This window comes from Gracilinanus agilis, chromosome 1 (genome assembly GCF_016433145.1).
Source record: "Gracilinanus agilis isolate LMUSP501 chromosome 1, AgileGrace, whole genome shotgun sequence".
Taxonomy (NCBI): domain Eukaryota; kingdom Metazoa; phylum Chordata; class Mammalia; order Didelphimorphia; family Didelphidae; genus Gracilinanus; species Gracilinanus agilis.
The window spans coordinates 737130770-737274948 of NC_058130.1; the positions used below are offsets into that span (position 1 = coordinate 737130770).

Genomic DNA, 144179 nt, shown 5'->3' on the forward strand with positions numbered 1-144179 from the left:
TGGGAGGGGACACTTATGTTCTCAGGGGTCACACCAGAGATCTTGTGGCTCCCTGGCACCTCTCAAAGACACTTGCCTCTTGTCCCATATGACAAAAACTGTCCAGAAGATCTGCTTCTGATCCAGACTGAGGTTAGAATCCGTCAGATCAGAGGGACTCAGAAAAGTGACATCACAAGTAGCATAAATGGGACTGAGGAAAGTAAGTAGATCTCTTTTGCCTCAAAATCATGAGAGGAGGTGGCCGGATGAGTGCTGGTGAGTCCATAGTGTGGCTGTACATCTGGCTTAGGGAAGGCAGTAAGCAAAGTGACAGTGAGGGCCAGCCCTATCTAGAGAAGGAGGTTTAGCCAGAGAATAGCCAGCCATATGTAGCTGGTGCCTTTTCTTTCTCTGACCCACTTTTGAAAATTATTTAATAAATACATATAAATTAATAAAGTATCAAGAAAAATTTAATCTTAACCGTTCAGACTAATTCATTAACTTTTTGGTGACACTTTCATTGGGAGACAAGGAGGAAAACTATGAGATTTCTTCTTTCTTTCCTTCTTTCCTTCCTTCCTTCCTTCCTTTTTTCTTTCTTTCTTTCTCTCCCTCTTACTTTCCTTCTCTCTTTTCCTTCCTTCCTTCTTTTCTTTCTTCCTTCTTTCCTTCCTTTATTTCTTCCTTCTTTCCTTCCTTCTGTCTTTCCTTTCTTCCTTCTTTCCTTCCTTCTGTCTTTCCTTTCTTTCTTTCTCCCCCTCTTTCTTTCTTCTTCCTTCTTTTCTTTCTTCCTTCTTTCCTTCCTTCCTGCCTTTCTTTCTTTCTTTCTTTCTTTCTTTCTTTCTTTCTTTCTTTCTTCTTACTTCACAACCCTGGCAAGGCTGGAGATTGCAGAGATAAAGAAAAACAAGTAAAGGACATAAATCTTTTTCCTAATTTGAAGACATTTGTGGCATTATAAAATCTTTTTAGAGGATGCCTGTTATCAATGTCAAGTATAACAGATATCAAATGTAAACAATAGAAATAGATTTGCAACATGAAATTACTTGAGTATAACATACAAGACTGTCCTTGAAAGACCATTGGAAGGGTATGAGAAGAGAGAATGGGAATGTGAGGTTGAAACCATGTGTCTATGATAGTGAACTAACTGAAAGTCCATAGACTCTTGGGAAAATTCAAATTTTGGAGAAAGGTAGAGCCAAAATGGTGGGGCTAAGGCAGGAACTCATTTAAGCTCTCCCATATTCCATTCAAAACAACTTCAAAATAATGCCTCCAAACAAATTCTAGAGCTATAGGAGCAATAAAAGAATAGATGAAACAATCTTCCACTAAGACAAGTTAGGTTAATAGGGAAGGTCTATCTCACTGATTTGTTAGAGATGGTTAACCTAATTCAGACAGCTCCCAAGCAAGCCAGCAGAAAGACCCTGCTCCAATAAGTCAGCATAGGCCTTGAGGACAACCAAATCATCAGCAATGACTTCTCAAGCTCTTAGCCTAGATATGTTAAGAGGGTCAGAAAACTGGCCAGAAGGTGATTACAGGAGATATTTTATTGAAATTGAATGCAGGACTCTGTTGCATTCCATATTTAGGGATCCTGGACATGGCCTGGGTCATAATCTTAGAATAAGAAGGAGCACTGCCACATTAGATCATGTGGCTAAAGTGGAAGAGATACTAGTCACAATTCAAGGAGAGAAAAGAGTGCTTGTATTCACTCACAGACCAGAGCCAAACCAAAAAAGGAGTGATCACACTTCTCCTTAAATCATATCACATTGGTAGAACTAAAAACTTATAGGATCTCATAATTAGCTCTGAAAACAGCAGCAAGAAATAGCTGAAGCTTGCCACGGTGCCACCTCCAGCTAAGGAGTTAGGCAAACTTTCTTATAAAGTCAAAAGTCAAGAAATAGCCTGGAAAAAAATAAACAAAAAAGGAAAGAAAAAAAGAACCTACCCTTAGAAAGTTACTAGAATTAAAAGGAAGATCAAAGTACAAACAAAGAAGAGTACAACAGTATACAAATGATTAGAAACAAAGGCTTCAAGAAAAATGTGAATCGCTTTTAACTGAGGGGAATCAGTGAAGGCAGAAGAGATTATTATGTATGTCTAAACTAACTCTTGAAGGGAGAGAAAAATGCCAAAAAAAAAAAAAAAAAAAAAAAGGAAAATGCAACACCAAAAATTTGTCCAATCTGCAATAAAACAACTCAGACAGAGCTCTGAGGAGGAGGGGGGCGGGGCTAACTCCTTTCAACAAATAATATCCCAGACCTTCCTTATGGCCTGAGACACATCTTGCACTAGAGTACACATTTTATACCCTTCTAGGTCCACATCACAGACTTTAAATCCAGACAGTAATACAAAATGTTTATTTTCATTGGTGGATTGCAAGCCCACTTGGCTTTTTGCCGCAAAACAACTGGTTGGACACATTTTAATCAGCCTTTTGCCCCCTGTTCACACAGCAACATTTTAGCAACTGGGTATAGTTTAACCTGGTGTAAGTGGGGTTGCTAACTCCTGGGTCTAGTCCCTTATCTATCCCTACCTAGGACGAATTACAAGAAGGAAATTACAAAGAATTGGAAGGGCTCTTAATATATCCCAGAGTTTTTCCACTTAAGCTTGTGAAATCTCTATCATTCAGTACCTGGTCAATCCTAGGGTAGTAGAGGCTTCTTTCTATAAGTTTGACCTATAAGTTTAACCTAAGAGGAATATATTCAACTATAAAACCTAATCTAATTTCTCCTAATTATATTCTGTATTAAGATTAGTTAATTATTTTTTTTTAAAAAAAAACCTTACCTTTCATCTTAGAGTCAATATTGGTTCCAAGGCTGAAAAACAGTGAAAGCTAGGCAATGAAGGTTAAGTGACTTGCCCAGGGTCACCCAGCTAGAAAGTTAACTCTTACTAAATTTGAAACCAAGACCTCCTATCTCCAGGCTTGGCTCTCTGTCCACTGAACCACCTTGCTGCCTCCTAGTTAATTATTTTTGACTGACTAAATGTATGTTAAAGTTTGTCAATTCAAAAAAGTATCCAAGAAATAATCACTACCCCCATTGAATCACATTAAACTGCATAATACTGATTGAAAATTAACATAGGAGTAAAATCATTGGTCACTCAAATAATTTCTCATAATCACACCTTCAATTCAAGAAAGGTTTGTCTTTCTATGAATGGTCACAAACTAGATGCACAGAGGACACTCCCCTGTGAGCTGCACAAAAACAGAGGGGGCAGTCCTCTACCGAGGCCTGAGGATAACAATTTGAAAAGGGAAAGAGCACAACTTATAACATGCTGATTTCTTTTTTTTTTTTAAAACCCTGACCTTCCATCTTGGAGTCAATACTATGTATTGGCTCCAAGGCAGAAGAGTGGTAAGGGCAGGCAATGGGGGTCAAGTGACTTGCCCAGGGTCACACAGCTGGGAAGTGTCTGAGGCCAGATTTGAACCCAGGACCTCCCATCTCTAGGCCTGGCTCTCAATCCACTGAACTACCCAGCTGCCCCCAACATGCTGATTTCTTAAGGAAAAACTGTTAGGCGATGAATTACAAGGGCTAAATATAAGGCACCTAATGTAGACTTCAGTTCATATCTCATAACATGTTTAATGAAAGTGCAAATTGATGGTTGTCTTGTTTCTTCCACCAGATAAAGTTGGGAAGCTCTTAGAACAGGTGGAGAAGGTAGAGCATCCAGGGTAGCAGAAGAAATTCATGATGCTGGGGTTGTTCTATGGCCTATGCATTCAAAAAAAAAGTCACTAAGGAAAAAAAAAGTCACTGGCAAATGAGGCAATGAGTCAATGAGGCATGGAGAATATGACAATTCAAAATATTCAAGAGACTGGTTTGTGGGTAAGAAAAGACCCGTCTTAGAGGCTTTTCAAATAAACAATCTCACATTCTACCTCCTCCAAGCCTCTAGAGCCAGGAACTTCAAGCTAAAAAATTTGATCTGATGCTGGCAGGGTATAGCCCACCTGAACTCCTTGGAAGTGAAGCTTCACAGGAACAAAAAGAGATTTAATGTAATATTTTTCAATTAACACAATATAATAAACTACCAAAAATTCCTTGTGAATGACTTTATAGGACTTACTGACTACAAGATGCTTATCTGATTACCTGTTACAGATTTTAAGCAGTGTGGTTTAATGGTTAGGGAATCACTCTAAGTATAATCCAATTTGTATCATTACTTCCAAGCATCATGAATTATCACATTTATGTTAGGCTAACAAGTCATTATGCTGTAGATAATTTGACCTAATACCTGTCTGAAGTAAATTATTTAGGGGACATTGATCCTGAGCTGTGTCCTGGAGCAGGCAGCATCAGCATGGGGGTCTCCAGCATTGTTGTAGATAAATTAATAAAGTAGGGGGTATTCTTTTAAAAGCATCAAAGTGCCCAAACCAGCATAATGTCTCCATGGAAGGGCAGCTGATATGATGTTTGAAAGCCAATGGCCAGGGAAAGGGAGGTGGAGCCTTCAGGATTTTTTAACAAAGGCCTGGAAGTCCAGTATCTCTCTTGACTTCCTTATGTGTCACAGGGTTGGGACTTTCTCTCTGTGCTGTGGCTCTCAACTAGTCAAATGGAGAATCAGATCTAGAAAGGTTTTTGCATTCTAAATTTCTCTTTCCCCCTCTCTCCTCTCTCCCTCTCTCTTTACTAATAAATGCTTATAAATCTGTTGATGAGCCTCCAGATCAATTTTTATTTGTAACACACCTTTTTTTTAAAAAAATTCTACATAAAAGAAAATTTGACTTATTCTAATTATAACACTAAACTTACTCCAGTCCCTCCTGGATCAATTGATATCATACAGAATATTCAAATACTAATTTCTAAAATTTTAACCCTAATTTCTATAATGTATATTTACTTTAAAGCTCACAAATTTCAGCTAAGCCAAGGGCAGAAATTTAAAATGGTTATTCTTTGTTTTTCCAATATAATTTCCTAATCAAGTGCAGCTTTTAATTCAGGACATGTGTTAAACAAATCCAATGTAGGTTTTATAACTGCTAACATAATTTTCTCCTCTATTTACTTTGGAATCACTCATCCAAAACTCCACTAACAAATTAAATCTCTAATTTTTATGTTCATCTCTTATTTTCTGTTATCCTCAAATATTGGCCATTATTTGGAGATACAAGAGAAACAGAAAGAAGAAAAATAATTTGTCTTTTGTAGGTTCTTTGAAAGTTTACATTCTTTTCTCTTTGGCTGGGCAAACCACTTGAAAACACAAAGCTTGGAAAGTCCTGCCAGCCTTGATTAGCCTGAGGCAAGATAAAACAGACACAAAAGCCGGTCCTTTTAAAATCATTTACCATAGTTTCCCATTTCAACTATTTCAGATAAGGCTTCTTAAACTAACATTTCTCCCCTGCTGTTTTTTTTGCTGTTTGAAACCTGAATATTCTCTCTCCTTTCCTCTTTTCTGAGCTCACAGTTTTCTTCACTCTTCTAACTGAAAAAGAACAAGTTATTACCCAGACACTCGCATACATACATGAATATGGGGCAATTTATTTTTTATTAACCCTTATTTAAGACTGCACAAGGACAGTTCAGGAAAATAATAAATGTTTGAAGGCATGTGGAGAAACTGGGACACTAATGCATTGCTGCTGGAGTTGTGAATTGATCCAACCATTCTCAAAGGCAATTTGGAATTATGCCTAAAGGACTTTAAAACTATGCATGCCCTGTGATCCAGCAATACCACTACTAGGTTTATACTCCAAAGAGATCATTAAAAAAGGGTTGTGCAAAAATATTCATAGCCGTGCTCTTTGTGTTGGCAAAAAATTGGAAAATGGGGGTGTGTCCCTCGATTGGAGAATGGCTGAACAAATTGTGGTATATAATGGTGATGGAATTCTATTGTGTTATAAGTAATGATGAACTGGAGGAATTCTATATGAACTATTGCAGGGTGAAATGAGCAGAAGCAAAAGAACATTGTGCACTGAAAGTGAAACATTGTGGAATGATCGAATGCAATGGATTTTGCTACTAGTAGCAATGCAATGATCGAAGACAATACCGAGGTATTATTAGAAAGAATGTTACCAACATTGAGAGAAAGAACTGTGGGAGTAGAAATGCAGAAGAAAAACATATGACTTATTACTTGTTTATATGGGTGCATGATTTGGGGTTTTGGTTTCAAAAGATTGTTCTGTTGCAAAAAATGCATATTTTTGCAAATGAATAATATGGAAATAGGCATCAAGTTATAATGTTTGTATAACCCTGTGGAATTGCTTGTCTGCTCTGGGAGGGGAGAGGACAAAGAGGAGGGGAAGAAAATGCATCATGTAAATGTGGAAAGATATTTTAAAAAATAAAAAGATTGCACAGGGTTTCAGGGCTATTGCTTTAAAACTAAAGCTCATTCCTAAAGTGCATATTTAAGTTTCTAGAAAATTTTCCTTTCTCTTTTCAGGCTCCTTCTCTCAAGGAGTACACTTGAGAGACAACACAAAGGAACCCCAATTTATTATGGAAACTTGTTTCCCCAAAATGCCCTCCACCTCATGATTATATTCTATCTCCTCCTTTCACAATCTAAAAATAGATGACATCCGATTACAAGAAATAGACATAAAATAATACATTTAACATAAATCTCCCCCAAAACTCCTGCAATAAGACTCAGTTGTTAGAGGCAAGAAGTTTCCAGTATTTTACCCCACAAAGAAGTAATTCCTTTCTTTTTAAAAAAATTTTAATAACAAATTTCCACATGAGTTTTCCAAAGTTATATGATCTATATTGTGTCCCTCCTTTCTTCCCTCCCCACTCCCAGAGCTAAAAAACAATTCATTCTAGGTTATAGATGTATTATCAGACAAAATATATTCCTTATTATTCATTTTCATAAGTGAGTAACCTTATAAAACCAAAACCCCCAAACATATACCCAAATAAAAAGTTATAAATCATAAGCTTTCATCTGCATACCTATAGCAACAATTCTTTCTCTGGAGGTGGATAGCATTCTTTGTCATAATTCCTTCAGAATTGTTGTGGTTCATTGTATTGCTGAGAATAGCTGAATCTATCACATTTGATCATCCCACAGTATTTCAGTTACCATGTACAATGTTCTTCCAGTTCTTCTTATTTCACTCTGCATCAGTTCATGTAGATCTTTCCAGCTCTTTCTGAAATCATCCTGTTCATCATTCCTTACAGCACAGTAGTATTCTATCATCATCATATACCCCAATTTGTTCAGCCATTCCTCAATTGAAGGACAATCCTTTAGTTTACAATTTTTTGCCACCACAAAAAGAGCAGAAAGCATCCCTTAGCATTCCTAAGAACAAAGAGAATGTAAAAGTCAATGGACCGAATGAAGTCTCTCTAATGCAGAACTCTGTCATAGGAATTAATACAGTTCATAAATAATAAATTCTTGCAGGAAAAAGAGGAAGGGGATGGGCAACCAACCCCATCATGTTTAGTCCATTGGGTCATAAGATTCAGAGTCTCATGTAAATGGACTAAACATGATGGGTCCTCTTCCATTGCTATCATCTGATTCTTTTGGAATTCTTTCAGGCTTTCTGAAATATGCTGGCTTCCAAAAACTGTTTTTCCATCATATACAATTCCCCAATTAAAATGGACACCATCTGCTAAAATTTCTTACAAAATAAATTTTAAAATAATTTAATACAGACACTCTAATTTTGTTTTTCCAAATGCTATGTTGAATAACTTGGGTCTTGGTGGCTTAGATGTTTTTCAACCCTGGTCTATTGAATAAAAATATTACTACTTATCACTAGTTATGATCACAGAAAGTTGCCACAAAAGAAAAAACATGGGCATGGCTCATAGTAAAGGGAAGATAACCCCCAATCTGATACCAACTCCAAACAAGAATAGAGTGATAGCCAAGTGCATTGACAAAAATTACTTAGCCAGATTTAGAAACAAAGAGGCAGGAATCTTTTTCATTCAGGAGGAAATTTCATACTAGAGAAATCAAGCATGAGAAAGCCTTCTTCTGCTCATGCAAAAAGTAACTCCCTCAGCTTTTCTCTTGAGAAAGAACTCTACCTGCTCTTCATGGATATTGCCACCACAAGAGTGCTTGATCTATGAATCATTGCCTTAACAGTATATCCTGATCATCATTCTTGGAATCAAACTCAGAATAATATCAATTATTGTCTCTTAAGATTTAACCATGAATGGCAAATTACAATGATCACAGTTTTGAGTGTATTTGGGTATTAGGGCTGATAAGTATTGAATCTTGAACCCTTAAATCAGTCTCTAAAATGAAGAGGAATGTAAAATTCTTCTGTGAAGATAGGATTAACTCTCCCCTTATCTATTTTTAGCTCATCATGAACTTAAAGTACCCCTACTTGACAATAAGTAAAAGAGTTCGCGAGTCACTTACTAGAATAAGCTCACACCTCCAAAGGTCACTGCCCCATCCTTGGGCAGTGCTAGGCAAATTAAAAGACTGCAATTGGTTCCTATAAGTTGGGGGAGCAACAGGAAGTGACATTGAGAAAACTGCTTTAAAAGCTCTAAATCTGTGTTGGCTTCTTGGGTGAGTAGCTGGTCTTCCTTTCCTGATTTCTGGAGAGATTGGCTCCAGAGAGGCCTTCCTTTCCTGACTTTTGGAGAGACTGGTTCTGGAGATTCCTGCCTTGGCTTTGGAAGAGGCAGAATTGGTGGAATCCTGGCTGAAGACCCCACTGGGACTTCTGGCTGAGGATTACTGGGAAATCCACATGGAGACAGAATCTTGGGGTAGCCTTGCTGGGGTTGAGCCTGGCTTCTCAGGAGAAGGGCTGGTACGCTTATTAGAATCTGTCTCTTTATCTACATTTTTCCACTTTCACTCTTTCCACCTCTTTGTAAATAATGCTGCTAAAAGTAATTTTGACATAAGCTGTAATATTTTTAAATCAGAGACCACAATATTACTTTAGAATGTTCATATTAGCATAAAAACCTAAATTTAAATTTTTATACTTCAAACCACAAAGGAGAATTTAATCTATATCTAATCTAATTAAATCTAAAACTCATTTTAATTCCAATTCAAAATTCTAAAATTTTAATTTAAGTTTTAATTTTTTAATTTAAAATTTAAATTAAATTAAATTAAATTTTTTAATTTAAAACTTAAATTTAATTTAATTTAAGGTTTGAGAGCTTTGCCATGAAAAGATGAAATAAGGGCATAATTATAACAACATCAATACTGGGCCACTAAGCTAAGCCCAAGAGTACAGAATAACTCAATAAATGTATGAGAGGATAGAACACAATTAACTTTTCAGATCAATAGTCAATTGCAATATCTAAGTTTTATTGGGACAAGGGTGCTTCCCTCCTTCATCTGCTTCTATAACACAAAAAATAAAGTCAAATTAGGAACACATAGTTTAGAGAATTTTACTTGTTACATTATAAGGACCCATATTAGAAAACAAGCCTTTCTCTTTATCAAAACTGTCATAGCCTTCATATAGAAAAATATTTTCACTTTCTACACAATTATCAACATAATTTGCTATAGAATTCTTGATTCTATTTTGAATAATCAAGAGATGTTATAATGTTGATCTCCTGAAAACTAACTACCCTATCAATTAAAGTCAGAAAAATGTCTTTTCTGTTGTTATCAAGGTTAAGAATAGAACAGATTCTACCATGACAATTTAAAGTGGTTCCTAACTATAGCAGGAGTATACTACCATATAATCTTCAGCCAAAAGTCACCAGGGAGGCTTACCTTTCATGTTCATTTCAATGATGAAAAATTAAGACATAATTATATATTTGCATTGATCAATGAAATTTGCCATGTCAGAAAAAAGAGAAAGGACATAGCAGCATCAATAATATTCTTCAGTTCTGTTTGACTTCAGGCCTGGATCATAGTCAGTAGATATCCACAGGATTGCACAGCCAGTTTGAGATACATCTAGGAGAAAAAATATCATGATAGGTGAAGCTAAGTCAAGAAAATCCTACTTTTCTTTTCACTAAGTAATTCCTTCAAAAGTCTCAGAGATAAGCATAGCAGTCCTCCAATTGTAGAAACACATTTCCCTTAGATGTTGGTGAAGTGGTCTTAGGAAAGATCAGACACCTATACCTGAAATCAAATCTTCAAATAGCAGAAGATTAGAGTCCCCAAAGATTTTATCTCAAACAGCAAAACTCCACTAATTATAAAAGCATTTCAAAGGACAAAATATGAACATTTCAATTTTCACACGTTACAGAAGCAATTTTCATTACCAACAAACTTTACTAAATTTTACAAGAGTAAATTAGTAAATTACTAACTATAAAAGAATCACCATTCCCTCCTTCTTCTCTTTCTGAGATATCAGAGAGCCAAAAGGAGGATGGTAGGCACCTTTAAATGAATTTCAAAACACAATTTTCCTTCATGATTTTTGCTTTGGTTGGGATTGGTCCTAGTTCCTTAAAATGAAGTGATCAAGCTTAAGATTTCACAGAACCTATCCCAATCACGAAGTCCCAAGAAATATAAAGATCTTAAGGAAATTTTGCTACTCTTTTCTATAATAAGTTATAATTAAAAATTTAATTAATATAAATATAATTTGTATTATGATTTAAAGCAAAATATATCTCATCAAATATTTAACAAATTGTAAGCATTTTAATCATAAGAATTCAACCCACAGGGGGCAGCTGGGTAGCTCAGTGGATTGAGAGCCAGGCCTAGAGACGGGAGGTCCTAGGTTCAAATCCGGCCTCAGACACTTCCCAGCTGTGTGACCCTGGGCAAGTCACTTGACCCCCATTGCCTACCCTTACCACTCTTCCACCTATAAGTCAATGCACATAAGTTAAGGGTTTAAAAAAAAAAAAAAGAATTCAACCCACAATCTGATAGCAACAAGATTCAAAGAGGAAACTGCTGCATACTGGCATTTCTTGAATTTCAGATTTCAAAGAAAATTTAGAACACAATTCAGTGACCCAATTCAGAATGAATGTCTTATTCATCAGTCAGAAATATTATGAAGGTAGAAATGACAGGACAACTGATTGGACAGAGGAAGTGGTAAAAGTGAATATTGAAGATAATACTGAGGTTGTTAACCAAGGGGACTGGGAGGGCAGTAATGTTGGAAGTTAGAGTTTGGAGTTACTCTCTGAGGAGGAAAAGACCTCAGATAACAACCAGTTTTACCCACAGTTGAATAGTAATCTGCTTTACAATATTCCCAATACATGGACCTCCAGCCTTCATTTGAAGACCACCAGGGAAGGGGAACTCACTACTTCCAGAGGTAGCCCATCTAAATGACTTTGAGTCTATAACTATCTCCTAATAACTTCCGCCCTTGCTTCCTGTTCTTTCTTCTGGGACCAAACAGAAAAAGTTTAACCCCACTTTTGTATTAAAGCCTGTAAATGCATGAAAACTATGATCCTGTGAATAAATCATTCACATTTGTTAAGAATCCTATTATGAGCCCGAGCACAATGTTCCCATACATATTCACTTTGGAATATGGGTTGGACTGCAAGACTGCTGAAGTCCCTTCAAATTATGAGTGTTACAAATTCTTTTGTTTCCACTTCCCAGATTAAAGAGAATAAGTTTGTATAGAGAAACCTCTCTATACAATGAGGGTGAAGGTGAATACAAGGGTCTTAACAACCCTAATCACTACCCTACTTTACCATTTCTAAACTGAGTCTTTTCTTTAAATATATGCATGTATCTATTAAATATAAAATCATGTATACATATATATTGACATTATTTATTTTTGTATATATACATTATACATATATACATACATAAATATATCTATAATTCTGACCTCAGACACTAGAAGGAGCTTTTTCCATATATACTGTACATTACCCCAAAAAAATTTCTGTATGAAACTGTGAACCTCCACATTGCTTTTATATGTATTATGTGTGTGTGTGTGCATGTCTTTACATAACACTAGATAGATAGACAGATAGTTATAGAGATATAGCTGTTAAGTACACATTAGCAGTTAGGAGGCACAGTAGATAGAGTGCTGAGCATAGAATCAGGAAGATAACTTCCTGACTTCAAATCTGACCTCACTATTTGCCTCAGTTTATTCATCTGTAAAATGATCCAGAAGAGAAAATGGAAAACTACTCCAGTATCTTTGCCAAGAAAACCCCAAATAATATTACAAAGTCAGTCACAATAGAAAACAATTGAATAGAAACAAATGACATAGGTACAGATATAGATTCACACATAGGAGCTCAAAAAACTAAGTGTTTATGTCTTAAGCTATTAAAATTTAAAACAGAACTAAAACTTTGGCATAAAATTTTTATGTCATGAAATATAAAAATTTATATAGAGAATATAAAATTTATGACATATTGACATTCAACACAACTTTCTTTTTCAAAATTCAATTTTATTTTATTTTATTTTCAGATCCATATTTTCTCCCTCTCAATTCTCTTTTTTCCCCTCATACCCATTGAGAAAGAAAAAAAAATACGACCATATAATTTTTTAAAATCAGATTACTGAATTGGTAATGTCAAAACAAACAAACAAAAAAGAAAAAGAAAAGCATTCTGATTCTTTCACTTCTTAATCTCAAAGTGGGCAGAAAAATTTTATTATGTGTCCTCAGAAATTGATTTATCATTTTCCTTCTTGGGGTTCCTAAAATCTTTCAAAGTTGTTTGTCCTTACAATGTTGTTGTTGTATAAATTGTTCTCTTGGTTCTATGGACTTTATTTTACACCACTTCATAGGAATCTTCTCAGGTTTTTCTGAAACCATCCCTTTTTGTCATTTCTTACAACAAAAAAGCATTCTATCACATTCATATACCATACTTTGTTCAGTCATTCTCCAATTGGTTTTCCCTATTTCTAGTTCTTTGCAGCCACATAAAGAGCTGCTAATAACATTTTTATACATATGAATTCTTTTCCTTTTTCTGGGATATAGACATATCCCTGGTTCAAAATGTATGCACAATTTAATAGCTTTGGAGCATAATTCCAAATTTCTTTCCAGAATGGCTGAAGCAGTTCATATTTTTCCCCCACAGCCCCTCCAGCTTTTTCTTTTTTTCTTTTTTCTTTTTAACATCTTTGCCAATCTGATGAATGGTAAATGGTACCTCAGAGTTATTTTAATTTGAATTTCCCTAATTAGTAGTGATTTAAAACACTGTAGTAGCAGTATTGATAGCCTGAATTTCTCCAAAAAAAAACTGCTGAAATGTTTTGACCACTCATTAATTGGGGAATGATAGACAAAAACTTGAATCAATTCCCCTATATATCTTAAAAATGAGATCTTTAAAAGGAAAGTTTGCTGCAACCATTTCTTCCCTTCTACTCACAATTTCCTTCTCTTTTAATCTTAGCTGTATTGTTTTGCTTGTACACAAACTTTTTAATTTGATGTAATCAAAATTATTCATTTTACTTCCTGAAAACCTCTCAATCTCTTGTTCCATATTATTACTATTACTATCATTTAAAATTGTTCCATATTATTACTATCATTTAAAATTACTATCATTTAAAATCAACATTCCCAATCACATCCCCATTGAACCATATGATCAAGCAGTTGTTTTCTTCTGTGTTTCTACTCCCACAGTTCTTTCTCTGGATATGGATAGCTTTCTTTCTCATAAGTCCCTCAGAATTGTCCTGGATCATTGCATTGCTGCTATTATAGAAGTCCGTTATGTTCAATTGTGCCACAGTGTGGCACAAATCAGCCTCTGTGTATAACATTTTCCTGTTTCTTCTCCTTTTGCTCTGCATCAATTCCTGGAGCTCTTCCATTTCACATGGAATTCTTCCAGTTTGTTATTCTTTTCAGCACAATAGTATTCCATTACCATCAGATACGACAATTTGTACAGCCATTCACTATCCTCACATTTTCCAATTTTTTTGCTACCACAAAGAATGCAGCTATAAATATTTTAGTACGAGTCTTTTTCCTTATTATCTCTTTGGGGGTACAAACTCAGCACTAGTATGACTGGATGAAAGGGGAGGAAGTCTTTTAAAGCTCTTTGGGCATAGTTCCAAATTGCCTTCCAGAATGGTTGGATCAATTCACAACTCCACCAGCAGTGTATTAGTGCTCCAATTTTGCCCATCCTCTTCAACATGTATTACTTTCCTTTGCTGTCATGTTGGCCAGTCTGCTAAGTGTGAGGTGGTACCTCAGAGTTGTTTTGATTTGAATTTATCTAATTATGAGAGATTTAGAACACATTTTCATGTATTTATTGATAGTTTTGATATTTTTATCTGAAAACTGCCTATTGGTGTCCTTTATCCATTTAGCAATTGGGGAATGGTTTGATTTTTTTTTTTTTTGTAAAATGGACTTAGTTCCTTATAGATTTGAGAAATTAGACTTTTGTCAGAGGTTTTTGTTGTAAAGATTTTTTTGCCCATTTGTTGCTTCCCTTCTAATTTGGTTGCACTTTGTTTGTACAAAACCTTTTTAATTTTATGTAATCAAAATTATTCATCTTACATTTTGTAATGTTCTCTATCTCTTGCTTGGTCTTATATTCTTTCATTTCCCATAGATCTGACAGGTATACTATTCTATGTTCACCTAATTTATTTATGATTTCACTCTTTATATTTAAGTCACTGACACATTCTGAATTTATCTTGGTATAGGGTGTGAGATGTTAATCTAAACCTAAATTTTCCCATACCATTTTCTAGCAGTTTTTTGTCAAATAGTGGGTTTTTGTTCCAAAAGCTGGGATCTTTGAGTTTATCGTACACTATCCTGCTGAGGACAATTACCCTAAATCTATTCCATTGATCCTTCCTTCTGTCTCTTAGCCAGTACCATATTGTTTTGATGATGTAGTTTATAGTACAATTTAAGATCTGTTACTCCTAGGTCCCCATCCTTCACATTTTTTTTTATTAATTCCTTTAATGTTCTTGATTGTTTGTTCTTCCAAATGAACTTTGTTATGATTTTTTCTAATTCAGTAAAAAAGTTTCTGGATAATTTGATAGGTATGGCACTGAATAAGTAAATTAATTTCAGTAGGATTGTAATTTTTATTATATTAGCTCATTCTACCCAGGAACAATTAATGTTTTTCCAATTGTTTAGATCTAGTTTTAATTGTGTGGAAAGTGTTTTGTAATTGTATTCATATAATTCCTGTGTTTGTCTTGGCAAAAAAAATTGGCAAAAAATTTCCTAAATGGCAAAAGAAAATCCTAAATATTTTATATTGTCAAGGGTGATTTTAAATGGAATTTCTCTTTCTAACTCTTTCTGCTGACTTGTGTTGGAACTATATAGAAATGCTGATAATTTGTGTGGGTTTATTTTGTATCCTGCAACTTTGCTAAAGTTGTTGATTACTTCCACTACCTTTTTAGTTCATTTTCTGGGATTCTTTGAGTAGACCATCATATTATCTGCAAAGAGTGATAATTTAGTCTCTTCATTGCCTATTTTAATCCCTTCAATTTCTTTTTCTTCTCTAATTGCTATCACTAGCATTTCTAGTACACCTCTAGTAATAGAGGTGATAATGGGCATTATTGCTTCACTCCTGATCTTATTGTGAGGCTTCTAACTTCTCCCCATTGCAGATAATGCTTGCTGATGGTTTTAAATATATACTGTGTTATTTTTAGGAAAGGCCCTTCTATTCCTATACTTTCTAGTGTTTTCAATAGGAATGAGTGTTGTATTTTGTCAAAGACTTTTTTTTTTGCATCTATTGAGATAATCATGTGATTTCTTTTGGTTTGGTTGTTGACATGGTCAATTATGTGTATGATTTTCCTAATATTAAACCACCCTTGCATTTCTGATATAAATCCCACCTTTTCATAGTGAATAATCCTCGTGATCATTTGCTGGAGTCTTTTTGTTAGCATTCTATTTAAGATTTTTGCTTCTATATTCATTAAGGAGATTGTTCTGTAGTTTTCTTTCTCTGTTTTTGGTCTACCTGACTTTGGAATCAGTATCATATTTGTGTCATAAAAGGAATTTGGTAAAACTCCTTCTTTGCTTATTTTGTCAAATAGTTTGTAAAGTATTGGGATTAGTTACTCTTTAAGTGTTTGATAGAATTCACTTGTGAATCCATCTAGCCCTGGGGATTTTTTATTAGGGAGTACCTTGATGACTTGTTCAATTTCTTTTTCTGTGATGGGATTAAGCACTCTATTTTCTCTTTTGTTAATCGAGATAATTTATATTTTTGTGAATATTCATTTTAACTAGATTGTCATATTTATTGTCATGTAATTGAGCAAAGTAGTTCTTAATAATTACCTTGATTTCCTCTTCATTAGAGATGGGGTCACCCATTTCATCTTCAATAGTATTAATTTGGTTTTCTTTCTTTTTATTAGATTAATCAGTACTTTGTCTATTTATTTGTTTTTTCAAAATACCAGCTTCTGGTCTTATTTATTAATTCAATAGTTCTTTTACTTTGAATTTTATTAATTTCTCCTTTAATTTTTAGGATTTCCAATTTAGTTTTTATCTGAAGATTTTTAATTTGTTCATTCTCTAATTCTAAATATATGAGAAATGTAGTCACTGAAATTATTACTCAAGTCAGAATGACTTTTTAGTAGTTCATTTACAAAATAGAGGGAAAGAATCAGGTAGAGGAAAAAGAAAGAGGGTAGAATGATAAGTCAAGCTTAATAAGCGAGACCAGTGATGGGCAAACTTTTTAAAGAGGGGGCCAAAGAAAAGGAAATGCTCATCTGTCAGTCTATTTCTAAGGCAACTCTTTCAAAGTTTCATTGTATTGTATCCTACTCATTGTATTTGTCAGATTAAGAATAATGTCATGCTGCTAGATAGAACATTTCAGGGGGCCACATCAGGTTTGCAGGCTGAAGTTTGCCCATCACTGAGCTAGACTATTTGCTCAGGCCCTGGCTTTACTCCAGCAGGACTCCAAAAAACCCCAGCTGGAGGGCCTAAGGTTAAATTAAGCAAATGTTCCAGTCACTTGGCCTCCTCCTCCAAGATGAGGGAGAGGGCCTCTGTAGACATAGTGCTTCCAGGAGCCAGGAAAGGAGTCAGCCTTTTCACTCGCCCTCATGGTAATCCTAAGGGAAGATCTAAGAGCAGTCCAGGGTCCCAAGCTGGAGATCTTCCATGACCAAGTTCAAAGGCAAAAGAGCTCCTCACAGGGAGTTTTTCCCACTTTTAAAGACTATTCCTTTCATCACTTCCTGTGCCTTCCTTCCACTTTATGTGGACCAATTGTAGCTATAACTTTGCTTAAGACTGCCCAGGGAGCAGTCAGTCATTTTTTATTTGTCACCCACTATAGCACACATGGGTCACAGACCTCCCCATACTTAAGGATAAGTGGAGTATACACACTTCTGGTGATTAAATCTAAAGATAGGAAGGGGAGAATTAATCCCATCTTTACACACACACCCATATTTTCTCCAAATACTTCGTTTAGTTTTAGAATTAGCTTTTCCTTAAATGTCTTATAGATTCATTTGCATCCATTTGGTTTTGTTCCTTCCTTTTCCCCACCTTTTGGAGTTCAATTATAGTTGATTCTTTTTCTAAGATAAGTTTGTATAAGTATTTTAGTTCTAATTTTTTTAATTTAGGAAAATTATATTTTTCTAAATATTCATCCATTTCACATATACTAGCAATTTACTGGCATATAATTGATTGACATAACACCTAACAATTTCTTTTATTTCTTCTAATCTGTTCATGATTGCTACAGCTACTGGGAAGGAGAATTTGAGTATGATAGATCTCTGGGTCACTAGCACTATGACAGGAATATGGAAGTGTGGTGATATTTGCATGATGTTATGCATATTATGAATAGTAATTGCATGATAATTTTAAAATGTCCAATAGGTGGTGATGTGGGACTAGAACTCGAAAGGGCAGAATATAATCAATTTGAAGGAAGACGTTATATAATGTTATAATCTTTCTATTCCCAGTAGACACTTAATCATTGAACACTGGGTGGGAAACATGAAGAATGTAATGTGGATTGCTTTCATTTCCAATGTGTTATATACATTCTCCAAATAACAACTCTTTGAGGTACCAAGTACAAATATGAATTCACCTAATTTATAGATGAGGTAATAGAAGCCTAGAGAATGTGTCTTCTAGTGGCATTATCACTCACTAGACTGGTGAGAAACCACTCTAAGCATTTGCAATTGCAAAGAAGGGATCATATCACTGCCCCAACTACAATTTGTTCAGCCATTCCCCAATCAATGGTCACCCACTCATTTTCCAATATTTTGCCACCGCAAAGAGCACAGCTATAAATATTTTAGTACAAGTCTTTTTTCCTTTTTATCTCTTTAGGGTACAAACCCAGCAATAGTATGGCTGGGTCAAAGGGTAGGAATTCTTTTAAAGCCCTTTGGGCTTAATTCCAAATTACCCTCCAGAATGGTTGAACCAATTCACAACTCCACCAGCAATGTATTGGTGTCCCAATTTTGCCACATCCCCTCCAGCATTTATCAGTTTCCTTTGCTGCCATATTGGCCAGTCTGCTAGTGTAAGGTAGCACCACAGAATTGTTTTAATTTGCATTTGTCTAATCATGTCTCTTGAACATTTGTTGATTGGGAAATGGCTTGTTTTTTTTGTAAATTTGACTAAATTCCTTATATATCTTGGAAATAAAACGTTTGTCAGAGAGTTTTGTTATAAAATGTTTTCCCAGTTTGTTGCTTTCCTTCTAATTTTGGTTGCATTGCTTTTGTTTGTACAAAATTTTTCTAATTTGATATAATCAAAGTCATTCATTTTACATTTTGCAATGTTCTCTATCTCTTCCTTGGTCTTAAATCCTTCCTTTCCTACAGATTTCAGAAGTATACTGTTCTATGTTCACCTAATTTGTTTATGATTTCACTCTTTATAATTTGTCATTTGCCCATTTTGAATTTATCTTGCTATAGGGTACAAGATGTTGATCTAAGCCTAATTTTTCCCATATCCTTTTCCAATTTTCCCAGCAGCTTTTGTCAAATAGTGAGTTCTTGTCCAAAAAGCAGCAATCTTTGGGTTTATCAACACTAGCTTGCTGAGGTCATTTACCCCTAGTCTATTCCATTGATCCACATTCCTATCTCTTAGGCAGTAACATATTGTTTTGATGATCACTTTTTTATAGTATAGCTTAAGATCTTGTATTACTAAGTCCCCATCCTTCACTTTTTTTTTCATTAGTTCCCTTGATATTCTTGATTTTTTGTTCTTCCAAATGAACTTTGTTATGATTTTTTTTAATTCTATAAAAAAGTTTTTTGGTAGTTTTATAGGTATGGCACTGAATAAGTAGATTAATTTGGGTAGGATTGTCATTTTTATTATATTAGCTCATCCTGCCCAAGAACAATTAATGTTTTTCCAATTGTTTAGATCTAGTTTTAATTGTGTGGAAAGTGTTTTATAGTTGTATCCATATAATTCCTGTGTTTATCTGGGCAGATACATTCCTAAATATTTTATATTGCCTAGAGTGATTTTAAATGGAGTTTCTCTATCTAACTCCTGCTGCTGAGTTTTGTTGGAAATATATAGAGATGCTGATGATTTATGTGGGTTTATCTTATACCCTGCAACTTTGCTAAAGTTGTTCATTATTTCCACTAGCCTTTTAGTGGTTTTTCAGGAATTCTTTAAGTATACTATCATATCATCTGCAAAGAGTGATAGTTTAGTCTCCTTGTTGCCTACTTTAATCCCTTCAATTTCTTTTTCTTCTCTAATTGCTATCACTAGCATTTCTAGAACAATATTAAATAATAGAGGTGGTAATGGACATTTTTGCTTCACTCCTTGGGAAGACTTCTAACTTGTCCCCATTGCACATGATACTTGATGATGGTTTTATTTTTTTTATTTTAATTTTAATTTTGAATATTTTCCCATAGTTATATTTCATGTTCTTTCCCTCTACTCTAAACCCCACCCCACACTACCCCGTAGCCGATGCACAATTCCACTGGGGTTTACATGTATCATTGTTTAAGACCTAATTCCATATTATTGATAGTTGGACTAGAGTTATCGTTTAGTTTCTACATCCCCAATAATATCCCCATCTATTTTTTTTATTATTAGACATTTATTAATATTCGTTTTTAACCTGTTTACATACTTTATGCCCCTACTTTCCCCTTCACCCCCCGCTCTCCCCCCACCCATGGCCAACGCACATTTCCACTGGTTGTAACATGTGTCCTTGTTCAGGGTCTATTTCCCATTCATGTCCGCCTCAGCCCATGCATTCAAGCAATTATTTATCTTATATGTTTCCTCTCCTGCAGTCCTTCCTCTGAATGTGGGTAGCATCTTTACCATAAATCCCTCAGAGCTATCTTGTGTCATTGCAGTGCTGCTGGTACAGGAGCCCATTACATTCAATTTTACCATAGTATATCAGTCTCTGTGTACAATGTTCTTCTGGCTCTGCTCCTTTCGCTCTGCATCACTTCCTGGAGGTCTCTCCAATTTGCATGGAATTCCTCCAGTTTATTATTCCTTTTAGCACAATAGTATTCCATCACCAGCATATACCACAATTTGTTTAGCCATTCCCCAATTAAAGGACATCCCCTCATTTTCCAGTTTTTTGCCACTACAAAAAGCGCAGCTATAAATATTTTCGTACAAGTCTGTTTATCTATGATCTGTTTGGGGTACAAACCCAGCAATGGTATGGCTGGATCAAAGGGCAGGCAGTCTTTTATAGCCCTTTGGGCATAGTTCCAAATTGCCAGCCAGAATGGTTGGATCATTTCACAACTCCACCAGCAATGCATTAATGTCCTAATTTTGCCACATCCCCTCCAACATTCATTACTCTCCCCTTCTTTCATTTTAGCCAATCTGCTAGGTGTGAGGTGATACCTCAGAGTTGTTTTGATTTGCATTTCTCTAATTTTTAGAGATTTAGAACACTTTCTCATGTGTATCCCCATCTATTTTGAGGAAGGACCCTTCTATTCCTATACTTTCTAGTGTTTTCAATAGGAATGAGTGTTGTATTTTGTCAAAGGTTTATTTGCATCTATTGAGATAATCATATGATTTCTATTGGTTTGATTATTGATATGGTCAAATATATGGATGGTTTTCCTAATATTAAACCACCATTTCATTTCTGGTATAAATCCCACTTTTTCATAGTGAATAATCCTCGTGATCATTTGCTGGAGTCTTTTTGTTAGCATTCTCTTTAAGATTTTTGCTTCTATATTCATTAAAGGAGATTGTTCTGTAGTTTTCTTTCTCTTTTTTTGGTCTACCTGACTTTGGAATCAGTACCATATTTGTGTCATAAGAGGAATTTGGTAAAACTCCTTCTTTGCTTATTTTGTCAAATAGTTTGTAAAGTATTGGGATTAGTTGTTCTTTAAGTGTTTGATAGAATTCACTTGTGAATCCATCTGGCCCTGGGGATTTTTTATTAGGGAGTTCCTTGATGGCTTGTTTAATTTCTTTTTCTGAGATGGGATTATAAGTATTCTATTTCCTCTTTTGTTAATCTAGGCAATTTATATTTTTGTATTTTTGAGCGAAATAGTTCTTAATAATTACGTTAATTTCCTCTTCATTAGAGTTGAGACTACCTTTTTCATCTTTGTTACTGTTAATTTAATTCTCTTCTTGCTTTTTTATTAGATTGACTAGTACTTTATCTATTTTGTTTATTTTTTCAAAATACCATCTCTTAGACTTATTTATTAGTTCAATCGTTCTTTTATTTTAAATTTTATTAATTTCTCCTTTAATTTTTAGGATTTCCAATCTAGTTTTTATCTGGGAATTTTTAATTTGTTCTTTTTCTAATTTTTTAAGCTGCAAGCCTAATTCATTGATCTCTGCCCTCTCTGTTTTGTTGGTATAGGCTCTCAGTGATATAAATTTTCCCCTGAGTACTGCTTTGGCTATATCTCATAGGTTTTGATATGGTGTCTCCTCATTGTCATTTCTTTCATGAAATCTGTAATTGTTTCTCTGATTTCTTCTTTGACCCACCAGCTTTGAAGAATTAGATTATTTAGTTTCCAATTAATTTTAAATTTGCCTTTCCATTGATCCTTGTTAATTATAATTTTTACCACATTATGATCTGAAAAGGTTGCATTTCAATTTTATTTCCTTGTTCAAGGATATCTGCACAGTTATCTTTGTTCATTTCTTGTAATATGATATCAAAGGTTTTTTCTTCATCATGGCTTTCAGGTAGTCCAATAATTCTCAGATTGTCTCTCCTAGATCTATTTTCTAGGTCAGTTGTTTTTTCAATAAACATGTTTTCCTCTCTTTTTTCATGTTTTCCTCTCTTTTTTCATTCCTTTGATTCTGCTTTATTATTTCTCGATTCCTCATGAAATCATTAGTTTCTAGATGGTCAATAGTGATTGTTAAGGTCTGGTTTTCCTCTGTCAGTTTTTGGTTCTTTTTCAATAGGCCCATTTCTTCTTGTATCACTTTCATTTCTTCTTTTTTTTTTAACCTTTACCTTCCATCTTGGAATCAATACTGTGTATCGCTTCTAAGGCAGAAGAGTGGTAAGGGCTAGACAATGGGGGTTAAGTGACTTGCCCACGGTCACACGGCTGGGAAGTGTCTTAGGCCAGATTTGAACCCAGGACCAACCATCTCTAAGCCTGGTTCTCAATCCACTGAGCCACCCAGCTGCCCCCACTTTCATTTCTTCTTGCATTACTTTCCTTTCTTCTTGTATCATTTTCCTTTCTTCTTGCATCACTTTCATTTCTCTTCCCCACTTTTCTTCTACCCCTCTTAATTGGTTTTTGAAGTCTTTTTTGAGCTCTTCAAGACTCTGTGTCCAATTTTTATTTTTCTTTTGGACTTTGCATGTGTTTCCTTTGCTTTTGCTATTCCTTTTTGTGTCTGCAACTTGCTCTTTGTCTCGATAAAAATTCTTTAGATTTAGGTGCTTTTTCTGTTATTTGCTCATTTTTTCTTATCTAATTATAGGCAGGCTCTGTTTTCTGGGAAGCTGCTGTAACCTCTTAAACTTCAGTTCTTCCTTGATGCTATTTTCAGCTTATTTTCTGGACCGTTACTAGTTCACCAGATGGTCCAAGAGCTGAGAGCTCTGAGAATCCCCTCCCACTGATGGTTCTGCTGATTCAATTGACCCTTGAGATGCTGATAGAATGAAGATTTTACTTAGGTGTGGGTGTAAGCTTTTTATCTCAGTCTGAACTTGATCAGGCCAAGGGCAGGAAAGAAGAGTAATACTACTATTTATCTTAAAATAAAAGCCATACTGCCTCTTTCTGATCACTTTAATTTCTAGATGTTCACTAAGCATGTTTTAGTTTTTCATTTTTATGTAATTTTATTGACATTTTTAGTTTTATATTATTTACATTTTCAACTGTAGTCAGAGAGATGATGAACTCTGGATGCACACTGAAGAATATATTCTTTTCTTTCTTTTTCCTTTTCTTTTGGATATGGCTACTATATTAATTTGATTTAAATGATTATACATATTTACTATGGACTTTGTTTTTCTTTTCTTAGCATGAGTATGGGGATGGGGAAGAGAGAGAATTTGGAACTATTATGGTAAATTGAATTTTTTTTAATATTTTATTTTTTTAGAAAGATTTTCCATGCTTACATGATTCTTGTTTTTACTTCCCTCTTCAGCCCCCTTTACCCCCCCCCCATATCCAAGATGCATTTCCACTGGCTTTAACATATGTGATCAATCAAGACCTATTTACATATTATTGATAGTTGCATTTGTGTGGTCGTTTAGTGTCACATCCCCAACCATGTCTGCATCCACCCATGTGTTCAAGCGGTTGTTTTTCTTCTGTGTTTCCACTCCTGCAGTTCTTCCTCTGAATGAGGGTAGCATGCTTTTACACAAATCCCTCTGAATTGTCCTGGGTCAGTGCACTGTTGCTAATACAGAAGTCCATTACATTCGATTTTATCACAGTGTATCCGCCTCTAAGTACAATGTTCTCCTGGTTCTGCTCCTTTCACTCTGCATCAATTCCTGGAGGTCTTTCCAGTTCACATGGAATTCCTCCAGTTTATTATTCCTTTGAGCACAATAGTATTCCATCATCAGCATATACCACAATTTGTTAGCCATTCCCCAATTGAAGGGCATCCCTTCGTTTTCCATTTTTTTGCCACCACAAAAAGCGCAGCTATAAATGTTTTTGTACAAGTCTGTTTATCTATGGTCTCTTTGGGGTACAAACCCAGCAGTGGTATGGCTGGATTAAATTGAATTTTTAAAAAGAAAGTGGTGATGAAAATTTAATAATAATCGATTGTTTTGAATATAATCATTTGGAAGGTTTTTTTTAAAGTCCTTCATAACCTGTCCTCTTCCAAGCTTCTTACACATTACTCCCTACCATATATTCAGCATTCCAGTGCCATTGGCTGCCTTGCTTTTCCTCATACAAGACATTTTCTGCCCTCAAAAATCTCATAATCTAATGAGGGGAGACATCATGCAGATCAAAATATTTGTGTACATATATGCATATATATTTAAATACATATATTTTGCATCTATACATATCTTATTTATGTATAGCATATATTTGAATATGTATGTACATACATCCATGTATATATCTTGTTTGTGCAGATTTGTCTGCATGTTATCTCCCTCATTAGACTATGCTTCTTGAGGGTAACAATTTTCTTTTGCCTTTCTTTGTGTCTCTAGACCTAAGCATAGTACCTGGTACATAGCAGGTAATTAATAAATTCTAGTTGACTTAAATAGCAGTAAAGCTGCAAAAATCATTCTCTTTGAAGCATAGACCAAATTCCTAGAAGTCATCAAGGTCTAAAACCAGATTCCCCTACTGGGTGTGATGAGACAAGTATCAGCTGATCAGTGAGAACTAAGATCAAGTGCCTTACTGTTCGGGAGATCAGAACACACTATTCACAGGTAAGATGGGAGCAGCCTCCTTATTTGATAGACAAAGCATCTATGGATAAGAGTAGCTCAGTCCCAGATAAGATCAACATTTTATATGCACATTCATTGTAGGCATGAAGCTTGCACATTCTTTAATAAATGGAACTGGTATACTAGAGATTGCTAGAAGAAACCATTTTTAAAACAAGGATCCTTTGTTCTGGACAAAAATCAAACCCTTAAAAATTTTTTTTTAGTATGAATTAGTGAATGCTGGCAATAGATGTCCATTTCCCCGCCTTTGGTATATATCTGTGATAGAGGCTGCTCAACTAAGGAAGTATTCAGTCTCAAACAGAATTAGTCACTTTTTAAAAGTTGAGTTTGTCAGCAACCCAAAAACTTCTGCTACCAGTGCAGCTTTATCTTGTGTTTCATAATTTCTGCTCTAAGAGAGTATGCTTTTTGTCATCTCTCCTCTTCATCTTAAAAAGGAAAGTTTTTTAGCCTTGGGGAACTGAAATCTATGTTTAAGAAGAAGAAAACAGAGAAGGGGAGACAAAATTTCTTCTACTAAAGAACTATTTTGAGTGAACAACAATACCTTTTCCCAGGATGAGTATGATTTCCTTGAACACATAAGACAATCTGAATGATTTGGCAGAACTGAGTCATTCAACAAATCGAATGTTCTAGTTATAGCCATCTGAGTGTCTAGAAAGAATTTGAAAGGAAGAAAACAGTATTACAACTATTACCAGACTTTGCTTTTGCACAAGAAAAAGGCATTTTATTATTACGGGTTCATAAGCAATAAATCAAATTGGACAGTGGCTTATATGCCACAACTTGAAACTGTGAAACTAACAATTACTTTTTACATGACTTGCTCAAGAAGTTATGTAGTGAATTCAACACTTTTCAAAGAGCCGATGTCATGTTGAATTAAATTAGAATATGATTTGCTTAACTATGTGTATTCACTACAATGATTTTATTTCTCTTTTATCCTTTTAAATTGGTGGTGGAGGGGAAGGGAGAGAAAAAAAAAGATTTTAAATTAAAAAAAACAGATTTCAAAGTGCTTTTAAAGGTAGCTGGCCTGACTTCAAAATTAGTCAGCTCTGTGGAGTTAGCTCTGAAAGAGTCCACTCTAAAAGTTAAAAAGATAGGCAATTACCAGGAAAGAACTCAGCTCCTAAGGAATCTCTCACCTCTTCAAGACTTTTGAGCATCTGTTAGGGAATGTGACAAAGAGCAGAATAAGGTAGGCTAGGAAGAACGAAGAGAGAAGAGAAGAGGAAAGGCAGAGAGAAGGGAGAGGAGAGGAAAAGAGGAGAACAGAATAGAAAGAGAAATGTGCCCAGCAGAGAGCAGGTCCCTTGTGACTAAAAGATGTCATCTGTGAATCACAGCGCAGGAAGAGGACACCAGCAACCCTGCAATCCCCACCCAGGTAAATACATCCTGTCTATAAGGATTTTGGTGAAGACACCTTCTGGCTACAGGTAAATAGCCCCAAAATGTGAGAGAGGGAAATGGAGTCCTGGAACTTGCCTAACCCTCTTGAGATGGATGAAGAAGTAGGGATTTGGGGATTGGCTAGGTAGGGTGTGGTTGAGTCTAGTCTTCCCAAAGGACCAAGTAACCAGTGATTCATATTTCCTTCCTCTCTGAAGCATCCCTTCAAACCAGCTATTCCACAAACTTCATTTTGGAAGAGGTACCCAGTCCCTGTGAACTCTGATGACAACTACATCAACCAAAAGTTAAGGCTGACTCCAGTCCTAGGCTGCTGAGGAGCTGAGACTTGCATGGTCACTGGAGGTCTAGGAAGAGACAGAAGGGAGCACCGTTTTAAAGAGAACCAACTAATACCATGATTTTGCTTTTCCTTTGATTCCTGAAGGTAAATCCCTTCTAATGGGACTTCAAGAACAATTGAAGATCCACTTGCATTCTGAATGGATGAACTATGCTTCTGCACTTACTCTAGAAGTCAGTGATTGGTGGTAGAATGAGTATTAACTTTGGATTCAAAGGACCAGAGTTGATCTGCTATGTACTGTGCAAAAACAGGCAAGTCATCTTACTTTCCTGAACGTGTTTCCTCGTTTGTAAAATAAAAGTACTGAATCTGACTACCTCCAAGGTCTCTGGAAGCTCTTTTCCCCCCATCATCAAAAGAGCAAAATGTATATCCCCCAAGACAATCTTTATAGGTTTTCCCAAGTAGGGAAGATGAGTCTGCATGTGTCTGTAATGCTAATCATTGGAAAGGAGAATTCTGTCATAATCCTATTGTATTAAATAACTTTGAAAGCCCCCTTTACCTCTGAGACTGTGATGCTATGATCCTGTCAAGGGAGTAAGGGAAGAAGTATAAAGAATTTGGAGCATTTTGCATACTATCATGGTCTTCAAAATAGTCCTGAATGTGTGATCTGGCTTACATTTGACCTGGTGCAGAAAATGGCGGGGGGGGTTGCATCAAAGAAATTCATCTTACAGGGAAATTGCCATTACTGAAAGGTGACTTAAGGTTGGGGATTTTTTTGTTCTCCTACAGGAGAATTTTTCATGAAATTTAGTCTTCACGGGCCATTTGCTGAAACCAAGATACAAATCAATTTCCAAGAAAGGCAATTCTGTACTGTAGCCTCTGCTGGGAACAAGAGGAAAAGAATCCAAAACATAATTTTGCACTTATGTTTTCCCTTACTTGCAAAGACTCAGCTGGAGATGCCCCAGGCAATCTGGTCCCCAGAGTTCTTAATGGATCAAGGCTTCTCTGTGGAGGCTGGAATAGGAGGAAAGGTCTGTTGGTATCTAAAAATAGGGGTGATATAAGATATAAGATATAAAAATAGGAGTTCAGTCTAAAAGCTGGTGAAACTATAAAACATACCTTCCTCTTGCACTGTTATCTTTGACTTGGGCATGGATATGACTAATGTTCCATTGTGTTTCCTCAGGTATGGCAGACAGACCAGAGCCTGGGGATCTACAGGACAGGTCGTATCTGATGCTGGACAGTTCCTTATCAGTCCATGACTAAAGCAGCTGACTGCTCTATTCTGAGTGGCTCCTTGGTTTCCCCAGACTTGGAACTTTGAGAAATTTTCAGGGAGATGTTGCCCCATACTAAAAAAAATATTTCTCAACTGCTTTCTTTTCTTCTCATATCTCTGGTGTTGATTTTAGCAACTGTGCACAGGACAGAGAAGCTCTCCTGCTTGCACAAGATTAATCCCATTCTTTCCCAAGAAGGGGACCTGGTGATTGGGATCTTTTTATCCTTGCTCTCAGTTGATGTGAACAGCCAAACAGGAGCAGAATTATTTGAAAGTCCTCCTCACAAAGCGTGTAAGCCTTATCAGTAAGTGTTTCTCTGTCTGCACTCATTGTTATTGTAATGATAAAAAAAAAATTCTTATAGATGAAGCAGAAGGGCTGGCCTATCAATTGGGTGCTCTCTCCCTTTTTTTGTCTTTGAATTTTTTTCATTTGTTCCTGAAAAATTGCCTTTCAAAGTTGATGAGAGAAAACTCTTCTCTTGTACTTCCCTCACCCATCATCCTCAAAGGGCCCATATCCAGGAAGCTCAGTCCCTATCAGACTCAGTCTTTTATCACCCTATTTCCCCTGAACTGACATCATGTTGATAATTAATTGAAATTAATTAGAATTAATGAAAGTCCCTAGGCCCCAGCCTCCCTGAAATTAGGTTAATATTTGAAAGCATTCTTAATTCTTAAGCCTTAAGCCTCTTTTCAATCCTTGAGCAGTTATTGCTGTTAAGTGTGCTGATATCAGGAAAGAAAAAGATGTATCCTATACACAGGAATGAACACTTCTCTCTTTCCTTCCTATATTTGCCTGCCTGGTAACAACTAAGCACAACTTTTTAGGGAGACATGGACCCTCCTTCTTCAGTTAAGATATTCTTTTCCTCCCACCTCCCTTACCAGTGGATTTATCATTTTCCTCTATTTTTCTTGGCTAGTTACATGTTTATGATAGAGCAATACAGGCTAAACAACTCCAACAAAACTGACTTAGACTAACCTGGGACAGAGCCTGAAAGGGAGGAATCGACTGATTTCACTACTGAGAAGAGAGAAGATACAGTTGTAATAAATACTGAGTACTGAGTGGGATTTAGAAGTGTCTTTATGGAATTTCTGGAATATTGTGATTTTCTCTTTACGATTTGTGAAGGACGTGTTTTTGTTTCTCAAGGTTAGTTTTACTTTACTAGAAGTATCCAAGAGAAGTACAACTGGATTTCCTTTCTGGGACTTTGACGAGCTGTATTGACATTTGTGCTGATAGCCAGGCCTTAGTTTTGTACTTCGTCCCATATGAATTGCCTTTGCAGAAATCCTGCTTTATGTAGCAGGAACTCTGTGTATAGCAATGCAAACTCACATATAAACCTCTGTAAATCTGCCCTAAGGAAATGAGATTCATATTAAAATACAACAATTCCTGGACAATTTCACTTTGTAATAGCTGAAGAGAAGCAGGTTAACCATTGACTCTCCCACCTGGTTGTGGGGGACAAACTATGAGATACGTTGGATGTTTCTGTGGCAGATAAACATTCTGACCTCTTCTTTACATTCTTGTAGCCAAATGCTTCTAAATACCCATATGACCTTTCATCACTGTTTTAATCCCTCTGAATTCCCCTATTTTCCTTTTATATTTTTTCCTCTTATAAATATTTTTGGTTTTGTTTTGTCTAATAGATGAAATCATTAAATCATTTTAATCATTGGTTACCTTTTAATGAATTAATATGCTTGTGATTCTTTATTTTTTCTTTTCACCAACTGGGCAGAATTGGTGGTTTGGCTTTGAGGGAAAAGAAGGTTCTACCAACTCTTGGTGAAACCTTTAACAAAATCCTGTTCTAAGTCAAAGGCCTTTTTTTAAGGCCCTCTTTGAATTTTGTCTTGAGAATAACTCTTCTTGGTGAGGGTCAGGGTCTTCCTTCTATTCTCCTTGATTCTAATTCGAAAGAAAATAATCAAAGAAAGAAAGAACGGGTACAGGGTCTTAAATTATTAGAAACATAGCAAGTGACCTCTCAAGATAGACTTGAAAGTTTTATAAATGCTATGTAAAATAAATGAGATGACCAGGACTTGAGATTCTGTCATACTCACCTTCTGCCTCTCTTAAATATATAAATATGTAATAAATAAATAAACACGTGTCTAAAAGGTGTTAACTGCTAGAGAAATCTTAGTAGATTTTATACATTTTTTAAATGTTGCCAGATTTCAAACAATATTATAAAGCAGTAATTATCAAAACCCTCTGGTACTGAGTAAGAAAAGTAGATCAACAGAACAGAATAGACAGAGAACAAAGTCATAAAAGATTATGTTATGTTGTGTTTGACAAAGGCAAAGGTCCCAGTTTTTGTAGTAAGAATTCATCATTTGATTTTTTAAAATTTGATGAGAAAACTGGAAAGCAGATTGGCAGAAACTAGACATTGACCAATATCTTAAACTATTTACCAAAATAAGATCAAAATGCATACATGATGTAGGTATAAAGGGAGGTAATAGAAACAAATAGAAGATCAGAGATCATATTACCTATCAGATTTATGGATAGGAGACAAACATAAATAAACACAAGATAAAAGGCATTGTGAAATGTAAAATGGGTCATTTTGAATACATCAAAATTGAGATGATTTTGTACAAATAAAATGAATGTAGTCAAGATTAGAAAGAAAGCAGTAAATTGGGAAGAAATTTAGACAGTTTCTCAGATAGAGGATTTCTATCTGAAATATATGGAGAACTTTGTCAAATATGTAAGAATATGATCAATTCCCCCAACTGATATCAAAAGATATGACAATTTTTGGATGAAGAAATCAAAGCTTTATATATGAAAAAGTACTCTAAATCATTGATTAGAGAAATGCAAATCAAAACAACTGAGATATCACCTCACACCTGTCAGACTGGCTAAAATGATAAAAGGACAAAATTATAAATGTTGGAGAGGATGTGGAAAAATAGGGACACTATTATTATGTTAGTGGAACTGTGAACTGGTCCAATCATTTTGGAGAACAATCTGGAATCCTATTCAAAGAGTTATAAAACTATATACCTTTTGACCCAGTAATACAAAATAAATTGAAACATATCATTCTTTACTTTATTTCCTCCATGAATTTGTCTCTAGTGCAAGCAATAAATATCTTGTTTCACAATGTGATGAACAGGAAAACATGTATTATATGATAATATATGTATACCTATATCATATTAATTGCCTTATTGGGGAAGGGGGAGAGGTAGGACAGAAGGAAAGAAAGAATGAGACATAAATTTTGGACATAACTAATTAAGACTTGTTTCTCTTGGATAAGCATATTTATTATAATTTATTATGTATTTTTTAATTGCCAGGAATAATAGAGATAATTTTTCTTTGCTACTGATTCCCTGGTTAATTATCTGGTTGTTGTTATTCATTCATTTCAATTGCATCCAATTCTTCCTGACCCAATTTAGAGTTTTCTTGGCAAAAATGCTGGAGTGGTTTGCCCTTTCCTTCTCCAGCTCATTTTACATATGAAGAAACTGAGGCCAAAAGAGTTAAGTGACTTTCCCAGGATCACACAGCTAGCTGGTAAGTGTCTGAGCCTGGATTTGAACTCAGGACTTCCTAACTCCAGTTCCAATGTTTTATCTTAAAGACTGGGTTCGAAGTCACAATCTTTTAAATAACTTTGGTTTCCTACTTTTCTCAGTCTTTGTATGGGAAGAGAAGGAAGTGAGGAAGGATGGAAGGCTAAGTCGGGATTTCACTTTTCATTGGAAATATCATACACGACCTGAATAATATACTGGGAATCTAAATGTGCAATAACCACTATTTCCACATCTGGTGCGAGCTTTTCTATCATTTCCTCTCCTTGGAATGACCTCTTCCCCAAATAACTACATACCAAAATTACCATTGCCTTTCATGGACCATGGTTGCCCTCCATGAAGTTTTCCCTTATTTCTTGAACAGAAAGAGATGGAGCCTCTCTCTGTTCAGATTTATTAGATCTCAGTGCCATTTGCCTTTAACATATCCCCTGCCATCTTGTATAATGATATTGCTGTATCTATTCTCCCTCCCACTATAACATAGGCCTTCTAGGATCAAGGACCATCCAGATCCTCTATAGGATCTAGTACATACTGGATGCTCAATATTTATTTGTGAAATGAGTGAGTGACTCAGGTAGTCAGAGTCACATAAGAACTCAAAAGCCAATAGTCCTCACCATCACAGAAATCACAAGAAGAATACATTATAGGAACAAGGCAAGCGGGGGAGGCTATTTTAAATACAAACAAATGAGCTGAACAAGGATTGGAGTCCTTAATTTCAATTCACTTGGCAGGGGAATTTTTCCTCCTGTAAAGTATTCTTTTAGGAAGCTTTTTATTCTATGGCACTTGCCCCCACAGGTGGCTGCCCAAAAATTACCAACAGGTCCTGGCTTTATTGTTTGCTGTGGAGGAGATTAACAGGGATCCCAATCTGTTGCTCAACATTTCCCTGGGATTCCACCTCTACAATACCTATCATAGTGATGAGAGAACATTGGAAAGCTCCCTACGGTGGCTATCTGGACAGGGCCAGTTCATCCCTAACTACAGCTGCAGGGAGCAGGACAAATCTGTGGCTGTTATTGGAGGCATCACATCAGCTCTCTCTGTCCAAATGGGCACTCTGCTTGACCTCTACAAGTTTCCACAGGTGAGTGATATTGTACCTGACATATTCTTTGTCTTTTTAAACCAAAACAAGAATATGAATAACAAGAACAATGACTAGAATTAAAATGTGTTTAAGGTTTTAAAAGTGCTTTACATATATATATATTTCCTTGGATCCTTTTATCACTTTGTACATGGTCTTAAAGTTTAAGAAGTTTAAAAATACACATTTCTTTTTAAATCTCTCAAACACAATCTCTGATCTGTCTGTACACCACTTTCCAGAATGATAGGAGACAGTGAGAAACATCTTTTCTCAAAATATTTAGAGGTTTCTTTTAAACCCACTCCCCCTTTCTTGTGTGCACACATAGAGGAACACAGGGATACTACTGCAATAATATCAAACAATGAACAATTAAGACAGACAACAAGAACTTTGAAAGCATGCTTTAAAATCAGTATTTTCCCAGGCTTATATTAGTCTTAGAGAAAATAGAGAGGTGTCTTCTTGAGAGAATTATTTGTGACTTCCTTCTCCTTAACATTAAATATTCATAGCTCTTGGACCCCATCAAAGACCAGTTTTTAATATGGAATTACTAGTGTCCAAAGAGGAATGACTGAGGACCTTTCTGCATTTATTTCTATTTTAAAAAATAAAATAAATTCTACTTATTTTAAAACTTTCATAGCTTCAGCAAATATTATTTATTCCCAATAGCTCTACAGATATTGTTTCAGCATTCAGGGGGCCTTGGAAGAATAGCCAGGGAGAGTTTTGTTGTATCATTAGCTTAGCAGAGAGTTTTGGAGACCAAAGGAAAAAATAAAAGCTCCATGCTTAAAAGGCATAATGATTAACTCTGCATTGAGTTTTGGAAGCCAGAGTGAGATCACTATGTAAAGGAATGTATGAAACAGGATTAATTTCACATCTTTATTTGCCAGACAATATAGTAACAAAAAGTCCTGGATGGGAAAGAGTTAGATTGGTGTGATCATTCTGATGTGTTTTTCCCTTAATCCTGATGGGATACAGCATGACAGGAGAAGAATAATGTGTCTGTTTCTACAAGTGGATTAGTTCCTTCATACTGTGATGTGTGAGTACATATATAATTGTCTGATATTAGACAACAGTGATCATGGTTAGCAAGACCTGGCATTGGTCCTATTCTAGAGCTGATGAACATTCTTTTTGTTGATTAAAACAATCTTCTAATTGAAGGTTGGGAACAGAAGTATTAGGTATGTGGGAAGGAATTCTGACGCCTCCTGGTGAATACACATTATATGTCTTTGTGCCTGACTACAGTTAAATTTTCATCTAAAGCAGGGGTTGGCAACGTATGGCTCTCGAGCCATATCTGGCTCTTTTGAGGGCCAGATATGGCTCTTTCTGCAGGAGCCATAAAGTCCATTTTTTTCAGGCGCTGTTACAGGAGTGGCACTGTGAGCACTGTATGGCTCTCACAAAACTACATTTTAAAAAATGTGGTGTTTATGGCTCTCACGGCCAAAAAGGTTGCTGGCCTCTGATCTAAAGGATGGAGATATGTTGTCATGATAGTGTGACGTGGTTTTAAGCCATGCTTTCTATTTCCAGTGTTCTCCATGTGCCTGAAATAGTAGAGGACCTTTCTTTCAGAGCCCCAAATACTGAATTTGTATCCATGGAGCTATTGGGAGTGACATTACAATTTCAGTTGTACCTGAATACTGTTGGTGAGATTTGATCAGTAGAGTGGTTATTTTAGATATAAAGAATCATGAAAATCTGACATGGTATAAAGCCATGCTTTTTATTTCCCATGGCCTCCATATGCCTGAAAGCAGAAGAGCAGTCACAGACCACTTATGTATAGTTTAGCAAACATTTCATTTCTCTTCTTTAAATTTTATTTTATTTCCTTAAATATTTCCCAATATCATTTTAAAATTTATTATAACTTTCATCTTTTAAATTTTTAAGCTCCAAATTTTCTCCTACCCTTTTACTCATCCCCTTCCCATTGAGAAGGCAAGCAATGATATCAATTATATGTGTGAAATCACTCAAAATATATTTGCATATCAATCCTGTTGCAAAAAAAAATCACCTACACAAAATGCAAAAAAAAAAGAAAAGAATATTTTGATCTTTACTCAAAGTTTATTAGTTTTCTCTTTGGAAGTGGATAGAATTTTTCATCATTTTTATAAAATCATCATAAATTTCATCATTTTGATAAAAGGGCCCTTGATTGCAAGTGGATCTTTGAATCATTGTCTTGGTCATTGCCTTGATCATACTAGATGAGTTTTTCATGTTTGATCATCATTACAATATTGTTGATACTGTGTATAATGTTCTCCTGATTCTGCTTCATTTTGCATCATTTCATATAGGTCTATCCAGGTTTTTCTGAAACAAATATGAAGGCATATACATCAATTTGGGAATGATTAAACAAGTTGTAGTATATGATAGTAATGGAATTAGTTGTTGTCCTTCATTCTAAAATAGGACAAAAATTATATCACTGATGATGTCTTTTGACTCATGCATAAATTGGATTTAAGTGAGGCATGGCTACACAAAGTTATCCACCTCTTTTTCTCTTCCAAGACATAGAAATTTGGATGCATGTAGAATGCAGTATGGTGTGTGTGTGTGTGTTATTTTAGACAAAATATAATTCAACTATACATTTTTGTTGTTGTTCAGTTGTTTTCAGTTATTTCTGACTCTTCATGATCCCCTTTTTTGGGGCAAAAATATTGGAGTGGTTTGCTATTTCCTATTCAAGCTAAATTTACAGATGAGAAAAATTGACGCTGTTACAGGACTTATCCAGGATCATATAGCTAGTAAATGTCCAAAGCCAGATTTGAATTCTCATGACTAGAAGTCTTCCTGACTCCAGGCCCAGCATTTTATCCTTTGTGCCATCCTTACGAGGTGTCAAACTAATTTATGTTTCTTTTTCATCCAGATCAGCTATGGTCCATTTGATTCTGTTCTTAGTGACAAGGTTCAGTTTCCTTCTCTCTATCAGATGGCTCCCAAAGATTCTTCTCTTCACCAGGGAATTGTCTGCCTAATTTCATATTTTAAATGGAACTGGATAGGTTTGATTGCAACAGATGATATAAGAGGTGAGGAATTTCTCTGGAAAATAAGAGGAGAAATGACAAAGAATGATGTTTGCATGTCCTTCACAGAAAAGATCCCAGTCAGTGAAAGAAGACACATGGAATCACATGAGAACTTCATGCCCAGGATTATAGCATCATCAACCAAAGTGATTGTTATTCATGGTGATACAGATTCATTAATGATCCTAAGATACTCACAAATTCCTTTATTCCCAGTACAAAAGGTGTGGATTGTCACATCTCACTGGGACATTACCATGAGACGTCTCCATAGTGAAGGTGATGCTTTCCATGGGGCTCTCACATTTTCATACTTGACAAATGAAATTCCTGAATTCAAGACTTTTCTTAAGACAATTATACCTTCTAAATACCCAGATGACATTTTACTTAAGGCATTCTGGCTCTCAGCTTTTAAGTGCCCAGATAAAGAAGAAAACTCGGAGCAAGAGATATGTTCACCAAATGCTTCCTTAGAGACTTTGCCTCTTAACTTTTTTGATATGACCATGTCTGGCTTGAGTTACAACATCTACAATGCTGTCTATGCTGTGGCTTGGGGTCTTCATGAAATGGTTATGAGAAAATTAGAGAAAAGATCAATGGCAAATGAAGAATATCTAGTATTTCATTCCTGGCAGGTAATATTGAAGGGATGACCACTTTTTACATATGGTATAGTGAGGATATATTTTGAGTATGATTGAGATAAGATGGATCATGAAGTCCCTTCCAATTCTGCGATTATATGTTCCTTAAAGATTCTACTAATAATTCCCAATACTTGTCGGTCTGCACATGAAGCTTGAAATTGCTATTTTGGTCTTGGAGTTGGAAAGGACCTCAGGTATAATTTGGTAGGTGTGTACATGCATGTGTGTGTGTGAGTGCACACACACACACACACACACACACACACACACACATATGGACAAGGACCCCTTTTACAATATCTTTGCTGGCATAAGTCGAGTAGTTGTTTTAAATCATCTAGTACAGAATAACCCATCCATCTCCAAAGGCATCCCATTCCATTTAGTGGAAGCTATAATTGTTAAACAGTTACTCCTCATTTGCCTAGGTGGGGCTGATTAGACTATTTAAAATATATTTTATTTTCCCAATTACACGTAATAATAATTTTCAACATTTTTTAATATTATATAATCCAAATTGTCTCCTTTCTTTACCTCCTCTCTCCCCAAGATGATCTGGGTTATATATGTAAGATCATGGAAAACATATTTCCATATTGATCATTGTTGTGAGAGAATACTTATAAAATCAAAACACAAAAACAGAAACAAATAAAATAAAGTGAAAACTAGGTACTTTGATCTGCATTTATACTCCAACCATTCTTTCTCTGGAGGTGGATGTCATTGTGATGTCTTTCAGAATTATCCTGTATCACTGTATTGCTCTTAATAAAAGCTAAGTCTTAATAACAGCTGATCATCATACAATATTGCTGTTATGGTATACAATGTCCTGGTTCTGCTTACTTCGCTCTGCATCAGTTCATGTAGGTCTTCACAGGTTTTTCTAAAAACATTCTACTCATTATTTCTTATAGTACAATAATATTCCATCACAATTTTGCCACATCTTCTCTAACATTTATCATTTTCCTTGACCGATTTCACAGTGTGAGGTGATACTTCAAAGTTGCTTCAATTTTCATTTCTCTAATCAATAGGGATTTAAAAAATATTTTTTCATATGATTATTGATAGCTTTGATTTCTTCATCTGAAAATTGCCTGTTCATATCCTGTGAGCATTTGTCAACTGGAGAATGACTTATATTCTTATAAATTTGACTTTTTTCTCTATATATTTGAGAAATGAGGCCTTTATCAGAGAAATTGCTATAAAAACGTTTTCCCATTTTGTTGTTTCCCTTCAAATCTTGGTTAATTGGTCTTATTTGGACAAAATCTTAAAATAATCAAAATTATCCATTTTATACCATGTAACATTCTCTATTGTTTGGTAATAAATTCTTTATCCATAGATCTAACAGGTAAACTATTCCATGCTCTCCTAATATGCTTATGGTATCACCTTTTATATCTAGATCATATACTCATTTTGACTTTATCTTGGTATACAGTGTGAGATATTGGTGTATACCTAGTTTTTACCATACTCTTTCCAGTTTTCTCAACTGTTTTTGCCAAGTGGTGAGTTCTTGTGCCAAAAGCTGGAAGCTTTAGCATAATGAAAGATTATATTCCTATGATCATTTACCACTTTATATTGTATATCTAATTTTTTCCATTGATCCACCTTTCTATTCCTTAGCCAGTATCAGATTATATCAATTATTACTGTTTTATAGTACAGTTTGATATGTACTACTGCTAGGCTATCTTCCTTCGCATTTTTTTTCATTAATTAATAATGAGATTCTTTTTTTTTTTTTTTACTTAAACCCTTACCTTCCATCTTGGAATCAATGCTATGTATTGGTTCCAAGGCAGAAGAGTGGTAAGGACTAGACAATGGGGGTCAAGTGACTTGCCCAGGGTCATGCAGCTGGGAAGTGTCTGAGGCCAGATTTGAACCTAGGACCTCCTGTCTCTAGGCCTGGCTCTCAAACCACTGAGCAACCCAGCTGCCCCCAATAATGAGACTCTTGATGTTTTGTTCTCCAAGAATTTTGTTATTTTTTTCTAGCTCTTCAAAATAATTTTTTGTAGTTTGGTTGGCAAGGCACTAAATAAGTTAATTAATTAATTTAGGTAGAATTATCATTTTTTTATGTTCAGTTGACCTAACCAGGAGAAATTAACATTTTCTCAATTATTTTAATCTGACTTTATTGTGTGAAAAATGTTTTATAATTGTATTCATATAATTCCTGTGTTTATCTTGGAGAGTAGACTCCCAGATATTTTATATTGTCTAGAGTAATTTTAAATGGGATTTCTCTTTCTATTTCTTGCTGCTGGACTTTGTTGGTAATATATAGAAATGCTGATGATTGATGGGGTTTATTTTGTACCCTGCAACTTTCCTAAAGTTATTAATTATTTCAATTTGTTTTTAGTTAATTCTCTAGGATTATCTAAATATACCAGCATATTATCTGAAAAATGTGATAGGTTAGTTTCCTAATTACCTATCTTTCATTTGTCTTTTTCACTCTTATTGCTAAAGCTAGCCTTTCAAGCACAATATCAAATAATAATTGTAATAACAGACATCCTTTTTCACACCCCACCCCACCCCCAATCTTATTGGGAAGGCTTCTAACTTATCCTGATTACAGACAATACTCGCTGATGGTTTTAGATAGATATTATTTATCATTTTAAAGAAAGATCCTTTTATTCCTAGGCTTTCTGGTATTTTTAATAGGAACGGGTATTTTATTTTGTCAATGACTTTTTCTGCATCTAGTAAAGTAATTGTGTGATTTCTGTTAGTTTTGTTATTGATATGATCCATTATGCCAATAGTTTTCTTAAATTAAACCAGGATTCCTGTTATAAATCCCACCCAGTCTTAGTGAATGATCCTTGTGATATATTGATGAATTACCTGATGCTGGTAATTCAATTTCCTTCTTTTTCTTACTCAAACTAACCAATGCTCTATCTATTTTATTCATTTTTTTAAAATAAAAACCAACTCCCAGTCTTATTTTTTAATTCAATGGTTTTCTTTTGATTTTATTAACTTCTTCCTTGATTTTTAGGATTTCCAATTTGGTCCTTAATTGGGGATATTTAAATTTGTTCTTTTTAAAAATTTTTTAGTTGCATGCCTAACCCATTCATCTGCTTTTTCTCTATTTTATTGTGTCTAGACTTATAAATTTGTGGGTTGCTTTGGCTGCATGCCATAAATTTTGAGATATTGTCTTGTCTTTCTCTTTAATGTAATTATGGGTATTTAAGCTGGAAATGTCTATTGGAGGACTGCTGGGTAGAAAAACTTCTTTCCTCATATCATATTATGATCTGTTGAAAGACCCAGGAAAATTTAGCCAGTTGAAGAGAATATTCTAGGGAGTGAGGTATGATAGGTTTCTGCAAGAATTTGAAAGACTTTCATGTGGAAGAGGAATTAAACTTGTTCTATTTTTTCAAGAGGGGAGAAATAGGAACAGTGAGTGGAAGATGCAAAGAAATATATATGTTTATGATGTTAGGACAAACATGCAACCAATTTTAGCTGTATAAAAAGAGTAAATGGCCTATAGGCAGTTGGGATCCAACTATTTTTTCACTGAATTTCTTTTTTTCAATTAGATGCATGGAGAAATAATTTTGACTACTCTTTTCCGACATTCTCAGATTCTCTCCCTCCTTCCTTCCATCCCCCCTTCCTTGAGGCCTGATATAGGTTATACCCATGCTTTCATGAAATATTTCCATATTCCCCACATTGTGACTAATGACACATATTGTACATACAATTAAAAAAACTCATAAAGGAAATAAAATGAAGGATGGCATACTTTGATCTGCAATCATATTCCAACAGTTCTTTCTTTGGGTGTGGATGACATTTTTTTATGATGAATCTCTTGGGATTATCTTGGGGTCTTGTTTTACTGATAATAGTATTTTACAGTTGATCATGATACAATATTTCTGTCACCATATATACTGTTCTAGTTCTGATCATTGCATTTTGTATTAGAACTCTTTCCAGGTTTTCCTGGTCATTCTATTCATCATTTCTTGTGGCACAATAGTCTTCTATTACAACCATATGCCACAGCTTGTTCAGCCATCCCACAATTGATGGACACTCCCTCAGTTTCAGATTCTATGCCACTACAAAAAGAGTTGCCAAAAATATTTTTATACAAGTCCTTTTCTCTATCTTTGATCTCTTTGGATATAGACCCATTAATGGTATTGCAGGATCAATGAGTATGGATAGTTTTATGGCCCTTTGGGTGTAGTTTCATAATGTTCTCCAGAATGGTTGTATCAATAGTGAGATCCATCTTACCACAGGGCTGTCAGCATAGCACTTAGCATAGTTTGTTGCACTTAGCAAGAACTTGAGAAATCTTGATTGACTTAATGATTTGAGAAGAGTCTAGAGGTTTACTCTAGGTATTTTGCAATGGGAATTATTATAGATATGGGTTAGAAAATGAAGCCATTGAAAGGAATTTTTTCCATAGATACCATTAGGAGTAGTTTTGCTTTGTTTTATAGCTTGTTTTTCAATTGGTCAGTTTATTTCCCTCATATTTCCTATATCCAGTTCCGCCAAGAGGACCATTCAGTAGGCTCTGCTCACTCAATCTTATTCCCTATAATTGGAATACACAAATATATGAAGATGTATATACCTTGGGCCTATCTCTGGATGTGCATTCACTAGTGTAAAGATAATTCTTTCCTATGTACAAGAATGCCAATACATCCACAAAGCTGAGAGACAAAACAGTGTCATAAGTGAAGCCATCTTCTAGGGAATACTATAATGTAATCATCCAGTTAGCAAGTATTTTTTAAGTACCTACTATGTTTAAGGCACTGTACTATGTACTAAGGATACAAAGAGATTCCTTTCTCTTGAGGAACTAACAAACAAATAGGGGAGGCATTAAAAAAACAAACAATATAGATAAGCTATATTAGATAAATAGGAAATAGTCAACAGAAGAAAGACATTAGAATTAAAATGGATTGGGAAAGGCATCCTTTAGCAGCCTGGATTTTAGTTCAGACTTTAAGGAAGCCAGGAAAGCACAGGAATGGAGATAGTGAAGGGGGACTTCCAGGAATGGAAGACAGCTAGAAAAAATGTCAACTGGATTCAAGATATGGAATGTCTTATTCATAAAACAGCAAAAAGGCCAGTGTCACTGAATTAGAAAAGTATAACAAGAATAGGAATGTGAATGGAGCTTAGAACATGAAATACTTTGAATGTCACACAAAAGATACTCTATTTTAACCTGGGAATGATTATGTCACACAAAAGATCTTCCATATGCTATTTTAACCTAGAATTCCCAGGTTATCTTTTGTGTGGCACAATCATTCCCAGGTTAAAATAGAGTATCTTTTGTGTGACATATGGAAGTGACCTAAGACCTGCACTTTGGAAAATTTTTTGGTGGCTGAATGGAGGATGGACTGACATGAGGTGGGATTTATGGAAGATAGACCTACCAGTAGGCTACACGTACTGCAATAGTCCAAATATGAGGTGTTAAAATTCTGGTAGTATCAGAGGAGAGGAGGGGAGCATATTTGAGATATGTTGCAAGGTTGAAATCAATAGACTTTGGCAATCGATTTAATCAAGGGAGTGAGAGTGAAGTCAAAGGCAAAACTCAGGTTATGAATCTGGGAGATGTAAGCATCGCTTCGGGTTTCACAGGTTCATTTCTAAGTGTTCCAGTCAAAAGCCAGATTTTATTACACCCCCAAATGAGACTACAAAAATACTGCAAGACTACAAAATAGGCCTAGTATCTCTCATAAAACTCAAGTTGTGCTTTGAAGGAAACCTTCAGCATCACCTAATAATGAGATTTCTCTTCCCTTTCAGCTGCACTCCTTTCTGAAGAGCACCCAATTTAACAATAGTGCTGGCGACCAGGTATTTGTGGATGAAAATAGAATCTCTGAAGCTCAATATGCTATTATGAATTATTTGTTCTTTCCTAATGACACTGATATTCTGGTGAAAGTGGGGCAGTTCATTCCCAAGACTCAACTTGGTCAAGATTTCACAATTTGTGAGGACGCCATAGTTTGGGGCTGGTGGAATTCAGAGGTCAGAGACATTTTAAATGCTAACTTTACACTTCTAATCACAGAAACAAATTCTTGTCCCACTTGGTTTACTCTACATTGCATACATTTATGAATATAAGATATCTAAGAACTATTTTTTAAAATAAGATTATAAGCCTAGGTACCTCACAAGCCATTGCCCTTCATTTAACACATGGGGAAACAGATGCTCAGGAAAGTTGAATGACTTATTCAAGGTCACATAGGCAATAATACCCCAGACAGTAGTAGTTGTTGTTATTGTTAATATTCAGTCATTCAGTCATGACATCATGGAGTTTTCTTAGCAAAGACACTGAAGTGGCTTTCCATTTTCTCCTCTAATGTGTCTGTATTTTACAGATAAGGAACTGAAGCAAATAGGTATTAAGTGAATTGCCCAGGATTACATAGCCAACAAGTTTCTGAAGCTAGATTTGAACTCATATCTTCTTGTCTCCAGGTCCAGTGCTCTATCCAGTGTCCCAACTAATTGCCCCACAAGTGATATATGTGTGTCTATGTTTGTGTCTATGTCTATGTCTTTATATGCATGTATGTGATATATAGACACTGTATGTGCATATCTACAAATAAATGCATGTCTATTTTTTCAATCAGCAGAAATGAACCTTTCCATCTCACTCCAACTCTTCCCTCTTCCCAACAGATAACAAAAGAGAAAATGAGCCCTATATATTGTGAAGCAAAACAAATATTGACATTGACCATGTCCAAAAAAAAATTGGCTCATTTTTGCATTCTGGATCCTTTACCTCCCTATTAGGAAATGGATAACAAGTTTCATCATTAATTCTATGGCTTTGTGGTTGTTTTGCACTGATCAGAGTTCCTAATTCATTCAACCTTGTTTGTTTTCACCTTATTATTGTTTTTATAGAACTAGTTCACCTAGTTCTCACTTTACTTGACCTCATTCATACAAGTTTCCCATTGTTTCTCTGAAATAAGCCTTTCATCCTTCCTTACAACGCAATAATTCATAATACATACATGCCTACATATGCATATACAAATTCATTACATAATGCATTCAGTCATTCTTTAATTTTTGAGCATCATCTCAGATTCCCATTCTTTGCCACTTCAAAAGAAGCTATATTTTTATACTTCCTTATGGTTTATTTCACTTAGACGTTATACCTCCTTTAATCTATCTTCTCTATAATACTTTATTTTCCCTTTTGTTCTAGTCTTTCCTTTTCTGAGGAGTCCCTGAGGGAGTGATAATGAAGTGTCAGCCTCTCTACATCCCTTTCCTTGTTTTTATATTTTTTTTATTTAAAAAATATTTTCTTGGCACCTTGATTATGTGAGATAATTTCCCCTAACCTTCCAGTCCTTTCCACACCTAATATATTCCTGTTCCTATATTTCCACTAATCTCTTAAAATCTTCAAGACACAATCTTGTCTAATTAGTCTACCTCAATGACCCCTATAAGGTTCAGACTTGACACATTAATTATGTCCCTATATTAGAATGTAAACCAATTGTAACTTCATTAGTCTTTTGTCACTTTTCATTTGTATTTACATTTTTATGATTCTCTCAACTCATGTTTGAATATAAAAGTTTCTATTACAACTCAAATGTTTTCATGAGTAATACTTTGTAGTCCTCTAATTAAAGGTCTGTCTTTTTTTTTCTTTTGAAATCTAATTTTACTAAGTAAATTATTCTGAGTTTAATTTAATTTAAATATTTTGTCTCCTGGAATATGATTTTCCAAGCTCCCCAATCCATTTGACTTGTGGGTGCTAATGTTGTGATTGCTCAAGACTTGAATTCTTTATTTTTTTTTTTGACTACTTGAAGTATCTTTCCCTTGACCCAGAAATTGTGAATTTGGGCTAGAATTTTTCCATGAGTTTTTATTTTGGAGTTCTTTTTAGGAGGCAGCCAGTGGGTTATTTCTATTGCCATTTTGCCCTAAGCTTCTAAAAGATATAGCCAGATTTCTTTTTTAAGATTTCTCAGCATTTGGTGTTTAAGCTCTCTTTTTGATAATAGCAATTATATACTCTAATGCTTTTTTTTTTAATTTTAAACCCTTTACTTCTGTGTATTGACTTATAGGTGGAAGATTGGTAAGGGTGGGCAATGGGGGTCAAGTGACTTGCCCAGGGTCACACAGCTGGGAAGTGTCTGAGGCCGGATTTGAACCTAGGACCTCCCGTCCCTAGGCCTGGCTCTCAATCCACTGAGCCACCCAGCTGCCCCTCTAATGCTTTTTAATATTTTTTCTCCTCAATATGTTTTCCAATTCACTTATTTTTGCTTTGAGATACCTTGTGTTTTCTTTTATATTTTAGTCTTTTTCTTTAACTTAATATTTTTTGTTGTATGAAGTCAATGGCTTCTGTTTGGTCCATTCTAATATTCATAGCTTTCCCTGCTTGGGCTAGGTTTTCCTATTCCTTATTCCAATCTGTTTATTTCTTTGAAATATCTCATATGTTTTTAAAGTATTCCTCTATCACTCTGATTTTGTTGATAAAAAACATTTTGATTATCAAAGGAATCTCGTGCTTCATCTCTTCTAGTAATTCCAGTTAAGCTTATAAGTAATCGGTATTTTTCTTTGATGTTTTTCTTCTACATATTTTGTAGTTCTTTTCTTCTGAGCTTGTGTATTCAATATCTCCCTTATATTTATAGCTTTTTTATTCTGGAATTCTTACATGTGTTTGTTCATTCTTCCAGTCTGCTTTCTTACTTTGTACTTTCCTGATGTTTGCATTAGCCTAGTGACACATCTGTAAGGAAGGTCTCAATAGTCTTCTGCTATGTTTTCTTGAGAGTATTGATTCTATGCTATTCCAAGATGTCAGAATTAATTCAAAGTGGGGGCATGAAGATTTCAGTGTTTTGCAAATGACGTAAACTGAACTGAAACCCCACTCTGCCATCAGGAACTGAGTCATAATGTTATTGTTTGTTATTAAATCTGCTTCTCCCTTAGTATACCATATACAGCATGAGACCAATCCTTATCCCAGAAGGTCATCTATGGGGCACATATCCCTTTTCCAGTCCACCATAAGTCTATCACCCAAAACTGGATAGTGAGGAACATTACTACCAGAAGGCACCTGTTCTCATGGAAGTGTTTTGCTATGAGTTGAAGATCTCATCTTTCCCTGGTGCACAACCTCAAAAGGCATTATCCTGGCCAGATCCTTTTCCTAGTGTCTATAGACAACCACTACTCACCTTCATTTATCAGTCCATGCCAACCTGGCCTGGAATAATTACTGTGACTTTTTCTTGGATTTTTTTCCATAAGAATTTGTTTTGATGAATTTCTAGATCTGTGTGAGGAGTTGGCATGTATTGTTGTAATGTGCTTTTTTCTGCTCCACCACCATCTTGGTTCTGACTATTAGTAGACCCTCTTAATATATTTAGTGCTACTCACAACCCCTTCACTTATTGGTTTCTTTTGAATAAAGCATATCCACCTGACACTTCTTATAGCTACTTTGCCATTTTGATTCCACCTCTCCAAGGTCCCATTTAAATCAGGACTTTTGACTCTGGAGCCAATGTCTTTTCTTCTCCAACAAAGAATCTTCTATTCTTCTCCCTTCTCTTTTCAACAAATTTCCTAATGAAAAGGAATAGCAAGCAAAGTAAATGCTGCCAAAACTTGGAAATACTATCATTACAGTAATTAAATCATGAAGGGATTTCAAAGGTCATCTAACTTAGTCCCTTCATTTTACAGATGAGTCCCCTGAGTTCTCAAAATGTTAAGCCTTTCTCAAGATCCTCTTCCTTCAAGGCCAGTGTTCTTTGCATTATCATACCCCTTTGTGGCCATAAATCTATTTAGATCATTTCAGTTAATCAAATAGTAATGAAATATCAGATGTTCTGTTGCCATATCTTAAAAGTTTCACATTATTTAGACTGCATAGTCTATGAAGATGCCATAGTATGGTCTGATGGAGTTTGAAGTCAGAAACAATTAAATGACACCTTTGCTCTTCTAATCACAAGTACAATTCTTACCTCAAATAGCCTAGTCCACATTGAATATGCTTATGAACAGAAATATATCAAATGACTACTTTCAAAAGTAAGATGATAGATCTTGATCGTGAAGAAATTGGAAAGGCTCCATTGTCCAAAGTCTTTTATTTTGCAGATAAGGAAACTGATATCTATTGAAGTTGAGGGGTCTGCCCTAAAACAAACAAGAAGAAAATCTCTTTAAATTCAGTTCCTCTCATTTCGGAACAAATATCATTTCTAATATGCCACAGAATCACTGCTTTTCTCTTCTCTCCTTTAAGTAGGCTTTTGAAGAAAAAGTGAAAATAAGCATTCAAGTATAAGTTTGCTAACTTTGGTGTGCTTAGCATCGGTCATTTCAATAGGTAGAGACAATAGCATCTAGTCTACCCTCTTCATTTTTGATCCACAAGGAAACTGAGCTTCAGAAAGATAGTGATTTGTCCAAGATCCTTCCAAATCCAATATCCTTTCCAATGCCCTTCACTTATGTGAATGAGAGTAAATCATCCATTGAGATTAATTCAGATAAATAAATGATATTGAATCCTTCAAAGCCTTTGTTCCAAAGGAACTGAAAAATTGTTTGACTTTAAAAAAATTTTTAAGCTGAATTTCTTAATATTCCATAATAATTTTCTAAAGAACTTACATATTTTTACCTTATTTTGAACTATCACTTCAGTTTTCTAATTCATTAGCACCTTGCAAACTGAATGGAAACAAATTAAATGAATTTTTTTTTCAAAAGGTTTTTGTCCAACATGTTGACTGATCACTATCCATATTAAATTTGTAATCATAGCATTACAAAAGAGACTCCAGCTAGTTCAATCCAGTTAGTTTATGATTGATGAAACTGAAACCCTGGAGTTCAAAAGTTAGTCAAAATAATACAACAGATGGAAAAATATGAAGTTAGGGCCAAGATAATCCATTGAGGAATATTCCAGTACTTTTTCTTGAATCAGTTCCAAATCTCCTAACCAGATATACAGGTAATACAGGTAGCCAGGATTAAGGAATTATGACTCCTACATGTGTTAGTCAGCAAGTACATCAAATTCCTACTTATCAGCCTTCTCCATAACTCATTACCACATTAATTCTCACTGTGATATTTACTAATAAGTGAATATAAATAATGTATTTCATTAACAAATTCACTCCAATATTCCATCTATGATTCTCCTCAAAAGTGCTCTCTTTCTCTCTTTCTCTCTCTCTCTCCTTCATCTCTACTACCTTCACAGACATAAATGTAGATCAATATTACTGATTATCTAATTAATTACTAGGAAAATAAACAATGTGAATGCACATTTAAATACTTATACAATGTTGAGAACTCATAGGCAGTCTCACCAATAAATGTGAATTTCTAGTGCTGAGTTCACAGCTCTCAATAGCTTTCTTACTACTCACCTGTTTTGGGATGTTCAAGTATCTTCTCAAGAGATTTCTTGGCAAGAAAAGAGCTTCTTTAATCATTCTTTCAGAAACAATACTTTTAGTCTTTTATCTATGTGCTTAGTCTCCCTCCAAGTATGATAGTTGAGAGTTTCTCCAAAATAACAATAAAACTAACCCTCCCAACAGGAATCTCTTCTCTCTTAAAGTTATATAAAATCAAGATGCAAGGGAAGAGGCTTTTATTAAGCGCCCAATGTGTGCCAGGTGGTTTATAAATATTATCGTACTTAATCCTCCCAACAATCATATGAGGAATGCACCATAATTAATCTCATTTGAAAGTTTAGTAAGCTGAAACAGAAAAAGGTTAAATGACACAGCTATTATGTGAGGCTGGGTTTGAATTCAGGTCTTCCTGACTCCAAGTTCAGCATTCTGTCTACACTGTCACTTAGCTATCTGCAGAAGTAGTTGTTGAAGCAGGAACTACATAGAAAATAAGCTTACTTTTTCTGCCCAAAACCTCAGTAGCTCTCACTTAAAAACATGTTTTCTTTTCCCCTGTTACTGTCTAGGTTCCCTGTGGAGTATGCAGCAACAGTTGTAGTCCTGGATTCAGGAAGACCCTTTCGGAAGGTGAAGCTACCTGCTGTTTTGACTGTTCCCCATGCCCAGAAGGAGAGATTTCCAGTCAGATAAGTGAGTTTCTGTAGGCACCTCTCTTCTTTTTGCCATTGACATAGAAAAAAAGAAGCCAATGGGATGTTCTTATATAGTCACTTTCAACCCCTAGGAACATCACTGCTGAGTAAGAGATCTTATGTGCCCAAGGAACACCAGAGGAATATTCCAAAATAAGTACCCATGGCAGGGCGCTTTTGATCCCACTACATGACGAAAAGTGTAATTTATGGGGGAAAAGTGTTTGCTGCTTTATTTCATTTATGAACTGAAATCCCTTAGTCTTGTCCTGGATATAATGTTTGGTGTCTAGAGGACATGTAAATGTGTGTGTTTGGGGAGAGACAGACAGACAGACAGACAGACAGAAATTTATAGGTGTGTGTGGGCATGAATATGTATATGAGGTTTTGTTTATGTGTTATGCATAAATGCACTTTATTATATACAGTATTGAACTAGAGTGGAACCAAAGTTGTCCACATAGAACAGGTTTTTTGGGATGCAAGATTCCACTGGTGACTTAGTATAAAATGAGGCCAGAGTAGGGAATCATGGGAAAAAGATTTCTAGCCTGGCAGGAAGTCAAAGATGGAGATTGAAATGAGGCGGTCTGGATGTCTGAGTGTAGTGTGGTGTGAAGACTGAGTGATTTAAGCTGAGATGTTTGAGCTGTGTTCAATCTGCAAAAGCCATTTGAACAAATTGTTTCATGTTCAAATACAGGGGTGTCAGTCCCCTTGCTCCAATGGAGAGGTTGTGTTCTCTTAGAGCTATTTGTCCCTCTGTTATACCAAAAAACTGGGACTATGATGTGAGAGTCCCAGAGTATTTGGGAAAGTAACTTTGTGCTACAGGAGACAAAATTTTATGGGTGTTTCAGGTTAGTTTAAAGAAGCTTAAAATAGGACACAAGAAGCTATTTAAATAAGGAATGGGGAAGGGAGCAGTTAAATCTTCCTGCCACCTTTCCAATCCAAAATGAGTGTAATAACCTGGCAGCCTTTATGAATTACAGATACCCTATAAAGTGTTTTCTTTTCTTCTTCCTTCTCCCTCTATCTCTGCCTCTGTTTCTGTCCCTGTCACCATCTTTCTATATATATCTCTGTGCCTGTCTCTGTTTCTCTATCTCTGTCTGTCTGTCCCTCTTATTCTATTTCTTGCTCTCATTTTCCCCTCCTTTTTCTGTGCTATCTTCCTCTCCCTTTATTTCTTTGTCTCTGTCTCTATATCTCTCCCTCTTTGTCCCCACTCTCTCCCTCCATCTGCCATTGCCATGTATGATCCACTCCAAAACTGAACTCAGACTGAACTTGGTATGTTGCTTTAATTATGCTTCTTTCCAGATAGGTTTGTTCATCTACAACTAAGTAAATCTCTATACCAGGACAAGGAGAAAATAATATTTCTTACTAAGACTACAATTCCAAGAATTCACATTTTAGATTCAGAACTTCTGAATTCCTCCCTATAGAGAAAGCAGTCTGAATACCCAGTTATATCTAGGAACAAGGATGTTTTGGTAAAGGGTTCTCTACAATGGAACACACTAGTCTTGCTTTGCAATTGACTTCATGATAAAGTATGTTTTACTATCTCCATTTACTGATTGTTTATTGACTGACTACATAAAAAAAAAACATGTGTGTTCTCCAAAACTGTCTACTAAGCTAATCAGGAGACAGTGCCTCTGTTCATTTTCAGAGATATTCCCTGGAACGGTACGGTCCTTCAATATGCATCTGTTTTAGAACCACATTGAGCTGTTTTCTTTGCACTCTAAAATATAGAACATTCTAGTAGAAATGTATAATCCCTTGAAAGAATTTAGCTTAACTGCACACTGTCTACCTATTGTAGGCAATGCTAGTAAAAAAAAAAAGTCTTTCTCAGGATATGATATTTATTTAGAAAGACAATCAACACAGATTGTTCATCAGCATGTGCATCTGACACAAATAGTACAGTGGATTGGTTGTGCCCAGAGTTAAAGAGGAAAGGGAGTGCAACCTATAATGTATGTGGGGAAACTAGTTCTCCTTTACAACCACAAGTTTATTCTAGAAATGAAGGCTATTTTTAGAGTCAACCTTCTAAAAGGGTTGTTTTCTGCCTGAAAAATACATAGAGCAATAATGTCCAAAGTACTGAAATTGAAAATTTATCCAAAAACAACTGAGAGGTACATAGTGGCTGTGAAGAGATTTTTATCACGTCACCAATGAGGTCATTAAAAGAAGAATAAGAAATACAAGACATAGAAGGGTAGACAATGTAGGGCAGGAAGAGATGGGATGAACGTAAGGTGAAGGTGAAAGATGAGAAGTGGCCAGTCTCAGTGCTCCCTTGGTGAGCTCATTTCCTAATGAGACCAGTGCTGCATCTGAATATTTGGGGATTTGAAGAAGGGAAACTGCCAAAGAATGAAGGAAGTTTGAAAACAATTAAGTTAGAAAGGTAGATGACTGGAACTGGACCTGTGAATTCTCTGCTAAAGGGAGCCCTTGGATTAGAAATTATCTTGAACATTATAAATCAATCATTTTTCTAAACCATATTTTAGAGTTTTCTAGAGCATTAAAGGGGTTGAATGACTTCCACAGGATTACAAGAGCATACGTATCAGAAGCAGAACTTAAACTCAAGTCTTCCTGCCTTTATATTCAGCTCTCTATGAACTACACTATTCTGCACAATAAGTGGCATCACAAAATGAATAAACTCAGATTAAGGAATGGGACATAGCTAGGATGAATAAATGTACATCTGAACTGTAGTATTTGTAGAGTCAGCTATTAAGTAGGTATCTGAGGCAGAATTCAAACATGGGTATTCCTAACTCTAAATCCTTTGCCTTATTCATGTTGCCACTTACTTAATTGAGTATATAGTAAAATCACAGGATTTCTATAGTGATTCGTAATATCACCAACAGACAAATCTGTTTAGATTTCCATTGTGATGTCACAAAGGCAATTTAAAATTTTGTTTGGAAACTAAAAGATTCAAGTTATGAAAGGTCATATTAAAGGGAGGGGAAAGAACAGTTTACTGACAGCAAGGATGGATTTAAGGTGCCAGAGAGGGTTTTGGAATGCCATTCCCAGGGCACACTTCAAGAAGGTCTCATGAACCTGAATGAGAGGATTAGAATATGCCCAATCTACTATTCCAAAGGTAAGATAAAACTATTCAATCTATGATCCAATGAGAATTTGACTTTAAGCTATCTGATTAAACCCTGATATTAAGGGGACATGGAATTCACTATTGAATATATTATGGAATGATCTCAGCTTCCTGAGGATTAACAGAAGGACCACTTACAAAATAAAGACTTCTCTATAAGAAATTTTCTACCCATTCAATAAATCAATCAATAGCCATTTAGTATGTCTTGGTGATAGATAAATGGTGAGGAATTCAAAAACAAAAAGGGGGGTGGGGGCAGCTGGATAGCTCAGTGGCTTGAGAACCAGGCCTAGAGATGGGAGGTCCTAGGTTCAAATCTGGCCTCAGGCACTTCCCAGCTGTGTGACCCTGAGCAAGTCACTTGACCCCCATTGTCTACCCTTACTATTCTTCTGCCTTGGAGCCAATACACAGTATTGACTCCAAGATGGAAGGTAAGGGTTAAAAAAATAAAAAGGAAATAATTCCTGCATTTCAGGGAGCTTCCACTCCAATGGAGGAGACAACATGAAAGAGAAAAAAACAGTATAGGAACCTACAAAATGCTTATAAAATGAGCGTGAGTTATTTGTAGGAAGAAGCACATCGAGAGCTGGGAAGATTGAGAAAACGTTAATTCAATCTATAGCTAGAGTTGCTGTTGTACAACATAATGGAAAAAGAGATCTTTATATCTGATATTAAAGTGCTTCACTTTCTAAGTTTATTACAATAAGAGAATAGATGAAAAGGAACAGATATCATCAATTAGGGGGAAAGAACACAGATCATAAACATGATCTAAGTCCAACCAATAATAAAAAAGCACAAACAGAGGGGGTCTACCCTTGGTACTATGTAACTTACCAGTGACACTGTTCTCCCAGCAGAGAGAAAAGGGTATTTTGTATCTTATGGAGGCAGTAGAAATTATAGATATTCTTCCATCTGGGTATAAGGATTATTCTTTGAATCTAAACCTTGGTTGCCTCTTGCAGATGCAGAGCATTGTATAAAATGCCCAGAGTTTGAGTATCCTAATAAGCAGAGAGATCGCTGCCTCCCCAAAATTGTGACCTTCCTGAATGTGAAAGAACCTTTGGGGATGACTTTGGCCTTTGTGGCTGTTTTATTCTCTTTGGTGACAGCTCTTGTTCTGTGGATCTTTGTGAAATTTCAAGATACTCCAGTCGTCAAAGCCAATAACCGGACCCTCAGCTATACTCTTCTAATTTCCCTTACCTTCTGTTTCCTCTGTTCCTTACTCTTCTTAGGCCATCCTACAACTGCCACCTGTCTCCTCCAACAAACGGTATTTGGAGTTGTGTTCACAGTGGCCATTTCCTCCATTTTGGCCAAAACCCTAATAGTCATTCTGGCTTTCAGGGTTATAAGACCAGGGAGCTGGCTCCGGATATGCATACAGCCTAGAATGTCCAACTATTTTGTTCTCATCTGCTCAGGGATTCAGGTGATTTTCTGTAGCATCTGGCTGGGATCCTATCCCCCCTTTCCAGAAGCAGACACGCACTCTGAATATGGCCACATAGTCATTAGATGTAATGAGGGCTCTGCCTTTGCATTTTACTGTGTCCTGGGCTACATGGGCTTTCTAGCCCTTGGAAGCTTTACTGTTGCTTTCCTAGCCAGGAATCTGCCTGATAGCTTCAATGAAGCTAAGTTCATCACTTTCAGCATGCTAATGTTTTGCAGTGTCTGGGCCTCTTTCCTGCCTACATATCAGAGTACCAAAGGGAAGGCCATGGTGACTGTGGAGATCTTCTCCATCTTGGCCTCTAGTGTTGGATTACTGGGATGCATTTTTATTCCCAAATGTTATGTGATCCTTATGAAGCCAAATAGGAACACGACAAGAACCAGAACAGAAAGCCAGAAGCAAATCAAGAATAAGCAAGATGCCAGAAACAAGATTTGTTCTGGAGCATGGCCTTAAGCTGTAAGGTACAGGAATAATAGATTTGAAGAACAACACACATTAATCTAAAAATAGTCATATCTGTCCATTATGGTGATGTTTGAACCCAAATTGACATATTGTGGTATTTTTTCTGCTGCTTTGTCAAATTCTACTCATATAGAAGGGCTGGATCCCCAAGATCTGCTATTTTAAGAATGCTCTTACAAGTTCTGGTGAACACTGCTGCCATTGCAGTGGTTAAGTTTGGGAACTCCAGATTTTTAGAATGTTTGAAGTTCTCAGTGTCTTCCTTTGGACAATGAGAGAATGGAGACAAAGATTTATGGGGAAACTCTTCCATCACCCATATGCAGTGTCACTTTCCATTAAGTCTTTCACCACTAAATTCAAACATAATTTAAACGGTTGAACTTTTGGAACTTTGGTATGTGTTAACCATAGCTCCACAGGTTTTTACTTATTCTGTTCAGATAATCTCAAGGTATTTTCTTTATGAATCATCTGCTTTCATCTAATGTTCTGAGGGAATTGTGGGAATCAGGTGAATCACACTAACTCCATCTTGTGACTTAATTCTGGATCTATCTCAGTTTCCTTTCTATTTAATCATGGTTCTAGTCCAATTTCTGTCTGGTAGGAATATTTTATCCAATTATGATACTTGTGAGAAAACCTTATTGCATTATTTGAACTTAGACTTTTATAACTAAGAACCTTGACCACCTCTAACTGTTTCTTAGAGACACTTAAGTAAGGACTTAGGTTATGCTGACAAGAAACCCAGTCAGATGCAAAGACTGATGATAGGAATTTTCTCAAAATTATACATTTCAAGCAGCCCTTATGTCTTATCTGAAAATTAGCCCAGTAATAGTCAATCAGTTATTGTTCCCATGTTCCCTTGATTGAATACAAACAGTTGGGAGAGTGGAATGCTTCTTTTTCTGATTTTAGACAGTTGTTCCCTTTCATTCTCCTCCTTCTAACTTGGAAAATCCCTAATATTTTTTCTAATTTTCAGTCAGAATTCATAATCTTACATCCTGATTTTCATCATGTCAATTATTTTCTTAATGCAAAAAAAATTTATCCCCCTGCATTTAGAGTCCTGTGCCAAACTGAGGAGGCCTGGTCATGATTTGCTATGCCTTTGGCATACACAGATTAACATATTGATATGCTCAGAAGCTTTAACCTTTATAGCCAGGTCGTCAGGACTCTGACACCCGGGATGATAACTTTTCAGAAAAACTCCCTTGAACATTAAGGGCATTTCTAGTTAAGACTTTATCTCATAAGATTTCCCTCCCAATGTTGAACTTTCTGGTCTATTTTTAAATTTTCTAAGCAAAAAATAGAAAAGGAACATTGCAAAAATGGAGGAGAAAAGGCAAATCCTGCCTGACCTCTCCCAAATTCCCTGTCAAATAATACTAAAATAACACTTCAAAATGAATTCTGGAGCAGCAGAACCCAAACACACAGGACAAAACAATTTTCTGTGTCAAGGCAATCTAGAAGATCAGCAGAAAAGATCTCACACCAGATTGAGAATGCAGTGCAGGCAATGCCCCATCAGGATATCAGTAGGCTACATGTTGGCAATCCAGCAAGCAGGCTGTAAGGGCAATTGAATCAGCAGTAATGGTTTTCTGAGCTCTCATCCTGCATACAGTAAAGGGAATTAGAAAAATGATTAGGAGAATATTGCAGGAGTCCCTTTAGTACAGGACTCTGTTGCATTATCAATAAAAAGATCTCTGTCATAGTTCTGGGTCATAGTTTCAGGGTGAGTAGGACTGCTAGTTCACTGAAGCTTATGGCCTCAGAAGAACAGGAATGTTGGTCATAGCTCCAGGCTGGGAAAGTGCACTTTTGTTTGCTCACACACAAGGCTAAGGGTCAGGGGAGAAATAAATATATGTCACCTTAGTGGTACTAAAAACTTACTAGTTCTGAACTTTTCTGAACAAGCTCTGAAAACAAATGTAGAGTGGTACCCTGTCCATCCCAGGTACAGAGTCCAATTTTAACATAAAGATAAAAGTAAAAAAATAGGCTAGAAAAATGAGCAAACAACAAAATAAAGTTCATGATCATAGAAAGTTACTATAGTAACAGAGGTCAAAACACAAATTTAGAAGACATCAAAGTCAAATGCACCACATCCAAAACCTCAAAGAAAAATGTTAATTGGTCTCAGACCCCAAAAGAATTCCTAGAGGAACTCAGAATGGATTTTTTTAAATCACATAAAAGTGGTAGAGGGAATATTGGGGGAAGTAATGAGAGTGATGCAAAAAATGTTGAAAAAACAGACAAGAGCTTATTTTTTTTTAAAAAAAAAAAGCACAAAATTGCTGAAGAAAAGAACTCTTTAAAAACCAGAATAGGCCAAATGATAAAGGAAGCACAAAAACCTACCAGAAAATAGAACTCTTTAAAAGGCCAAATTGGCAACATGAAAAAAGATATACAAAAATTCACTAAGGATAATAATTACTTAAAGATTAGAATTGGGCAAATAGAAGCTAATGACTCCATGAGACATCAAGAAACAATTTTTTAAATAAAAAGAATGAAAAAATAGAATAAAATGTGAACTAAATCATTGGGGAAAATGCTGAAAATAGATCAAAGGAAAATCATTTAAGGACTATTGGACTAATTGACAGTCATCAAAAAAAGAACCTAGGAGGCAGCTATGTATCCCAGTGGATTGAGAGCCAGGCCTAGAGACGAAAGTTCCTAGATTCAAATCTGGCCTTAGACACTTTCTATCTGAACAATCCTGGACAAATAACTTAACCCCCATTACCTAATCCTTACAATTCTTCTACCTTAGAACCAATGCTCAGAATTGATTCCAAAATGGAAGATGAAGTTTTTTGTGTCTTAAGAGAGAGATGGAAGGCCAGAGTTTTTAAAAAAAAAAAAATATTCTTCATCTTTTGAAAAACTATCAAAGAAAACTGCTTTGATATTCTAGAACCAGAAGGTAAAATAGAAATTGAAAGAATCCCCCAATCACTCCCTGAAATAAATTCCAAAATGAAAACTCCCTGGAATATTACAGCCAAATACTATAGCTCCTGTGTCAGGGAGAAAACACAAATAGCCAAAAAGAAATAAGGCAAATATATTCCAACGTAATTATATATCACATTTTGTTCAGACATTCCCCAATTTATAAGCATCCTCTCAATTTCCAGTTCTTTGTCACCATAAAAAGAGTTGCTATAAATATTTTTTACACATATATCCTTTTATTTTTTCCCTGAAGGATACAGATCTAGAAGTAGTATTGCTGGGTTGAATGGTAGGCACAGTTTTATAACCCTTTGGGCATAGTGTAAAATTGCTCTCTAATAGTTGAATCAGTTCACAACTCCATCAATAGTGGTATCACAATTTTCTCATATCTCCTCCAATATTTGTAATTTTCCTTCCCTGACCTAGTATTCAATCTGATGGGTATCGGGAGGAACCCCAAGATTGTTTTAACTTATATTTCTTTGATCAAAAGTGATTTAGAGAATTTTTTCATATGACTATAAATAACTTTGATTACTTCATCTGAAAACTGCTTGTTCATATCCTTTCTTCATTTCTCAGCTAGGGGATGACTTGAATTATTAAAAATTTGATTCAGTTCTCCATGCTATCTATTTCTCTTAATTTGTTTTCTCCATTTATCTTGTTCTTTCTTTCTCCTTTCCCATTTCTCCATTCCCAAAAATATTCTGCTTCTGACTACTATCACCTACAATGCACTCTCCTTTATATCAGCCCTTACTCTTATCCCCATTTCTGTAGTGCAAAATATATGCACATATATGCTATGAGAAATGACAAGCAGGCTGCTTTCAGAAAAATCTGGAAAGACAACATGAACTGGCATGAAATGAAATGAGTAGAATGAGAAGAACTTCATACACAGGAATAGCAACATTTTGTGAATGACATAGCTATTGTAATTAGTACAATGATTCAAGACAATACTGAAGGATGTATGGCGAAAAATGTCATCCACTTTCAGAGAAAGAACTTTTGAAGTCTGAATGAAGATTGAAGCATACTTTTAAACTTAATTTTTCTTTTCCTTTTGGTTTATGTGTTCTTTCACAATACGACTAATATGGAAATATATTTTTGCATGACTATACATGTATAACCTATATAAAATTGTTTGCCATCTCAAGAAGGGAGAGGAAGGGGAGGAAAAGATAGAGAGAATTTGGATCTAAAATTTTAAAACATCAAATGTTAAAAATTATTTTTGCATGTAATTGGGAAAAATAAAGTATTAAATTCAGTATCTTTTTTTTAATTCTACCAAACTAAAGTTTTCACAAAATCTTAGGGAAGGTTCATCCCCACACTGCTGGTAAAAAGATACTCTCTTTAAGTTAACAATGGGTAAAAAGACACTCCCTTAAAGCAAAATAGATGAATATATAGATATACATATTATAGAGATTGCCCATATTAACAGAAGAAGAATAGAATATATAAATAACTCCATCTTAGCCAAAGAAATTGAACAAGCCATCAATGAATTCTCTAAGAAAAAAAGCCCCAGAGGCAGATGGATTCTGGCCAAATGAATTATGCCAAATATTTAAAGAACAATTACTTTCATTACAATATAAACTATTTAGAAAAAATAAGTGAAGAAGGAATTCTACTGAATTATTTTATAACACAAATATGGTGCTGATAGATAAAGTAGGAAGAGAAACAAGTAGAGAAAAAATTATAGGCCAATCTCCCTAATAGATATTGATAAAAAATTTTAAATAAAATACTAGCAAAGAGATTACAGCAATATATCACAAGGATCATATACTATAACCAGGAATGGAGAGATGGTTCAATATTGGGGAAACTATAAGTATAATTGATCATATCAATAGCAAAACAACAATAACTACATGATTATCTGTACAGATATAGAAAATGCTTTTGACAAAATACAACACCCATTTTATTAAAAACACTAGAGATCACTGAAATGAATGAAGCATTCCTTAAATGACAAATGGCATTTATCCAAAACCATCAGCAAGCATTATTTCTGTAAGGGATATAAGCCTTCTCAGTAAGATCAGGGATGAAACGATAACTCTAGTCCAACTATCAATAATATGGAAATAGGTCTCAATCAATGATACATGTAAAACCTAGTGGAATTGTGGCTACAGGGGGATGGAGGGTTTTGAGGAGAGAGAAAGAACATGAATCATGTAACCATGGGAAAATATTATAAATAAAATAAATTAATTGAAATGAAAAAAAAATAAGATCAAGGATGAAACAAAAATACCCATTATCATCACTACTATTCAGTAATGTACTAGAAATGTTGCTACAGAAATAAGAGAAGAAAAATTAATTGAATTAATTAGACTAGGCAAAGAAGATACAAAATTATCACTCTGCATATATGATGATGTACATAAAGAATACCAGAAAATCAACCAAAAAATTAATTGAAACAATTAACAACTTCAGCAAAGTTGCAAGGTATAAAATAAGCCCACATAAATCATCAGCATTTCTATTTACCAACAAGAAAATCTGACACAAAGAAATAGAAAAAGAAATTCCAATTAAAATGTCTATATAAAATATAAAATGCCTGTGACACCAAGACAAACCCAAGACCACAATTAGAAAATACTTTTCATACAAATAAAGTCAGATCCAAACAATTGGAAAAACATTTGTTCCTAATGAGTAAGCCAAGCTAATACAATAAAAATGACAATTTTTCAAAAACTAGTTTAACTATTCAGTGCTAAATCAAATCTGTCAATGCCAAATCAAATCAAAATACAAAAAAGTTGTATCACAGAGCTAGAAAAAATAATAACAAAATTCATCTTGAAGAACAAAAGGTCAAAAATATTAAGAAAATTAATAAAAAGATATCAAGGAAGGTAGTCTAGGCATCCTAGATGTCAAGCTGTAGTAAAAAGTAGTGATCATCAAAACAATTTGGTACTGGCTAAGAAATAGAGTAGTGGGTCAATGAAATAGATTAGTTACTCAACACAATAGTAAAAGAACATAGTAACCTATTATTTGATAAGCCCAAAGATATAAGCTTTTGAAAGAAAACTGACAAAACAGTATGGCATAAACTGCTGGGAAAATTGTAAAATAGTATGGCATAAACTAGGCATAAACCAATATCTCATACTATATACTAAACTCAAGTCATAATGGATACCTGATTTAGAAATAAAGGGTGATACCATGAACAAATTAAGGAAACATGCAATAGTTTACCTGCCAGACGTATGAATAAGAAAAGAATTTGTGACTAAACAAGGCATGAATAACATTACAAGATGTTAAATGGTTCATTTTGATCACATTAAAAATGGCCAGTGTCAACCCTGTTTCAAGATGCCGAAGGTAAAGATTCTAGGAAAAAGCCAACATGAGAAAAGCCTGCGGTCTCTGTCATCTCCCTATCACCAACTTACTAAGTTAGAAACCAGAGAATTGCCCTTCAGTGTGATTTGAAATTCTCTCTTCTGGTTGAACTGAGTTACCTAACTCCCAGTGGGAGAGTTCCTTCACTCTGTTTTATCTGGTATATATTTTCTTCTGTAGAGGATATATTGCAGGTTTAGTTTCAGAACATTGCTATAAATTGAATATCACAATAAAACAAGTCTCACCAATTTTTTGGTTTCCTAGTGCATATAAAAGTTATGTTTATACATGCTTCAGTTTTTAAGTGTACAATAATATATCTTTTTAAAATACATACCTTAATTTAAAAATATTTTATATATAAAAATGCTAACCATTTTCTGAGTCTTCAGTGAGTCATAATCTTTTGCTGGTGTAGGTTCTTGCTTCCATGTTGATCAGGGTGGTAGTTAAGTTTTTGTTCACCATTCAACCTTCCTCCCCAGGCTTAGTCATTTCTAGCTTTTGAAAATGAGAGACCTGTGACTCTTCCCTTTACTTGAACACTTAGAGATCATTGAAGGGTTATTGATTTGCCTAATTTCAATATTGTTGTATCTCAGGGAATAGGGAAGATTGAAGACAAGGAGAGAGGTAGAGGAATGGCAGGTTAGTAGAGTAGTCAGAATGCACACATTTATCAAATAAGTCTGCTGTCCTACATGGATGCAATTTATGGCAACCCAAAACAATTACTCTAGTAACATCAAAGGTCATTGATCACAGATCACAGACCATAACACATTATAGTAATAATGAAAAACGTTGAAATATTGGGGGAAATTACCAAAATATGACAGAGATATGAGCATATGTTATTGGAAAATGGTCCCAAAAATTATATGATGTAGGGTTACCACACATCTCCAATTTGTAAAAAATGTAATTATCTATGAAATACAAAAAAAAGGGAAGTACAATAAAATGAGTCATGCCTGTATACTGATTTCTCTGATTTCCTTTTTTTCTAGCCTTAGATACCTATTAGCTATATGACCCTGAACAAGTCACTTAATCCTATTTGCCTTAGTATTCACATCTGTAAAAAGTTGGAGAGGGAAATGGAAAATCACTTCTTGTTTAAGAATATCAGTGCATGCTGGGTTTATACTCCAAAGAGATAGTAAGGAAACAGACTTGTACAAAAAATGTATAGCCGTGCTCTTTGTAGTGGCAAAAAATTGGAAAATGAGGGGATGCCCTTCGATTGGGGAATGGCTAAACAAATTGTGGTATCTGTTGGTGATGGAATACTATTGTGCTCAAAGGAATAAAGAACTGGAGGAATTCCATGTGAACTGGAATGACCTCCAGGAATTGATGCAGAGTAAAAGGAGCAGAAGCAGGAGAACATTGATACACTGTGTTACTATCAAACATAACAGACTTCTCTACCAGGAGCAATGCAAGGATCCAGAGCAAGGTTGAAGGACTTACGAGAAAGAAAACTAGCCACATTCAGAGGAAGAACTGTGGGAGGAGAAACACAGAAGAAAAACAAATGCTTGAACACATGGGCTGATGAGGATATTATTGGGGATGTAGACACTAAACGATAATTCTAGTCCAACTATCAATAATATGAAATTAGGTCTTGATCATTGATACATGTAAAACCCAGTGTAATTGTGCATCATCTAAGGGAGGTTAGGGGAGTTTGGAAAGAGGGAAAGAACATGAAATATGTGTTATTTTTTAAAATGATGAAGGCTGAATTTATGAGGGGAAAATAGTATTTTAATTAAAGCCATGTTGATAGAATAAATTGACCGCGCGCCTAGCTAAGATCTATTCAAAATGCCCACCAATCCATACCTCCTATTCCCTTTGGCTGCTTCCTATCAAAGCGCCTGCTCAGGTAGCAAAGATCAAGTTCAAAGCCACTTCCCAATATTTAAAGCTGTCCCTCACCTTGAAGACGTCATCTAAAACAGGAAACCTGTTAGACCACGGGAAATGTAGTTCCAAGGTCCCCCACATGTCCAAAGGAAGTTTGTCAAACACTACACATCTTGAGGCTCAATACTTCCAAATAGAACCCCAGCAATTCTAAATAACACATTACCCCACTGTGATCCTTTGGGAGACAAGTCTCCCCAATGGATCATGAAAACATAATCAAATTTAAGTTTACAATAATTCAGAGATAAAAGGGAAATAAAAGGGAGAAAGAACAAAACCAATGTTCGATGCATTGACAAAAGCCATTTAGGGGGCAGTCCCCTTTTCTGGCATAAAGTATCCATTCAAAATAAATATATTCAACTCATTCAACTCCCCATAGTTCAAATCAACTGCACCCCAAAGTTCAAATTTGGATCTTCATAATCCAGTAAAGGCTCTTCAGGCATCTTCATGGTGTCTTCACCAAACAGGTTCATTGTCTGGATTCTGGGGAGATGGCAAAATTCTTATCCTGAAATTACTCTCAAAAGAATTTAAACAGGTTCAAATCTGGCCTCAGACACTTCCCAGCTGTGTGACCCTGGGCAAGTCACTTGACCCCCATTGCCCACCCTTACCACTCTTCCACCTAAGAGCTAATACACAGAAGCTAAGGGTTTAAAAAAAAAAGAATTTACATTATAGATTATAAAACATGCAATTCCTTCTGAGAATTATACATTACCCCCCTGAGATTACTCCTAAAGAAGTTAAAAAATTAACTTGTATTACAGATTATAATTTAGACATTATGATTATAAAAACTTAACACACACCCCCTTGAGGAAAATTTTAAATAACACATTACTGCCCTGAAGAGGGTACCTCAGGTCAGCTAATGATGCATGGCTGAGTCACGGGCTTGTATGAAATCAATTGACAAAAGAAATAATAAAAAATAAAAGAATAAAATTCAGATAAAAAGGAGAAAAAATTAACTTGTGAATGAAATGTAAAATGTGCAAAAAATGTAAGGAAAATAAACTTATAACAGGCCCTTGAATCAAGGTCCAATTAAAGTGATTTAAGCAGTTTGCAAATACCATTCAGGGCCAGGACAGGAAGTTTGTCAAACACTACACATCTTGAGGCTCAATACTTCCAAATAGAACCCCAGTAATTCTAAATAACACATATGTAACTATGGGAAAATATTCAAAATAAAAATTAACCCCCCCAAAAAAAAGAATATCAGTGCATGCTGGGTTTATACTCCAAAGAAATAATAAGGAAAAAGACTTGTACAAAAAATTTATAGCCATGCTCTTTGTAGCAGCAAAAAATTGGAAAATGAGGGGATGCCCTTCGATTGGGGAATGGCTAAACAAATTATGGGATCTGTTGGTGATAAAATACTATTGTGCTCAAAGGAATAATAAACTGGGGGAATTCCATATGAATTGGAACAACCTCCAGGAATTGATACAAATTGAAAGGGGCAGAATCAGGAGAATCTTATACGCAGAGACTTATACACTGTGGTACAATCGAATGTAATGGACTTCTCTATTAGCAACACAATGATCCAAGACATTTTTGAGGGACCTATGAAAAAGAACTCTATCCACATCCAGAGAAAGAACTGTGGGAGTAGAAACACAGAAGAAAAACAACTGCTTGATCACACAGGTTGATGGGGATTTGATTGGGGATGTAGACTCTAAACGATCACCCCAGTAAAACTATCAATAATATGAAAATAGGTCTTTACACAAGTAAAACCCAACAAAATTGTGCATTGGCTACAGGAGTGGGGTGGGAGGAGGGGAGGGAAAGAACATGAACCATGGAACCATGGGAAAATTCTCTTAATCAATTAAATAAAACTTTTAAAACAGAATATCAGTGCAGTTTTTTTTCATAATTTCTTGTAGTATGATGTCTAGGATTTTTTTACCAAGGCTTTTAGGTAGTCTCATGAAGTCATTAACTTCTATTTGCCTAATTATAATTTTAAAGGAACAATTTTCTTTAATGAACTTTTGGTCAATTCTGCTTTTATACATTATTATCTTCTTCCATTGCTTTCATTTCTCTTCTCCATTTTTCCCTTGCCTCTCTTAATTTTTATTTTTGAAATATTTTTGAGCTCTTCCAGAGCCTAAGGCTAATTCATGTTTTCCTCTGAAGCTTTGCATCTATATGCTTTGTTTTCAGTGTCCCCTTCTGTGTCTGTGTCTTGTTCTTCTTTGTCACCACAAAAATTTTCTATGGTTAAGTATTTTCTTGATGTTTACTCATTTTCCCAGTCTTTTGATTTTCACTTTTATCTTAAAGGTGTTCTCTGTTCTCAGTGCAGAGGGGGCATTCTCTTAAACTTCAGTTTTTCCTTGATGTTACCCTTACCTCTAATTCTAGGTTTCTGCAAATTTCAGTTTTTCCAAGGAAGAACCTCCCTCTGAATCTGTACCAACCAGGCATGCCATGGATTGCCCTGTGCCAAGGCTTTAAGGGGTAGTGTGTGTATACACACAAACACACCAAATCTCATACATCTGTATTATCTTTGTGTCAAACTCATACATCTGTATTATCTTTGTGTCAAAGGTGACCACAGACACTAAGCTAGCTGAGCAAATCAGTTGACCTCTCTATACTTTAGTTTCCCTATCTATAAAATGGGAGCAATAATGCCTATTTCCCAGAGCTGTTGTGAGAAATAAATGAAATATTCTTGTAAAGTACTTTGTATACCTTAAAGCACTAGCTATTGCTATAACTATTAGATACTACAGAATATTCCTAGAGAAAAAGGTGTTGTGTCTCAGGGAGGAAGGCTCTTACCAAACTAGGTTGTTGGGATTGGGTATGAAAGAACCTGACTGTTGTGAGTTCAACTGAAATAATTGTAAAACACTTAGCACAGGGCCTAGCATATAATATGTGCTTAATAAGAACTTGTTCCCCTCTCTCTTCCCCTTACCTGTTAATCTGACCCTTCTGGAGTAGTATCTTGGCCCTGGGTTGCCTAAGTTGGAACTTGGAGGAAAATCAGGATAAAGCAGCCCCCTAAGATAAACTGAAGGCAGGTAGGTGACTCAAGTGGATGGAGTTCTAGGCCTAGAACATCTTCCTGAGATCAAATCTGACCTCAGACACTTACTAGCTTTGGGACCCTGGCCAAGTCACTTGACCCTATTTATCTCAGTTTCCTCATCCATAAAACAAATTGAGAAGGAAATGGCAAACCATTCCAGTATCTCTGCCAAGAAAACTCCAAAATGAGATCATGAAGTGGACACAACTAAAGTGACTGAACAACAGCAAAAAGAAAAATTGATGGCATAGACAACAGTGAATATTATCAAGCTTTTTTTTGGTTTTCAGTGTACTGAGCTAACAACTATCCTATGAAATAAATGTTATAGAAATTATTTTCTCCCATTTTTGCAGAAAAGGAAACCAAGGCACAGAGGGATTAAGTGAGGCTATCTAGGGCCACACAGATAATGTCTCAGGCAGAATCTGAATCTAGGTCTTCCCAATGGCAGCCTCATCTGTTCTCTGATCCTATCCTTTCCTCTTCCACCCCCAACACATACCCCACATCTCCTCCAGGGTAAACATCTCCATTTGTTTCAATGAATCATCATATGACATAGATTCCAGGCTCATCACCATCTTTGTTGCCCTTCTCTGGTCACTCCAAGATATCCATTTCTATTTCTATCTCCTATGCAATGCTGCCTCAAGAGATGCAGAGCAGGATACGGAGAATCAGACAGGACTTCTTGGAGAAGGGGAGAGCATATAAATTGGCAGAGAAAAAGGGTGGGCTGTCACAAGCCCTAAAATTGATCATCCCATCCAACCCCTTTTTATAGTGGTAGATTCTGAGGTCCTGAGAAAGGAAGCAATTTATCAAAGATCATATAGCTAAGAATCAGCACAGTCGAGAATTAAGCCAGGTCCTTTGACTACATATCCATGCACTGATACTGGAGGGGTTAGGGGTGATGGAAAGGAGGCCTTGAAGTTTAGGAGGCAAAGTTTGCATTGAAGACAATTAAACAGGCCTTGAGGATTGGGCCAATATGGTTCCTAATTGATTCAGAGAAAGTGTGGCAATGATAGAAAGATGGGTAGAAATGGAAGAAAAAGGACTCTGAATAAGGAAACTTAGATTTAATTCTTGCCAGAACATTTGCTTACCATGGGATCTTAGGCAAGTCTCATCCCTTTTCTAATTCTAGTCATCTATCCAAAGCTCTATCAGCTGCCTGGAGGTAGTGCTGCCAACACAGGGTAGAGAAGTGACACCCATCCAATATAAGGGAAGTCAAGGTGTTTCTCTGGCTTTCAGATGCTGAACTGACCTCCCCACTGAGTGATGCCAGATGATATCCTGATGTTACCACTTCTGGCTATTTGGAGATATCAGGAAATTCAGAATAAGGATAAATTCAGAGGAAGTCCTAAGAGGACTTCCTGAAACCAAGGAAGGAGAGGTCACAGAGGCATTCTCATGCATTATTCTCAGTAATATATTCCATAGGGGTCACTGAACAAACATGGAGAGAGTGCTGAGCAAGCCAGAGAAACCTAGGCTGTCAGTGCTGGAAGGACTCTCCAATAGTGTCTATAACAGCCCTCATCTGAAAATGAAATCCCCTCCTACAGCAAAGGAGTCACTCTGTTTCTGACTGAATACCTTTAGTAACATGGATTTGACTACCCAGTTAAGTTCCTTCTAACTTTAGATCCCTCTTACTCTACCAATCTCCCAGTTCTCCCAGCTCCAACTCTGTGTTCTAAAGGCTCTCTCAGGACCCTCCTAACTCTGACATTCTGGATTCCAAGGGTCCTCTCAGATCTGACATTCCTTATTCTAAAGTCCCTCTATGGTTATAGGGTCTGTTCTCCTGGCCTTGGATCTTTCTTCCTTACCCTATGCCATCTCCCCATCCATGCTGCCACAACACAGCTAGGCTTGTACCGGACAAAGTCTGAGACACCTGGGTCTCATGCAGAGGAAGATTCAGACTGTAGACAGTGTGTACTACCTAGCCAATACCCTCCTTGTTGCTGGCAGTGGCAAAGTGTAGCAAAAACATTTCTGGGCAGTCAAGTTAACCTGGACTCTTGTCTTAATACTGCCATTGACTTGCCATAGGAGCTTGGGCAGGACCTTTCAGGTTGCACATCTAAAAAATGAAGAGATGGGATTTCCTTAAGGTCCCTTTCAACATAACTTTCTCTGTTTCTAAAATTGGTGATTTATGTGAACTAACTTTCTGTTAACCAGAATTTTTAACCAGATGGTTTTGCCCCACCCTCAGTCTCTTTAAATATTCCCAGTAAAATTCTTGCCCTTTTGCCCCCAGGACGCTGTCCAACCTGTACCAATGGTTCTGGAAGGATGAGTACTGGTTTCCTTCTGGATACACATGGACTGATATGAAGGATTCCAATGGGGTCACATACCCTCACCCCAAAGACCTCCTGGCAACCATTCCCTTGGCATTCATCTTAGTGATCATCCGGTTTAGCTTTCAGAGGTGAGTCAATCATGAGCTTTTCTGTCTGTTTTTCCCTTTCAAAATTTAAGTTTTATTGATGCTTTTTATTACTACAGAAGTCACTGCTTATCATATTATACTCCTTCCTACAACCCCGCTCCCAACTTGAACCTTCCCTTGTAACAAAAAAACAAATGCAGAGGCCATGTCTCACAGCAAATATAACTAGTATTCTACAACCTTAGCTTCCTCCCCACTTCTCCAAGGAGAGCAGAGGCAGGTATCCTTCTGAGGATAAAACAGATTATTGCTATTATGTGGCATTTAGGTTCTTACTAGTGTTCTTTTAACAGAGATTATTTTAATAATTTCCTAGTTCTTCCTTCTGTCTGTATCAGTTTGTAGGTGTCTTCTCAAGTTTCTCTGAATTCCTCACATTTGTTATTACCTATAGCATATTGAAATGATATGGATCAATCAAGGATTTATTACACACCTACCATCTGCTTTATTGCTGCACCCAAGGACCATGTGACTTGCAAATGAAACCTTCATTATATGTTGTCCATCCCATTGGAATGGGAATGGGAATTGGCTTACTTCTCTATTTGTATCCCCAGTGCTAAGGTACATAATTACTTAACAAATTTTTTTCATTCATTCATTCCTACTAAGTGCCAGACCTTGTACTGGTCACTTGGGATACAAAGGAGGAAAAAATCTTTGTCTTCAAAAGCTTACATTTGGGGGAAGCGAAAAGGGGACAAGATGTAACACATGTTCACATATCCCAAATTGTCATATTCTCAATCACTGAGGGATAATTATGCTTCCAATTTTTTTCTACTAAAAAAATACAATGAATATTTTGTTTTCTATGAGATCTTTTTTCCGCTTTGAAGCTCATAGGAACATATAACTTGCACTGGGATGTGTGGGTAAAGAAGTGTGAACAGCTAATGATTTTTCCTACTCAAATCTCAATAGTTTTTCCCAACACTTTAATGAATTCATAGATTTGCCAACATTGTATCAGTATATCTGTCTTTCCACAGGCCCTTCAAAGTGGACTCCTTCCATCTTTGGTTATCTTTGCCAACTTGATGGGTTTAAAATGAAACTTCAGAGATATTTTGACTTGCATTTCTCATTCCTATCAATCTTTCATATAGCTTTTTTATAGCAAATTCTTCTTTTAAAAGGCAAAGCATTTCTCAAATGCTAATGATGTTAATCACTGTTGACCAAACATTTCTGAGAATTATCTATTTATGTCCTTCAACCATTTAGATATTGGTAAATTATTCTTTATCACATATTTTGCATTAGTTTTCCACTTATCTTGGATATTAGATTGTTATCAGAGATAACTGACATTTTCTCATTTAATGTTAATATCTTTTCCTCCATTTATATCTTTTATATTGATTTTCATTTTCTTTCTGCTTAGTTTTCCTCATACTAACATGATGCTGATCTAACTCCACTGGTTCTTCCACCCCAACCTCAGTAAGCATTTATTTTTGTACAATTCCTCATTTTGGGGTGCCTGAACTCCAAAAAGTGAAGTGATTGGCCCAATGTAAAACACAAAAAACAAAACTAAGGATGTAACCCTAGGCCCCTGACTTCAGTTTCATTGTTTTTTCCACTGAACCATGTTGTTTATTTTATATTTTCAAATTAAAATTTTTTCAATGAATAAGCAATTTTCTCTCCCTCTCACCCCACCCCAAAGAAGATAAACAAAGCCCTTGTAAGAAATATGCATAGTCAAGCAATACATATTCCCTTCTTGGTCATGTCAAAAATGTGTTTCATTGAATTGAGTCCATTTCCTCTCTATTAGGGGTGGGAAACATACTACATCATCAGCCCTCTGGAACCATGGCTGATCATTTCCTTGATAAGAATTCTTAAGTCTTTCAAGTTGCTCATTTTTACAGTGTTGTTATATTTTACATTGTTCTCCAGGTTCTGTTAACTTCTGTCTACATCAGTTTATACAACTCTTCCCAGGTTTCTCTGAAACTGAACCTGTCATCATTTTTTGAGGCACAATGATATTCTTTTAAATTCACAGACCATGATTCCTTCAGCCATTCCTTTATTGATATGTAGTCCCTCAGTTTCTAGTTCTTGGCCAGCATAGAAAAGAGCTACTATAAATATTTTTGTACATATGAATCCTTTTTCTTTGATTTTTTAGGGGGTATGGTATCTCTGGGTCAAAGGCATGCACACTTTTTATACCAGGTAATAACTTAAAGAAGCTAGCTAGGTTGAAAAGATACTTTGCTCACAATAATTCTGTGGAATTGTGGCATAAAAATATAATGCAACATTACCAGTTCATTGGAAATAAAAGGGATACTTATATCTTTACTTTCTTTCAGTACTCTATATTCTAGCATCATCATCATCATCATTGCTAGAATTTTTGTATTGCTTACTATGTGACAGGTACTGTGCTAAGCATTCTACAATTATATGAGCTTCACAGCAACTCTACAAGGTAGATATTATTATTATCCTCATTTTTCAGTTAAGAAAATTGAGGCAGCAGAAGTCAAATAACTTATCTGGGATCATAGTAAGTATCTGAGATAAGATTTGAACTCAGCTCTTCCTGACTCCAAGTTCTATCCACTCTGCTACCTAGCTGCTTCAACTAGATGATCCTGTGGGCCTCCTTCCTCCTCTCTCACATACATTTCTACTCACAAACATTCCTATATCCTGTCACTTCTATGCCCTTTCTATATTCCTTATATCTGGACTATTCTCCCTTCCCTAGGAATTGGCAAATTATTCTTTATTGCATATTTTTGCACTAATTCTTTACTTATCTTGGATATTGGAAATAACTGATGTTTTCTCATTTAATGTTAAAAGTATTACATATCATATCGATTACTCCATTTATTTCTTTAATATTGATTTTCATTTTCTTCATTAGGCAGCATTGTGCCTTTCTGCTTAGTTTTGCTTATACTAACTTGATACTAATCTAGATCCTTTGGTTTTCCCACCCCCCCCCACCTCCATAAGCATTTATCTTAATCCAACCCCTCATTTTCTTGGAAAAAATAAGTCCTAACAAGTCAGGTGATTTGAATTCTCTCCACCTCTCAAAACCCAAGTCTAATATCATTTCTTCCAGAAAACCTTTGCTGATCTTCTTCTTCTCCCTTCCTCTATTGGTGATGACCTCACCTATCTGAAAGTGTCCTTTTATTTTTCAAGTTCTCTGATGCATTTATCTTGTGATATTATGGATATCTGTGCAGGTATCACCACACAATAAACTACAAACTCTCTGAGGATAAAAATAATGTCTTATCTAAAGCCTATATTTCCACCATCCCAGCACCAAGAATGGGACTTTTTATGCAACAGGCATAATGCCTGCTGGATTTGAGAGGAGGAGAATATTTGCCCTTTGACTGTAGCCCAACTTTTCAAGGGACATTTCTGATCAGAGAGTCATTTTCAGTGAAGCTCCTATCCACTTCTTGATAGTCCAAAGGCCCCCTCACCATAAATAGAGTGATGGATTTCTTTTTGCCCAAGTTCAGTATCCTATATGAGCTGTCATGTCCCTTCATGTAGCTTCCATACATCCTCCCCACTCTCCATCTCTCTCAGACTGTGCCAAGTTAGTTCTTTTAGGCCAGTTAGTGGGCAAGATTTAGCTAAGGGAGTTCCCAAATGGCTAGGGATAATGGAAAAGGGAGAGAAGAGAGTTCTGAATCATAGTTGGTGTGAAAAGCAGGGTAGACATGGCTTCTGGGTCATGGATTTTTGACTACTCATCTCTTTCTTCCCTCACAGGACCATTGGTGTATATCTGAGCAAAGTCATGGGTGTTCGTGATCACATTAGATTAAAGGCTGCCCCCAACCCCATCCTGGAGTCCTTTTTTCAGACTCAGAGTTGGAATCCCAAAGAGGTGAGCAGACTCCAGGTATGGAAAGAATTCTGTGTGAAGGCCTGGCTCAGAAACAGACTCCTTATGCTATCATCTCCTCTGGGAGGATCAATCTCTGTCGAGTTGACATTGGATAGAATTGGCAATCTACAATAGCCATCTTCTTCTCCCAAGAGCGAATTTTCTCATCTGAAAAACTGGGAGGGGGGGATAAGGGGGAGGAGAGAGGGAGGCAGCTAGGTGACTCAACGAGTTAAGTGCCATGAAAGCCAGAGATGAGAGGCCCCGGGCTCAATTCTTACCTCAGACACTTTCTACCTGTGTGTCCCTGGGCAAGTCACTTAATCTCCACTGCCTACCCATTTCCAGTCTTCTGCCTAAAACCAATACAGAAGGTAAGGGCTTTTAAAAAATTGGGGGACTGAACCTCATGATTTCTAAGGCCATTTGCAGATCTGACATTCCATTTCTGTGGATATGTTTGCTCATTAAAAGTCAGCCTCAATTCTTCACTCTCACCACCATATTCAATCAGCTGCCAAATCTTTATTTCATCCACCTCAAGCATCTCTTGCATTCCTCCCCTTGTCCCCTCATTATATTTTGTCTTCATTATTGTTCCAGATTGATCTCCTTGCCTCCCCTTCCCATCTATCACCTGTCCACTGCATAGCTGCCAAGCCAATAGTTTATAACTGAGATCTGACCTTGTCATTCCCTTACTGGAGAAGTACTAATGATTCCCTATTAACTCTAAGAATCAAATGGAAACGTTTTGGTATTTCATATCCTTCATGATCTGACTCCATGTTGTCTTTTCAATAGTCATTACATATCACTCTCACTCCAACTCTCCCTGGGCCAACTTAACTGGCTTAGTGGGTGCTTAATTGAATGAGGACCCACACAAAGGTGGTGGGTAGCTGCAACAGTGGAGAGAAGACTTAGATGAGTGATGTTTTGAAAGTTAAAAACTAGACTTGGCAGGAGACTGGATTTGTGGAATGAGTTCAAGAAAGAAGTCGTGGATGATTCTAAGGTTTTGAGTTTGGGTGGATGACTGGGAGAATGGCAGTACACAGGCCAGATGATGTTTACTGAATGCTCTCCATGTTCACTCACACCTCTTGGAACTCTTAACTCTAAGGTCACCTCCTACAACATGGCTTTTCTGATTTCCCCATAATTTGTGTTTTCCACAAATTACTTCATGTTTATTTTGCTTGTATTTTGAATATTTTTATCATACATATTTCCTAGTAGAAAGCAAGCTCTTGAAAAAAGAGAATATTTGTTTTTTGGTTTTGCACCATACTTGGCACATAGAAGGCATATAATATTTTCTGAATTGAACTGAAGTCTAATGTTCCTGCCAAGTTTGGTTCTTTCAGAAAGAAAGGCCCAACATGAACCTCTTCTTTGTCTCCTCAATATCAACAAGACTCTGGCAGGAATTGGTATGTGACTTAAGGAATGCTTTGACTAAAGGACCTGCCCAATGCATTGGTCTGGGGACAGACAGAGAGGTGGCTTCCTGGCCTCTGCCCATGGACACTAGGCTCAAGCTTTCTGGACTGAAATATGTTCCTTACCAGACTGTGGTACCTGGGGGAAGGCTAAGCACTTCTCGAGGAGGAGACCTAAACAAACCAAGGGAAGAGGGCATGTTCTCCCATTGTCGCTGAGATTAAGGTCTCCCCTTTCCCTTGTTCCCCAGGCTCAGTTGAGTCTTCTGGCCAGTCAATGTGGCCTTTCTGTGAGACAGGCTCAATGCTGGTTTCGCTGTCGAAGGAAGCAAGAACAGCCAAATTTGAGAAAGTTCTGTGAATCCAGGTAAGCTCAGGATGGGGAATGATGAAGGACTGGCCCCAGGATGGGGGAAGTGAGGGAGCAGACAGGGAGGAGAGAGCAGGTTAGAGTCAAGGAGCTTTGGGATCAGACTTCACTGGGAAAGGAGGAGCCTCATTTGTTTGTCAATCAACCCCCCATAATAATAAGAACATTTCAACGTCCTGACCCTCTTTTACCCTTCTCACCCTTGTTTTTGTATTTTCAGTTGGAGATTTTTATTTCATTTTTCTTCTTTCTTTGGTGGCTTCTTCATCCTCTACAATGTGAGTATATCCTGTTCCATCCTCACCATAAGACTCTCTATCCCACTCTGTCCTTTCATCTTTGCTATTCTCATCTTCAAATCCTCATTATCCCTCTGACTCTTTCCACTCTACTTAGTCAATTATTATATTTCTTTAGTATTTTTTACAATTAACAAGCATTTATTTTCTTTCTCCCCTTTACCAAACCTCATGACAAAAAAACAGCTTTGTCCAGCAAAACAATTCCCATATTAACCAGATCCCAAAATTCTACTTTTATCCCTGATCATCATCCTCTCTCCTTCCTTCTGCTCTCATCTACTCCATCCCTATTCTCTTTGATCCAGTTCCCATATTTATCATGTACCTCTTAAATTCCCAAGTGCCAAAACTCTTCATCTCCCTCCTTCTACTTTCTCGCCCTCTCTAACCATCCCCTTTAGCCCTCTCCTTCCTCTCCATCCCATCCCCTGCCTTTTCTATATTCTTCTGTCTCCTCAGTCCTCTTGATCTCCATCTTCTTTATCACTATCCCTGTCCCTTCATTCCTCTCTTCACTCCCTTCTTATCTATCCTCACTTTCCCCCACTACCTTTATCCCTTTATGATCCCTTCCTACATCAGCAATTTTACTGATTATCTTCCTTGGGCCATTTCCACCTTTTCATTTCTGTTCACCCCACATTGTTCTCTAAGTGGGTGAACAGGCTAATAACTAACCTAGGACTCAGAAAATAGGGAAACTCAGGTTCTTTGTTGGGTACCCAGATTTATGTGTACCATTTGGAAGGTCTTCATATGATTCCAGTAAATATCCCTTTAAGTCACAAACAGATTCGAAGCCTGTGGGTTAGCCCTGTTGGAAGTTTTACTGGGGCATGGCTGCTATGCATGCTACCACTCCCAGGAGCCACAAGTCAGATATGGATGATAAGTGCACACCAAAAGTGAAAGCTCTGAAAAGGGCTTAGCAAGCCTTCACACAGAGATGCTAGTCCTTTTTGGACAACCCAGGTGAGAATAATTTGTTCCAACAGTCATGAAGTCAGACAGTGAAATCACCAAAATCATTCAACACATCCCAGGTCATCACTAGTTGTTCTGACTTTTGTCTTGCCACTGGACTTTGACTTCTCTGGAGGTCAGAACAAGGCTGATAACTTTGTGCAACTCTGATTCTCTTAAATCCAATTCAAATGCAAGTCAAGATATCATCTCATGATGTCAGCTCTGGTCCTCTTTAAAAACAAAGGACAAAAAAACAACAACAATGACTTGGAAGGTTGACAATTTGGCCAGTATCCTATTTGATGATTTCCTAGTTTGGCAGATCACCCTAGTCCCTCCTGTGCCCAAGATTATGTTAAAAACAAAAGAGGATTCAGGTGTTGATGGGCCAAAAAGAGGAATAAACAAGAACAAGAATAGGGTAAAAGTTTCACTTTTTACATAAGGCTTTGCCTCACAGGTTTGATTCTAATTGTGTGTCTTGACATAAAGAAGAGGGAGAAGATGAAGCCAGAATAATGAATGCTATAAAATGGGAATGGGATAATTCCCATTAGTGATTATAATTCTCTGGGGAATTAATAGGAATAGCTGTTGCCTGTGAAGAATGGCCTTACTGAGGATTTTTCCCCCTTTAACCTGTCCTTTGTTTCGCTCAGGAGACATGGTTTTGGGAACCCACAACATGCTTTGAGGGATACCTCAACCAGGTAAGCAAGCATAGGACTAGGGTGGGGATCAGAGTTATCCACCAAAATACATCTTAGAAACTGAGGCTATACATAGAAGTCTTTTCCCTCTTTCTTTGACCTTTCAGTTATAAGCCTAGTAGTTGTATCAGTGGATCAAAGTATTTAATGATTTAGTTGCAATAATTCCAAATTGCTTTCAAGAATGACTGGACTAGTGCATTGGTATGTGTTCTTCCAAAGCTTCCAATAAGGATCATTTTTGTTCTTGTCTTTGCCAATCTGATGAGTATGAAGTGCAAGCTGAGTTATTTTAATTTGCATTTCTCTAATTATTTGTGATTTTTAAGCATTTAAATTTAAACATTTTTCCAAATAGTTGTGGACAAATTAGATATCTTTCTTTGAAAACTGCTTGTTCATAGCTTTAAACAATTGTCTTTTAGAAAATGTTTCTTGTTTTTATAAGAATGATAATATTTATATATGATTTAATCTTTGTGGGAAACTATGCATGTTTTTCTATGTATTACAATGTATGTATTCCTGTAAGGTAGGTTCTATTATTATCTTAATTTTGCTGATGGGGAAACTGAGCCAGACACAAGTTAAGTAACTCCCTCAAGTTCATACAACTAGTAAGTATCTGAGGAAAGATTTGTACTTAGGTTTTCCTGATTTCAAATATTGCACTCTCTTGCTTCCTTGAAGCAGATCTTTATTTATCTTGGATATATGAGACCATTATTACTGAAAATTGCTGTCAAATTTTTCTCTATTAACTGTTTTCCTATCTAATTTTAACTACATTTGTTTTCTTTATATAAATTTCTGTGTTATATCATCAAAATTGCCCATATTATCATCTCTGATTCTCTCTATCCTTCCTTGGCTGTGAATTCTTCACCTATGCCTAGTGATAAAAAGTATTTTCTTTCTTGCTCCTTTATTTTGTTTTCTCGTGTGACCTTTTATATCTAAGTCATGCATCCACTTGGAACTTATCTTAGTATATGGTATGAGATATTGGTCTATACTTAATTTCTGCCAGATTTTACTTCTGTTTTCTGAGAAGCCTTTGTAAAATAGTGAGTGAGCCCCAGAGCTGAAGTCTTAGAGTTTATTAAACACTGTGCTACAATGTTTATTTGCTTCTAAATGTTACATACCTAATCTGTTCCACTGATTAAATTATTTTTCAACCCAAAACACTTAGTTTTGATGATTATTCCTTTGTTGTATCATTTGACATCTGGTTCAGTTAGGTCCCCTTCCACTTTTTATTTATTTTCCTTAAGATGTTTTACCCTTTTTTCACTTATATGTATGTTATTATTTCTTAGCTCTATAAAGTAATGCTTTCATAGCCTAATTGGTTTGGCACTGAATAAATCAATTAATTTAAGTCATTTTTATTATATTGATATATCCTGCCTCTTGACAAATTAATGTTTCTATACTCATTTAGGTGCATTTCTATAAAATGCTTTTATAATTCTTTTTTTTTTTTAAAGTGGGATGTTTGTATGGTCTTTATTGTCTTTGTGCTGTATTTCTCGTCCAAGTTGCTTGTAGATATCTGAGGTTTTTCTTGTATTAGGCTGTCTTTAGACCCAATTCTAATCTGATAGGAAGTAGAACCACTAAAACACTGTGAATCTGAAGACGGAGTCACAGGAAGTGGTGGCACAAGGTCAGTCTTTGTATTCACTTCAGATAGAACTGATCTTTCTCCATCTGAACACTGGGATCTTCTGTACTGGCGGTAACTTCATGGGGAGTGAGAATGTCTAATACGAATTGGGTCATCTTGAGTCCTAACCCAGGTCCATGGCTGGAGGAAGAATCACACTGACAATGCAATATGCAAGAAGAGGCTCATTCTTTACTAGCAATAATAGCTAGGGTCGCTAGACAGAGAGGCATGCCTGAACGACTTTTATAATTCTTTAGATATATTTCATGCATATATCTCAGTAGATACATAAAAATATTTTATATTTTGAGTCACTTTGTATAGAATTTATCTATCTCTTTTTTTGTTTGTTTTGTTGGTAATATACTGAAAAGCTGGTGGTTTATGTAGATTTATTTTGTATTCTGTACTTTTCCTGATTATTTTAAAATAATTTTAGTTGACTCATTTGAGTTCTTGTTTCTTCTTTGCCTATTCTTACTCATTCAATTTTTTTTCCTGTTCTATTTCTATAGCTAGTATTACTAAAATAATATCAGCGATAATGGACATCTTAATTTTGCTATCTGATCTTATCCAAAAGGCCTCTAACCTTTCTCCATAACACATAAAGTTAATGTTACATTTTAGGTAGATATTACTTGCATGTTAAGGAAAAATTTATATATTCCTTTATTTATAATGTTTTTAAAAGAAAATGGTAGATGTGACAAAAAGATTTTTCCTGGATCTAGTGACATAATAATGTGCTTTTTATTATTTTTGTTATTACTATGTTCTGTTGTTTGTATTTCACTATTATTGAGCTGACCCCTGCATTTTTGGTAAATGTTCAACTAGGTCATAATATATAATATTTTTCTTTTTATAATATATCATTTTATTGATATCTTCTGCTTTCACCTCGCCTAGATATCTTCCTGTGTCCCTCTCCTAGAGTGCCATCTCTATAACAAAGAATCTTTTAAAAGAGGGAAGTAAAAATATACAGAAAAACCAGTCAACACATTAAGTATAGGATAATTTATGCACTATTCCTCACCACTGAATTCTTCTTAACTGTCCACTCAGTCACTTCTACAAAGAAGCAGGAGTGTTTTCTCATATTTCTTCTTTGAAGTTTGTTCTTTATTCTTTTACAACACAGTTTCAATGATGTCACAGAGGTTATTTTTCCCATTTACATTGTTACAATCATTGTATATGTTGTCTTCCTGACTGTTTTTTTCATTGTGAGTTAATTCCTTTAAGTCTTTCCATGTTTCTCCATATTTGTCATGAATGTTTCATAGGATACATTACTACTCCATGATCTTCATGTATTATACCTTGTTTAGATGTTTACCAAATAATGGACTTCTTTGTTTACAATACTTTGCTATCATGAAAAGTGCTCCTATAAGTATTTTTGTATATATGGAGGCTTTCTTTTTGTCAGTGACCTCCTTGAGGGTGTATACCTAATACTGTAATCTCCAGGTCAAAGGGGATGACATTTTAATCCATTTTTTAGCATAATTCCAAACTGTTTTCCAGAATGTTCCTCTCAGTTCACAATTCCACCAATAATGTGTTAGTATGGCTCTTCTCACAGCCCCTCCAACATCAACTATTCATTTTTTATCACCTTTGACTTTTTGCAAGCTAAGAAGTGGAAGTTTGAGGTTTTTAATTATATTTCTCATCTTAGTGTTTTTAAATCTTTTTCATCTAATGTAATAATATCTTTCCTAATATTGTATTCAATACTTTGCTTTCTCTAATTGCTCTTCCTTGCTGAAGTACCAAGACCATATTTTTATCATAGAGTTTGGAAGGATTACCTGTATTCCTATTTTTGAAAACAGTTCATATAATATTGAAATTGTTCTTTGAGTGTTTGATAGAGTACTTATAAATCCCACTGGTCATATGGTATTTTTTTAGTAATTAATTTATGGTTTGTTCATGTTTCTGATATTCAGTTGTTGGAATCATTTTTCTGTTTTGATAATTAGCATGCCTTGTATTTGTGTAAATATTCATTGATTGCATTGAAATGATCAGGTTTGACATATATTTGGGCAAAAATTCCTTTATTTCCTCTTCAAATGTTATACGTTGTTCTCATTCATTATTTATATAACTTGACTTTCAAAAAAATCAGAGCAGTTAATTTTATATCTGTCATATTAATTTTTTTCAAAAAATATTTCCAGTTTTACTTATTAATTTATTGATGTTAGTATCTTCTTTGATATTCAGATTTTCTACTTTGATATTATAGCAAATAATTAATAATAACTGAAGAAATAACAAAACAGGCATCATAAATGAGTCAATGAAATCCTAGTCAATCCTAAAACTCTGATTACAGAGTGGGACAGATTTTTATGTATTAAAATCAACTAGGCAAATAGACCCACTAATTATAAGAAAAAAATAGGCTAGGAAATTAGGTAATCTGATTTTTAATTAGAGAATAGATTAAGGGCTTTCTCTGTAGGGAGAGAAGAGTGAGTTTTGGTCAAGTTAAGAAGAAGCATGTAAATTTCGGTCTTTCTCTTCCCAAAATTGAGAGATACTGATTAATTATACCCACCTGCATTTATGAAAAAATAAATGGCTTATACCATCTAGTTTGCCATTGATGATTTGCATAAAAACAATAAGAGAGAAAATAATACCTACGGTAGCACAAAAGAGTCAGTATTCATGAAACAAAATCTTATTTATTTTCTCAATTCCCACACCAAACCAACTCCATTTTTTAAATGGTCTTCACTCTATTTTATCAATATTTAGTTGAGACATTTTTACTTGGGGGGGGGGCAGTTATCCTGTCTGTGGTTTATGCCTAATATGTTCTTTATATCTTTTGTTGAGGAAATCATTTTAAATTTCACATTTTCTCCTAAGGACTGTTTTAACTGAATCCCATGAGTGCTGATTATGTTGTCTTATTATTTTCTCTGATAAATTTTCTATTGTTACTATAATTTGTTCTTTGACCCAACAATTATTTAGGAATCAGTCTTATTAATTTTAATCCTTTCTTCAAAGGTTCTTCCTGAATAATTTTATTGCATTGTGCTCAGTAAAAGATGTGTTTAACATTCCTGCTCTTCCACATTTGTGTAATTTTTGTGCCCTAAAACCATTTTTTACAAAGGTGCAAACATCATTTGAGAATATGTACCCTCCTTTTTACTCATGCAGTAATTACCAGAGTTTTGTCATATCTAACTTTTATAAAATTCTATTCAAGTTTTAAACTTTCCTTATATCTTTGTCAGCTTTGTCTAGGTCTGAAATTGAAGTGCCCTCACTATTATACTTTTACTACCTATTTTTCCTTTCAATTCAATAAACTTTTTTGTTTATGCATTTATATTATGTGGTGCTTTTAAGCATAATGTAATTCTCCTTTTTTGTTTTATCTATTGCAGTGTCTGAAGTCATGATTGCTTGTTTTGTTCACTTGAAGCACAATATTGTTCCTTGAGAATGTTATTTTAACTCTGCTAAAATATTAGTGTGTATTTCAGTTGTATTCCTTGTAAACAGCATCCTGTTAGATTCTGATTTCTAGTCTATTCTGCTGTCCTCTTCCAGTTTAATAGATGAGTTCATCCTATTCTCACTCAAGGCTATGATGGTTAATTTGGTTTTTTTGTTGTTGTTATTCAGTTTTATTAGTCGTGTCCAACCCTTCCTGACCCTTTGGAGGGTTTTCTTTTCATTGGTTGTAATTCTAGTTCCTTTTCCTTAGAGAATATCTTATACCAAGCCCTCTGATCCTTTAATGTAGAAGCTACTAAATTCTACATAGTCCTAATTGTGACTCCATGATATCTGAATTTTTCTTTCCAGCTACTAGAAGTATTTTTTCTTTGGTCTGGAAGCTCTGAAATTTGACTATAATATTCCTGAAAGTCATCCTTTGGAGATCCCTTTCAGTAGGAGATCAATGGATTCTTTCCATTTCTATTTTACCTGCTAATTCTAGACTATAAGGAAAGTTTTCCTTGATAATCTCTTGAAGTTCAATGTCAAGGTTTGTTGTTGTTTTTTGGTTGGATAGAGGGGTTGCTTCTGGCTCTCTGGCAGTCTAATAATTCTTTTTTTTTTTTTTTAACCCTTGTACTTCGGTGTATTGTCTCATAGGTGGAAGATTGGTAAGGGTGGGCAATGGGGGTCAAGTGACTTGCCCAGGGTCACATAGCTGGGAAGTGGCTGAGGCCAGGTTTGAACCTAGGACCTCCTGTCTCTAGGCCTGACTCTCACTCCACTGAGCTACCCAGCTGCCCCCAGTCTAATAATTCTTAAGTTATCTCTCCTCAATCTATTTTCCATATAAGTTGTTTTTCCAATGAGAAATTTCACATTTTCTCATTTTTCATACTTTTGATTTTGTTTGATTGTTTTTGAAGCCTCATAAAGTCTTTAGTTTCCACTTACCTAATTCTAATTTTTAATGAATTATTTTCTTCAGTGAGATTATATATCTCCTTTTTTATTTGGCTAGTTCTACTTTTTAAGGACTATTTTCTTCATTGAACTTTACATCTCCTTTTTCCTTTGGTTAATTCTATAGTTGTTTATTTCAGCAAATTTTTTTATATCCCTCCCATTTTTTATGCTTCTTTTACCAAGCTATTAATACTTTTCTTCATGGTTTTCCAGGATTGTTCTCATTTTCCCCTAATTTTTCTTCTGACTCTCTTATTTGGAAAAAATTTACACCTAATATCTTATTTCTTAAGTATATAGATAATTGGGTGAGATTAATAAGAATGCAAATCATTCCCCAATTGATAATGGTCAGAGGATATGAATAAGTAAGTTTCAGATAAAGAAATCAAGGCTATCCATAGTCACATAAAAATTTATCTAAATCTTGATTAGAGAAATGCACTTTAAAACAATTCTTAGGTACTATATCACATCTATCAAATTAGTTAATATGACAGAAAAGGAAAATTACAAATATCAGAGGGGTTGTAGAAAACTTGGGACACTAATGCACTGTTGATAGAATTGTGAACTGATCAACCATTCTAGAGGGCAATTTAAATTATATCCAAAGCCATAAAATCATACCTATTGGTTCAAAAATACACTACTTACTTTATATCCCAAAGAAATAATAAAAGACAAGGTCCTATTTGTTCTAAATTATTTATAGCTGATTTCATTATAATAGCAAATAATAGGAAATTAAAGGGTTTCCATCAGTTTGGGAATAGCATACAAGTTCTGCCATATGATTGTAATGGAATACTATTGTACTATAAGAAATTATGAGCAGGATAACTTTGGAAAAGAAAAATTTAGAAAGAGCTACATGAGCTGATACAAAGTAAAGTGAGTAGAGCCAAGAAGATATCATATTTGGTAAACTTGATAATAGCAATATTGTATGATGAAAAAATATTAATATCTTATCTATTCTTAGCAATACAATGATCCAAGATAATTCCCAAGGACTCATGATGAAAATGCTGCCTTCAGAGAAAGAACTGAAGGATTCTGAATGAAGACTAAAACATACTATACTTCAGATTCTTTCCTCATTTTTTCTTCCACAAAATGACTCATTTGGAAAACTGTTTTACATTACTACACATGTAATATCTCTATCAGATTGCTTATTGTCTTAGGGAGCAAGGAGAAAAGGAAGGGGAGAACTTGGCCCAATTTTTTAAAAAAGGTTAAAAATTGTTTTTACATGTAACTGAGGAAAAAAATAAATTAAAAAAAAAGAATTTCACTGAAAAGGGAGATCATTCTACATTTTGTTAATACTAATTATTATGGAGTTTTTCCTGACATTGACCAAGAGTTGAAATAGAGTTCAAGAATCATCTGGTAGGTACATTTAACTGTAATTTAAAATACAGCTTAGTGGGTGGAGACAAAGTGAAATAAGTCTAGAAAATAAAACTCCATATAATATTGTGAAGGACTTTAAATGTTTTAAATGCCAAGCTAAATAATCTATATTTTATCCTAGAGGCATTGATGAGCCACTTTTTTTTTTAGCAAGAAAACAACATGATCACACATGTTTTCAAATCACTAATAACAAGATGAATGCAAATGAAAAAGGCCCTAAAGATTTACCTCATACCCATAAAACTGGCTAAGATTACAAAAGATGGGAATAGTCAATATTGAAAGGGTTGTACAAATGTACAGATACTACTGCATTGTTGGTAGAGTTGTGATTCAGTAAACCATTGTTGAAAGCAATTTAAAATTCTCCACATAAAGTGACTAAAATGTCTGTATGTCCAGAAAAAAGTAAACAGCATCAATAATGCTGTCAAATGCTTTGCTAAAACTTGGATAAATTACATATACAACATTCCCCCAATTTACAAGTTCAGTAATCTCATTAGAAAAAGAAAAATATTTTAGTCCGGTATGAACTGACTAATTGTAAGTGTCTGATTTTGGGGTCCAAATGGTTGTGAAAAGAAAAGGTACATGAGAGGGTCCTTGGTCTCATGGAACCCAAGTCCCTGATCAGTTTCTCTCTCCCTTTAAAATTTATAGCTTTTTGTTTGAGTGTTGGTTTGTTTAGTTTGGTTTGTGATATGTTGGATAGCAACATCATTTGACCACATGGTGATTTAACCCTAAGCCTCTGAAGATTGGTATATATTGCTGGTACTTGTTGGAGATGAGCTTCTACCACTCTTTGCTGCTCACTCTGCCCTTTGATGTGAAGAGGAAGGTGAGTGTGATTAGAACCCAGGCTTTAGGGAAAATCCCTATACCCATCAGCTAGATGAAAGGAGAGAACGGGAGTAAAGTAAAGGAGTAAAGTAAAAAAATTATTGGAATTGACTATTCCAATCCCTGTCCTCATGGGAAAGTGTTAAGCTTGGCCATGGCTCTAAAAACCAATCATTGGGACATACACAGGGCCTCCTCCCATAAAAGCAAGGGTAGCCCTGGTGAGTCTACTAAGCTATTGTGCTTTGCTAGGCAAAATGTGGGATTGAGGAGGGCTAGAAGAGAGAGCAGGATCTTAAGTGTCAAATTAAGTTTAACTCCACAATCAGCATATATCCTCTGAAACTTGTGTCACCGGGTTAATATCAGATCTAGTTTCTATCTCTCCTATTATATTGTTTTTCTACAACCTCTACCTCCATCTCCTGCTGATGTCATATGTATCCTGACTTTAAATCTTCTGCTTCTATCTCATTAGTGTGACTCTGCCTCCCCTTGACAGACCTAGACCTCCCCTAGAGGATACCACTGAAGCTAGATGGAATTGGGGTGTGCTGCTTTGTTAACTAAACATAGATCAAGTCTAATCTTGATCAAAGGCCAGGCAAACTTCAAACCCAGAGAAGTCCTAGAGGTTCTAATGTGATGGTTGCCTTCCACTTCCCAGGACACCATGGAACACATCATCCACCACTTTATCGTCATTACCTTGTTGTTCTTCTCCTATTGTTGCAACTTTGTGCACATTGGTGCCCTGACACTGTTACTACATGACATAACTGACATCTTATTGGAGGTGAGTAAACCATCCTTTCTTCTCCTGTCAAGGTGAATGCAATTGAGATCAACCTGAGCCTCTGAGAACCCTTATGTACAAAGACTACAGTTCCAAAGGTCACAGAGCATGTCTTAGTATTGCATACACATTTAAATACACATTTTGGAAGGGACAGGGCAGCTAGGCAGCATAATGGATATAGTCTTGGACATGGAGTCAGGAAGATCTAAGTTTAAAACTAAACTCAGACACAACTACCTGAGTGACCTTGAGCAAGTCACCTAACTTCTGCTTGCCTCTGTTTCCTAAACTATAAAATGTAACTAATAGCACCTCCCTCCCCAGGTTGTAGTGAAGATCAAATAAGATAATATTTTTAAAGTACTTAGCAGTTTCTGGCACATAGAAAACACAATATAAATACTATCATCATCATCATCATTATTAGATATGAATATCAGAAGTGAGGTATCCATTTGAAGAACTGACTATATATATAAAATGAGAGAGAGGAGAGAGAGAGAGAGAAAGAGAAAGAGAAAGACTGGAAAGATTCTAGAGGAGGATAATCAGAAGAAGTAAAGGACTGAAGTCTAAGCCAAACAACAATCAATTGAAGGAATTGGGACTATTTGACTTGGAGAAGAGAAAATTTGCCATTTGAAATAGGTAAGACAAAGTAGCTGATATCAAGTATTTGAAAGTCTGAGACATGGGAGAATAGACTTTTAATTGCCTCACTCTTAAAAATAAATTTTAATTGCCTCATTCTTATCCTTTCCAATCCATCCTCAATACAACTTATTAATAAATTTTCCTAAAGTGAAAATTTGACCTACACAACAAACTCCAGTGGCTCCCTATAATGTCCAGGATCAAATAAAGACTCTTCTGTTTTGGCAATTCAAGATGTCACAACCCAACACTAATCTCCCTTTCTAGTCTTGTTGGACATTATTCCCCTCTGTACACTGGAATGTAGCAAAATTGTCACCCTTGCTGTTCAAAAAGTCCAACATCACAAGATTAAAGATGCATCAGTGTCTCTCTGTTTCCTTTCTGCATCCTAAGGGTCACTGGACTTTTCTCTCTGGCTTACAGTTGAGTGGTTAGCACAGTGCTTTGCATATATTAAGTGCTTCATAAATGTTTTTTCAATCATTCTTTATTCAAATGTAGCACCACATTTCTTTTCTCCATACCTTTGCAATGAATATCAGAATCACAGAATTTAGAGTAGTAAGGGATATTCAGAGGCCATCTAGTCTAATGCATCTGTGAAGGGAGCTTTGTTATAACATATTAACAAGTGGTTGTCCAACTTCTGCTTGAAGATCTTGAAAGAGGACAATTCACCAACTCAAGAGGCAGCCCATTCCACTTTGAGACAGTTCTGTTAGGAATTAACTGTTGTTAGGAAGTTTACCTGACATCAAACCTAAATTTCTCTCTCTACAACTTCAGTTCATTGTTCATTACTCAACCACCTGGGAACAGAGAGAACAAGTCTAACCTATCCTCCACATGACAGCCCTTCAAATACTTGAACAGAGCTATTATGTTGCCCCTGACTCTTCTTTACCACAGGCTAAAAATGCCAGTTCCTTCAATCTTCATATGTCATGAACACAATGCCCTCTACTGTCCTGGTTGCCTTTTTTCCACACTGTGCTCAGAATTGAACACAATGTTCTAGTTGTGGCCTGATAAAGGTGGAGTAGATTGGGACTATTACCTCCTTGCTCCTGGAGGCTAGGCCCCTCCTATGGGAGGCCACATTACATTTTTAGCTACCAAATCATACTGCTGGCTCATGTTGAATTTCCAGTCCACTAAAACCTCTAAATTCTTTTCAGAACAACCACTGTCTACCCACGTATGAAATTGATGTTTCTGTACCCAAATGCAAGGCTTCATATTTATTCCATCCTATGGAATTTTATTTTATTAGATACAGTCCAATGCCCTAGCTATTGATACTTCTTTGATTCCTAATTCTGTCATCCATCTGATTACATTATTTTTTTCATCTGTCTCCCATCTTATCCATGGGAATATGGTACTTCATGGGAAACATCTAGATAAATTATCCATAGTGTTCCCAATATCTACCTAGTCAGTAATCCTAGTCTGCCATCACTTGCATTTGATGTGCCACCTCTTTTCATCATCAGATTATACATGTTCATGAACTATCTTGCTAACAATCCTTTTTAAAAATTTCCTAGGAATAGGATTCAAGCTCACTGCCCTATAGTTTGCAATGTCTATTCTCTTCCCTTATTAAAAAAAGGGAAGATCCTGCCCTTTTCTCGTCTTGTGACTTATATCCTATTTTTCCATGATCTTTCAAATATCACTGACAAGTCACATCTACCAGTTTTTTCAGAACTTGATGATGTAGTAGTTTTGGACCAAATGACTTGTATTCATCAAGAGCATGAAAACAATGCTCTTACAAGTTCATTACATATCTTGGATATCAACTTCTTGTGATTTTTGTTTTCCTTGTCATTTCTATTCTATCATTTTTTTTTTGGTGAAAAGTCATTCATTTTTGCAGAGGAAACAAATACAATAAAAATCAAGCAGTTCTACTCTCTATCTGTTGCCAGTGATTGACCCATCCATTCTAAGAGGTCCCAGCCGTTCAGTGAGTCTTTTTTTTATCTCTCAACATCTTTATGTTATTATAACCCTTTTGGTTATTCTTAATTTCCCTAGATAGGTTCAGTTCATTCTTTAGCTTTCCTGATGCTATTTTTTTTAGAGAATTTTGTATATTTTTATATTCAAGTTCTGGCCTCACTTCCATCTTCTGCATATTTCTTTTTAAAATCTGAATTACCTTCTACATCATTCCCTTTAGATCCCATTTTTTCTCTTCAACTCAGCTATTTCCTTTTGTCTCAGAATTTAATTCCTGAGCATTTCCTATCTCTCTTGGGAAAACTTACTGAAAAAATTTTAGTCTGTTGGATCTAAGCCCTCTTCTGAATCCTCTGAAATGTCAGACTATGCCATTTTTTTCTTTTTCATAAAATCTAGGATGTGGTGGTCATCTTCTCCAAAAGGTCCCATCACTTCTCCCATCCCATCTAGTTCCTCTCTGTTAATAAGAATCAGATCCAGAACACAATTCTCATTTGTTAGTTCTTCTACCTTTTGAAGTTTGAAATTATCACTAAGTCAAATTACAGTCTCAGGTGCTATTTGCCTTTATGGATATTTTTTATAACAACAAAATTTGAAAATATATACAGTCTTCTTTTTCTACCATATATTAATAGGAATAGGTATTGTATTTTGTCAAAAAGCTTTTTTCTGCATCTATAGAGATAATCATGTGATTTGGTAGTTTGGGCATTAATATAAGCAATTATGATGATAGTTTTCCTAATATTGAATTAGTCCTACATCCCTAGTATAAATCTGAACTGGTCATAATGAATGATCTTTGTAACATATTACTGCAATATCCTTGTAAGTAATCTATTTAAAATTATAGCATACTTTTAGGTCCATTAAAGAAATAGTTCCATAATTTTCTTTCTCTGTTTCTGCTCTTTCTGGCTTAGGTATCAGCACCATATTTGTATGATAAAAGGAATTTGATGGAATTCCTCTTTGCCTGTTTTCCCAAATCATTTCTATGGTATTGTTCTTTAAATATTCAGTAGAATTCACTTGTGACTCTGTCTGGTCCTGGGGATTTTTTTTCACTTCCTTTTTTCTGAGATGAAATTATTTAAGCATTCTGTTTACTCTTTTGTTAAATCTGGACAATTTATATTTTTGTAAATACTTATCCATTTCACTTAGACTGTCATATTTATTGACACATAATTGGGCCATAATTGTTTTAATTTCCTCTTCATTTGGTGGTTGAATTCACCTTTTTCATTTTTGATACTGGTGATTAGATTTTCATCTTTCTTTTTATTAATCAAATTAACTGATGCTCTACCTATTTTATTCATTTTTCATAAAAACTCTTTTCTAGTCTTATTTATTAATTAAATGGTTTTCTCACTTCCAATTTTATTAATTTCTCCTTTGATTTTCAGCATTTCTAATTTTATCTTTAATTAGGGATTTTTAATTTGCTCTTTTTCTAATTTTTTTAGTTGCATGCTCAAATCTGCTTTTTCTCTGTTTTAATGATATAAGTGTTTAGAGATATAAATTTTCCCCTAAGTACTGCTTTGACTGTATCTCATAAATTTTTATATGCTATTTCATTGTTATCTTTCTCTTTAATAAAATTATTGATTGTTTCTATGATTTTTCTTTTATTCACCCCTTTTTTAGAATTAGATTATTTAGTGTTCAATTCATTTTTATTTTATCTATGGCCCCTTGTCAATTGTGATTTTTTTGCATTATGATCTGAAAATGATGCATTTATTATTCCTGCTATTCTGCATTTGACCATAAAGTTTTTATGTTCTAATACATGGTCAGTTTTTGTATAAGTGCTATGTACCATTGATAGGGTACATTCCTTTCTATTCCATAAAATTTTCTCCAAAAAAAAACTATTAAATCTAACTGCTAAAATTCCATTCACCTCCTTATCTTCTTGTTTATTTTTTGGTTAGGCTTATCTAGTTCTTGTCAGTCTGACTGACAGGGATCTGACCCAAAACTAATGAGACTAGAGTGAGTTGTTGGTATAGCAAAGCTTTATTAGAGGAAAGGAGGGGCAAGGGGAAAATCCTGGTGCCAGTAGAGGTAGCTGTGGGATCCTGGGATGGGGGAAAGGAAGAAACAGCAATAAGGAACAGTCCAATGCCAAGAGAAGTGGCTGTGGAGAGCCCTCTGAGTATGGGGAAGGGAATGGTGGGAAAGGAGTAGAGAGGATGTAGATCAGCACCAGCAAAGATGGCTGCTGAGTCTCCATTTGAATGGAGATGGATGTAGCCTCTTGTAGGGATAAGATAATCTGTGTTGCCTCTATTGCTCAAGGTGGACTACCTGGACCAATCTTATTGGATGGCCCTGAGAGGGGCTGAGAGTCTCAGTCTCATGGGTTGAGGAAGTTTCCAGGGCTGATGGTTAGTCATGTGAGAGGTCATTTTTCCAGGCCTGACAGGAAATCCTAGTGTTCTGCCAGGTTTTGTTGGGGCATTTTCTGATTGGGTAGGTGCTGGGAGGGGGTACTGTTAGTTTCAGTAGGGTTTGGGGAAAGTAGGGTTTTAGTCCCACAGTCAGTTCTTAGAAGGGAAAGTTGAGGTCCCCTACCAGTATAGTTTTACTGCCTATTTCATCTTGTATCTCATTTAATTTCTCCCTTACAAAACTGGAGCATTTGTTTAGAACTGATATTACATCATTATCTATGGTGCCCTTTATCAAGATGTAATTTCCTTTCTTATCTTTTTTAATAAGATTGCTTTTGCTTTGTCTGAGATCATGATTGCCATTTCTGCCTTTTTTTTTTACTTTAGCTGAAACATAATGTTTCTACTCTAGTCCCTTACCTTTACTTTATGTGCTTCAAATGTTTTCCTTGTAAATAACACAATGTATTGATTCTGGTTTTTATTCCACTCTGCTTTTACACTTCTGTTTTATGGGAAAGTTCATCCTTTTCACATTCACTGTTATGATTACTAAGTGTATATTCCTATCCATCTTATTTTCCCCTTTTTAATCCTGCTCTTTCTCTTTCCTTTCACTCTATCTTTCCTCACAAGTGTTTGCTTTAACCACAATCTCCCCAATTTCATTCTCTTTTCTATTATCTCTCCCTATTTTTATTCCCCTCCTGTTTCTTTATACAGTAGATAGGTTTCTATAACCAACTGAGTATGATTGTTATTCTGTCTCTGAGCCAATTCCAATGAGAGTAAGGTTTAAACATTGCCTGTCACCACCCTTATAATCCCCTCCACTATAATAGTGTGTTTTTTTTCATGTCACTTCAGGTAATTTACCCCATTCTACCTTTCCCTTATCTCTTCTCTCAGTGCAATCCTCTTTTTCACCCCCTTGATATATTTTTATATCATGTCATCCTAGTCAACTTATCCTGCACCCTCTGTCTGTGTGTACTTCTAACTACCCTAATAATGATTATATTTTTAGGAGTTATAAGTATCATCTTCTCATACAGGAGTATAAATAATTTGACCTTATCAAATCCCTTAAATATTCTCTTTCTTGTTTACTTTTTTGTGCTTCTCCTGGGTCTTTTATTTGAACATGAGATTTTCTGTTCAGATCTGGTCTTTTCACCAGGAATACCTGGAATCTTTTATTTCATTAAATGACCATTTTCCCCCCTAAAAGAATATACTCAGTTTTCCCTGGGTAGGTGATTATTGGTTGTAAATCTCATTCCTTTGTCTTCTGGAATATCATATTCCAAGCCCTCTGATCCCTTAATGTAGAAGCTGCTAAGTCCTGTGTAACCCTGATGGGCTCAATGATATTTGAATTGTTTCATTCTGGCTGTTTGGAGTATTTTCTCCTTGGCCTAGGATTTTGGGAATTTGACTATTATATTCCTGCAAGTTTTCATTTGGATATTTATTTAAGGAAGTGATCGGTGGATTCTTTACATTTCTATTTTACCCTCTTGTATTAGAATATCAGAGCAGTTTTCTTTGACAATTTCTTATAATATGATGTCTAGGGTTTGCTTTTTGACTTGACTTTCAGTTGGTCTAATCATTCTTAAATTATCTCTCCCCAGACCTATTTTCTAGGTCAATTGTTTTTCCAGTTAGATATTTCATATTTTCTGCTATTTTTTCATTTGTTTATTTCATTTTATTGTTTCTTAGTGTCTCATGAAGTCATTCGTTTCCATTTGCCCAAAACTAGCTTTCAAACCTCCTTTTCCATTTGGCCAATTCTAATTTTTAAGTAATTCTTTTCTGCATTGGATTTTTGTACTTCTTTTTTCCATCTGGCCAAATCTGCTTTTAAAAGTATTATTTTCTTCAGTATTTTTGGATATCTTCTAAGTTATTGATTTTCTTGAATCACTTTCATTTCTTTTCCCCTTTTTTCCTATTCTTCTCTTACTTGATTTTTGAAATCATTTTTGAGCTTCTTCAGGATCTAAGACCAATTTCCATTTTTCTTTGAAGCTTCGCTTGTAGCTACTTTGAGTTCATTATCCCTTTCCAAGTTTGTTCCTTACTCTTCCTTGTCTCCATAATAATATTCTATGGTTAGGTGGTTTTTCTTATGTTAGCTCATTTTCCAAGCTTTTTTTACTTTTATTTATATCCTAAAGGTGGGCTTTGTTTTTAGGGTAGAGAAACACTCTTAAACCTTGGTTTTTCTTTGCTCCTCCCCTCAGATATAGTTCTGGATGTCTACAAGTTTTGGTTCTTCCAAAGTGGTATGATGATCTTTGGGATGAGAGTTCTGGAAGCTGCCCGCCCCCCACTACTGATTCATTCTCTCCTTGATATTGTAGGGCAAGGCACACTGTGAGCTAACTTTTTCTGGTGTTCAGGACCTCACCATGAGTTTGGGCAGTGACTCAGGACTTGCACAGGCCAGGTACACTGCAGACTGCCTTGTGCTTGGGTTTGGGACCTTGTTGTAGGCTTGCACTAGGAATCACAACTTCACAGAGTAAACATGATGGTGCTTTTCAGTTGGCTTAGACAAAGTCTCAAAGTTGGCTTGAATCTCAGTTCAAAACCTCAAGCAGTAGGTGGGGCTTGTTGTTGACTTGCACTGGTGCTTCTTAGTGTAGCCTTGCTGCAGCTTGTGCTCCCTTCTCACACAAGTGAAACAGATCCTCTCTGCCTTCCTTCCAAGTTCTTTTCTGCAGGAAAATTGTCTCACCCCATTCCCTTGTTCTTGAGATCTATCTATCATCTCCGATAATCTGATAAGGATGGCTTACTTGATAAGGAAGCAACGGACACTGAAGATCTTTTAGCTCATGCTTCCAGCTCTGTCTCCAGGAGCATGGAGTTTATTATATATATTTCAAGACTCATTTCACACAAAAGAACCTCTCCCTGAAACTTCACAGATGCGCAGAAGTTACAAATTATGTCATATCAAAACACAAAAGGTCTCATTGGCTTCAGAATAGATAGAACAAGGCCAAGGCTGAATTTTGACTGGGTTCTTATCAGAAAGCCAAGTCAGAGAATATTTTCTCAGGGTTGAATTGCCCCTGCTAAGGTTTTGGCCTTGGCCATACCAGGCAGCTGCATTCCTGGCCAAAGGGGAAGAATGTTAACCTCTTAAATTCAGGTTTGCTAGGAACTTAAAGCTTTTCAATAAGGCCACAATACTTTTCAACAAGAAATCACAAGGATCACAAAAGGGGTCAAAAGAGGAGTCTCAGATTTTTATCTGTTCTCTTATTGGCTTCCCACATATTTCCCCCTTTTCTTTAAATTAAAATGATTTATTACACAGGAAAACTTTTAATAATGAAAGGAGTCATCAATTAGTTATAATCATAGCTGGATCTGATAGGATTTACAGATTAAACTGTTCATTTATGGTTCTCTACACTTTGTAGGTTCTCCCATTCCAGTATTAATTTTGAAGCATTATTTTAAATTTGATTGGAGAGGATTCATAAAGAGGTTCAACTTTTCCATGCTTCCATTCTGCCATCTTGCCTCTTCCTCTTCTATGAATCTTTCATAATTACTAGTTTCTTTTAGTACTCCCTTAAAGTGACAGTTTATAAAGGAAGCCTTTCTGTATTTTCCAAAGATAGTGCTATCTTACCAAAATCATCTTGTATCTGTGTCTTATATACAGATACATGTTTTATCCCCAAGTTAGAATCGGTTATATTGAGGGAATGGTCAATTTTTAATTTCGAATGTATTTCCAGCACCAAGTTAATGCCTGGCCCAAAGTAAAAATTGTCAATTGATCACCTTATTTTTCCAAGAGGAAAGTATTAGGAATAATGGAGGTGGAGGAAGTGAGAAGAGACAAAAAAAATAAGCAGCGTTAGGCTGATCTGGAAAAAAAAAAAACTTGGATTCTGATCTAAAGGGCAGAGCTATATGTAAGCAGAATGGGTAGCCTCTTAGAAGTAGCAATATTCCCATTATTGGAGGTCTTCAAATAGAATTTGAATGATAATTTATCAAGGAATTATAAGAGAGATTCCTGATCAAGTAAGCATTAGACTAAATAAGGCTTCTCTGAACTCTGAAATTATATGATTATAAGATATTCTTTCTTCTTCCCTCCCAGGCCAATAAGATGTTCCATTATGCACGGTGGGAAAATACAAGTGAAATACTCTTCATCATCTTTTCTGTGGTGTTCATTTTTAACCGGCTTATTCTCTTTCCAACCAAGTGAGCCTCTTCCTAGGAGTCAGTGAGGGTTGTGGACAATGGTTGTGAGCCCTAAGAAACCTAGGCCCCAAAGTTTTCCTCTTATAAGACCTTCTGTTGCCAAAAGCTGCCCTTCAAAAAGTGAAATGAGGGGTGGGGCATCTGGGTAGCTCAAGGATTGAGAGCCAGACCAAGAGATAGGAGGTCCCAGGTTCAAATCTGACCTCAGACACTTCCCAGCTGTATAACCCTGGGAAACTCACTTCCCAGCTGTGTAACCCTGGGAAACTCACTTCCTCATTGCCTAGCCCTTACCACTCTTCTGTCTTGGAACCAATACATAGCATTGATTCTAAGATGGAAGGTAAGGGTTTTTTTAAAAAATGAGCTGAGGAAGCCTTCCATGTATGAGGAAATTGGGATGGGGATTGCTCAGGATTAATGCTTTTCCTCTATCCATGGGGGCGTATGTTGCTAGTGACCAAAGATCGTCTGAAAAGTCTCCAATGTGACCTAATTTCCTTTCTCTCCTGCAGAATCATCAATACTACCTTGTATCATTACACGTTAAAGCCCTTCTTTGGATATTATGTAATGATTATCTTTTCGATAATCCTGCAGGGACTCCATGTCTTCTGGTCCTATCTCATTCTCACTATGGTCTATTCATTTGTTGTGGGCGATAAGGTATGTACAAAACTGGCCCTAGTCTTGGCTCCTAATCCTTATATAGCTTGGAGAGCTTCCTGTTCTCTTAGTGACTACTTAAGCAACTCCCTCTAATACTAATACTTATCCAGACAGTCCTGGCAGAAAAGGAGGAAGGCTTCATTCACCAAGAGTCCTTGTCTTTCTTTCTCTCTTTCCACTTCCTTTCTCTCCTTTTCTCTATCCATCTCCATCTGTTGTCATCTGTCTTTCTCCTCTTTCCATGTCTTTTTTCCATGACTTTCTGTTCCCCTTCTCCTCTGCCAGTTTTTTATTCTCTCCTTATCTGTGTGTCTCTCTTTTCTGTTTGTAATCTCCTTTGTTTTTCCTTTCTCTTTTCTCTTTTACTGTCTTTCTCCATTTTCCTCTATCTTTTTCTTTTCCCTTTGATTGGTTATTTCCCTGTGTTCATCTTTCTTCCTTTCTGATTCACTTCCTGTCATGGCCTCTGATTTTCAGGTGAAGAATGATATGAGGAGTGACTCAGAAGAACAAGACACAAGTGATGAGCAGTCCAAACCAGAAAGAGAAAGGAACAAAAGCCTCTAATCTAATGATGACACCAACTCTAACAATCTCCTTTGGGTTTGAGGAGAAGTAGTCCTAAACAATTGACTACTCTACCTGTTCCAGCATTATAGCCTAGTCTAGCCTAAGGCCATCAGATGACCCACTTGAGAGAGGAAACCTGGATGATGTATCTTCTGAAAATTAGGTCATTTTGAGAAATCTCCCAGACTCTTATTGGTTGTGGTCTCCACAAAACAAGACTGGTTCTGGACTAGTAACCTATACCTCTGTTTTTCCTTGTCTGTAAGTCCATCCCTAACCTCTATTAGACCTGAGGAAAGAAAGGGATGCATGTTATCTCTACATGTGATTTTAGGATGGACTTACATGTATATGGAAAAAAGCCTGAGACCCCCATGGAGCAAAGCTCTGGGAAACACAGACCCTCAATAAAACTGAAACCATAGATCAGCTAAAGTTAGGCATGTAGCTCACTCCTCACCTGAGGCCTCAAACCCCTCCCACTGTAATTGAATATTCTTACAAAACTACTGATGTATGCATTCTCTGGGAATCTGGGTTAGATGGTTACATATTGGCATATTGATTTATTAGCCTATAGAATACTCTGTCTAGATTTGATGAGGTAAAACAAATCCATTGTATCACCTTGTAAATCATTAGCTGATGATAACATTTCATTGTGTATGTGAAAGCTTACCTAAGTTCTCAGCTTGTTTTCCTCCCCTATAAAAGTAGATGTAACTTTCAATAAAGTGCTTTTGGTTGCTATCAGTGCCTCTAGCCCTCCTGACCCCACACAGATATTTCATCTTATCCTTCCTACCACACCTCATTCTTCTTACCCCTCTGGGATCCCTTGACAAATGGGGTCCAACGTGGAACTCTTCTTGAGTCCTAAGTTGGCTGCTAAGCACTGTTCTTATCATTTACAAGGTTGTAGTAAAGATGATACTGAGAAAAGGATAGAGATTCTTTAGACTTTCCCAAACTACTTGCTCTGTTCCTGCTGTGCAGATGCTTCTGAGGATAGTCATGAGGGACCTCACAGAAGAGCTCTTTGGGGTTTTCCCAAATGCCAATAGAGGCCAAGAAGGAGCTATCAGCTCTCTGAACCAAGGAGAAGGGACTACAGCTACAATGTGTGGGTTTGACTAAGCTGGCTGAGCTCTCTCCTTGCAGAACCAAGGTAACCAGACCCAGAGATGGAAATAAAACTAAATGACTAGAAGTCACTGACTCTGAGTTCTTGGCCTTATTCATTATCCATCTGTTCCTTATTCCATGGTCACCTTATCATTCTCCCTAAGTCTTTCATAATCTTTTTCATTATTTTCATTTTCATAATTTTCCTGAATACAGAATCTTAGAATGTCAGAATTAGGAGGAACCTCAGAGACTCCAACTTGAACAAGATGTCCTCTACAACTCCCCCTCTCACATGACCTGCATTACTTTCTTCACTTCCTATTCTCTCCCTCTCATCCTTTTTTCTGTTCCCTTCCTTATATGTACTTCTGGTCCTACCCCCTCCTAATTTCTCAGGCCACTGATTGTAGGGAAATTATTTTTTTAAACACTACAAGCATTTATGAAACACCTTCTCCATACTAGGCCCTAGAGATACAAATCAGTCAGTCAACAAGCGTTTATTAATCACGTACTATGCTCCTTTAAATTCTCAGCCCCTGAGCATGCATACTGTCCCCTCATTATAGTGTATCTATGTAGGCCTGACCTCTCAAGATATTTCAGTCAACGCTTGCAGGTGGAAAAACTATATTTCACAAAAGGCATTGCTGCCAATTAGACCCATACCTATTTTGTGTTTGTAGGCAGCTGGGTGGTGCAGTGGATAAATGTTATAATTGGAATCAAGGAGACCTGAATTCAAATCCTACTTAGGCATTCACTACCTGTGTGATTCTAGGCAAAATCACTATCCTCCTCAGTTTCCTCATCTATAAAATGATAATAATAGCATCTACCTCCCAGAGTTGCAGAGTATTAAATGAGAATATTTGTAGTGTAGTGTAAGGTTTGCAAACCTTAAAGCATTATGTAAATGCTAGCATTACTATTAGAGTCATTATTATTTGTATTTACATATATACTTATAGGTATACATGTATAACATATATTTACATATTGTGGAATCTCTCTTCCTCCCTTGCCCCCCCAACTTCTACATATCACCCTGAGTGCAAGTTTCTAAAAGGCAGAAATCCTCAGGTAAACCTTATGCTGAGCTTCAGGGGTAAAAAGGCAAAGCATTATATAGGACCTCCCTCTCAAAGAACTTACTTTCTATCTGTTGGGTGCAAGTAGAGAAATAATAAGAAAATATAGAATAAAAAATAAAGTTATGACTTTAGAGTTAAAAGAAACTTTAGATTCAATTTAATACAATAAACATTAATTAAGAACTGCCCATGTGTCAGGCACTGTGCAAAGCACTGGGGTTATAAAAAGGCAAAAAACAGGCCCTGTCCTCAAGGAGCTTACAGTCTAATGAGAAAAGACATCATGCAAACAAATATATGCAAAGCAAGATATAGACAAAATAAATAGGAAATAAAAGAGGAAAAGTGCTGGAATTAAAGGGGATTAGGAAAGACTTCTTGTAGAAGGTAGGATTATAGAGGCTAGATTGTCCAACACTCTTATTTTGCAGATAAGGAAACTGAGTCCCAAACAGTTTAAGAGATATGCCCAAAGTGTTCAAAGTAGTCATTGGCAGAGCCAATATTTGAATCCAGATCCTCTCACTCTAAATATAGTATGTCCTGGTTTCCCCAAGGAAGAGTTCTCTAGCCTGGACAGCTATATGCACTTTTTGCTTGGAAGAAAACACAAACACACATTGTGGAGAGTGACTAGTGCTTATACCTAAAGCCCAGGCTCTAATATTGCACACTTTTGTTCTCAAGAGTCATTAAAGAATGAGTGAATTAGGAGGCAGAGACATAATGGTGGAGGAGAAGGAGAAGAAAGAACTCATCTGAGCTCCCCCAAATTCCCCTCCAAACAACTTTTAAAATAATGCCTCAAATCAAATACTAGAGTTGGAGAGGCAACAAAAGGTCATTGTGAAATAATTTTCTACCACAAAACAACTTAGGAGATCAGAAGATAAGTTCTATGTCACTGGGATGAGATCAGGCTTGCCACCCACTGTAACACTAGCAGCGAGCCTTGGAGGGCTACTCAATAGTAGTAGCAGCAGTTTCAGGAGCTCTCAGTCAACAGGCAGTAAGGGAATCAGAGAATTTGTCAGGAAGAGATTATAGGGGATTCTTTGCTAGCTCTGGGTACAAGACCCATTGGCATTGCCCATGCAATTCCAAGAGTAGTGATAGCACTTGTGGCTTTCCTCTCAACTACTTCCTTCTATGTACTCAATACAGTCAAAATGCTGTATGGTTTGCACAAGATATATGCAGTCTCTATGCCTTTGCAATAGCTATCTCTCCCTCTCACTTTTGCCACTGAAAATTCTGGTTTTCCTAAAAAACTGCTCAATTCTGACTTCCCTTTAGAGATCTTTCCTGGTCCCCTTCCCTTCGTCCCTCAGAGATTACCTTCCTTTTACTATATATATATATGTACTTATTAGCATGTTGTCTTCTCTATTAGAATATCTCCTTTGTGGGCAAGTTTCATCTCTTTTGTCTTTCTTTGGATCCTCATAGCGCAGAGCCTGACACATCATAAGCAATTAATAGCTATTTGTTGGCAGATTGATTTTGCTTCTGTTTTCTCTGCCAAAGAGAAGATGCTTTTCCTATAAATCTAAGGACCAAATCACTGATAGGGAGTTGTTTGGTAACCCTGATATCTGAACTGCAATAGTAAGAGAGCACCTATCTGCTCTGGAGGTATTATCAGCCTAGGTTTTCCTAGTGCCAGGATGGTGAGAGAATTTGGGGACGTGATGCTAAATTATTGTCAGAGATCTTTATAAGGTCATAAATAAGGAAGGACTAAAAAAAGGCATGTATCCTAACTATCATCTCAAGGGGGAAATGAAAATGTCTTGTCACAAGCAAGAGAACTTGACTTGGATTTCTGACAAAATCTTGGAATGTGTCATTAAACAAATGAACAGTAGGAAAGGACAGCACTGATCACAAAGGTGGTTCAATAGATAGAGGGCTAAGTCTGAAGCCAGGAAGGCTTCAGTTCAAATTTGGTCTTAGATACTTAATAGCTTTGTGATCCTAGGCAAGTCATTTCACTGTGTCTGCCTCAGTTTCCTCAATTCTAAAATGGGAATAATAATAGCACCTTCCTCACAGTGTTGTCATGAGGATCAAATGAGATAATATCTGTAAAGTGCTTAGCATATTGCCTGGTACTTAATAAATAATTGTTTCTTCCTTCCATTTTTAATAGCCTTCCTCAACTGGGATTGTGCCAGGGAGAACTTTTGCAAAAAGCAGGAGAAAAGAAAAAAATGTGCTTTCCTTTGACAAGTGAATTTACGAAACCACAAATCTCATAGTTTAAAGAAAATTAGGAGGTTTAAGATGCAAGCAAAGGGAATTACAGAAGGACCCTATATTCACCAGGGCTATTCCAAGGCCTATAGTGGATGGCTGAAATCTTGGATAAAAGCAAATACCTACTAACCTGATATCTATATCTATATCTATATGTGTGTGTGTGTGTGTGTGTGTGTGTGTGTGTGTCTGTGTGTGTGTGTGCTCTCTCCCTACCCACCTGGGTTCATTGCTCTGAAGTCTCTTTCTCTGTCTCTGTGCTCATGTGTGTGTTTGTGTGTGTGTGTGTGTGTGTGTGTGTGTGTGTGTGTGTGAAATGGCCTTCTCCTCGAAAGATGCTCTTTCCTTTCACTGTTCTGATGCAATTACAGTGTCATATTATGGATATCCATATGGGTACCAGGAGATGCTAGGTGGAGCAGTAGAAGAATATTAGACTTGTAGTTAAGAAAACCTGAGTTCTAACTTTGTGATCGCTATCAAGTCACTTTACCTCGTTGGTCTCCTCTGTAAAAAACTCATCTGTAAAAAGATCTGGAGAAGGAAATAATAAACCATTCCATTATCTTTGCCAAGAAATCCCCAAAAGAGTTCACAGAGTTGGAAATCACTGAAAACTACTAAACAACACATGGGTGCCTTATACCTCTACCAGAAAACAAATTTGTAAAGGGCACAGCTAATCTTATTTAAAGTCTGTATCTCACCCTAGTACTGAGCAGTGAGCTTGGTACAAAACAGGTGTCTAACAAATATTTATTTCATTTCAGAGGAGGAGAATGTTTACTCCTTGGCTATGGTCTAGCCCCTTGGGGAACCCATCTGATCCACCAAAAGGGATATTCCCACTCCCTTTCCTGACAGCCCAGATGTCCTTCCCATAAGGAAAATGAATGATGTTCTTTTCCACCAAGTGAAGCATCCAATACGTGCCCCACAGATACTCTTGCCCTTTCATATAGCCAACCTCCATGCTCTATGGAGCTCCCTAAAGCTATGCTAAATTAGCCCTTTTGAACTAATGCTACCTCTATCCTGGAGTCATTTTTCTTTACCCAGAGCAAGAATCACAAAAAGATGAGCAGGCCAGGTTTTGGATGCTATCTGGGATCCTAGAAAGTTTGATCCCTGATCACCTTTAATAGGACAGTCCTTATGATTCAGTGGTCCTTGAATAAGAGGTGGAGGAGATGGGTGATGCTATGTGTCCAGGGCTTACTCAGATGTCTGCTCTTTGTGTTGCTATAATCTCCTTGCTAGTATTTTATTTAAAATTTTTACATCAATATTCATTAGGGAAATTGATCTATAATTTTCTTTCTCATTTGAAGCAGAAAGATACAAATAGAGTAAAAGTAAGGGGCCAAAGTCGAATCTATTATATTTCAGCTGAAGTAAAAAATGCCAGAGTAGCAATTGTGGTCACAAACAAGGCTAAAGAAAAAATATATCTAATTAAAAGAGATGAGATAGGAAACTATATCTTGCCAAGACTTATAAAAGAAAATGAAGTAATATCAATACTAAACATATATGCAACTAAATGGAATAGCATGTATTTCTCATGGACATCATATTGTAAAATTCTGGTTTTTAATCGACTCTATCGGCTTCCGTTTTATGAGTGAATTCATCCTCGTTATATTCACAATTGTGATTACAGAGTGAAATGAGCAGAACCAGAAAACATTGTAAACAATAATAACAATACTTTTTGATGAACAAGTATGAATGATCTAATTATTCTCAATAATACAATGATACAAGAAAATCCCAAGGCTTCATGATGAAAAATGTCATCCACCTCCAGAGAAAATACTAATGGAGTTTGAATGTAGACTAGAACATATTATATTTCACTTTCTTTTGTCTTTTTTTATTTGTGATCTCTTCCACAAAACTAATAATATGGGGAAATGTTTTATATAAATGCACATATAAAATTTAAATCAGATTGCTTACCATCACAGGGCAGGGGAAGGGGAAAGAGGTTGGGAAACAAGAGAGAGAATTTGGAACTCTTAATTTTTTTAAATGAATGTTAAAAATTGCTTTTACATGTAACTGCAGGAAAAAATTAATATTTTTTAAAAATATATAGCATATATACAATGAGTGGTCATTTGGGATTATTGACATGTAAACATGAAATACATATGTGAGTGTGTATATATGTGCATGTATGTTAACATAGGGGGGTTTATCCACATGAATTTCCACACAGTAAACAGATGTGACTCATTTAGACAGTAACTACATAAGATATCTTTAAATGCATTTTTTAGTTGTCCTCTCATCTCAAAAAAAATTGTTTCTCAGTTCTCCATTTCCTGGTTTATAACTTTGGGGAATTAACCTTATACCACTTTCTACAACAATTGGCATGGTTTTCTCTATCAAATATATGTTTTACACATTTAGTCTGTATAATCACCACATATTATTTATACTTTTCCCCAAGGGGGGGAAAAAAAAGAGTTCACAAGACTTGGGTAATCCCATCTCTGACAGTGACTTAATTTGTCAGTTTACTAAAGTTGCTTCAATTTTTTTTTTTAGAATCTTAATTTTCTCATCTGTAAAATGAAGGAATGATCTTTAAGGTCATTCCCAACATTCCTGGGTGTGGTCACTGTGGATAGTTTAGCTTCTTTGAGCTACAGGTAAGAGCTGGGTGGCAAGTGGACAAAAAGGAGAAAAATAGCGGGGAAGGGAAACAAGAGCTTGGCAAACCTTCACACCTAAGGTACTAGTCTTCCCTAAACACTCTACATACCAACTTACTCCTACATACAAAAGAAACATTAAATAAAATCCACTCACAAGATCACATAGAAAAAAAAATAAAACAAGATTCAATAACAAAATCATAACTACTATTACTATCTTCTGGGAAACCACTACTTAAACTTAATCAAAACACAAAGCAGTTTGCAGCCGTGCTAATCTACATTTCAACTCATCTTGGCACTGTCCGAACAATTGCATGTAAATATCTGCCATCAAAATGGTTGGGTATTCAGGGAGTTCTTGTTAGAGGTCATCTTCTCCAAAGCATAAACTTCCCTTGCCACCAGCTAACTCCAACCCAATAGGATCCAACGCATATTGACTTCTCTGCCTTACAAAAGTTTCCTCCAAGACTGGACACATCAATCTTAGGTTACTACTTCATCTATGGTACAAAAACAATACAAAAGAAGTATCCCAAGCCCAAATTCAGGCTTGGCCAAACAGGTTATGTTTTAACTTCAATATGAATTTGGCCACTTGGAGATTGGAGTAGGAAATGGGGCTAGCCAGTCCTCTCAATATTTTATTTTCAGCATGCAAAGCAAAAACATTCCTTCACTCTACTTTGTTCATCCAGAGTACTCTTGCTCTTTAGATGACAAAGGCATTCTTAGCCATCTCAAGGTACAAATCCCTCAGTGATAAGTCACATATCTAGAAGCATCCCTTCTCCTCTAAATTATATATATAGCATCTTGGAACCAGAAATTAGAACCAGGAACTAGAGCATAATCCAATGAGAGTTGGTGGTTCCTGTTATACCTGGAAAAGGTATTTATGAACTTCTGTTCAACAAATATTTATTAAGATTGCGTTGTGTGAAATGCCCTTTGCTAACTGATGGAGATACAAAGGCAAAAAATAAAATGGTCTTTTCCTTTAAGAAAATTATATTCTTTTTGAGGCTATGCTTTTGACTCAGGATTAAGAGAAGGATGCTGGGGGAAGGTTTTCCTTAGCTGAGGAAAACAAAGATTACTCTTTGGAAGTTACTGGCAACCTCAGTACAAGACCTTTTGAGGAAAAAACAGCCTAACTTGCATAGGAGGGAGGAAAGGTTATATTGCACTTATCGCATATAGCAATTAAATTCCTATGGGAAAAATTAACTAATCGATAAAATGGTATAGATAGCAAAACAATAATAGTTTGACAGTTTAATATGCTCTCAGAGCTGAGTAAATTTAAATAGTCAAAGGAAAATATAGAATTGAACAAACTTTACTAATTTCTAGATTAAAGATTTCTAGTGTCTTCTGAATGGGTGCATTGAACTATATATATATATATATATATACATATACATATATATATTCTCAGCACCACGCAGCCCCTTTTCAAATACAGACCATGTGCTAGAGCATAGAAATTATGTCAATAGCAAAATAGCCAAAATAATAAACATACATTCTTTAAAAAAACATTATGTTATAGCAATATTTTGACCATGTACATCAATAAAAAAATTTAAACATGTACACCAGTATGAATATATTTAGTAATTTATAGATTATGTATGTATGCTATTGTACTAATATATTATGTCACTAGGTAAATAGAGGATTATTACATGCCAAGCACAGTGCCTGAGAATATATAGCAGATAATAGAGAGAGAAGAAGCTCTCTCATTTGGAATGAGGTAACAGCTCATCAAGAAAAAGTGTCCTTGATCTCACACAAGGGGAAACTCTCCTCACTTTCTTGAAGAGTAGCTGGGAATAGGAACATGTTAGATACTGCCAGCTCCTCTCCTGTCTTCCCAGAGTCTTTCTTCAGCAACATAAAATAGGTTGACTTCTTCCATTTTCCCTGTTGAAGCTAGAAGCCAGAAGTACCCTAAGCTACTCAAAGCTTGAAGCATCCTCAACAAGTCTGAGAAAGTCTGGAATCTCTCACTCTTGCCACTATGACATGCACCTCATGGAAGACAGGGCATTCATCTCCATCAATAAGGAAAGAGTTCTATATCAAATGGGCTTTGGGTCAGATGTTACATTTAAATAATTATTATTTAAAATCATTTTCTTAAAGTACAAAACTCTTTTGTTCCCTCTAAAATATTATTGTGAATACTATCATTGTGACATTATATTGATAATACTTTTGTGAAAGTGATGCAATTGAATATGCTTTATTATTTTGGGGCATATGATGTATTGATTAAAAGTATGGGTGTAATATTATTTCATTTGGATACTTAGTTTTAATGACTATCATAGATGAAAAAAAGATATTTCCAAAGATTTATAGATTCAAATGAAAAAAGGGAATCTTTGGCAGAATTTATATACTTTTAGAAGCCATCTGACAATTAACAAAAGATTTTTGAAATGAGTTGTAAATTTCCATTTGCCCTAATATAAATTAATTCTTCTTTACCATAATGTGGTAATTTCTTACATTAACATTTCAGTTCAAAACTCCCCTAATATCTGTCAGATTTTTTTAATTGATCAGAAAATCCTATTTCTTAAAGTGTACAGGTATGAGTGGTGTGGGTAAAATTTCATTTTTGTCAACAAGAGATTAGCTTTTAAATATCTTTTTTTAAACTGTGACTTTCTACTATCATAAATAAAATCTCAAAATACCACATAAATTTATCCCATTAGTGAGTTCCTTCAACTTTTTCCTTCCATTTTGAGGAAGGGTCCAGACCAGATTTCTTTTATTCTCAGGAGTTTGCCATGATATTTCCATGCAGGTATCTTCCCTTTTCCCCCTTTAAGCTCCTTTTTACATGATGTTTTACCTCTGTGGGCCCCGTAATTTCCAATCAGCAACCATGGCAACTGAGTCACAAGCAATAATTTATTTATTTAGGGAGACCAGTGGTCTCTAAGCGATCAAGAACCAAGACCTTCCTAATGGTCAAGGATAACTACTGCTTGAGAGAGACTAGTGTTTATATAGATGTTAAGATTAAATTTCTCTGGATATTGTACATGAACTTAGAATTATTTATTAAATAATGAAAACACTGAAGAGAGAAAAGACACATAATCATAGGGTGGATTGCCTAGCTAACCTGAGCTCACAACTCACGTCATGTCTCCATTTGCTAGGAAAATTACTGTGTGAAGAAAAGAATAGAGACCTTGCTGCTTCCTAGCAAAGAGATTCATAACTTCAACCCTGATGGCATCACTTTTTCTAGGTCTCCCTGGTTGGACATACTTGACCTCGGTCTGGATGAAAGACCAGTCTTCTGGATGCCAGGAGACACATGGGACAATAAGTAAGTGTCTTCCAAGATTCCAGGAAGCCAGGAAGCATCCTCTTTAGAGAGATAAGTCTCAGGCCTTGTCTTCAACCCAATCAAAGTATGGAATGAGACCAAAATGGATTTTAAAAAGTAAAAAGTTTCTTTTTAAAAAAGGAGAGAGAGATATAGATTTATGTTAAATTCCCATAATCACCCTTCTGATTCTTTGGGAGACTTGTTGATCTTTCCAATAAATCATTCCATATGTAATATGTATACATTTCAGGATTGTCTCACCAGGGTGCAAAGGGGCATGAACTGTGTGTCACTTACTGGAAAAAAAGAAGTTCACAGCCTCCCAATTTGCCTAGCATTGCCCATTGACCAACACCCTGATCAACCCAGGATGCATGTCTGAATTATGGGGTATATAAATCCATTGTCAAAAGAAAATCCAAAAACATTTTTAAAAAACCAAATAAAAGAAAAAATTTAATTTTAAGGAAAAAAATTAAAATATCAAAATCTATGTATATAAAATTTCTGAGTAAACAAGAATAAACCCATAACAGGTTTTAAATCAGGACCCAATTAAAGTGATTTCTTTCCTACCTGGGATACCATGTGAACTTTTTTTTCCTAGTAAGTGACTTGTGAACTCTCTTACCCAGTGGTGACTTACTAAGTGTTAAGTAGGGGTACTTTAAATTCTTGATTGATTAAATTAAAGAGTTCTGATTGATTACATTAAAAATAAACAAAAAGAGTTTAATTCTCTCTTCACATTCCCCCCTGTGATTCTATTAGAAAACGAGCATGTTGAAATCTTCCAGATTTATATGCCTAGTCTCCCCAGTGAATCATTTCACATAAGTAGTTTATATCTCTAAAGATCTTTTGGCTAGAGGTGCATACAACATTGCACTATCTAAGAAGAAATGCCAATAATTGGGGGACAAAAGGGGAGGGGGGAGGAGAGAGAGAGAGAGAGAGAGAGAGAGAGAGAGAGAGAGAGAGAGCAAAACCAATGATTGGTAGCCACATTGACAAAAAGCCAATTAGGGGGCAATCCCCTTTGGCACAAGAGTTTACACTCAAAATAAATGTATTCAACCCCCTTTAGTTCAATTCACTACATTCCAAAGTTCATTCTGGGTCTTCTGATGAAGTGTATGATTTCCTCAGGCTTCTTTATGGTACCTTCTTTAAAAGAGTTCACTTTCTTGAATTGGGGAGTTAGCAAGCTCCTTTTCCTGAAATTTCTCTCAAAACAATTTTTTAAATTTTGGATTTTATGAAAATTATACAATTCTATTCAACCATTAACATGGTTTTGATGAATTGATTATTCTAATTTCCTAAAAGACTACATTATCTCATCTGGCCACCAGATGGTGCTAAGCTTCCAAATGTCTCCCCAGCATTAAGTGCATAAATTAACCTCAATAACTATGTAAAAGAAGTTTTAAGTAATACTTTAACACAGTGATGGGAAAACTTTTTAAAGAGGAGGCCAAAGGAAAGGAAATGCTCATCTGTCAGTCTGTTTCTAAAGCAACTCTTTCGAAATTTCATTGTATTGTATCCTATTCATTGTATTTGTCAAATTAGAAATAATGTCACAGGGCAGGATAAAACATTTCAGGGGGCCACATCTGGCCCACAGGCCATAGTTTGCCCATCACTGCTTTAATAGGTCACATTTGAACCCAGTTCTAGGGCATAAAATAATATATAGCTCAAGATATTAAAATATTAAATGTGCTATCTTCCTACGTCATACTCCTATTCCATAGTGTGCTCCATTCTCTCAGCACACATTTCGGTATTTTCATAGATTTCAAGATTAGCATCACAAGAATTTATTAAGTGCACTGTGCTTAATACTAGGATTACAAATACAAGGAGAAAGAAAGACAGTTCTTGCCCTCAAGGAGTTTGCATTCTAATAGGGGAACACAAAATAATGAAGGGAACGAGCATTTATTAAGCACTTACTATGAAGCAGGTATTGTGCTAAGTTTTTTTAAAATATTGTTTCATTTGATCAGCACCACAACACCTGGGAGGGAGGTGCTATTATCCACCACCACCCCCATTTTATAGTTGAGGAAACTGAGGTAGAGGTTAAATGACTTCCTCAGGGTTACACAGCTAGTAAGCATCTGAGAATAGATTTGAACTCAAGTCTTCTGGACTCTAGGTCCACAGATCTATCCATTGTGCTACCTAGCTGCCTTCAGGCACATAAAAGGAGCTGAAAAACAGAGGTAGAGGGGAAAGTCCTATGGCTAAATGTTGGTATCATCTAAAGATTCCACAGTGCAGCCTAGCAATGACAACTAGTTTGGCAATTTTTCCTTAAAATGAAGATTTGGGGGAGCCAATCAGTGGAAGAGGTCTTAAGAATAGAAATGTACTTGTTCTGTGAGAAGTCTAGGGGCAGAGGATAGAAGTGGATTTCTGTGGATTTAGTATTTAGTGCTGTTATTTGGGAAACCAATACAAATGTGCTTATGTGGAGATATTTCTTTACAATCCCATTTCTTAGCTGTCCTACCATTTCCTTTTCAGAGCCTGCTTTTCCTTGAACAACATACTTCATCTCCCATCTCTGTGCCTTTTCACCACCTGGCCCCCACATCTGAAATGTTCCTTTCCTTCTTCCTCCTCCTGGTTTCCTTGGCTTTCTTTAAGATTCAGCTCACATTCCACCTTTAGAAAGAAACCTTTTTTGATCTTCTCTTTCTCCTAGTGCCTGTCCTATAAGATTATCTATTGTTTCCACCATATACATCTTCTATGCATCTAGTTACTGATATCTTGCCTCTCCTATAAAAAGTGTCACAACTTTCCCTAGGGAAATGATTCCCTGAGAAACTAACTGAAAGGTATCTGATAATTCTGTTTTGATTCTCTCCTTTCCACCCTACGACTTTCAGGACTTGGTGAGCTCTTGTTTGCAGCTGGACAAAAGTCACAAGATGGTCTAAAAGGACACAATGCTGCAGTGTCCTCTTCTCATTTTCTATTTTTCTTTTGCTCCCATGTATTTCCAACTTCTAGTAAGGGATAGGTAATTTGTCTTCCTAAATTCAAATCTGGTCTCAGGCACTTGCTGGCTGTGTGACTCTGGGCAAGTTACTTAATCCTGTTTGCTGACATTTCTTTATCTATAAAATGAACTGGAAGAGGAAATGGCATGCCACTCCATTATCTTTGTCAAGAAAATCCCAAATGGAGACTCAAAGAGTCAGAAATGACTGAAATAACCAACAAAAAGACTTCTTATGTGTTTGGAACAAAACCAAGTTTAACTATTTAAGACTGTCATCTAGACCAATGGTGTCAAAATCTACAGAACCATACTGAACCATACATAAGGAATTGTAGGCTGCATATTGAGTTAGAAAACCATATATTAACAACCACATTCTGCTGTATTTTCACCTATTTTGTTAAATATTTCTCAATTATATTTTAATCTGGTTCAACCATACTTACCAATCTACTTACTACGATTTTCTTCTATTTACTGCTTTTCCTATATCCTATAAGTTTTAGTATTTTGTCTCATTATAATTGTCTTTAGTAAAATTATTGTTTATATGACTTATTCTTTAACCTACTCATTTTTTTAAACCCTTAACTTCTGTGTATTGACTCCTAGGTGGAAGAGTGGTAAGGGTGGGCAATGGGGATCAAATGACTTGCCCAGGGTCACACAGCTGGGAACCTACTCATTTTTTAAGATTAAAAAAGTTAGCCTCCAAATAATTTTTATTCTGTGATTCCATGATCCCTTATTAGATATAATTTTATTGTATTATGCTATGAAATGGATGCATTTACTACCTCTTCGTTTTTGCATTTAATTATAAAATTTTGCATCTTGATATATACTCAGATTTTGTGATGGTATTATATGCCACTGTCCCCATACAATTCTTTCCAGGTATCTATGATTTTATTTATACCTAATATATCTAAGATTTTATTTATCTTCTTAACTTTTTTCTTATTTATTTTTCATTTAAATTTATCCAGTTCTAACAGGTGAAGGTTTAAATCCCCCACTATTATAGTTGTATTATATAACTCCACCTGAAACTCCTTAGCTTTTCCTTTAAAAATTTCAGTGCTATAACATTTGATGCATATATGTTTAGTATTGAAAATGCTTCATTATCTGGGGTACCTTTTAACATAATAAAGTGTCCTTGTTTATCTCTTTTAATTAGATCTATTTCCACTTTAACTTTATGAGATTGTTAATTATGTTTATGAGATCAATTGATTATGATTTATGAAATCAATTAATTATAAGATCAACAAAGTCATCATTATTGCTATCTCTGCTTTCTTTTTTTTTTTTAAACCCTTGTACTTCGGTGTATTGTCTCATAGGTGGAAGATTGGTAAGGGTGGGCAATGGGGGTCAAGTGACTTGCCCAGGGTCACACAGCTGGGAAGTGGCTGAGGCCGGGTTTGAACCTAGGACCTCCTGTCTCTAGGCCTGACTCTCACTCCACTGAGCTACCCAGCTGCCCCTCTGCTTTCTTTTTGCCAGCAGAAACATAACATAGTCTACTCTATCCCACTATTTTTACTTTCTTTCATTTTTAAATGAAAATTTAAAATTTGTGCCTTTCATTTTTAAAATGTGTTTCTTATAAAAAAAATGTAGTGTTGTTTTCTGATTTTTGATCCACTCTGTTATTTTCCTTTTATCGGAGAGTTAATCCAATTCATACTCAAAGTCATAATTATTAGTTGCATCTTTCCCTCCATTTTATTTTTCTTCATTGTTTTTCCTTCTTTGTCTCTCTTTTAATTTTGTTCCTCCTCAGAAGTATAATTTTCTTCTAACCTCTACTTCCCTAATCCCCACCCCTTCTTCAGTCCCACTTTTATTTTCCTTCCTCACCCTTCTAAGATTCCCTCCCTTTTTTCCTCCCCTTGTTCTAGTTGTTAATCTATTTTCCCTTCTATGAATCTCTCCTTTATCCCTCTTACCCTCTTATTTACTAATATAACATTTCTATAATTCCCTTTCTTATTTCATCCCTTTGCTCTTTTTTCTTAATCTGTATGCCTTTCTAACATTTTCTTTTAATCTTTATCCATCAACCTCTCATCTTCTTATAAATTAAGAAAAATTTTACTCTCCTATTTATATTAGTTCCTCTTTTACTCAGATCCCATATGAAAAAGTTACTAGCATTACCACTCCTCCATATCCTCCTTCTCTTCATTGTAAAATTTCTTTCATTCATGCCTCAGTTATATGAGATTATTGTTCCAATTTATCCTTCTCCAACCAATTTTATTTTATTTTCAACTTGCCACTTCTATCCATAAATGTTCCTTCAATCTACCCAGTTAATGATATCCTTCTTAAGGTTAAAAGTATCATTTTCCCATAATGAGATGCAAACATTTTGATCTTATTAAATCCATTTTAATTGATCTTTTATGTTATCTTCTTATGTTTCTTCTCATTCTTATATATCAAATTTTCCTTTCAGTTCTAGCCTTTTCTTCAAGAATATTTTAAAGTCTTTTGATTCTTTAAATAGCCATTTCTTTTCTTGTATAATGATACTGAACTTTGATGGATAGATTATTCTTGGTTGTAAACCCAACTCCTTTGCTCTTTGAAACTTGTATTCCATACCCTTCATTGTTTTCATATAGAAGCTGCTAATTTGTCTTATCCTTTTTGTTTCTCCATAATATTTAAATTGTTACTTTTCCATTGCTCATAGTATTTTTTTCCTTATCCTGGGAGTTAAAAAATTTAACTACAATTTTTCAATGAGTTTTCCTGTTGATGTTTCTTATAGGTGGTAATCAATGAATTATTTCAAGTTCTGCTTTGCCTTCTAGTTCCAAAACTTCAGGGCTATTTTCTTTAATAATTTAGTGACAGTGTTTAAACTACTTTTTTATCATAACTTTTATATAGTCCAAGAATTCTTATATTGTCTCTTCTCAATCTGTTTTCCAGATCACTTACTTTTGTGATAAGATGTTTCCTATCTTCTTCCATTTTTCACTTTTTTCTGTTAAGTTTTATTATTCATTCTCAGAAGTTATCAGCTTTCTCTGGCCCAATTCTGATTTTTAATAAATTATTTACTTTGAAAAGTTTTTTAACTTCTTTTTCCAGTTGGTTGACCTTTTTTCATAATTTTCTATATTTTCTTGCATTGCTTTTATTTTTTTATCTGTCATTTGGTTTTTAAGGTTTTTTAAACTCTTCCAAGAGCTCTTTTTGGGCTTGTATCCATTTTATATTTATTTTTAAAGTTTTAGACGAAGCCTTAATTTCACTGTCTTCTGAATTTGAACTCTGATCTTCTTTATTTCCAAAGAAATGATCTATGATTGGGTTCTTTCTCTTTTGCTTACTTTTGCATTGCTTTTATTTTTTTATCTGTCATTTGGTTTTTAAGGTTTTTTAAACTCTTCCAAGAGTTCTTCTGTAGCAACAATCTGATACACTATCTAGTCAGCACAGGAATTGCAATGGTTAAAATTAATGGTTGGGGGGGCAGCTGGGTAGCTCAGTGGATTGAGAGCCAGGCCTAGAGATGGGAGGTCCTAGGTTCAAATCTGGCCTCAGACACTTCCCAGCTGTGTGACCCTGGGCAAGTCATTTGACCCCCATTGCCTACCCTTACCACTCTTCTGCCTTGGAGCCCATACACAGTATTGACTCCAAGACGGAAGGTAAGGGTTTAAAAAAAAAAATTAATGGTTGGGTGATGATTATATGAAATTATGTGGTCACCAGTATTTATTATATCTTGAGTCAGAAATTTATTCACAAATATTTACAAATAGAAAGGAAACAATAAAGAAGAGAAATGTGAGGGGGATAGAAAAACATCCTCTCAAGCTAAATGTTTTGCTCCAGGTCTGCTTAATCCAGGCAGAGATGAATACCAGGAAGGCTGGTAGTGAGTATCCACACAACCTCCTCCAAGATGGAAGCTAGTCCCTCAAGAATTTAGGAAAGCGGGGGCAGTTGGGTAGCTCAGTGGATTGAGAGCCAGGCCTAGAGACAGGAGGTCCTAGGTTCAAATCCAGCCTCAGACACTTCCCAGCTGTGTGACCCTGGGCAAGTCACTTGACCCCCATTGCCTACCCTTACCAATCTTCCACGTATAAGTCAATACACAGAAGTTAAGGGTTTAAAAAATTAAAAAAAAAAAAAAAAGAATCTAGGAAAGGGGTCAGCTTTTTACTCACCCAACAAAGTAATTCAAGAGTCAAGAGTCCAAGTAGAAGCTGACCTCTGAGCCCCCGATCCAAGCTGTAGTCTCCAGCAAAACTCCCTTTAAGACTATCTCCAGAAGACAATCTCTTCAGACTATCTTCTCAAAGACAATCTTCCCTGAAGGAGTTCAGGACTTGCTTTTTTGGTGATTTCTTGTCCCTTCCCCTCTTCACAGAGGCCAATCACAGTTTCCAAACCGTCTAGCACTGCTTAGGGGACAGTGTCTGTGGGATCAATTTCTCACCTTCTGAAGGTTAAGTTCTCATCAAAAAAGTTCACAGTTTCCTGATTGATTGAATTTCTAAGGGTGTGAATTATATAAGTACCTTGCTAGCTTCTCACCTAGTACTAAGTAGGGTGTTTAATCTTTTGTTGATTCAATTTAAAAGTAGACAAAGGAGAGTTAAACCTGTCTTCAGTCTAGAGAAGTAGTAAGTAGGGGTATTAAGTTAGTGTTAACTCAGGAGAGACAATATAGTCTTTTTTCTCAGTTAGCTGCCCTCCCAGGTTGAAGGTTCTGAAGCTTAGCCTGTGGTCCCATGTTCTGTTTTATTTGGACATTAGACAGCCATGTAGAGCCCTCCTAGCTTCTTCTCAAGTTGCCTCACATTGGACAATTATTGCTCCCCAGCTCTTAACTACTTCTGCCACTTTGAAGTTCACTCAGAGACACTATTTTTAAGCACTAATGGGGGAATTCGAGAATAAGGTTATTGTCTGGCCTATTTTGCCACCTTTCCCTTTTTAAATTTTTTTAAACCCTTACCTTCTGTCTTAGAATAAACACCAAGTATTGGTTCCAAGGCAGAATAGTAAAAGCTAAGCAACTGGGGTCAGGTGACTTGCCCAGAGTCACAGAGTTAAGAAGTTTCTGAGACCAGACTTGAATCCATGACCTCTCATCTCCAGGTGTGTGGCTTTATCTACTAAACCATCTAATTGTCCCTAAAAAATATTTTTTTAAGTAAGCTGGCTGTTCTGACTCAAAAAATCAATCAGTTCTATGGAAAGAGTTAGCCCTGAAGGAGTCTACTTTGAAAAATAAAAATAAAGGCATTTACCAAGAAAGTATTCAACTTCTGAGGACATTCTCAGGTCTCCCAAACATTCTAGCATGAGATAGGAAATGTGGCAAAAGGTGAAAGATGGGAAGAGATTGAAAGGTAAGGAAGATGAGGAAAGGATGAGAGTAGAGAGGTTAGAGGATTGTGCCCAGCAGAAATCAGGCCTCTCTTGCCTAGCCAAAATGTCACCTTGTGAGTCAGAGTGCAGGGGAGTATCACAAAAGGACACTGGCAAACCTGCAGTTTTGTCAGTATAATTTGCTATGCTACGTGTCTTCCTTGGGTATAATCTCTCATGCTCAATCGCTATACTTCCTCACTATTGTGATATAAACAAGACCACATTTTTGGTTCATTGCTGATGTTTATTTTTATAGTCATGCAGCTGACAGATTCATTCCCTTTGCAGAGAAATGGATTCCAAAGTGTTAGAAAATATCATAGTGTATTTATACTTCCAGACATGAGAGAGCTATATCATGGATGCTCTCCTCCTTTCTACTTCCTGCATGCTCTGGATCCCTTCAAAGCTTACCTTATTCATGAATCTTTTCTTTGTCACTCCCACCCCCAAGATTAACTCTCTGTATATGTCTTGTGTATACCTGCTAATTTTTATGTTGTCTTTCTCATTAAAATTTGAGCTCTTTGAAGGCAGGGACAATGTTTTTGTCTTTCTTTGTGTCCCAGAGCTTAGTACAGTGCCTGGGCACAAAGTATGTATTTAATCAATGTTTGTTGACTGAAAAATAAATAGGCTAAAGTGAAGTCAGGAGCTGGGAGGGAAGGGGTAGGTTTCAAGGACCTATTTGGCATTCATATCAGAATCTAGATTCCTGGGAGCTGGCGTTGAGAAAGAGAGGTGATTGAAGCAAAATTAAACCATTCAGCAGCCCAATCAGATAAGGTCATTTATGTAATTTTAGGCATGCAATGAATAGGAGTAGACAGACATTTCTGAATGGTGTGCTCTTCAAGCTCTTCAAGGTAACATTTAAGAGAACCCAAAGAGAAACAGACCCAACCAGGTCTTGAAGATTCTGAAAACACTAGTTTCTGTCAACTTTCTGAAAAGATTTTTTAAGCCCTTTCTCATTTCTAAATACAATCAAGTCAACAAATATTCATTAAGTACCTACTATGTGCCAGACAACATGCTAAGTGCTGAGGATACAAAAAAAAAAAATAATCCCTGCTTTCAAGGAGCCTACAGTCTAATGGAAGAACAATGTGCAAAACATACATACATATATATGTATATATAGATATATCTTATGTGCAGTGGTTTACATGTCTCTTCCATTAGACTATAGGCTCCTTAAGAGCAGAGGTTATATATATTGTGTGTGTATCTATGTGTAATCGCAGAGAGAAGGTTCTAGAATTAAGAGGGCAGGGGTCAAGGAAAGTCTTCTTGCCAAAAGTGGGACTTTTGCTGAAAGCTGAAACTTGAAGAAAGCTTGGAATCCCGAAGGCAGAGAAGAGGGAAAAGAGCTTGCAGGTATGAATAGAAGTCAGTAAAAATTCAGGAGATAGAATATCATGTGAAAAGGAACAGCAAGAAGACCAGTGGCTCCTTGATATTTGAAGAGCAGATATCATCCAGGAAAACAACAAAAATGAGTGCCCAAAGCATCATTGACATAGAGAATCTCCTGGGCTTGCCAAAGACAACCAGATAAGAACTTCAACCTCTCTCAGAACTGTGATTATTTTCATGCTTATTCTCCTAAAGGCAAAAGGATAGACTTTAAATCATTTAGTCATTAGTCTCTTAATATAACTTATAAGTTATTGAGTTTTCCAATTTGTCATTCTACCACTGATGGGATTAATGCTAATTGGGTCTGATCTAAAGAATTGATTGATTACTCAAACTGACTCCATTTTGAGGAAACAAACTATATTATAAGCTAATATAGTAATGGAGTAGCTTGTATAGAAAGTAATTAAGGTAAGGCAAGGAGGTGAGGTAGAGTAAGAGAGAGTAAAGAGTAAAAGGTAAGAGTTAAGAGAATAAAAGGTATGAGAGTTAAGAGCAGGCAAGAGTCTGGGTAAGAGTTCTCAGGACTGCTTTTTTATCTTGATTAATCTAAAGAATGAGTCCTTTGGGGGTCTCCAGGGAACTGTATACTTTATCTGTGGTCCATTTTGATCTGCATGACTTTATTCATAGTTCACTCAGTTTGCCCACTTCAGAGAGCAAATGACAAGGTAAATGGGATACTAATGATTTATTAAATACCCTGGGGCAATTTAGTTCAAGTTTTGCTCTTTTTTCTGTGCAGTCTTCAAAGGAGGGCAGTGAGTGTGAAAACTGAACATTGTTTGAGCCTAGTCCTTTGTTACTAGGGAATTGAACCACCTATACTTGCTATCCAGAGACCCCCCAACCAGTGACCTAGATTATGTCTAAAGATTGATGTGAAAAGTTTTCTCATAATTGTAAATCTAAGCAACTTATGTTTTATAGGAAAGGTAGCCCCATTCCACTCAAGTACCTATTGTTTCTATGTTCTTTTTTTTTTTTAAGAATATGTTGGATCAATAATATGGAAATAGGTCTTGATCAATGACACATGTAAAACCCAGTAGAATTGCACATTGGCTATGGGAGGGAGGGTGGGAAGAGGGGAGGGAAAGAATATGAATCATGTAACCATGGAAAATTAACCAATAAAATAAAAATAAATTTTAAAAAATAAAAGAAAATAAAAGAATATGTTGGATCTTATTTTTTGCTTTTTGTTTTGTATTTGAGGTTCTAGACAGATTCAACAGCTCCATGTTCAAATGCTACAGCCTAGATAGTCATATGATGGTGCACCTTCTTCAAACTGGATATTTATTCCAATTCAATGAACAAAAATGGCACTAGTAAACCATACTTCTTCTCGGTTTTTATTTTCTTTGAACAACAAGTACAGCTATTTGACAGGTTTTGTGGAACATTTCAGCCTACATCACAACCACTGCAGACTCAGGGTGATGTGGGAATCATCCATCAAACAATGTGGTGTTTATTGAGTGCCTGCTATGTGCCAAGCACCATTTTAGTTCCTGGGAATGCAAAGACACAAGTGAAACAGCCCCTGCCTTCAAATAGCTTACATTCTATGGGAATTACAAAATGTATATCTTATAGGAAAATACAGAATAAATATAAATAAACGCAAAGTAGTTAAATGTAAGGAAGTTTGTAGATGATGGCACTAGCAGTTCACAGGTCAGAAAAGGCTTCATATAGAAGGAAGTACTTGAATTCAGTCTAAAAGGAAGAGCCGGCCTCCATGAGTCAAAGGTGAGGAAAGAATACATTCTAAATCTGCAAAGTCTTGCAATTTTTCTTATAATGTGTTCTTTGAGATGGATGCTAACATCACTGGTTGACATACAGATATGAAACTATGTTTAATTTCCTTTAAAGGATTTGTAGTGACTGTGATTGTCTCAACTGTCCAAGACTAGAAGGTTTAAATTCATCCTAAATGTTGGCAAGTAACTACAAGTACACAACTTACCAAAAACAACATTTGGCATAAGAAAACTCATCCAAATATTTATAGAGGTCCTTATAGTAGAGGGACAACTTGTTTGTTTTACCTTTATAGGTTTCTTCCTTTAAAAATTTTATAGCAAGTAGAATTTTCTAATTATCTCAATTAGTAATAATTATCATCCCCATCCTTCCTTACCTCTTTGTTCATGGCTCTCCTATGCCAAATATGGCTATGAAAAGAAGATGGGACAACAGTGTTCTGGTATTAATTTTCACAGGTTCTTAGAGTCCCTTGAGTAGGAAGACTAAGTTTCAAATGCCAGTTCCCCATAACAGACTCTATTCCCCACTTCAGATGGGAAATTCTTAATCAGATGAAATTTGATACATGCAGCAATTAAGTAGCTGAGCCTCATAAGCAAATTCCAGTCCTGTATCTCCATCACTAAAGATTCAAGGATACATGAAGACGCTGGCATATGCCATAAGGCATTCCTTAGTCAAAAGGTTTTACCACAAGAAGTGAGACATAGAGGTAATAGCCTTAATAGCTTTGTTTCCAACAGGAGTAGATTGTAAAGTTTGTGACAGACTTCTCTCAGTTCCAATTTTTGTCAAAGAAAAATATAAAAAGTTATCTTCTAAGGTCAATTTATAAATTCACCTTCTATATGAGGTATGAGGGCTCAGCTTGTCTAACAGACTTAAGGTTTTCCTCTCAGCATCACACCTTAGATCTACAAACATTTGCCTTTATGCAATGTTAATGATGAAGTAGCCTTGATATTAATAAATAATACACTAAATAAAATTAGATTTGTCATCAAAAGAAGCTCTAGGTCAAGCAGTTCTTTTTATAATTTTCTTACCTTTCTCTACATGGAATCTAGAGACCCCAAACTTGTGGCTTAGTGAGATCTGATGAACCCCAAGTTTTAGCAATAGCTTGTAGGCTGGAGATCCCCAAAGCTTGGGCTTCCCTGTTCCTATGAGAATCGACCCTGAAGGGAATCTCAGGCTAGCAGTTTCAGACTGAATAATGGACCCTAGGGTAAATGCTAAATACCCTTTTGTCTTAGGTAGTCTTCCCCATTGTATTGAAGACCCTTCCCAAGAAGACTCACCTGGGCAGGGATCTTCCTTTAGCATCCATTGTGTGAGCAGCCCCTTCCCTTACACCATAGCCTCTAGCTATGATTCCTTTCCCAAGCTTGATTGTAAATCCCATCCTTACCAGTAAAATGTCAATCATCTTTCCCAGCCCCTGGATCTTCCCAAATGGTATATAAGCTCCCCAATTTTCTTTGTTCCTTGGAGTCCTCATCTAGCGAGGTGTCACTCCCAGGGGGTCAGGGATCAGAGCAAAGCAGAGTTTAATCCTGGACTCTGCACAAGAGACCAAGTAACCCTGTTCCCCCTTTCCCTTGATTAAAGAGTGGCTTTATGACTATTTAATAGTTCTGCGTTTTTTATAAGTTAACAAATGGAGGTTCCCCAGCAAGATCCGGCTGCCTGAGTTGCCTGCTAACGAGGACCCCAAGACGTGTGGTACCCACACAGCCCATTGAGGGTTGAGTCAGGAGTCTGCTTAGCAGAAGTGGCTCTCAGAGCAAAGGACTCGGTCACATGTATTTGGGGGTGACCCACTCTTTAATTAAGGGGGGGTTTAGGCAACGGTCCGTAGATCTATGGAGAGTTGCAGAACCAGAACCAGCCCGGGGGTGTCTGGATATTGAGGCACAGTAAATCTGTGGCCTCAAGAGGTGGAAGCAGCCAGCAGCCCAAAGAACCACCTAATGATACTGCTGAGAGTTAAATGTAAATACATGGCAAAGGGTCCCAAGGTGAATGGGCCAAAATGGAGTCGAGTTCAACCCACTACAAGCTCCGAGAGTGTGACTAGGTATTAGTGTGTGTGTGAGTGTGTTGTTGCATGTGAAAGTGGGTGAAGTATGTCTGGAGTAGAAGAGCAAGGAGAGTAGTTCAGAGACATGAATGGCTGGCTGAAAGCTTTGAATGGGAAGCTGAGCTGGAGTGGGGGAGCCTGAATGTACATTTAAGTCCATTAAATGGAGAAAGTTGCTTCATGAACAGAAATGCCACAGTATAAGGGTTTAAAGTTGAAATGGTTGTAAATTTTTGCAAAAGAGCTTCTCACAGAAGCTTAAAGAACTTAAGTTCTAGATTTCTTCTCAATTCCCCAAGGTTTTGCTTATATTATATTTGTGATGTGTTTTAAAAACACTAATAACCTTAATGCTTGTGATTTAAATGTCTAAAAGTTGTATTATAACAGTTAATTCCTCCCAAAAGCTAGAGACCGGAGTTGGTGATCTGGATATGAGGACATCCAGCAAAAGGCAAAAGGAGGTCCAGAGATTCATAACTTTAAAATTCTAATCTTTTCTTCCCAGTTTTGGTATAATGTGTGAAATATTGTATACCAAGTGCACTTATTGTTTTAATAATGTGGATAATGGGATGCATTTTCTAGAAGTTAACTTTATTATTTGAGTGCTGTAATTCCACGTGTTTTTTTTTTTTCAAGCTGTTATTTGTTTCCAGAGAGCAAGGTTTTTCTGATTAGCCTGTGTTCAGAAGTAAAAGATCAATGGATACTAAAGGATGGTCCCTGCCCAGGTGGGTCTTCCTAGGACGGGGTCTTCAATACAATGGGGAAGACTACCTAAGACAAAAGGGTATTAGCATTTACCCCAGAGTCCATTATTCAGTCTGAAACTGCTAGTCTGAGATTCTCTTCAGGGTGGATTCTCACAGGAACAGGTGATAAGCACAAGCTTTGGGGGTCTCCAGCCTACAAGCTATTGCTAAAACTTGGGGTTCATCAGATCTCACTAAGCCACAAGTTTGGGGTCTCTAGATTCCACGTAGACAAAGGTAAGAAAATTATAAAAAAAACTGCTTGACCTAGAGCTTCTTTTGATGACAAATCTAATTTTATTTAGTGTATTTTTTATTAATATCAAGGCTACTTCATCATTAACATTGCATAAAGGCAAATGTTTGTAGATCTAAGGTGTGATGCTGAGAGGAAAACCTTAAGTCTGTTAGACAACAATAGTGCTCAACACCCTGAGCACTCATACCTCATATAGGTGAATTTATAAATTGACCTTAGAAGATAACTTTTTATATTTTTCTTTGACAAAAATTGGAACTGAGAGAAGTCTGTCACAAACTTTACAATCTACTCCTGTTGGAAACTTAAAGCTATTAAGGCTATTACCTCTATGTCTCACTTCTTTTCTTGTGGTAAAACCTTTTGACTAAGGAATGCCTTATGGCATATGCCAGTGTCTTCATGTATCCCGTTGTATGCTAAAACTTGGGGTTCATCAGATCTCACTAAGCCACAAGTTTGGGGTCTCTAGATTCCACAGTTGACACACACCCCCCTTTTGGTCAAGACTGAACATCGCTGACCAATGATGGAACTCTCACTAATGGTGGGGAAACTTTAGGGTACAAGTATGGGCGATTGGCACTTGGGGGCACTCCCCAGTGCCCGGTGCATTGACAATTGTGCCAGAGAAAGGTAAGCAGTCTACCCTTGGCATATTTTGACAAACACAACATTAACCCACTTCTCCCCCAAGTCTTTAAGTCTTTCAAATCCTGGGGTCCTGATGTAATGCCTTTGGCCTCCTCTCTCCTGCAGACTTCTCTCTTTGTACAAGACAGCTTCATTGCTGCAAGAGAAACTTAAGAGATCTATAAACACATTCTTTAACAGACCTTGATCAACTCCCAACATACTTACTCACTATAAAGATTATTCTAACCTTATTCTTGGCATCCCATAATTGAGTCTATTAATGTTTATTCTACACCCATTATAAGAGTATTTAAACTACATACCCAATCAAAAAATTGCCTTACTTTACCAAAATATCATAAAAAAAATCAACCCTACAAACTATAGAAATATAAAAGCAAAAATAGATCCATATCACAGGTTAATCAGGGCTTGTGAATCCGAAAGTAGCCTTTCCTTTGTACAGTGACCAACATTAAAATGTCATCTAATTCCAAGAAAATTCTAATTAAATATTCTATGACAGCAATCTGAAAATCATATGAAAAACTATGACAATTTCAACCTCAAAACAATTTTAAAGTCTCAAATTAAAATTAACTCCAAAAGTCTCAAGATTGAAAATGCTTCTAAATTTTCCTAATTTTAAAACCTCTCACACACACCCCTTTGGGGAGGTTGAGATGCTAGGGGTTCATTCACCTTTTAACTACTTAACTATCCTGCCTATTACTTTGTAGGAAAAATGTTGCAACTGAATCAGCTAATATAGTCTGTAGATAAAAATTCTTGTGAAAATAGTTGTCTTGTTGAGGCAATAACATGCTATCTCCTTAATCAATTTAGTTTTGGGTACACTTTTCCTCAAGTATCTATTCATTGGCAATAAAGGCTCATTTACCATTGAACTTAGGCCTAGTCTATAGGCTATTTCAGTAGCATTCCTAGACACAAAAGTTTCCATATCTCATTTTTTTCCTGCCTTTAGTCTTTAAGATGTATAAACTTTACTGGTACTGGGGAGAAAGTCAGTGTTCTATCTGAACCCTATTTATTCAAAATACTGCTTAGAATCTACTATTTTTATGTATTGCTTCCCCCCTTTTTTTGACACTGATGTTTTGCCAGGTTTTCCTTATGACCTAATTTCTTCCTCCTTTTAGAAAAAAGGGACCTCTAATCTGCTAACCTCATTCACAATGGCTAAAACTTTCTATTTGCCTTCACAATTTCCATATTCTAGGCCTTGCCTTTCTAAGGCTTCCTATGATTACAGAAAATTGCTATAACAGGAGAAAAGTGGGAAGTGACTTAAACTGAGGGAGAGGCTCCCATAATTTGGAATATTAATGCTATGCATAAGTTGGTAATGATCAGCAGTCAGTCACCTGTAGAACTTGACAGAAACTTAGCTGAGCCATTTCTCAGCCCTTCCATTCGCCTTGTGACTGCATCCATAACCAATTTCACTCCATAGCATTTCTTTTCCCAATTATCTTCCCATACAATTCGCCCTTAGATGGCAATTCTCTCTAACCATGCTCAGGGTTTAAAATGAATTATCTTTACTTATTAACAAATTTCTAGGCTCCATCATTCCTTTCCTGAATTCTTCTGATACTACTTTGAGACAAACACGTTCTGTTACACTGAACTAGCACTCTGGAATCTCTGCTGTGAATTCTCAAATCTAACAGTTATTACTTTCAAGCCTCTTAACAAAGCAAAATGCTACTATTTTAAATTTTACCTGCCTTAGTTAAATTTGGGGAGTAGCTCTCTTCCTTCTAGGTTCTCTCCTTATAAAAGGGATTTTGCTCAAGGTAAATTTACAAAAATGCTCAAGTTTTTGTCTGCTACAGAAATTTGAAAGGCCAAATGAAAGCAATTAAGAAAGGTGATACTTATCAGTTCCAGTGACCTCTTGGGGCTCCTTCGGATTTCTCATAGGTGTCTTCTTCAGAGAATCTTTCAGGTTCGGATTCTGAGTCTTGTCCATGCTTTTGGCTCCTAAGTACCTAGTTGGTTCCTAGTCTTGAGATAAAAGTGCTCCAGGAGTTGTGAATAAAATCCCTTTAACAAGCCAACTTGACCTTAGTAAGTTTTAATCACTTAACCCACACTCCAGTACTGGAGTGGTAAAATGCAGGGCATTCCTAGAAATGTCTTAGGAATTTTCCCAAGTGGGGAATTCCTTTCTCTAATATAGATCATGTGCCAATGATCATCCATCAGAAAAATAATGCTCACAAAATAAATAAATGCCAAATCAGATTAGGTCTCTCCACTCAAAAAGGAAAACTCAATTCCCTATAGGAAACAGGATTCCCTGGTCTTTTTAAAACTAAGACTTATCTATTCTAATGGTTGCACTCTGGAAATTTACCTTAAAAACTCCAAAAATCAGGTTATAGTTCATGATCTCTTAAAATCCATAAACTTCTCTCAACCCAAAATTTTGGTTTACTAAGGAAAAGCTAAAAATTCCCTTTAAATCAGAATATCTATCCAATTCCCTTCTATCTTCTTACTCTTTCCTTGGCTCCAAATTACATTTCTCTCAGCTTGGCCTCAAAAGCCTTCCTTTTGGTCTAAGGCTAAAGGCGACTCCTTCAGAGGAAAATTGTTGGTCAGTTTAAAATCCTTCAGTTTTCCTTCCCATTCAAAGCAAAGCCTTTCCTCAACCATGTCTTGTCATTTTACAATGACACAATGACCAAAAATGAAAAAATGAATTTTTTACGTTAACACCTTAATTTTAATCCTGAACTTAACATCAAATTTTCATGTACATTTTAGAACTGAAGGGAAGAAATAAACATGAGTAAGCACTTACCATGTACCAGGCACTGTGCTCAACACTTTACACATTTTATTTGATCTTCACAAGAACCCCTTGAGGTAGGTGCTATCATTTCCCCCATTTCACAGGCAGATAGTAGTTAAGTCTTAAGCCCAGCATCACACAGCTAGGAAGTATCTGAGATAGGATTTGAATACAGGTCCTCTTGTAATTTATATACTGTACTATATATTTCCAGCGATCTATATATTGAACCATCTAATTTCCTCTCTACTTATTAAGAAAAAGGGAGCTGTACCCCAAACTCTAAATCTTTATTAAGTACAGTTTACTTTTCAGGTATGTAATAAATCTAACAAATAAAGTTATCCTTTCACAGCTATCCTGATTGTCTTCCCTTCTGCACTTTCTTCTATTCTCTTTGAATTTTTTAAAGAAGTTTCTTTGCCACCCACCTTCTATCCTCACCCCATTGGAAAAAAGAAAAAAATGAATCTTGGGAAATCATAAAGAGTAAGTATGGTTCAAAAGAAGAAATATGAGAAAACATTCCATATAGGCTCTCTGTAGAGGTAGAGACGTGGGCATGGTGCAGAGATGGCAGGGACCCTGTACCCCTTAACTCAGACAGGCTGTGAACAGGGAAATTCCCTTCCCCCTTCCTGCCCTTGTGATTCCCCAGGCAAAGACCTTTATCCTTGGACTTCCTTTAAGTTGAGATAGACAAAAGAGATACACATCCAGTACACACCTGGATAGCCTAAGCCCTGAAGGTCTCAGACAGACCACACTCACTGAATGCCTGAGTGCAAGGAGGCACTGCCAACACTACAGGAAAGGATACAAAAAGGCAAGAACTGGGGTACTCAGGGGCAGCCTCCCATGGCTGTTCCACTCATGCTGTCTTGCCAGCCATTAATCCTATCTTACTAATAAATCTTTCTTTTTTCTTTTAAGCTAAGTTTGGAGTCCTCTCATTCTTGAGAAAGGTTTCCTTCCCGAACCCAGGGGTTCACTATTTGCACCCCTATAACAGTAGGAGATCCACAAAGCTTGTGCATTACACATATTTTCAGACTTCCAATGAACTGATCAGTAAGACTGTTTTTTTCCTCTTTTTTTTCTTTTGTCTTAAATACTATTTGTTATATGGGGTGGTTCTACTGGGGAGAAACTGTAGTGAGGGTTTAAAAAAGACTAAATACACCAGTAAAAACTTATTTTTACAAATAAAAGCAAGGGGCAGCTGGGTAGCTCAGTGGATTGAGAGCCAGGCCTAGAGATGGGAGGTCCTAGGTTCAAAGCCGGCCTCAGCTGTGTGACCCTGGGCAAGTCACTTGACCCCCATGGCCCACCCTTACCACTCTTCCAACAAGGAGCCAATACACAGAAGTTAAGGGTTAAAAAAAAATAAATGAAATAAATGAAAATAAAAAAGTAAATCTGTGGAACAAATATATAGTCAGGCAATACAAATTTCTGCGTGGGCATGTCTACATAGAACTTCTCTATCTCCCTTCTATGAAACATCCATGACTGGCCCTTTTTATTCTTACAGAATGAATGTCTACATTTTTAATTCATAGCCTGTAGGTGTTTTGGGGATGAGGAGAGGGCTTAGAGTGGGAAGCTTAGCTTCATTGTCTTCATTAAGTATACTATGAATCTACACAATGAGTTTCAGTGTTTGCAATTAAATTAAGGTGAATTCTTTAAAGCTCTATGAGTATCAACATAAATAGCCTCAACTCTAGACTTTTAAAACAATATATGACACTTGTAAAATATTCATCTTTTGAACTTGTTGGAATTCATAAGATTTGACTCTTTCCCTTCCCACTTTTCCCCACCTGATATCTCAGGGTACTTCTCAAGTAGAATTCATTTCAAAGCAAACATCAGTAGTGTTGTGAACTTTTACAACATACTTGGAGTTAAGATTAGCCGAAGTGTTCAAGGCTACAGGCACTGTGTTATTCTTGTCCCATTCTCTGTCAGGGAAGAAGTTATCTGCACAGGCAATCTATCCTGCTGTTTTAATGCTAACTTAGAGAGGAAAAGAAGCATCTTTTGAAATGAGTTTGAGGATCCATGGTTGATGGTCCTGCCATTTGACACCAGATCTGGGGTATCTGGTGAGGACTCCTGTAGCAAGCTTTCAGGTAGTCACTCCTTGATGGTCTAAAATGGAAATTTTAGGTCTGAGAAAATCTTTAACCTTAATATCTTTAGAAGGGTGGAAGAGGAAGGGGAAGGGATCCTCATCAAGTGGACTCCTTTCTGGGTTGTGGTATTCTTAAACAAGGAAATGTGTTCCTCCTCCCCCTCCTGCCCCAATATATTGCCCATTTTTCTGTTTCTTTGGTATGGAGAAATTCACAGTTTAACTCCATTCCTGCATTTTAGTTTGCTTATATGGAGTACTTGCCCCTATTTTCCAGAGATTTACATTCTAGGATGTGGCCTGAGGACTTCTGTAAAGAAATGAATATGATGCCAATAAAAGTTAACAAAAATGTTGGGAAAAAAAGTATAACTTAAGAAGGTTTTTTTTAATTTTTACCAAATAGAAAAACACTAAATATTTGTTCAGTTATTATCCGAAGATTCAATAAAATACCAAATCTATGGACTCCCCTTTGGTCATATGCTTAATCCAACAATAAATGTGAGCAATTCAGAGGTTAACTGGATTTGAGAGGTAGTCATCTAGGATCTCCAAATGGGTACTTGATGTCACACATATGAAAAATGCTCATGTAATAGGTGTGTACTCACACTGTAGGATCTCCACCTCTGGCATAGTCTATATAAGTGTCGACATGGAATCTAGAGTTCCCAAACTTGTAGCTCAGTGAGATATGATGAACCCCAAGTTTAAAAATAGTTTGTAGGTTGGAGACCCCCAAAGCTTGTGCTTGTTCCCTGTTCCCGTGGGAATCCACCCTGAAGGGAATCTCAGGCTAGCAGTTGCAGACTGAATAATGGACCCCAGGGTAAATGCTAAATACCCTTTTGTCCTAGGTAGTCTTGCCCATTGTATCAGAGACCCTGTCCCAGGAAGGCACACCTGGGCAGGAACTATCTTTTAGTATCCATTGTGTAAGTAGCCCCTTCCCCTACACCCTAGCCTCTAGCTATGATCCCTTTCTCTAGCTAGATTGTATCCTGTCAGTATAATGTCAATCATCTCTCCCGGCCCCTAGATCTTCCCAAAAGGTATATAAGTTCCCCAATTTCCTTTGTCCCTAGGAGTGGTCATCTAGCGCGGTGTCACTCCCAGGGGGATCAGGGAGCAGAGCGAAGCAGTGTTCCTTTAGACTCTGCACAAGGCGCAGCTCTGCATAAGAGGCCAAGTAGCCCTCATCCCCCTTTCCCTTGATTAAAGAGTGGTTTTGTGACTATTTAATAGTCCCGCGTTTTTTCTAAGTTAACATAAGGACCAATCCTGCATCTGGGAGGGGTTTTTTTGAATCTGAGAAGATTGGGGAGGGGGTGCTCTAGTTAATTTCAGCTAGGGAACTCAGATGGTCTTCGTTTTCTTTTAATAAAAGTTTTTTAAAAAGAGATCAGTCAGATAGTAGTCTTTCTTTTCAGAGTCCTCACAATCACCAGCTGCCACCAGTCATCCTGGTTTGCCTTGTCCCTGGACTTAGATAAACTGGTTTGAGCTATGCTATGTGGGCAGCTGGTCTGCATATTTGACATCTCAGCTCTATATAATTCTTTAACTTGGCCAGAATTCTCTGCTGTTATTTAGTCATTTTTCATTTATGCCCAATTATTCATGACCCTATTTGGAGTTTTATTGACAAAGATTCTAGAGTGACTTGCCATTTCCTCCTCCAGCTCATTTTATAGATGGAGAACTGAGGCAACAGTGTTAAGTGACTTGCCCAGGGTCACACAAATAGTTACTGTTTGAAATTGAATTTGCAATCAGGTCTTCCTAATTCCAGACCAGGTGCCCTATTTATTGTACTACTGGACTGCTTTAGAAAACTATATGGTGAAAAAAATGGGTCTGATAGAGCTCCCTCATCTATATAAAGAAACCATAGTGCCAGTCCCTGTCCTGTCCTTCCTGTCAATGACAAGAACTTTCATTCTGTTAAGAAAAGAAATAGGGGGCAGCTGGGTGGCTCAGTGGATTGAGAGTCAGGCCCAAAAAAGGGGGTGGGAGGGTCCTGAGTTCAAATCTGGCCTAAGACACTTCCTAGCTGTGTGACCCTATGCAAGTCACTTAACCCCCATTGCCTAGCCCTTACCCCTCTTCTGCCTTAGAATCAATACTCAGTATTGATTGTGAGATGGAAGGTAAGGGTTTAAAAAAAAAGAAAAAGAAAACAAATACACACTGCTTTAAAATATGAATAATATAGATTTCCATAGAATGAAAAAATACAGTGACAATGTCATATTATCCAGTATTAATACAATTAATGAATTATTTTTCCCAATAATCTCTTGCTGCTATGCTACAGGGAATTTATTGATAAGCTCTGAAAAACAGATATATTTGTGTATGGGTGAATGTATGTATACTCATTCTTGGATTCTGTACTTGTGAATTCTCCTACTTATGTATTTTTAGCCCCAAAATCAATACTTGTGGTGATTTCATGATTATTTGCAGACTTGCACAGGAGAGTGAAAATTTTGAGTTGCCCAATGCACAGATTCCTAGCTGAAGTGGAACAAGATGAGGTAGAACAAATGCCCTAGTTTCAATTCTCATGATGTATACAAGTATCCTCTTCACTACCTATTTGGTACCGCTTTTGCCTTTTTGTGCTTTTTGTTTGTGATTTTGTTGTTTAAAATGGCCTCCAAGTGTAGAGCTGAAGGGTTCTCTAGTGTCATAAACATAGAAAGACTGTGATGTGCAGTATGGAAAAATTACTCTCATTAGATCAGCTTCATTCAGGCAAGAGTGACAATGCTTTAGCCAGGAGGTCAATGTGAATGATTCAACATGAATGAATCAATGATGTGTTCCATCCAGAAAAAAGAGAAATTTCACTGTCTGTGAGGCTGTGCTAGAAAGTGTTCTGGTAAATGTTTGACCAGAGGCTAGAAGAAACTGAGCCTTGTATTTCCTTTGGTGTACTGGTTCAGTATTTGCTAATTCAGTGTTCTTGGAGACTTTATAGAACATAATTACCACAAATGAGAATCAAGAGAGAGAGAGAGACAGACGGACGGACGGACAGACAGACAGACAGACAGACAGACAGACAGATAGATAAATAGATAGATAGATAGATAGATGGATGGATGAATAGATAGAGAGATAGATATGGATAGATGGATGGATAGACAGATAGACAGAGAGAGAGAGAGATGCAGACAGACAAATTAGATAGATAAATAGACAGATAGATAGATAGATAGATAGATAGATAGATGAATAGATAGATAGATAGAGAGAGAGAGATGGATAGATGGATGGATAGACAGATAGATAGAGAGAGAGATATATGCAGAAAGACAAATTAGATAGATAAATAGACAGACAGATAGATAAATAGACAGATAGATAGATACATAGATAGATACATAGATAGATAGATAGATAGATAGATAGATAGATAGATAGATAGATAGATAGANATGGATGGATAGATAGATAGATAGATAGATAGATAGATAGATAGATAGATAGATAGACAGACAGGTAGATAGATAGATAGATAGATAGATAGATAGATAGATAGATAGATAGACAGATAGATAGATAATACTAAATTCCTTTGATATATTAAATATTATATATCACTATACTTTATATAAGGTCTAATGTATTATATATGTGTGTCTGTGTGTGTATCAGCTAGGTGGCACAGTGGATAGAATGCTTTGCCTGGAGTCAGGAAGATTAAATTCAAATCCAGTGTGAGATTAGCTGTGTGAACCTTGGCAAGTCACTTAAATGTATTTCACTCAGCTTCCTCATCTGTAGAATGATCTGAGAAAGAAAATGGCAAACCACCCCAGTATCTCTGCCAAGAAAACTCCAAATAGGGTCGTGAAGAGTCTGTCAAGACTATACACCAACAACTACATATTTTAATATTTTGATCATTGAAAAGGTCAATATATAGAAGGAAGGGGTTCTTTCTGTTTTGAAACATCATTTCACAAATTTAAACTTGTCATCTAGACTGCATAGTTCAGCTGTAAGAAAAAAAAAAAGCTAGAAGTAGCAGGAAAAATGCAAAACCCTTTCTTGAAACCAGGAAATAATTTCTTCTCTCACTGGAATGTGAACTAAATTTTTCCTTGTATTGACACATAACCTAGAAACCAAAAACCAAATCATCCTGACTTAAACAAACAATCATTTCAAAATCACATTTAAATGTAATGGCAGACTGGCAATAAACCTAGTTTTTAGGAGCAGGCAAATCTACAGGTGTGCCATTAAGAAAGAATCTTCTAACCAAAGCAAGGCTGCTCCCCATTCTCTACTGGCTGTTTTCAAGTAGAAGCAGGAATTAAGCCCTTGAGCATGAAAGACCCCTCAGATATTTATCTCCTCAACTAGGCCATGTGGATCATGAACCTAAGGCCCTGCAATTGCTTCTCTCTGTTTGACATGTATTCTTCCTTTTTTTATACATGAAAAAAAATCAGAAATAGCTATGAAATTGAGAAGACAAGGTAAGAAGCATGAGAAATAAAAATAAGAACTCTGCTTTTTTTTTTAACCCTTATCTTCCATCTTAGAATCAATAGCACCATGTATTGGTTCTGTAAAAGGGAAAATTAGGTATTTATAGATATATATTAAAATGTGTGGCCACCGGGAATCAACAATTCAGGTTGATTCCATAATTAAATCAGACCCAAGTCAGCATCGGGTTGAGGAGTTTATTTACAATCTGGTAGGTAAAAAAGTAGGAATAAAGAAAAAGGGAGAGGCTAGTCCAGGCCAAAGGCCTGGACGGAGAGAGAAGAAGGTTATAAAGCTCAATAAATGAAGCTGTAAGCCACAAGGCCCAACAGCCAGATAGGCAGAGTTTAGAAGTGGCCCAGCTAGGCCAAGGAAGTCAGCCTAACTTGCCCACGTGACAATATAGAGTGTAAGCTCTCTGTGGTCTCAGGAGATGCTTCTGCTCCCAGTTCGAGACGGCAACTGCCCCACAGGAAGTTCGCTCACTTACTTAAAGAGATCGTGTCTTTCATCACTTCCTGTGGTCCACCTCTAATTCAAATGGACAAATGGCAGTTTCTACATTGATTTGGACTGCCCAAAGGGCAGTCCCTTATTCTGGATTTGTTACTTATTGTCACGTGTGGGTAACTCGTCTCCCCTCCCCACTAAGGGAGGTGGGAGTGACATCATTAGCACGCCTAGGTTGAGTGGATTTTTGACTATTAATGGGCTCGAGCTAATTCTATTTACACAATCCCCCCTGATGATCATATTGGGTGCCTAGTCACCCCAAGTGATCATGTTACACAAACATCTTCTACCACAAAGGTCCTTCTAACTACAATAGTTAGAGATAAGAGGGAAATGGAAAAGAGAGAAAGCAAAACCAATGTTTTGCTAAGCGCGTTGACAAGAAACCAATTGGGGGCAGTCCCCAATCGGCACATCATGTACAATTAAAGTAGCTGTTCAAAACCCATCAGTCCATTCATTAGTACCCAAAGTTCATTCTGGATCGCTTGATGCAACAAACCTCATCAGTTCAATCAATTGCAACCCAAAGTTCATTCTGGATCTCTTGATTAAACGTAGGTTCTTCAGGCATCTCTCTGCAAACAGTTCATTCTCTGGATTAAGGAATCAGCAAGTTTTCTTTCCCTGAGAATTTTTCTCAAACAAAACCAAAAATTAAATCTTGGATATAATAAAATTACGATTAATCTTGGATTTTATAAAAATACAATCCCCCCTGACTTGGGTATTTAGAAATACCCAGATCAGCTCAATATATATATTTGAGTCATGGGGTTGTATGAGTCAATTCAAAAGAAAAAAAGAAGAAAAAAAATATAAAAATCAAATAGAAGAAAATTGAAGCTTTTGAAAAAGAAAGGCATTAAAATCAAAATCAAAATATCAAAAGTTATGTACATAAAAATTGAAAATTCAATTTCCAAACTTCGTAAGGTTGCCATAATTATAAGGATAAAAAATGATAAAGGCTGGTATAAATATATTAATTAGTATTTTAATTAAAGCCATGCTGATAGATAAAGTCATTAGACCACACGCTTGTAAGAATTCAAAACTGCCGCCTTCGTTTTGTTACCTCTCATCTCTCCCCAAGCCTGCTAGCCAAGAGGCCACTCCCCCCTAACCCAGGAGATTTAAACTGTCCTGTGTGGAGACATAGGCATCCCCACGCCCAAAGAAACGGAAACAGAAACCCATTGGACCACGGGAAATGTAGTTTGATAATTTCCACGTGTCCATAGAAAATATATATACTTTTAGATGGCATTTCCCAAATTTCACTTTTACAGTTCCAAGGCAGAAGAGTGGTAAGGGCTAGGCAATGGGGGTTAAGTGACTTGCCCAGGGTCACACAGCTAGGCAGTGTCTGAGGTCACATTTGAACCCAGGACCTCCCATCTCTAGGTCTGGCTCTCAATCTACTGAGCCACCCAGCTGCTCCCAGAGCTAAGCTTTTAAAACTGTTTTACTTTTCACATACAGTGAGTTGGGGAATCTGGGTGTGATTATTACCAAATTCCCATCTCCAAAACTATATTATATTCTCCCTATCCCCACCCCTATATCCCAATGGAAAGAAGATTCCTTGAAGAAAAGTGAGAGAACAATGTGGAGGCAAGGTGCTCTGAGGTGATGTGTAAAGAGAGAAAGTAAAGGCATGCCCTGACTGGACTATATACCTCAGTTTTGGGGTGGTTCTTTTTGTATGAGAAAAAGGTTGGACTGTGATCAGCAGCTGGAAGCAGAGAAGGGTTGTGAGTGAAGAACATGGAGTTTGGCTTGCTTTGGGAAGGTCAAGTGGCTAAGAGGACATGCTAGAATAAGTTCCTATAAATATCTAGAAGCCCAAAGCTGATGTGCCAAGGGGCTATAAGGATATAGTTCCCTCTATAACTAGAAGCAGACTAGACCCGTGTGAGAAAGACTAGAAATGATGAGAGCTGGTGAAGTTCCTGCCCAGTGCTCTCTCAGTGCCCCCACTTTTGACTTTGACATGACTCCTCCACCTTCCATTTCTGTCCCCTCTGAAACACCTATTACTCGAAATACCTATTTCCTCTGACTTACTGACTGGTAGGGCTCCTCTAAGACTTTCATTCACCCCCAAGAATGCACTTGAGGAATTCTCAGCACCCTCTTCTACAAGGTGACAGAGGTCAGCCCCTCAGTCCCCAGAGCTAGGCCCTTCCCACTGTAATAAATGAAAGTAAAATTATTAAATGTAATATTTATTAAAATATTGTGGTCACCATTATAAAATCAACTCTCAAGTCAGGTGTCTGCTAATAGCTCTCAACAATGCAATTTTAATTAAAAAATTGAGATGGTGGGGGGGGGGAGAAATGTATGAAGGGGACAAAAAATCTCACCTATCTAAAAAATATCCTAAGCCAAAATCTGAAGCCCGCCAAGCCACTTAGCCTGCAAAGCCCTTGAGTGCCAAACAAGAGAAAGAGAGAGAGACAGAGAGAGAGAGATAAGAGAGAAAGAGAGAAAGCTCTGCCCCACACCTTTTATCCTCCATGCCCCCATGTCCCACAACTTATGCACACAAAAATGGGGTGCAGGGTAGGATAAACTTAGGAGTGGTTTCTATCATCACAATCCCCCCCTGTGATTCTATTGGGAGATAAGCATTTTGGAATCTCCCACATTTACATGCCTAGTCTTCCCAATGAATCATTACAAATAACCAGTTTATATCTTTTTTTTTTAACCCTTAACTTCTGTATATTGGCTTATAGGTGGAAGAGTGGTAAGGGTGGGCAATAGGGATCAAGTGACTTGCCCAGGGTCACACAGCTGGGAAGTGTCTGAGGCTGGCTTTGAACCTAGGACCTCCCATCTCTAGACCTGACTCTCAATCCACTGAGCTATCCAGCTGCCCCCCAATTTATATCTTTTACAAAAGATTCATACAATATTGCACTATCTAATGGGAATTTCAATAATTGGAGATATGAGAGAAATAAAAGAGAAAGAGAGCAAAACCAACAATTGGTAGGCACATTGACAAAAAGCCAATTAGGAGGCAACCCCCTTTGGCATAAAAGTTTACAATCAAAATAAATGCCTTCAACCCCTTCAGTTCAATTCACTACATCCCAAAGTTCACTCTGGATCTCTTGATGCAGTGTATGGTTTCTGCAGGCTTCCCCATGGTGCCTTCTCCAAACAGTTCACTTTCTTGATTCAGGGAGTTAACAAGCTTCTTTTGCAGAGATTACTCAAAAAATAAGAAAAAAAATTTTTTAATCTTGAATTTATGACAATTATATACCACTCAAGAAGGAACCTTATTCTGCCTCCCACTTTTCGAGACCTCATCTACCCTCCAGGGTCCTGCACCACTAGTCTATGGTCTTCTCATCCAACCATCTTCCCAATCTCGATAGTTACAGAGACCTCAGGCTCCTCCAAGATCTCCCAAACACCTCCTCTCACTTTGATTGTCTTCAGTTTATTCCATCTATATCTTGTTTGTTCAAAATTATGTCTCCACCTCCTCATTAGACTGGCATTTCCCTGAGGGCAAGTCACTTGGCCCAATGGCTAACACATAATTGGAGCTTCATAAATGCTTATCGAAATATTGATTGGCTCCCATCCCAGACTGTTATATACTGCCTTCCTCCTCCTTCCTCCTTTCCCATATACAAGCCTCACCCTAGTCCTCCTTCTCTGGGACCAATCTCTTTGTGGGAAGCAAGTAAGTGTTTGGCTTGCTTCTAGAAGAAGCAACCTTCTGTCTTGACATCAGACACAAAACCCCTGGGCCAGAAGAATTAGGCAAGCTTCAGGAAACCTCTGTACCAATATCTGTCTCTCTGTGTTGCAGGTAAATGGTCCCTCCTCCATGTACCCTACTCCCCCAAACCCTACCACTGCTTTGCCCAGACTTTTCTTGCCCTGACTAGTCCTACAAAAGAGGAGGGGATAGTCTGAATCTTTAAAACTCTGTTTTTTCAATGACAACACTCCCATCCACCTAAGCAAAGCTTTCTGGTAATGTGTCCATTATGAGTTCATCATCTTTCACCCCTAACCATCCCCTCCTTCAAATTTCTCTATTACTTTTGAAGATAACATCAACCTCTCAGTCACCCAGACTCAGTAAATCACCTCCCCACTCGCTCGCTTACCTCATATCCAAACATCCTGTCCTTTCTATCTCTAGAGTATACCCCCCTTCTCTCCTCTGGCATTGCAGTGAACCTGGTGTGGACCATCATCATCTCATGCCTAGACTGTTTCAACGACCTTCTTGTTCTTTTTGCCTTACGTCTTTCTCTACTCCTCTCTGTCCCCTCTTTGGGTGTCACACTGATCTTCCTAAAGGCCAGATCTGACCATAACACATATCCCTTCTTCACCCAGTTCAATGGGCTCCCTGTCACCTTCAGGATAAAATAGAAAATCCTGTTTAGTTTTGAAAGCCCCTTATCACCTTCTCCTCCCCCATCTTTCTAGTCTTCTTTCATTTTTTTTACTATGGGACCCAGAAACTCTGGTCTTCTTGCTCCTCCTCCAATAAGGCATTCCATCATCCACTCCAGGCATTTTCACCCTGTCTCCCTTTCCTGGAATTCCCTCTCTCATCTCTACCTCCTGGCTTCCCTTACTTCCTTTAAAACTCAGTTAAAAAGCTCAAGAGATAGAGAGCCAGGCCTGGAGATGGGAGATCCTAGATTCAAATTTGACTTTAGACACTTCCTTGCTTTGTGACCCTGGGCAAGTCACTTGGCCCCAATTGCCTAAACCTTACTGATCTTCTGCTTTGAACCTATTGTGACAGAAAGTGAGAGTTTAAAAATTTTTTCAGCTAAACTTTCCCTTAATTCCAGTGCCTTCTCTCTGAGATGATCTTCAGTTGAACCTACTTGTATCTCATTAAAAAATAATTGTTCGTCCATCATTTCCCCCATTAGACTGGGAGCTCCTTGAGAGCAAACACTGTCATTTGTCTCTCTTTGTATCCCCATTGTTTAGCACAGTGCCTGGCACAAAATAGAGGTTTAATAAAGGTTTGTTGACTTGGCTTCAGGATCATCTACTATGGCCCTTCTTACTCTCCTCTACAGGGATTGACTTACCAAAGGTCACACATCTAGTAAATGTCTGAGGTGTGATTTGAATTCAAAAAAATGAGTCTTCCTGACTCCAAGCCCGGTGCTCTATCCACTGAGATACCTACTCACTAGGATTCAAGAAGACCTGAGTTCAAATGTGACCTCAGATCTCAAGCTAGCTATCTTTTCCTTGGTGAGTCAATTAATCTCTCTATATCTCAGTTTCTTCATCTATAAGACAGGACAATAACAACACCTATATCCCAAGATTGTTGTTAGGATCTAATGAAGTATTATTTGTAAAGCATTTAACATACCTTAAAAAACTATTATTATTATTATTATTACTATCATTATTATTATTAATAAATACTGCAAAATGTTCATGGAAAAAGAGACTGTGACTCAAGTAGGTGGGCTCACACTCAAGTTAGATTGTTGGGAATGGGGGTGAAGGAACCTGGTTGACTTGAGATCAACTAATTTATTTGTAAAACACTTAGCACAGGGCCAGGTTTATAGTGGGTGTTTAATGAGTGTTTGCTTCCTCCTTCTTCTTTCTCCTACATATTAATCTGACCTTCCTGGAGTGGTATCTTGGTCCCAAAGTACTCAAATAGGAATTTGGAGGAAAATCAGGATTAGAATAATAGCCTAGAATAAACTAAGGCTATAGATAACAGTGAATATAATAAGAGATTTTTTAAAGTTTTTCAAAGTGCTAGGCAAACAACCATCCTATGAAATACGTGTTATAAACATTATTACATCTCATTTACAGAAGCGGAAACTGAGGCACAAAAAGATTATAAGAAATAAAAAATATCTGGGTCATAATCTGGAGTTGAAGATCTGACTTTATTTGTGGGTAAATACAGTCAGTGGTTTCACCACACCCAGACTATGGCAAAGACCTCATTTAGATGTTTAATAGTTTCTTTTATAAATGTTTTTTAACCCTCACCTTCTGTCTTAGAATCAATACTATGTATTGGTTCCAAGGCAGAAGAGAGGTAAAAGCTAGGCAATGGGGGTTAAGTGACTTACCCAGGGTCACACAGCTAGGAAGTGTCTGAGGCCAGATTTGAATCCAAGACCCCCTGTCTCTGGGTCTGGCTCTCAATCCACCAAGCCACCCAGCCACCTGCTGTTTTATAAAATTTTGACAGTTAATTAGCATAAGCAAGACCACATGTTCAGAATATGTTACTAAAGTATGAAAAATATTTTCTAAGAGTTAATAAATTCCAATAAAAGATTTAAGACAAAAAAAAAAAAGATTTAAGACAAGTAGCCTTCCGTTTGCCCTTGTCCTTCTGATGAATTAGCACCAATTAAGTCACATTATTTGGACACGTCTTTTATGTCCCAATCTCTTTTAAATGTCCTATTCTCTAGAATGTGTGTAGTTCAAGGTATGTCAAACACTATCCATCACTTCAACACTGAAGCAATAATAACAGCAAATATGGGCATAAATCTGATCAGGATATATTTTTCAGTCATCTCTAATTAATTAGACTGGCATAATCAGATTTAATTCCACTATACTAATTCAGGGAAGGAAACTTAAAGACAAGTCAGAGACACCTCTCCTGGTAATAAAACTCTGAGGAACCTATAGTGAGTATAAATCCTCATGAGAACAAATATCACCCTGGACCCATCACGGTTGTCTTCCTGTTTATCTCATTCGGACAAACAACTCAAGCTGTGCACTCAACATCTCAAATGGACACAGCTCATCTCTGGCTTCCTAAGTTATAGCTCCTCTAGATTACAAGAAAGACTTGAAGTTTTATTCCTCCAGTAGAAGCTCTTTATTAGTTGCTTTTAAATTCTAACACACTAATATGATTAATTTATTACTAATAATATATTAATAATTAATATATTGTAAACAACTCATTTGATAACTGAGTCTGTTCCTAAAATCATAGCTATAGTTGCCTGACTAAAGGATTAATAATGATTCCTTGTTTTTATAATCACTGGTATAAAAAACCAATAAAGTGTATAAATGGAGATTTTGAACCTTGGACTTTATCCCCCATAAGTCCTTAGTTTTCCCAAAATTCCCTTTAATCTCTCCTGTGCCTCCACATTTGCATGGTCATGTTACTATTTTATAATTGGCTGTAACTCCTCCCTCTTTCTCTTTTGCTCCTGGGAGCAAGCTGGATGAGTTTAGCACCTTTTCCCTCTAGTTTTTTTATGTTTGTTTATTATTAATAAAACTTTATAAAATATAATATTTAGGTATTAAATATTAATTTTAAAATCCATAAAAGGCACTTTCATCTATAGAGGTTAAGCAAGGTTATCCAGGGCCATATAAATAATGTCTGAGATAGAATCTGAACTTAAGTCTTCCCAATGGCAGCCTCAGCTATCTTTCCACACTATTCTTTTCCTCCTCCACTGCCAACACACACCCTATATCTCCTCTAGGGTAAACACGTACAATTATTTTAATGAATCATCATATGGCATAAATTTCAAGCCCATAACCATTATTGATGTACTTCTCTGATCACTCCAACTTAATCTATTTTTATTTTAATCTATGATAGGCTGCCTCAAGAGATGCAGGGGAGTGTAGAGAATCAAGCAGAATTCCTGGAGGAGGGAAGAGGACATAGTTTGGAAGAGAAGAAGGACAGGGTATCACAGACTATAAAATTGAAAGCAAGATGGAACCTTGTAGATGGATGGAACTGTCCCACCTCCTTTTATGTAAATAGAGACTGAGATCCTTAAAAGGGAAACAATTTTTCGATGGTCATATAGGAATCAATAGAGCTTGGAATTATCCAAGTCCTCTGACCACAAATTCAGTTCTCTTTGAGCCCTTAATGAAGAGGTCAGGAATGGGGGAGCAAAGTCTTTAAAGTTCAGGAGGCAAAGTTTGGATTGAAGCCAAAGATTAGCCTAAAACAGTGATTCCCAAAGTGGGTGCCACCACCCCCTGGTGGGTGCTGCAGTGATCCAGGAGAGCGGTGATGGCCACAGGCGCATTTATCTTTCCTACTAATTGTTATTAAAATTTTTTTAATTAATTTCCAGGGGGCTAAGTAATATTTTTTCTGGAAAGGGGACAGTAGGCCAAAAAACCTACTAGCCTAGAGGGTTGGGACAATGTGGTTTCCAGTTGATTCAGAGGAACAGTGTAGTATGGGAGAAAGGAATTTGAAGATAAGAAAAATAACTTGGAGAAAAGAGACAGGGTTAATTCTTCATCTACTAAAAAAGATACAATCCAAATCACTAACAATAAGAGAAATGCAAATCAAAACAATTCTGAGATTATTCTTCACATCTGTTAAACTGGCAAAGATAAAATATGGAAATAATCAGTGGTGAAGGGGTTGTGGAAGGATATACTAATACATTGTTGGTGGAGCTAAGGATTGTGCCAAACATTCTGTAAAGCAATGTGTAACAATCAATCATTCATCAAGAATTTATAACTTGTTTGATCATTTGTGTGAGCAAAATCACTTGACCAGTCTGTCCTAGGTGACTTAGTAAATTTTTAAGTTGCTAAGTTCAACCTGCTGTAACAAGCAAAAAATGAAACAACTGAGGATAAAAAAGTTTGATCTTCGAAGCATATTGATTTATTAATCAATGCATGCCAATTGCCCAACAAATGAAGACTAAGCCTTTCCTCAGTTTAGAGCTGGACACCAAATACCAAGGGAAACAGACTTTATATACAACAAAAACAATAGATCAAATAAGTCAATTAATTAAAAGGAAACAATACATTAGGTAATCTGATTTCTAATTGGATCAGAAAAAATTTAGGAACTTTTCAAGTTGGAGAGGGAAGAGTGGACAGGTACAATTCCTTGAATTCAGGGAAAAAGATGTCCTCCTAACAAGTCTCTATACACAATCAAAGGAAATAGAAATAAGTGAAATCAGTATGGGACCAGTTTTCAGATAAGACACTTGAGTTGCTTGTATAACTTAAGTACAACTGAGAAAACACCTTATAACAATCTTGGGATCTGACTGATTTCTAATCAAGATAACTTGGGTCCTTGGTTAAGGGTCTCTAAACAACAGGTAAAGGAAGTCCAGATTCCCAGCTTCATAAGGCTAAGTTCAAACAATGCAATAAGATTTTCTCACAATTGAATAAAGTTTTCTTACAAGACAGAATTTGGACTAGGCTCATAATTAAATAGAAAGGGAACTAAGTTAGCTCCAGAATTAAGTCACAAGATAGAATCAATGTGATTCACTCAATTCCCACAATTAACAATGTATTGTCCTAATCCCTTCCATTTTCTCATGCTGCATTATTAGAAAAAGTTACCAAGACTAATGAAATCATAAATATAATCTCTATAAAATAGAATAATCCCTGCTATCCAGGTGCTATTATATCAGAGAAGATAACAGACAATCTTTGTCCTTCACACTTGAATAGGATCAAAATGAATTAACTATATTAAGGTTAAAGTACAGCCTGCCTGACTATGGCTGATCAGAACAACATGAGCTCAGAAGGCTCCACCACAGGTTGAGCACAAATAGTCTATATATACATTTGAAGAGATGTCTCTAAATTTATAAATCTCAAATTTCTTTTGAGCTACTACTGCAAGTCTACTTTGCTCATAGAGCATAGCATCTTCTTTGATCCAGACATGCCACACTGGATGACTCTGTGCCAGTCTCCCATGCCTCACAACAGATTCCAAAGCTTTCCTTAGATACCTTAAGAGCGTCATTGAATTGCTTCTTTTGGCTTTCATGTGAGCACTTGCCTTCTGAGTTCTCTAAAATAGTCTTTTAGGAAAACATTGGCATTCAGACAACATGGCCAGCCCATCAAATTTGCACACTCTATAGTACAGCTTAAACGCTTGGCAATTCAGCTCAAGAAAGTACCTCAGTGTTTGGTATTTTGCCTTGCTAAGTGTAATTCAGAATCTTCCTAAGGCAATTCAAATGGAAACAATTCCATTTCCTAATATGGTGATGACTGACTGTCCAGGTTTCACAAGCATACAGCAATGAAGTCAGCACAATAGCTCCATAAAACTTCAGCTTGGTAGATATCCTATTGCCTCTTCCCTCCCACCCTTTACTTCAGAGCCTCCAAACACTGAGGTAGCCCTGACAATGTGTGTGCCAACCTCATCATCTACATGGACATCCCTGGAATGTATACTGTCAAAGAAAGTGAAATTATCCACAGCATCCAAAATGCTTTATTTTCTGGAACTGATGGTTCCATGGATAAATGGTGCAGTGCTGGCTGGGAGAGAACCTGTTTCCTTGGTATTCATTACTGGGCCAAAATTTGTACAAGTGACAAAAAATCAGCCTATACTCTGTTGTATCTCAGCCTCAGAAGCTGCACTGAGTACATGATTATCTGCTAACAGAAAGTTGTGTGCATACTCTTCCTCCACTTTAGTCTAGGCTGGTAGCCTTTTCCAGGTTAATAATTTATTGTCAGTGTTATAGCTAGCCTTGATGCCATTTTATTTCTCCTTGAAAATGAAGAACAACTTGGCTGAAACATCTTGCTAAAAATCATGGAAGCAAACACACAGCTTTGCAAAAGCATCATTTATTATACATTACTTATTATACATCATTTATTATACATTATCACATGCATCATGATACTGGCATACAATACTGATGATTTTTCTGGGCAACCAAATTTTACCATCATCTTCTGTAAGCCTTGTCAAATTGATGAATGTTATATACAGACCTCTGTTCCACTCCTGAAATTTCTCCTGCAGTTATCATGCAACAAAGAGCATATTAACCATTCTTCAATGGTTTCTGAAATCACATTGGCTCTTGGGTCCATATTCTAGGTGTAGGATCAACTGATTGAGATGGACACCAAGAATCTTGACAGCAGTGACTAAGAGAGAGACACCCCTGTGATTGTCATAGGACAATGCATTTCCTTTGTGGAGATGAACAATGGAGGGATCCTTTATCTCCTAGGGAATTAATATCCTCTTGCCATGTAACCCAGATTTCCATCAGCTTTTGTATGAGAATTAAACCCCCTGCCCTGGAAATCTCTGCTAGAATGGAATCAGCATCATGTGTTTTGCCACACAAGAGGAATCTAATGGCATGCAAAACCTCTTCTTCAATACAAATTTGGCTAAAGAGGGATTGACTTCAACCTGAAGTATGTAGTCAATGACTTCATCACTGGTTGATGATGGCCTGTTGAGAACACTATAGAAATGGTCAGCCCATCTCTCCAGGATCATGTCTTTATCACTGATCAGTATGGAAGTATCCTAGATGAATATCAGATGTTACAATCCACCTAGGAACTCCTCAGGGCCAATTAAGCACCAAACCCTTTATCTTGGGAACAAAGTTTATTTAACAAAAAAGGAATAAAGGTAACTGGATAAGTATGACTCTAACTCTATTTACATTACCTCCACTGGACTTCTACATTCCCTGCTTAGGGAAGCCTTCTGTTTCTTCTCTGGGGCCTACTTAATCTATGCTATCTAAAACCTTTCCCAAGCTATCCAACTTAATCTAAACTTACTACCAATCATTAATAAGAAAGAAAAGGAAAAACTCTTGGGTTTGGCTGCTGTACTAAGTAACCAGAGTTATGGATGGAAAGCTTTGGATTACCTTAACCAATAGGAATTCTGGCAGCTGGACCACTGGCAGATGAAAACTGGACTCAGTGAAATTGGTTTCCTCCAAGTAAATCCTCTCCCTGAATGCCAAGGACTTCTCTATGAAATCCTGACTGTCCAGGGAGAATCTCTCAGAGAAAACCCCTCCTTCAGCTTGATGAGAATTGTAGGCAGAGAGACAAAACCTACTCCCAGTTCAAATCAAATCTAAGAAGGAAGTGAAATTCAGTTATTTTCAATTGTAGACCTCACAATTCCTTTCTTACCCAGAATCCTTTCCCAGGGTTTATCTCAAAATTCCTTTCTTTCAACTAACCCTAGAAAACCAGACTCCCTAATTATATTCCTACAAGTAGTTGAGCACAGGTCTTTGTCCCATAAATATCTTTCAGGGCATTATAGAACATTTTGGATTGTTACTATCAACATAAAACTGAATTTCATGTGCCTTCTTACATGGCCAAGAATCCTTCATCTTTCTAAGCTTTGATTGCACTTTACTTTTGATGAAGTTAAATAAACTGCCTTCTTAGAGACAGACAAACTATGCTGCTGTCAAGCCCTGTGGAGTTCTCATTTATTTTTTAGTAGCTTCTGAATTTCTCCAGGACTCAATTTTCCCTTCTGTAAAACAAAAGATTTGAGCTAGTCTACATAATGGCCTTCTCAGCTCTGAATTTCTGTGTTCTAAGGGTTTTCTCAGCTATGATGTCTTCTATCCTAAGGTTCCTCTTATTTCTGACCTTCAAGTACTCTGTTGGTAGTTGGTATCTGATGAGTTAGTTACTATTAAGGCTTTTCTAGTTTCCCTTCTTTGTTTTCCTGCTTAGTCACCCAAACCTTCTTTTCTCAAACCCATATGGATCCCATAAGATGCCCTTGAGGAAAGGGAAAGGGAGAAAAATAGCTGTAGGAGTTAGAAATGAAATATCTGGGCCATAATTCCACGCTGAAAATATCCAAATTTATTTTGTGGGTGAAACAGAGTTGAAGGACTCACCATGCCTAGCCCTTAGCAAAGACTTCATTTAGATGTTCAACAGTTTATTTTATAGACTTTTTACACTCGAATAACATAAGTAGTTAATAAAATCTAATGTGTAGAATATGTTATATTTAGGAAATATTTGCTAAGAGAGTTAATAAATTCCAATAAAAGTTTTAAGACAAGTATGTGAGGAAATTTACCCTCAACCTCTTTGCTGTCACAAATGTGGCAAGAGCCTGCATGTCTAATGATCCTTCACATCTAGTCTGAACATCAG

At 36.4% G+C, this 144179-nt stretch overlaps 2 protein-coding genes across 2 annotated transcripts; both read left to right on the forward strand.

The window, feature by feature from the left end:
• Positions 1-28177: 28177 nt before the first annotated feature.
• LOC123256813 (vomeronasal type-2 receptor 26-like) lies at positions 28178-53964 on the forward strand. The gene is made up of 6 exons (XM_044685373.1): positions 28178-28425; positions 32549-32840; positions 35779-36582; positions 42475-42702; positions 48731-48854; positions 53009-53964. The coding sequence occupies exons 1-6, from the start codon at positions 28178-28180 to the stop codon at positions 53962-53964; spliced, it is 2652 nt and encodes an 883-aa protein (XP_044541308.1).
• A 13812-nt stretch (positions 53965-67776) lies between these two features.
• Positions 67777-95303, forward strand: LOC123232288 (ceramide synthase 4-like). Its single transcript, XM_044658688.1, has 10 exons — positions 67777-67877; positions 71673-71790; positions 73487-73602; positions 73826-73883; positions 75533-75583; positions 83887-83979; positions 84649-84777; positions 93961-94067; positions 94583-94733; positions 95214-95303. Exons 1-10 carry the CDS (start codon positions 67777-67779, stop codon positions 95301-95303), a joined length of 1014 nt encoding a protein of 337 aa, XP_044514623.1.
• Positions 95304-144179: the final 48876 nt, after the last annotated feature.

Bases quoted from the DNA above. Each gene is read 5' to 3' on its own strand.
- LOC123256813 (XM_044685373.1), top strand. From the start codon at position 28,178: ATGTTGCCCCATACTAAAAAAAATATTTCTCAACTGCTTTCTTTTCTT. The intron at 36,583-42,474 runs GTAATATTGAAG...CTTCCCTTTCAG, and splicing joins TAGTATTTCATTCCTGGCAG to CTGCACTCCTTTCTGAAGAG. The intron at 42,703-48,730 runs GTCAGAGACATT...GTTACTGTCTAG, and splicing joins GGGGCTGGTGGAATTCAGAG to GTTCCCTGTGGAGTATGCAG.
- LOC123232288 (XM_044658688.1), top strand. From the start codon at position 67,777: ATGAAGGATTCCAATGGGGTCACATACCCTCACCCCAAAGACCTCCTG. The intron at 67,878-71,672 runs GTGAGTCAATCA...CTTCCCTCACAG, and splicing joins ATCCGGTTTAGCTTTCAGAG to GACCATTGGTGTATATCTGA. The intron at 94,734-95,213 runs GTATGTACAAAA...TCTGATTTTCAG, and splicing joins CATTTGTTGTGGGCGATAAG to GTGAAGAATGATATGAGGAG.